Genomic DNA, 144179 nt, shown 5'->3' on the forward strand with positions numbered 1-144179 from the left:
TATGCCTAGAAACGTCACTGTGTGTGCGTCCGGTGTGTGTGGCTAAGGTATGTTTTTGTGTGTGTGTGTGTGTGTGCGCATGTTTGGCTGAGGTGTGTTTCTGCCTGCCTGCGCGCGTGCGCATATGCGTGAGTGCGTATGTGTCTGATGTATTCCCCCAGCTCAGATATCTAACATGGCAGGAATGTAGATTGTGAACTTTTGCCTCCCACATTAGGCCACGGGCAGCCCTTCCGCAGGACACAATACGGACAGGAACATACACACATAGGCAGAAACATACACACATGCAAAATATATATACAAAGAGCCCAGGTTTAGATGGATGGATACATGCACAGAGTTTCAGAAGAGTAGTCTTCACGGCAAGGTGTGTGTGTGTGTGTGTGTGTGTGTGTGTGTGTGTGTGTGTGTGTGTGTGTGTGTGTGTGTGTGTGTGTGTGTGTGTGTGTGTGAGTGTGTGAGTGTGTGAGTGAGTGAGTGAGTGAGTGAGAGAGATCTTCTGGGCAATTCCACAGTAACAGAGTGATACTGAGACTCAGATTTTACCCTTTAAAATGTATGTCAAACAAAAACGCATGATTGCAAAGTTCAACAAATCATAGAACTCTATGCACAAGGACTACCTTTAATAATTTCCACGGAAAATGTTACAAAAACACATTTACTTGAAGAACAGTGCATATGCAAAATTCGGTAACAATGAAGGTTTGTGCTGTTTGTGCCGTCATTTTGTTACCAAACTTTGCATCTGTACCTAGTGCATGGAGTTGTATGGTTTGTTTAACTTTGCAATCACCTATTTTTCCATCCAGGCAGTTTACAGGTGAAATACAGTTTGAACACACACACACTCCTTTTTGTCTGTATAGTAACACATGTGGATTACATACATTGATAATTTTGTGCGGTCCCAGTTGCACAGTAGATAGGCTATCACTACACTACCCACTGGGCACGCACTTGTTGAATCAACGTTGTTTCCACGTCATTTCAATGAAATGAACCAACGAGGAATAGACGTTGAATTGACGTCTGTGCTCAGTGGGTATACATTAAAAGCCTGACTCAAGAAAAGGTACATTTGTCGCTCAGAGACATATACTGTATATCATTTTATCGCTGTAGGTCATTGGTTCAAACACTTTTTTTTGGAGTCCCCCTATCATTTGAATCAAACGATTGCGGCCAGCTCTGTCATATGAATGTCTGATTGGTTTATTGTTGCTCATCAACGCAACCATGTTGAACATCTCTGTGAAGAGTTTTTTTCTCCTTTGACATCAGGAGCAGACCTGTGGTTTCACCTCTTTACCGGGATGGGAGCATAAAAGCGACAGGGCTTTCCTTCCCCTGCGTCCAGGAATTATGAGAAGGAGATGTCATACTCATTTGGAGAGGTAGAGAGGAATAGGCCTGCCATACTTGTTTGGAAAAGGGATCACCACACATCTGTGCACTACTATGAAGTGTAAGAATCAAAGTACCTGTGCCAAACTATTTGGGAGAGAAAACACCCAAAACAACTGACCTTAGATTAGTCTGTGTCTGTGTCTGGGGATGATTTATTCATAAACCTAGGCTACTCCCTTTCTCCCAGGGCTCCGTTCGGTCAGTCGGTCGTATAACAAAGTTTGAGGGTGTGAGGGGGAGAGGTCCTCAGTATCAGGGCTGTCTGTCTGGCGGGGTCCAAAAACCAGTCTCCCCCACAATCTGTCTCCCATCTCAATATAGAGCATACACTCATGGAGCGATGAGACAAGCAGTGGTCCCCTTGGCTCACACATGACGACACAGCTGTAGAGACGAGAGACAGAAAGTGGGAGAGACGGAAAGGAAATCAAGATTATTAATAAAGATAGTCAGACATATTTACAACGCTAAAAGCAGTCACTTATCTGTTTGCATCTATCTGCTTCTTTTACAGTCCTTTCAAATGCAACTTAATGCATCTTCATTGGGAGTTTGTGTTTGAGATGAAAGTTGTTTATTTTACCATAAATGATTCCCTTTTAATTTCACAAATGTAATCTATTCTTAATAATAAATATAAGTTAGATGAAAAACACTTTAGTTAGGTTTCAATTTTTCATGATAAAAAAATGAAAAAATCATTTCAAATACACATTTCCATAGCCATACTAACAATAAAATAGAATTGCCAAGGGAAAGTTCAAATATTTCATCAAGGCTCAGTTTTCTAGAGTTTTGGCTAAATATTTGTCCTATTCTGGTCAGTGCAGTGGCGGTGGACTCTCTCAGGAGGTAACTGAGAGGTTAACATCACGCACGCATCTCTGTCTTGAAGGAACTGGAGCGGAGGCAGGTCGCGCACACTCTCTGTCTGCAGGATTGGAACGTGGTTACCCCAGTCAACTTTCTCTCAAATCTTCGGGGCAGAGGGGAATAGGATAAACGACTGGAGTGGTTACCTTCCTTCTCCTCCTCCCACGCTAAATTGATTGAAGGGGCTCTTTCCGACTCGAAAAGCAGGAGACACGCTCATGTAGCCTGGGCATTGATTTAATAGACACGTCCCGTCCTTGACTTCGTTGTTGTTTTTGACGGATACTCATGTGTCGGGAATGCTACCATGGCCACGCCGAACAGCCTTCAGCAGCAGCAGGATTACTTCAGAAGCGTCAGCAGCGAATCCACAACGTATATGATGGTCCCGGCCACGGCGGCTGCGGTAAACGCGCGTCGCGATGCCGCGCCATCCAAGATGTGGATCGCAATGGTGGTGATTGTGGTGATCGTTCTACAGATTGCCTCGACCACCGGACTTTTCGTGTACCTGAATATGTCAGTATCACAGGTAAGGAATTGTTTTTTGTTCAGTGGATTGGAGAAGGAAGAGGGAGAGAGGAGAGTGTTGGGTTGGCCGCAGCAGCAGTGCAGTTTTGGAGTTTAAACGAACACTTTGTGAATAAAGTTTCATGACGAGACGTGCCTGATGATATTCCAACACTGTTGTGGACGAACTTTATGCACTATTTAACAAAGTTTTAGGTAATCGTGTGACCGAAAATGTTAACTGGCATGTCGCCTGTCTGACAATAGCGGCCAACCATGTTGTTTGTGTTAGATTGTGCATCAATAATCTAACAGTTGTGGAACCCTGGCGTAGCCTTATACATTATTTGTGGTTTTATTTAGCCCCCACGTTTTCTGAGCAAATAAATAAATAGTACCAGTCAATAGTTTGGCCACATGTACTCGTTCAAGGGTTTTTCTTTATTTTTACTATTTTCTACATGTAGAATAATCGTGAAAACTATGAAATAACACATGGAATAATGTAGCATCCAAAAAAGTGTTAAACAAATCAAAATATATTTTAGATTATTCAAAGTAGCCACCCTTCGCCTTGATGACAGCTTTGCACACTCTTGGCATTCTCTCAGCCAGCTTCATGAGGTAGTCAACTGGAATGCATTTCAATTAACAGATGTGCCTTGTTAAAAGTTAATTTGTGGAATTTCTTTCCATTTTAATACGTTTGAGCCAATCAGTTGTGCTGTGACGTGGTAGGGTTGGTATAATGAAGATATCCCTATTTGGTAAAGACAGTCCATATTATGGCAAGAACAGCTCAAATAAACAAAGAGAAATGACAGTCCATTATTACTTTAAGACATGAAGGTCAGTCAATCTGGAAAATTTCAAGAACTTTGAAAGTTTCTTAAAGTGCAGTCACAAAAACCATCAAGCGCTATGATGAAACTGAATCTCATGAGGACCGCCACAGGAAAAGAAGAGCCAGAGTTACCTCTGCTGCAGAGGATAAGTTCATTTGAGTTACCAGCCTCAGAAATCGGCAACTAACTGCAGCCCAAATAAATGCTTCACAGTTCTAGTTAGACACATCTCAACATCAACTGTTCAGAGGAGACTGTGTGAGTCAGGCCTTCATGGTCAAATTGCTGCAAAGAAACCACTACTAAAGGACACCATTAAGAAAAAAAGACTTGCTTGGGCCAAAAAACATGAGCAATGGACATTAGACCGGTGGAAATCTGTCCTCTCCAACCGCCATGTCTTTGTGAGAAGCAGAGTAGGTGAACGGATGATCTCTGCATATGGTTCTCACCGTGAAGCATGGAGGAGGAGGTGAGATGGTGTCAAGTTGCTTTGCTGGTGACACTGTCTGTGATTTATTTAGAATTCAAGGCACACTTAACCAGCATGGCTACCACAGCATTCTGCAGCGATACGCCATCCCATCTGGTTTGTGCTTAGTGTTTCTATCATTTGTTTTTCAACAGGACAATGACCCAACACACCTCCAGGCTCTGTAAAGGCTATTTAACCAAGAAGGAGAGTGATGGAGTGGTGCATCAGATGACCTGGCCTCCACAATCACCCGACCTCAACCCAATTGAGATGGTTTGGGATGAGTCGGACCGCAGAGTGGAGGAAAGGCAGCCAACAAGACTGTTGGAAAAGCATTCCAGGTGAAGCTGGTTGAGAGAATGCCAAGAGTGTGCAAAGCTGTCACTGAGGCAAAGGGTGTCTACTTTGAAGATTTGAACACTCTTTTGGTTATTATGTGATTCCATATGTGTTATTCTACAATGTAAAAACAAAGAAAAACCCTTGAATGAGTAGGTGTGTCCAAACTTTTGACTGGTACTCTGGTACCCTGTATGGTGTAATTTATGAATTAAGGCTACTACTTTTTTTTTGCTAAGAATATAATAGAATAAACAGTTAAATAATGGAGAAAAAGACCAGCATATTTTTGAGATTTTTTTTAGCTATATGCAAACACAGTTTGGAAGTATGCTCTGGTGGCCTGGGCGGCATCCCTTTGTTTGAATGATGGCCCATGTCAATCTTGGTAACAACTCTGACTGACTTCTTTATGGAACAGTACATTTTGGGTGGTTGCCTGGCTGGTTCCTGAAAATATGAAGAAAGGAGCAGAAACATTAATTAATATGCCAAAATGAAGAAAAAATGCTACGTAGACATATTATTATGATGTAGAAGAACAATTTGCATCCAGCTGTTGTCAGCAGCAGCCAAAAGAGATCCTCTGCCTCTGATAGTTGGGTTACTGCCAGACTGAGCAAAACATAGTGTGTTAAAAGCCAATTCATGATTAACTAGGCTATTGAATCACAAAGACTTATTATAGCATATACAATACTTTATTAATAAATCATTTAGATACATACCTCCTCTCAGTCAGCCCACTGGCCATCACGTAATTTCAACAAAGGTCAGCAACAGTCTTCTTTGACTACAAGAAAATAGTCCCCTCACTGAAATACTCAAATAAAATGAACAAATAGCTAATTTCCAATGTCAGGCTGGGTCTGTAGCTCTATTTTTCATATTCCATAATTTAAAAAGTATATTTATTTGTAAGCTAGCTAGCTTGTAAAGTGGTTTATTAAAGTAGCCTAGCTTTTTCAGCTAGCTAGCTAGCTAGCTTACAAACGGTGCACAAATTCTAATACAACTTTATCTATTTAGCCCATAGTTCATCACATGACTTTGGCTTCATATATTTGAATTAAATAATCAACTTTGTTTACCTTAATAAATAGACTATTTTTCTATTTGCAAGTTCAACCACCTTCCTCTTGCGTCTTCATGCTTTAATGGCAGTTGGTTTTTAAATCTGAAGGGCAGTTAAAATTTGAAATGATCAAAGGTTCTGTATAGAACCCCTTAATTTGTATTTATTTTAAAGCAAGAGGAAATCATGTGTTTATAGGACTGTTTTTATTAAACACATTATTTCCTCTTGCTTCTAGCTAGCACTTAGTTTGCAACAGTGCAGGTTTGTAAGAACCTTTCTCTATGAACCTTGCTGTTTGACACTCTGACCTCGGTAACAATTTTGTAAAATACAAATTCGATCTCCCCCTGCCATAGAGAGTTAAGGTGTCGGATGTCCGCTCCACATCACACTCTGGGGTAGGGGTAAAACGCTCAAGGTTCTTTGCCCTCATGGGGTAAATAAATATATAACCTTTTTTAGTAAAGTGATCTTTAATATCATCCAAAGAGCCAAAGGGTTCAGTGCGTACCTCGTACGTGCCGTTTCTTGCTCGGGAATCGTGAGACAGAACAATATGTCTTCGTGAATAGCATTCCCGACATGTAGCAAACAAAAGTCAGTGTATCTTGGCCCTCACAGCTAACATCCATTTGGAAAGCATAAGGTGGGGAGTTTGAGTCGTTCCTCAGTTTCTATTTGATTGCTAGTTATATCATCAATTCTTAGTTTGACAGTGTTATCGGAGCGTAGCGGGCTTAGCCATAAGGCTACAACTAGCAATACAAATGGCTGTTTGAGATACAAATAAGATTACTACACAGATTGCTTGTTAGCTAACAGTTCACTTGCTAGCTAACAGTACGCTTTAACTTACAATGAAAACGACTTTCTGACAAAATTAGAAACTTATAATATCTGAAAATATAGTTAGTCTTACCCGTATACATGGATGAACACTTCACGGGAGCGTGTCTTTTCCATTTGGTTTGTAGCTAGCTAAAACTTGTTTGGCCGTTGTGTCAAGTCATCCCGGTTCACACTGATTGTGTGCAGAAAGTAGACCATCACAATTTGTTCCCACTGATCTTCAGGGCAGCAATATTGTTGAGAGCAGTAGCAACACTTTTGCAGTTCTCCATGGCTAACACTATATATTTAACATGTCATAGACAGAAGCGTGCTACATGGCAGACCAACCTGAACTAATCTCTTGACATGTCCAGCCCATCCATTATCTCAGTCAGTCACGGTTAGCGGGAAGGTTTCTGACTTTTTCCTGGAAACTAGGCTCGTAATTTAACAATTTTATTCGTATTTACAGATGGCATACACATTTGTTATTAAGGCACATGAAAAATCACATGTTCCAGAAGGCAATTCTGGAAAAACGTTAAAATGCCTCTCCTGTGTAGTAGTGACGTGCGACATTGGCCTAGCTTCTTGAAACGGATCACATATTATGTTTTATATATATACAGTTGAAGTCAGAAGTTTACATACACTTAGGTTGGAGTCATTAAAACTCGTTTTTCAACCACTCCACAAATGTCTTGTTAACAAACTATAGTTTTGGAAAGTCGGTTAGGACATCTACTTTGTGCATGACCCAAGTAATTTTTGCAACAATTGTTTACAGACAGATTATTTCACTTATAATTCACTGAATCACTATTCCAGTGGGTCAGAAGTGTACATACACTAAGTTGACTGTGCCTTTAAACAGCTTGGAAAATTCCAGAAAATTATGTCATGGCTTTAGAAGCTTCTGATGGGCTACAGTAAAACGAGTCCTATATCAACATAACCTGAAAGGCCGCTCTGCAAGGAAGAAGCCTCTGCTCCAAAACCGCCATAAAAAAGCCAGACTACGGTTTGCAACTGCATATGGGGACAAAGATCATAGTTTTTGGAGAAATGTCCTCTGGTCTGATGAAACAAAAATAGAACTGTTTGGCCATAATGACCATTGTTATGTTTAGAGGAAAAAGGGGGAGGCTTGCAAGCCGAAGAACACCATCCCAACCGTGAAGCACGGGGGTGGCAGCATCATGTTGTGGGGGTGCTTTGCTGCAGGAGGGACTGGTGCACTTCACAAAATAGATGGCTTCATGAGTAAGGAAAATTATGTGGATATATTGAAGCAACATCTCAAGACATCAGTCAGGAAGTTAAAGCTTGGTCGCAAATGGGTCTTCCAAATGGACAATGACGCCAAGCATACTTCCAAAGTTGCGGCAAAATGTCTTAAAGACAACAAAGTCAAGGTATTGGAGTGGCTATCACAAAGCCCTAACCTCAATCCTATGGAAAATTCGAAAAAGTGTGTGCGAGCAAGGAGGCCTACAAACCCGACTCAGTTACACCAGCGCTGTCAGGGGGATAGGGCCAACATTCACCCAACTTATTGTGGGGAGCTTGTGGAAGGCTACCTGAAACGTTTGACCCAAGTTAAACAATTTAAAGGCAATGCTACCAAATATTAATTGAGTGTATGCAAATTTCTGACCCACTGGGAATGTGATGAAAGAAATACAAGCTGAAATAAATCATTCTCTCTACTATTATTCTGACATTACACATTCTTAAAATAAAGTGGTGATCATAACAGACTTAAGACAGGGAATTTTCACTCTGATTAAATGTCAGAAATTGTGAAAACTGAGTTTAAATGTACTTGGCTAAGGTGTATGTAAACTTCCGACTTCAACTTTATAAGCTTGTGAGCAAAGTACTAGCACAGTTTAGTGGAAACAATCAGCCCACGGAGAGAAGCACGAGATTGAATTTCACTTAACTTTCTAGAGTTTTCCCTGTTAGTTAACACTAACAACCCTTTTCTGTGGCAATTGTGATTGAATCAATGCAACATTTGCTAGTGATGCACTGATATTACATTTTTGGCCGATACCGATCTGTAATATTTTCCTTGGCAAAAAAAAAACTATACCGATTACCAATTTTTAACATTTTAGTGGCCTTTTAAGCATTCTAGTACAGTAAATAGTTAACACACACACATGGACACAGTGGTCTAAGGCACTGCATCTCAGTGCAAGAGGCGTCACTACAGTCCTTGGCTCGAATCCAGGCTGTGTCACATCTGGCCGTGATTGGGAGTGCCGTAGGGCGGCGCACAATTGGCCCAGTGTCGTCCGGGTTTGGCTGGGGTAGTTTGTCATTGTTAAATAAAGGTTACACACACACACACACACACACACACACACACACACACACTGACCAAAAAGTTATTTGGTGGCATTTATGTAGATCCCCATTACCAGTAAAACATAATCAAAACCTATTTCTTTCACTTACTTGCTGTGATGTGTCGTTGTTAATTTGTTCAGTCGTGTCATTCTCAACCAGGATTTCATCATGCATGTCAAACAGTAAAGTTTCATATCTGTCTGTCTGTGGCCTCTCTTCCTCGGTGCGCACTGTCACTGTGTCCATTTCCATCGTGTCCAGCTGTGTATGTAACATTTCACATAAACCCTGTTTCTTGTCTGCATCGAAGTAGCAGTCCTTGTATCTAGCCTCGACCATGGTGGCGACACAGTAAAGAGGTTCAGAGAGCATGTCACCGAATCGCTTGTTCACAGCCTCGAGTACTTTTGTAAGTTTTAACCTCACGGTCTGTGTTGGCAATTTTGTTGAGCAGGCGTTTTGATGCCATGACAGGGTATCCCGTCTGCTGAAGACACAGTTGAGTCAGTTGTTCGAATGGAGCTAGGAGTGTTCATGTTTCAAACATGTTCTCAAATGCCATTGAAATGGCAGCAGCGGTATGAGAACCAGCACATTCTTGAGCTTTCCTCAGCATGAAATCCTCATCCCCCCACTCTGCTGTCAGACTCATAATGCTCATGGGGCTGACATCGCTGGTCTAAATGTCAGTCGTGAAGCTAATAACAGTGACGCTCATGGATGTGAGTTTCAACAATACTGTATAACTCCGGTTGGGCAACATCTGAAAATACTGTGTACTGGGGCTCGACCAGTCGGCGAAAGCCAACGTCATCCACGACAGAGCACTGTTGATTGTCAAGGGCATTGAATTCCATTATTGTGGCATTAATGGATTTCGCCTTTGAGTTGTCTCATTGAAAATGTCTTACTCTTAAATGAGTGCTCGACTTGAACTTGTTTAGATGTTGAGAGTGTGCGCTTAGTGTTTTTCTGCTTTTGTTCTGTGTAGCACTGTGATTTTTGTTACGTCATCTACTTACATTATATAGGTATGCACGTCAGCTTTGACATCAGTTTTGCACATCGGCGAAACTAGACATCTGGCCGATGCCGATGTTGGCATTTTTAGCTAATATCGTCCGATTCTGATATGCTCACCAATATGTTGCGCATCCCTATTAATAACATACAGCTGGCGGGTTATACACTCTATCGGCAGGATAGAACAGCAGCCTCTGGTAAGACAAGGGTTGGCGGTCTATGTATATTTGTAAACAACAGCTGGTGCACGATATCTAAGGAGGTCTCGAGGTTTTGCTCGCCTGAGGTAGTGTGGTCTACAGCTTATCATGAGATACTCTATCTACCTAGAGTTTTCATCTGTATTTTTCATAGCTGTCTACATACCACCACAGACCAATGCTGGCACTAAGACCGCACTCAATGAGCTGTATACTGCCATAAGCAAACAGGAAAACGGTCTTCCAGAGGCGGCGCTGCTAGTGGCTGGGGACTTTACTGCAGGGAAACTTAAATCAGTTTTAACTAATTTCTATCAGCATGTTAAATGTGCAAACAGAGGGAAAATACTCTGGACCACCTTTACTCCACACACAGAGACGCGTACAAAGCTCTCCCTCACCCTCCATTTGCCCAATCTGACCCTAATTCTATCTTCCTGATTACTCCTTACAAGCAAAACTGATAGCAGGATGCACCAGTGACTCGTCAATAGAAAAGTGGTCAGATGAAGCAGATGCTAAACAACAGGACTGTTTTGCTAGCACAGACTGGAATATGTTCTGGGATTCTTCCGATGGCATTGAGGAGTACACCACATCAGTCACTGGCTTCATCAATAAGTGCATCGATGACGTCGTCCCAACATTGACTGTATGTACATACCTCAACCAGAAGCCATGGATTACAGGCAACATCTGCACTGAGCTAAAGGGTAGAGCTGCCGTTTCAAGGAGCGGGACTCTAACCTGGAAACTTATAAGAAATCCCGCTATGCCCTCCGATGATCCATCAAACAAGCAAAGCATCAATACAGGGCTAAGATCGACTTGTACCACACCGGCTCCGACACTCGTCGGATGTGGCAGGGCATTCAAACTATTACAGACTACAAAGGGAAGCACAGCCGAGAGCTGTCCAGTGACACGAGCCTACCAGACGAGCTAAATAACTTCTATGCTCGCTTCGAGGCAAGTAACACTGAAACAGGCATGAGAGCATCAGCTGTTCCAGGCGACTGTGTTTTCACACTCTCCGCTGCCAATGTGATTAAGACCTTTAAACAGGTCAACATTCACATGGCCGCAGGGCCAGACGAATTACCAGGACTCTGAATATGCGCTGACCAACTGGCAAGTGTCTTCACTGGCATTTTCAACTCCCCTGTCTGAGTCTGTAATACTAACATGTTTCAATCAGACCACCATAGTCCCTGTGCCTAAGAACAATAAGGTAACCTGCCTAAATGACTACCGACCCGTAGCACTCAAGTTTGTATCCATGAAGAGCTTTGAAAGGCTGGTCATGGCTCACATCAACACCATTATACCAGAAACCCTAGACCCATTCCAATTTGCATACTGCCCCAACAGATCCATAGCTGATGCAATCTCTAATGCGCTCCACACTGCCCTTTCCCACCTGGAGAAAAGGAACACCTATGTGAGAATGCTATTCATTGACTACAGCTCAGCGTTCAACACCATAGCTCATCACTAACCTAAGGACCCTGTCACTAAACACCTCCCTCTGCAACTGGATCCTGGACTTCCTGACGGGCCGCCCCCAGGTGGCAAGGGTAGGTAACAACATCCGCCACGCTGATCCTCAACACAGGGGCCCCTCAGGGGTGCGTGCTCAGTCCCCTCCTGTATTCCCTGTTCACTCATGACTGCACGGCCAGGCACGACTTCAACACCGTCATTAACCTGTCTGGGGTATGTGGGACGATTTCGTCCCACCTACGTAACAGCTACTGATATTCCAGTGGCGCGATTTTTGAATCGTTAGAAATACTATTACTTCAATTTCTCAAACATATGACTATTGTACAGCTATTTAAAGACAAGAATCTCGTTAATCTAACCCCACTGTCCGATTTCAAAAAGGCTTTACAACGAAAGCAAAACATTAGATTATGTCAGCAGAGTGCCCAGCCAGAAAAAATCAGACAGCCATTTTTCAAGCTAGCATATCATGTCACATAAACCCAAACCACAGCTAAATGCAGCACTAACCTTTGATGATCTTCATCAGATGACACACCTAGGACATTGTGTTATACAATACATGCATGTCTGTTCAATCAAGTTCATATTTATATCAAAAAACAGCTTTTTGCATTAGCATGTGACGTTCAGAAAACGCATAACCCCCGGCAAACTTCCGTTGAATTTACTAACAGTTTGCTAAATTACTCACGATAAACGTTCACAAAAAGCATAACAATTATTTTAAGAATTATAGATACATTACTCCTCTATGCACTCGATATGTCCGATTTTAAAATAGCTTTTCGGATGAAGCACATTTTGCAATAATCTAAGTACATAGCCCGGCATTACAGGGCTAGCTATTTAGATACCCACCCAGGTCAGCATCCACCAAAATCACATTTCCTATAAGAAAAATGTTCTTACCTTGCTTGTTCTTCATCAGAATACACTGCCAGGACTTCTACTTCAATAACAAATGTTGGTTTGGTCCCAAATAATCCATCGTTATATCCAAACAGCGACGTTTTGTTCGTGAGTTCTAGAATGCTTCTTCCCGGTTTCGCGCATGGCGCATTGGCGTGTCAAAAATGTCTAAATATTCCATTACCGTACTTCGAAGCATGTCAACCGCTGTTTAAAACCAATTTTTATGCCATTTATGTCGTAGAGAAGTGATAATATTCCGACCGGGAGTATGCATTGAGCCTAAACAGCCGAATAAAATTTCTCCTCAGAAGCGACTCATGCACGCGCATCATTCAAAGGTCCTCGGAGCATCCACTTACAAAAGGCGATAATATGTTTCAACCTGAGGCTCCCTCGTAAACCTTCAGTTATTTCGCGGGCTCTGAGAGCCTATTGGAGCCCTGGGAATTGTCACGTTACAGCTAAGATCCTTACTTTTCAATAAAAAGATGCAAGACGCACGACTCCTTGTCAGACAGGGTACTTCCTGCTTGAAACCTTGTCAGGTTTTTGCCTGCCATAGGAGTTCTGTTATACTCACAGACACCATTCAAACAGTTTTAGAAAATTCAGAGTGTTTTCTATCCAAACCTGAACAATAATATGCATATTCTAGCTTCTGAGTTGGTGTAGGAGGCAGTTAAAAATGGGAACATATTTTTCCAAAATTCTCAATACTGCCCCCTAGCCCAGACAGGTTAAGTTTGCCGATGACACAACAGTGGTAGGCCTGATGACCGACAATGACGAGACAGCCTATAGGGAGGAGGTCAGAGATCTGACAGTGTGGTGCAAGGACAACAACCTCTCCCTCAACGTGATCAAGACACGCCACATTCTCATTGACGGGGCTGTAGTGGAGCAGGTTGAGAGCTTCAAGATCCTTCACATCCCCAACAAACTAACATGGTCCAAGCACACCAAGTCAGTTTTGACGAGGGCACGACAAAACCTATTCCCCCTCAGGAGACTGAAAAGATTTGGCATGGGTCCTCAGATCCTCAATTTTCTACAGCTGCACCATCGAGAGCATCCTGACTGGTTGCATCACTGCCTGGTATGGCAACTGCTCGGCCTCTGACCGCAAGGCACTTCAGAGGGTAGTGTGTATGGCCCGGTACATCACCGGGGCCAAGCTTCCTGCAATCAAGGACCTCTATACCAGGCGGTGTCAGAGGAAGGCCCTAAAAATTATCAAAGACTCCAGCCACCCTAGTCATAGAATGTTCTCTCTTAGCTACCGCACGGCAACGTAGCTACCGCACGGCAACGGGAACCAGAGCGCCAAGTCTAGGTCCAAGAGGCTTCTAAACAGCTTCTACCCCCAAGCCATAAGACTCCTGAACATCTAATGAAATGGCTACCTAGACTATTTGCATAGTTCCTGTAGTTTATGATCAGCTCCTTGGTCTTACGGACATTGGGAGAGTGGCTGTTGTCCTGGCACCACACTGGCAATTCTGACTTCCTCCCTGTAGGCTGTCTCATCGCCATCAGTGATCCGGCCTACCACTGTCGTGTTGTCAGTAAACTTGATGATGGTATTAGAATTGTGCATGGCCACACAGTCGTGGGTATACAGGGAGTACAGGAGGAGACTAAGCTCACACCCCTGAGAGGCCCCTGTGTTGGCAGAGGTGTTGTTGTCTACCCACACCACCTGGGCCTGTCAGGAAGTTCAGGAGGAAGTTCAGGATGCAGTTGCAGAGGGGAGTGTTCAGTCCCAGGGTCCCGAGCTTGGGGATGAGCTTGGAGGGGACTATGGTGATGGATGCTGAGCTGTAGTCTATGAACAGCATTCTTACTAGGCCTGGGAGGTATCCATATTTTCATGTTACAATAATATTCTCCTCTCGTTCCGGGATTTACGGTATTACCGGCATAGCACACAAGGGGGCTATTAAAAAAGTAAGAAATGCCCATTGGGCCTCTCTTACGAGAATGCTATAAACATTTGCACAAACTAATAGCGAAATCACATAGATATTGTTGGCTAAATGCTAACAAGCAAAAATGGCCATAAACTAATTGCAAAGACAGGAAAATCAAGCACATAAAGTGAATCAAGCATAGCTAGTAGCTACTGAACAAAAGAAATTGTTCAAATTAACATAGTTGTGACGCATGCTTTTCTGAAGGAAGAGCTGCATGTGCACACGAAGCAGAAGGGAGAAGAAAAAAACGGGGAAAAATGGCAGCTGTACGGAACTCATCCAGAGCTCTTTGACTTCTGACAGAAAGCCATTGTAAGATATCGGATTGCAAACATTTTGTAGTGAATTGAATACAATTGTAACTTCATCACCTCATGTGCGCCACACAACAGAGACTCGCCGATAGATATAGAAGGTATGGATTCACCGGCTCTCGCTTTCTCCCGTTGTGCTATTTAGAAATAAATGCGTGACAGGCTCAACTGTTCTGGGGAACTACGGTAAGCTTCATAATGTAAAATAATGTGACTGGTGAAATGAAGAACTCAATCTGCTTCATCTCCTAGCATATTGCACAAGTTGACTGCAGGTATTAACTTAAAAAGGTAGCTACAAATATTCAAATGTATTGATAAAATTCTAAGTAGTAGTTTTGATATTGACGGTATTGAATAACCATCCTGTGGCTTTTTCCAAACACCCTCGGTTTATGATATATACGGTATACCGCCCAAGCCTAATTCTCACATAGTTATTTTCCCTCTTGTCCAGGTGGGAGAGGGCAGTGTGAAGTGCAATTAAGATTGCACCGTCTGTTGGGGCGGTATGCGAATTGGAGTAGGCCCAGGGTGTCTGAGATGATGGTGTTGATGTGTGTCATGACCAGCCTTTTAAAACACTTCATAATTACAGATGTGAGTGCTACAGGGCGATATAGGCATGTTACCTTGGAGTTCTTGGGAACAGGGACAATGGTGGTCACCTTGAAACATGTTGGGATTATCGACTGGGACAAGGAAAGATTGAAAATGTCTGTGAAGACACTTGCCAGTTGGTCCTTGCATGCTCTGCGAACAGGCCGGTCCTGGTATTCCATCTAGCCCGGAGGCCTTGCAAGTGTTAACATGATTTAAAAGTTTTGCTTACATCCCATGGAGAGTGAGATCACACAGTCATCCGGAACAACAGGGGCTTCCATGTTTTCTCCAAGTGAGCATGAAGGGGATATAACCTACACTACCGGTCAAAAGTTGTAGAACACCTACTCATTCAAGGGTTTTTCTTTATTTTTACTATTTTCTACATTGGAGAATAATAGTGAAGACATCAAAACGATGTAATAACACATATGGAATCATGTGTAGTAACCAAAAAAGTGTTAAACACATCCAAATATGTTTGAGATTCTTCAAATAGCCACCCTTTGCCTTGATGACAGCTTTGCACACTCTTGGAATTCTCTCAACCAGCTTAACCAACATATGCTCTCAACCAACATATGCTGAGCACTTGTTGGCTGCTTTTCCTCCACTCTGCGGTCCGTCTCATCCCAAACCATCTCAATTTGGTTGAGGTTGGGGGATTGTGGAGGCCAGGTCATCTGATGCAGCACTCCATCACTCTCCTTCTTGGTAAAATAGCCCTTACACAGCCTGGAGGTGTGTTGGGTCATTGTCCTGTTGAAAAACAAATGATAGTCCCACTAAGCCCAAACCAGGGGTGATGGCGTATCGCTGCAGAATGCTGTGGTAGCCATGCTGGTTAAGTGTGCCTTGAATTCTAAATAAATCACAGACCGTGTAACCAGCAAAGCACCCCCACACCATCACACCTCCTCCATGCTTTACGGTGGGAAATACACATGCAGAGATCATCCGTTCACCCACATAGTGTCTCACAAAGACACAGCGGTTGGAACCAAAAATCTCAAATTTGGACTCATCAGACCAAAGGACAAATTTCCACCGGTCTAATGTCCATTGTTCGTGTTTCTTGGCCCAAGCAAGTCTCTTTTTATTGGTGTCCTTTAGTAGTGGTTTCTTTGCAGCAATTCGACCATGAAGGCCTGATTCACACAGTCTCCTTTGAACAGTTGATGTTGAGATGTGTCTGTTACTTGAACTCTATGAAGCATTTATTTGGGCTGCCATTTCTGAGGCTGCTAACTCTAACTTATCCTTCGCAGCAGAGGTAACTCTGGGTCTTCAATTCCTGTGGCGGTCGTCATGAGAGCCAGTTGCATCGTAGCGCTTGATGGTTTTTGCGACTGCACTTGAAGAAACTTTAAAAGTTATTGGCACACCTGTTAATTGAAATGCATTCCAGGTGACTACCTCATGAAGCTGGTTGAGAGAATGCAAAGAGTATGCAAAGCTGTCATCAAGGCAAAGGTTGGCTATTTGAAGACTCTCAAAATATATTTTGATTTAACACTTTTTATTTTATAGTTTTGATGTCTTCACTATTATTCCACAATGTAGAAAATAGTAAAAATAAAGAAAAACTCTTGAATGAGTAGATGTTCTTAAGCTTTTGACCGGTAGTGTAATTGACTTTGCGTATTGATTTAAACAGAGTAAACGTTAACACTAGACAGGTCAATATCATGCTGATACAGACAAACCTCTATAATGTAGTGTCTAATTGATGATAGAGTTCAGTGTGTCAAATCGGAGGGCCTGTTGTCCGGGCCTCTGGCAGTCTCTATGGGGGTGCCACAGGGTTCAATTCTTGGGCCGACTCTTTTCTCTGTATACATCAATGATGTCGCTCTTGGTGCTGGTGAGTCTCTGATCCACCTCTACACAGACAACACCATTCTGTATACTTCTGGCCCTTCTTTGGACACTGTGTTAACCCTTTCACGCGTGAGTTCCAAATATCTCTAACGGTCGCCCCAGCGTGAGTTTTTTTTATGCACGTGATGTTCGAACGTTCTCTTCATTCCAGAATGTGATTGTTACAACAACACTGAATGGCTCAGAGTGGGAGGTTACCGTGATTGACTGCCTGCACGCGCCATTTGTATCAATAAATCACTATCAGAAAATGTTTTGTGTGGTATTATTGATATATTTAGTATTTTATTCACGTTTTTCAATTACCGGTGATAAATCATGCGTTTCGATTTTTGCATAAATTGTAATGGGCGCATATTATGTGTGTAAAATAATGTTTTGAAGGTTGTACTGATTATGATGAGCTAAGCTAATTCCAGCTATGTGTATGGAGCCATGTTTGTTGACATACAATGCATTCTGGGTTTCACGTAATCATCTGTTTGACCAAAGATGTTATAACAAAATGAGGAGAGTAAGAGTTCACTCATTTTTTGAGGACTTCTGGAAATGAATGGTGGGATGTGAACGACAGTAGATGACACACCCATTCAACAAGCATACTATAAACAGACCAAACTCATCTTGTCTTCTCTTATTATCTTCGGTTTCTGTGAGGAAAAAATGCATGGCTGCGGGCTGAAACTAATCGACGGATTACTTTCAATTTCTAGAAAGTGTTTTACCTAATTATTTCGATCAATGGTGAGCTCACCCTTGATGTGATTAATTATACATAGTAATTGCTATTAGCTAATTCATATTGTAGTTAATGTCAGCCGAGAGTTAGAAAATATGACTGCTTGTGTTGGGTCAATCTTTTCTCAGTTAGCGCTAGGACAAATGTAGCCTACATTTTTCCGGTTAGGATGATCGTGTTGTGCTATATACACTTCTGTGAATATCTGAACATTGCATTCAAAAATAAACTGCTAACATTCTGGACATAACTTTGTAAGGACTGTGTTTGTGTAAATAGTTTCTGAAAAAAGTGTGGCCAGCTCAAATGCTGATTGTTGCGCCATTCGAAACTGGCCGTTCTAAATGAGTGTTCTAATCACATGTGGTGTGATCATACGCTTCAGGGACCACTGTAGAACAATCACACCCCGTGTGATGGTACGTGTGAAAGGGTTAACTACCCTCCAGACGAGCTTCAATGCCTTACAACTCTCCTTCCGTGGCCTCCAACTGCTCTTAAATACAAGTAAAACTAAATGCATGCTCTTCAACCGATCGCTGCCTGCACCTGCACGCCCGTCCAGCATCACTACTCTGGACGGTTCTGATTTAGAATATGTGGACAACTACAAATACCTAGGTGTCTGGTTAGACTGTAAACTCTCCTCCCAGACTCACATCAAACATCTCCAATCAAAAGTTACATCTAGAATTGGCTTCCTATTTCGCAACAAAGCATCTTTCACTCATGCTGCCAAACATACCCTCGTAAAACTGACCATCCTACCGATCCTCGACTTCGGCGATGTCATTTACAAAATAGCCTCCAATACCCTACTCAATAAACTGGATGCAGTCTTATCACAATGCCATCCGTTTTGTCACCAAAGCCCCATATACTACCCACCACTGCGACCTGTACGCTCTCGTTGGCTGGCCCTCGCTTCATACTCGTCACCAAACCCACTGGCTCCAGGTCATCTACAAGACCCTGCTAGGTTAAGTCCCCCCTTATCTCAGCTCGCTGGTCACCATAGCAGCACCCACCTGTAACACGCGCTCCAGCATCTCTCTGGTCACCCCCAAAGCCAATTCCTCCTTCGGCCGCCTCTCCTTCCAGTTCTCTGCTGCCAATGACTGGAACGAACTACAACGATCTCTAAACTGGAAACACTTATCTCCCTCACTAGCTTTAAGCACCAGCTGTCAGAGCAGCTCACAGATTACTGCACCTGTACATAGCCCATCTATAATTTAGCCCAAACAACTACCTCTTCCCCTACTGTATTTATTTATTTTGCTCCTTTGCACCCCATTATTTATATTTCTACTTTGCACTTTCTTCCACTGCAAATCTACCATTCCAGTGTTTTACTTGCTATATTGTATTTACTTCGCCACCATGGCCTTTTTTGCCTTTACCTCCCTTATCTCACCTCATTTGCTCACATTGTATTTCGACTTATTTTTCTACTATATTATTGACTGTATTTTTGTTTTACTCCATGTGTAACTCTGTGTTGTTGTATGTGTCAAACTGCTTGCTTTATATTGGCCAGGTCACAATTGTAAATGAGAACTTGTTCTCAACTTGCCTACCTGGTTAAGTAAAGGTGAAACAAAAAAATACAAAAAAATGCAAGGCTATGCTCGTTCCAGCAGAAAGGGAGAAGGAGAGAGAGGGAGTTGGAGAAATAGAGACAGAGAGGGGAAAAAATATAAATGTAAGTTCCTTGGACGAGACGCAGACATCATATCTGCTATGCCAACTCGGTGTGCTTGGATTGGATACAAAACACTGTTGGGAAAGACTTTGGAAATATCAACATACTTCTCTTTAATTGTCTCCTATAGTATAAGATTAGTGTGTGAGTATATATGTGTGTATATATACAAATCTTTTAGCGGTTTATCTTAATAGCACAATGCAAGAAATTTCCCTCAAAGCTACTAATATAAACCTCACACACATTCCCTTCTGCCAAAGTACACACACTCTCTCTTTGTTTCTCTCTTTCCTTCTCACTTATCTCCCTCTCTGTCTCTCTCTTTATCCAGCTTTCCGCTCTCTCTCCCCCCTCTCTCTTTCTTCCCTCTCTCTCTCAATTCATTCTCTCCTGCCAATGAGTGTTGTGCAACTGACTTGCATAACGCCAAACTTTTTATATACAGTTTTTGTGCGTTTATAAATAGAGCGGATCTTCCAGGAATGGTTATAGGCATTTTTGTTGACCATAGAACTTATTTTCTCTATCAGAAGAGAGGGAGACAGGTGGGAGGGGGAAAGAGATGAAAAAAGGAGGGAGGAGGGGGAAGTAAAGAGCGAAATAGAAAAGGAAATAGTGAGAGCAATAGGTCAAGATCAGTCAACAAATGAGCGGGAAGAAGAGAGGATAGTGTCACTGCTATCGATTATGTCAGCGTGTACTACAAATATACAGAGACGGAAACACACGCAAACATGCGTGCGCACACCCTATGTCCCCTTGGTCAAAAGTAATGTGCTTTTATAGGGAGTAGAGTACCATTTGGGACGAGTTAAACTGCATGTGACAGGGAGGGGCAGCGAGATGGGCAGAGGGGGAGAGCGAGAGGGAGATGGACGGTAGGGGAGAGAGACGGGATGAGAGAGACGGGGAGGGAGGGAGGGAGAGCGAGACGGGGGAGGGAGAGCAAGATGGGGGAGGGAGAGAGGGAGACGGGGCGAGGGACAGAGTTGCAGGGAGGGAGACGGGGAGGGAGAGGGAGACGGGGGAGGGAGAGCAAGAGGGAGACGGGGGAGGGAGAGCAAGAGGGAGACGGGGGAGGGAGAGCAAGAGAGACGGGGCGAGTGACAGAGTTGCAGGGGGGAGGGAGCGAGAGGGAGACGGGGAGGGAGAGCAAGAGAGAGAGACTGGGCGAGGGACAGAGAGGAGCAGGGAGGGAGGGAGAGAGATGAGGGAGAGAGAGACTGGGTGAGGTAGAGACAGAGTGATGGGGAGAGACCGAGAGAGACTGGATGGAGAGCGAGAGACGGGGCGAAGGAGAGAGACGGGAGAGAGAGAGAGAGAGACGGGGGAGAGGGAGAGACTGGGGGATGGATAGACTGGGAATGGAGAGAGGGAGACAGAAAGACGGGGGCAGGGAGAGAGACGAGGGGGAGAGAGAGATGAGGGGGAGAGAGACGAGGGTGGAGAGCGAGATGGGGAGGGAGAGCAAGAGAGAGACGGGGCGAGGGACAGAGAGTTGCAGGGGGCAGGGAAGGAGGGAGATGTTGGAAGGGAGAGACATGGGGAGGGAGAGACACAGAGTGATGGGGAGAGACCGAGAGAGACGGGATGAGAGCGAGAGACAGAAAGAGATGGGGGGGAAGGAGAGAGACAGGAGAGGGAGAGACGGGCGAGAGGGAGATACGGGGAATGGAGAGAGGGAGACGGAGAGACAGGGACGGAGAGACAGGGATGGAGAGACTGAGAGACAGGGATGGAGAGACTGAGAGACAGGGATGGAGAGCCAGGGGAAGGAGATACTGAGAGCCGGGGGAGAGAGAGAGAGAGACGGGGAGGGAGCGATGGAGAGCAGGGGTAGGAAGAGAGAGACAGGGAGGAAGGGAGAGACAGAGAGAGAGACTGGGGGAGGGAGAGAGGTAGATGGGGAAGAACAAAGAGACACGGGTGGAGGGAGAGACATAGAGACGGGAGAGAGAGAGACGGAGAGATGAAGAGATGGGGGAGAGACAGAGAGTGATGGGGAGGGACAGAGACAGAGAGAGAGACGTGGGAGGGAGAAGGGGAGAGACGGGGAGAGGAGAAAGACTGGGGAGGGGGAGAGAGAAAGAGATGGGGAGATGGAGAGGGAGAGACAGGGGAGGTAGAAAGAGAGACTGGAGGGGGAAAGATGGGGGGAGAGAGACAGAGTATTTTGGATGGAAGTTCTTTAACCTTTCATTTACCTTTAACCTTTCATAAATTGGACCCTCCTGTCCCACAGTCAACTCTCATTTCTATAGCTATTAGCTTTTTCTCCTCTCTCGCATTCTCTCTTCTCTCTCTCTCTCCCCGACTCGAGGCCTCTATTTCTCTTTCTGTATTCTATCCCTTCTACTCCCTTCTCCGCTGTCCTCTCCCCTCTTTCCTAACCTCTTTATCGCCTCTCTTCCTTCTCCTCTCTCTGCTCTCACTCCTTTCTGTCTTCTCTCCCCTTTCCCTAACCCCTCCCTCACCTCTTCCCTATTTTTTTTTTAAATCTTCCCAATCTCTCTTTAACCCCTTTTTGCCTCATCTCCCTAAAACTTATTTTCCCTCTCACTCCTCCATGACAGAGAATTCAGTGGCTTCAGGCTGTTCTATGAAAATGATCCTAGCTCTTGTGTTCTTTAGCAGGAGGTTCAGATGAGAGGTCAGAGGTTAGTGACAACATTAGCGTCTTGGACGCGCTCGGCGTTTGAAGGCAGTAGCCACTTGGATGCATGAGTGATTTTGGACACAGTAGAATGCGATGAGTCATAGATGGAAGTGGAACCCTGGGACGGAACCCAGGAAGCAGCGGGTTCTGTCTGTTAGTTGGCTGAACTGAAGCCCCATGTTGTTCTGATGTAGGATCAGATTACCATAACTGCTGACCTTAACATTTGTGGCAATGCCAAACAGACCGTGAGATCAGCAAGGGAATCATTGAAATAACACATAGAACAGATCTGCCTCTTCCTAGACTTGGTTTAAATGAGAATGACAGATCCAGAATGGTCCACCACCCAAAGGACATCCAGACAACTTGACACAACTGTGGGAAGCATTGGAGTTAAAATGGGCCATCATCAGGTTTGAAATGATTGTTTTAGTCAAATATGTCTGTTTGGGCTTCTTGCGTTCAATTTGCAGTCTACAAATTATTTGTAGTTCTGTTCCAGCCACCTGACCATAAGCTCAAGAAAATAATCAGTCCGAGGCTGAATCTAGTTGATGATGCCTGCCCTACAGCATGGCTGAACTCCTACACTCCTCTTTTTCCTCCCTCCTTTTCCTCCTTTGCGCTCTTGTACTAACAGTGTAGGGAGGGGTGAAACACACACACTTACAAAATGTAATGTACAGAAGCACGTAAACATAGACACATGCATGACACACACAGACACACTCCCTCACACACACACAGTCCAGGTCTCTGGGCCCGGCTTTGAGTTGCATGGCTGCCTTCTCTTCCATAATCACCTGAAATAAGACTTGGTAAAAATCCTGCGTTGTGAACACACACACACTGGGCCATGGCCAGTGCTTGGTGTCTGGGAGTCCGGAGGTAACACTGCTACATTGTTCCCCACTTCCTTGTTGGCGTTCCTGAGATCTGTGGGGCTTTGTCGATTTGTGTGTGTTCCTGTCCTCTCTGACCCCTCCACCTGGATATGGGAAGAGTTAATGACATATTAATCCTGTAATAGGGTTTTTTCTAATGGGAGGGAAGGATTACACACACACACTTGCACACACTGCAGTCTCCACTCCCCTGCTGTAAACATCTGTTAAAATAACTGTACTTTAAGACTTTTTAATTATCCCATTATCTCTCCAGTGCCCTCAAGTAGATATTATCTCTATTATAATAATGAGGTTTGGACTCACACACACACACACACACACACACACACACCAATCCTACCACTCCCTAACTAGTCCTGTCAAAACTAATACCCCTTAATAACAAATCATTTGGCGAAGGCCTACAAAGACACCAATAACCCACTTTTACTTTTTCTCTTTCATGCCATGCACACTCATGCACGAAACATCAACTCTCACTGATATCACAAAGACAATGCAAAGTCAGCAGTCCAGCCAGACATAGGGTGCATCTCAATAGTCTAGCGTGGCTTCCTTTTCCTCGTCTCCTCTTCTACATTAGCACTCATCTGAAAACAGCAATACGGTGAAAATATTTTAAAAAGCAATCGCTCTTCTATTTTTACAAATTAGTCATGCACTTTAACAACGTTTTAGACTAAGGAAAGGAGATGAGAGGATGCTACTGTCAAGAGTATGGAGACGCACCCCATGTCTGGCAATATTGGATTGAGGCGCAGCCAGCCACTGTTTTGGAGGACCCAGACACTTCCCGTAAGTAGAATGTGCCAGAATTGTGTTTTATACTAGTGATTCCTCATGAAACACAGACAAATAAGACCATGATTTTGAGGATTTTCACAAAATGTAATCCATAGAATAGTCCATTGGAGAAAGCATTGTTGACATGTATTTGACATTTGTATCTAAAAGCATAATTGAGAAATAATTTATCAAAGTTGGCATATTTATGACATTTTGGCCTTACCCAGGCCTCTTTTAGGACTCCATAGTATTTAGTCTGTAAGTGCTACATAGCAAACATTTGTCATTTGAAACTTTAAGTAAGCATTACCAACAGAGTGAATGTGAAAATGGATTCAAATGGCCGCCCTCTGCTGGTGATTTACAGAATGTGCAATGATGCAAGTAAAAGGAGGGCTGTGATTGGATACATTGCCTAATATACAAATGTCTCTATATAAAATGGGCCATAACTTTAAAACTAGCAGAGATCCCACTCGGGAACGTTGATATGCCCATAGAGTATATTATGTTCAACAATATATTGATAATTTTGCCAAATCCAAATGGTATGTTTTCTATATTTATGTTTATATATTTCATATTCATAAATGAACCTTTTCACGTGTGAGTTCCAAATATCTCTAACGTGATGTCAGAATGCACTCACTGTTCCAAAATGTGATTGTTACGCAACATGAACGTTAACCCACCCTGCCCTCAAACCAAGACACACGCTGCCTGCAAATTATCTATAGGCTATATTTAAACTTGTCAATTTGAAATTATTTTACAACAAGTTTTATTTTCTAACAACAGTTTGAATTCAGGTATGTTCCACCTCCTCATTATTTCAAATAGATGTAGCCCATTTCACTGTTGTGGACAATTTGTTTGAGGCTTGACTCTTTTCGATGAGAGCCCAAGCACCTCCCTAGTCTTTCCCCATATCAAGTATGCAGACATTTACACAATCTAGCACAAACTTTTTCCCCCTGGCACATTTTCTGGCTGGCGCTCGCATTGCCTTCATTTTTGTCCTTACAAATAATAACTTTGTACATGTGTGCATTCCAATCAAAGTAAGTCCTTTTATTTTCTGTATATCGTCTTGTCGTTTCAATTGTAGCATACCGTATATATGTGTGGATCATAATATACAGTTGAAGTCGGACGTTTACATACACCTTAGCCAAATGCATTTAAACTCAGTTTTTCACAATTCCTGACATTTAATCCTAGTAAAAATTCCCTGTCTTAGGTCTGTTAGGATCACCACTTCATTTTAAGAATGTGAAATGTCAGAATAATAGTAGAGTGGTTTATTTCAGCTTTTATTTCTTTCATCACATTCCCAGTGGGTCAGAAGTTTACATACACTCAATTAGTATTTGGTAGCATTGCCTTTAAATTGTTTAACTTGGGTCAAACTTTTCGGGTAGCCTTCCACAAGCTTCACACAATAAGTTGGGTGAATTTTGGCCCATTCCTCCTGACAGAGCTGGTGTAAAGGAGTCAGGTTTGTAGAACTCCTTGCTCGCACACGCTTTTTCAGTTCTGCCCACAAATGTTCTATAGGATTGAGGTCAGGGCTTTCTGATGGCCACTCCAATACCTTGACTTTGTTGTCCTTAAGCCATTTTGCCACAACTTTAGAAATATGCTTAGGGTCATTGTCCATTTGGAAGACCCATTTGCGATCAAGCTTTAACTTCCTGACTGATGTCTTGAGATGTTGCTTGAATATATCCACATCATTTTCCTCCTCATGATGCCATCTATTTTGTGAAGTGCACCAGTCCCGCCTGCAGCAAAGCACCCCCACAACATGATGCTGCCATCTCCATGCTTCACGGTTGGGATGGAGTTCTTCGGCTTGCAAGCCTCCCCCTTTTTCTCCAAACATAACAATGGCCATTATGGCCAAACAGTTCTATTTTTGTTTCATCAGACCAGAGGACATTTCCCCAAAAAGTACGATCTTTGTCCCCATGTGCAGTTGCAAACCATAGTCTGGCTTTTTTATGGCGGTTTTGGAGCAGTGGCTTCTTCCTTGCTGAGCCGCCTTTCAGGTTGTGTCAATATAGGACTCGTTTTACTGCGGATATAGATACTTTTGACCTGTTTCCTCCAGGATCTTCACAAGGTCCTTTGCTGTTCTTCTGGGAGTGATTTGCACTTTTCACACCAAAGTACGTTCATTTCTAGGAGACAGAATGCGTGTCCTTCCTGAGCGGTATGATGGCTGCGTTGTCCCATGGTGTTTATACTTGCGTACTGTTGTTTGTACAGATGTACATGGTACCTTCAGGTGTTTGGAAATTGCTCCCAAGGATGAACCAGACTTGTGAAGGTATACAATTTATTTTCTCAGGTCTTGGCTGATTTCTTTTGATTTTCCCATGATGTCAAGCAAAGAGGCACTGAGTTTGAAGGTAGGCCTTGAAATACATCAACAGGTACACCTCCAATTGACTCAAATTATGTCAATTCGCCTATCAGAAGCTTCTAAAGCCATGACATCATTTTCTGGAATTTTCCAAGCTGTTTAAAGGCACAGTCAACTTAGTGTATGTATACTTCTGACCCACTGGAATTGTGATACAGTGAATTTTAAGTAAAATAATCGGTCTGTAAACAATTGTTGGAAAAATTACTTGTCATGCACAAAGTAGATGTCCTAACCAACTTGCCAAAACTAAAGTTTGTTAAGAAAAAAGTTGTGGAGTGGTTGCAAAATGAGTTTTAATGACTTCAACCTAAGTGTATGTAAACTTCCGGCTTCAACTGTATTTACTGTTTTCAAGTTCTGGTGCCAAATCATGCATTCCTATTCATGCATAGATTGTAATGGACACATTTGATGTGTGTAAAATACTTTTTTGAAGGTTGTACTCATCATGATGAGCTAATGCTAAGCTATATGCCAGGTATATGGGGCGCCATGTTTGTTGACATTATACAAGGCATTCTGGTTGTCACGTAAACGTTTGTCAAACCAAAGATGTTATAACAAAATGAGGTGAGGGATGGTTCACTCGTCTTTCGAGTAAACTTCCGGAAGTGAATGATGGGAAGTGAGTGATGGTAGATGCCCTTCAACATGCATACTGCAAACAGATCAAACTCATCTAGTCTTATCTTTGGTTGACCAGAAAAATGAAACATGGCAGTGTCCACAAACTACCCATCGGATTACTTTCGATTTTTGGAAGAGTTTTATGAAATTTTCGATCAATGGTAAGCTCACCCGTAATTTCTATTGTCTCATTAATATTGTGATTTCTGTCAGCCGAGAGTTAGTTGAATATGACTGCTTGTGATAGGTCAATCTTTCCTCAGTTAGCGCTAGGACTAATGTGGCCTACATTTTCCGGTTTTTATGATTGTGTTATGCTGTCCCCACTTCTGTGGATGTCTGAACATTGCATCCAAAAATAAACTGGTCACATTTGTAAGGACTGTTTGTGCAAAATGTTTGTAAAAAACAGTGTTGCCAGCTCAAACGTTGACTGTTGTGTCAATTGAAGCTGGACGTTCTTAATACATTCTAGTCACTCTGGTTTGAGTGTACGCTGCAGGGCCCACTGTAGAATGATCACACCCTGTTTTGGTACATGTCAAATTAATGTAAAAAAAGTTTTCTTGAAATCAAAACAGATGAAACATTATGGAGTCCTGGAAAGGCCTTTTATAAATGATTCCCCAATTATGGGTTTAGATACAGTATATATGTCAACAAGGACTAATCATGATTTGGCGAATTTTCATGAAATATAATCCATAGGTCTTTTTTGTTGTTGACTGGAGTTCGTGAGGAATCACTCCAATGTCCCCCCTCTCCTCCCTCACTCCCCCTTTATTAGGTGGGTGGAGAACCATTCAAACGTCAACAGTATGTCTGAGAGAATGTGAAGAAAGCAACTGTTGGGCCTTGTTAAAGGCCAACCGTGATGCCGAACGGTTCCGTACCCCTGGCCCCAAATTACACACACACTCAATTACACACAGACTCAAACGTAATACAGAAATTAACTGCAGGGATCTGACTGGGGGATAGAAAGAGTCTGAGTCTCAGATGGAGAGAAAGACAAAAAGAGAGCAATCTGAGTATTTCCTGTGTGCCCTGCAGTGGTTGGTTTATTGGCCTATTAGATATCTGGGGATCTGGGTGTATGTTCGAGTTCATTCCAGGAGAATCAAACCGCTGTAACGAGGCTCGTATAATGGGGACCAAGGCGCAGCGTGTAGAGTGCTCATACTTTACTTTAATGAAAACACTTAAACAAAAAACGACAGCCAACAGTTCCGTCAGGTATACTAACAAAACGGAAAACAACTACCCACACCAACACAGGAAAACAGGCTGCCTAAGTATGGCTTCCAATCAGAGACAACGATAGACAGCTGCCTCTGATTGGAAACCATACCTGGCCAAAACATAGAAAACAAAAACATAGGTGGGTGGGCATTCTATCACGTCCTGACCCTTGTAAGATGTCATTTTCTATAGTAGTGTAGGTCAGGGCGTGACAGGGTGTTTTTGGGTGGTTTTCTATTATCTATTTCTGTGGTTATTCTAGGTTTCTATTTCTATGTTGCGTTTTTTGGGATGATCTCCAATTAGAGGCAGCCGGTCCTCGTTGTCTCTAATTGGAGATCATATTTAAGTAGGTTTTTTTTCCACTGGTGTTTGTGGGTTGTTATCTTTTGAGTAGTGTTTATTTCTCTCTGCGTCACGGTTTGTTGTTTTTGTTATTCAAGTTACTTGTGTATTGCAACGTTTCACGGAATAATAAATATGTGGAACTACAACCATGCTGCACTTTGGTCCGATCCTTTGGACAACCGTGACAACCGCTAGTTAAGCAGTCTGTGAATGTCATTGAAACTGTTATTAAGGATGACACATTCCAGACATAATGAAAGCACTAGAGGTCGACAGATTAATCGGAATGGCCGATTAATTAGGGCCGATTTCAAGTTTTCATAACAATCGGAAATCGGTATTTTTGGACGCCGATTTGGCCGATTCTTAAAAAAAATTAAATAATTATTTATTATTTAACTAGGCAAGTCAGTTAAGAACACATTCTTATTTTCAATGACGGCCTAGGAATGGTGGGTTAACTGCCTTGTTCAGGGGCAGAAAGACAGATTTTTACCTTGTCAGCTCAGGGATTCAATCTTGCAACCTTACGGTTAACTAGTCCAACGCTCTAACCACCTGCTTTACATTGCACTCCACGAGGTTACGCGAATGCAGTAAGAAGCCAAGGTAAGTTGCTAGCTAGCATTAAACTTATCTTATAAAAACAATCAATCATAATCACTCGTTAACTACACATGGTTGATGATATTACTAGTTTATCTAGCCTGTCCTTCGTTGCATATAATCGCTTAGGTACACGTTGCTCCAACCATAAACATCAATGCCTTTCTTAAAATCAATACACAAGTATATATTTTTAAACCTGCATATTTAGTTAATATTGCCTGCTAACATGAATTTCATTTAACTAGGGCAAATGTGTCACTTCTCTTGCAAACAGAGTCAGGGTATATGCAGCAGTTTGGGCCGCCTGGCTCGTTACGAACTGTGAAAACTGTGAAGACTATTTCTTCCTAACAAAGACAGCCGACTTCGCCAAATGGGGATGATTTAACAAAAGCGCATTTGCGAAAAAAAAACAATCGTTGCACGACTGTACCTAACTATAAACATCAATGCCTTTCTTAAAATCAATACACAGATGTATATATTTTTAAACCTGCATATTTAGCTAAATTAAATCCAGGTTAGCAGGCAATATTAACCAGGTGAAATTGTGTCATTTTGCATTCATTGCACGCAGTCAGGGTATATGCAACACTTTGGGTAATTTGTCAGAATTTTACGTAATTATGACATAACACTGAAGGTTGTGCAACGTAACAGGAATAACGTTTTGTTTTCGAGATGATAGTTTCCGGATTCAACCATATTAATGACCTAAGGCTCGTGTTTCTGTGTGTTATTATGTTATAATTAAGTCTATGATTTGATAGAACAGTCTGACTGAGCGATGGTAGGCAGCAGCAGGCTCGTAAGCATTCATTCAAACAGCACTTTCGTGCGTTTTGCCAGCAGCCCTTCGCAATGCATTGCGCTGTTTATGACTTCAAGCCTATCAACTCCCAAGATGAGGCTGGTGTAACCGATGTGAAATGGCTAGCTAGTTAGCGGGGTGCGCACTAATAGCGTTTCAAACGTCACTTTCTCTACATGGGTAACGCTGCTTCGAGGGTGGCTGTTGTCGATGTGTTCCTGGTTCGAGCCCAGGTAGGAGCGAGGAGAGGGACGGAAGCTATACTGTTACACTGGCAATACTAAAGTGCCTATAAGAACATCCAATAGTCAAAGGTATATGAAATACAAATCGTATAGAGAGAAATAGTCCTATAATTCCTATAATAACTACAACCTAAAACATCTTACCTGGGAATATTGAAGACTTGTTAAAAGGAACCACCAGCTTTCATATGTTCTGAGCAAGGAACTTAAACGTTAGCTTTTTTACATGGCACATATTGCACTTTTACTTTCTTCTCCAACACTTTGTTTTTGCATTATTTAAATCAAATTGAACATGTTTCATTATTTATTTGAGGCTAAATTGATTTTATTGATGTATTATATTAAGTTAAAATACGTGTTCATTCAGTATTGTTGTAATTGTCATTATTACAAATAAATAAATAAATGCAAAAACAAATCGGCCGATTAATCGGCACCGGCTTTTTTTTGGGTCCTCCAATAATCAGTATCGGTATCGGCGTTGAAAAATCATAATCGGTCGACCTCTAGAAAGCACTAACATTCATAAAATGACCGATCTTGTTCTCATCTTGCTGTTGGTCTGCCATCATTGACGCAATCGCTCATTGATTGTGACATTCAAAGTGCCTATGAATGCCATATGTCACACTTACACTACCTCTCCTAAAATATGTTTTCCCTGTCCCCTTCCCTGTAGGTGTGTAGCCAGGGCGTAACAGAGGAGCTAAAGTTTCTGTCTGTTGAATGCTTTATATCACTCTATGCATTGCTTATATGGCTTTTTGTCACGCTAAGTCTTTTCTATTCTCTGCTCCCTGTAGATGCATCGCATCGCATTCCAGGTCAAATAGCCCTTACACAGCCTGGATGTGTGATGGGTCATTGTCCTGTTGAAAAGCAAATGATAGTCCCACTAAGCGCAAATCAGATGGGATGGTGTATCGCTGCAGAATACTGTGGTAGCCATGCTTCTAAAGTTTGCCTTGAATTCTAAATAAATCACAGACAGTGTCACCAGCAAAGCACCATCACACCACCTCCTCCATGCTTCACGGTGGGAACCAAATATGTGGAGATCATCCGTTCATCTACTCTGCGTCTCACAAAGACACGGCGGTTGAATCCAAAAATCTCAAATTTGGACTCATTAGACCAAAGGACATATTTCCACTGGTCTAATGTCCATTGCTCGTGTTTCTTGGCCCAAGCAAGTCTCTTCTTATTATTGGTGTCCTTTTAGTAGTGGTTTCTTTGCAGCAATTTGACCATGAAGGCCTGATTCACGGATTTGAGGTCGGGTGGTTTTGGGGCGGCAGGTAGCCTAGTGGTTAGTGCGTTGGGCCAGTAACCGAAAGGTTGCTAGATCGAATCCCCGAGCTGACAAGGTACAAATCTGTCTTTCTGCCCCTGAACAAGGCAGTTAACCCACTGTTCCTAGGCCATCATTGTCAATAAGAATTTGTTCTTAACTGACTTGCCTAGTTAAAAAAAAATTATCGCCAAGAGCAGTTGAAGTGTATCAGTCTGCTGAATGCTTTGTTACTGCTACGTACGCTTATAACACTTATACTATCTCTCGTAACCCAAGTTTTTCTATTCTCTCCTCCCTGTAGGTGCGTAGCCAGGGTGTAACAGAGGAGCTGAAGTGTCTCAGTCTGTTAAATGCTCTGGATAAAGACCAAGACATCCCAGAGAACCTGGCTCAGCTGTTTGGAGAGCCCTGCATCAAACTGGCCGAGGGCATCAAGGCCTACATCTCTAAGGTAAGAAGAACACAGATGTAGGGCTCAATGGCAACGTATTCCCTAGATAGTGCACTAGAATACGACCCTGCATAAAACTGGCTGATGGCATCAAGAGCTACAGTACTAGTCAAAAGTTTGGACACATCTACTCATTCAAGGATTTTTCTTTATTTTTACTATTTTCTACATTGTAGAATAATAGTGAAGACATTAAAACTATGAAATAACACATATGGAATCAAGTAGTAACCAAAAAAGTGTTTAACAAATCAAAATATATTTGAGATTCTTCAAATAGCTACATTTTGTCTTGATGACAGCTTTGCACACTCTCTGCATTCCCTCAACCACCTGGAATGCTTTTCCAACATTCTTGAAGGAATTCCCACATATGCTGAGCACATGTTGGCTGCTTTTCCTTAACTATGCGGTCCAACTCATCCCAAACCATCTCAATTGGGTTGAAGTCGGGGGATTGTGGAGGCCAGCACTCCATCACTCTCCTTCCAGGTCAAATAGCCCTCACATCCTGGATGTGTGATGGGTCATTGTCCTGTTGAAAAGCAAAGGATAGTCCCACTGAGCACAAACCAGATGGGATGGCATATCACTGCAGAAATCTGTGGTATCCATGCTGCTAAAGTTTGCCTTGAATTCTAAATAAATCACAGACAGTGTCACCAGCAAAGCACCATCACACCTCCTCCTCCATGCTTCACGGTGGGAACCACACAGAGATAATCCGTTCACCTACTCTGCTTCTCACAAAGACACGGCTGTTAGAACCAAAAATCTCAAATTTGGACTCATCAGACCAAAGGACATATTTCCACTGGTCAAATGTCCATTGCTCGTGTTTCTTGGCCCAAGCAAGTCTCTTCTTCGTAGTGGTTTCTTTGCAGCAAATCGACCATGAAGCCCTGATTCACGCTGCCTCCTCTGAACAGTTAATGTTGGTGTCTGTTATTTGAATTTTGTGAAGCATTTATTTGGACTGCAATTTCTGAGGCTGGTAAGTCTAATGAACTTATCTTCTGCTGCAGTGGTAACTCTGGGTCTTCCTTTCCTGTGGCGGTCCTCATGAGAGCCAATTTCACCATACTGCTTGATGGTTTTTGACTGCACTTGAAGAAACGTTCAAAGTTATTGGAATTTCCCGCATTGACTGACCTTCATGACTTTGCTTATTTGAGCTGTTCTTGCCCTAATATGGACTTGGTCTTTTACCAGATAGGGCTATCTTTTGTATACCACCCCTACCTTGTCACAACACAACTGATTGGCTCAAATGCATCAAGAAGGAAAGGAATTCGACAAGTTAACTTTTATCAAGGCACACCTGTTAACTCGTGTGTTTTCCATGTTTTTGTTAATTACCCAATGTTCACGTGTCTGATGGACCCACAACATTATTGGGTTTTTAAAACAATACAGCCATAACGATTTACGTAAAAATACTGAGATGTTGACTGATATCAATTACAAGCAATATAGACAGCATACATGGTTAATATTTGCCATTTACCTCTGCTAGATCACATTTATCAATAATAGGCGCTATTCATTTATTTAAAATTAAAAAACTTATGCTCAAGAAATCGGTAGAATAAATCATGTTTATCTTGAACAAATATAAATTAAACAAGTATTTTCATCACTATTGATGTTTATTGCTTGGAACTGAACAAACCGGAAGGACAAATTATACATACAGTATTTTATGTAAATGATAAATGAGCCCCATTGAACACAAATTAAGGCCTGTCTACACACCACATGAGGGACATGAGTTTTTTTTTTACTGTGTGTTACAAATGTATTTCTTGCACTTTATGCATGTGTACTGTCTTCCTGTACTTCTTGGGTCCACACACATCACAGCGCTTCTTGTTGTTGCTACAATCTAGAATGATGAAAACACTTCAGGAATTTTACTAACATCTCACGCACATGTATAGTTACTGCAGGCCAAGGTAAGAGAGTCAGACACACACACATGCAACAACATCACCCACACTTTCTTCCGGTATTGGAGGTGTTGTTTCTATGGGTCGGGCGGATGGGGCACCAGCATCCTCCTCCTGAATCCTCCTCACGATGGCTGCAGAAGCTGGGGTCCTTGGGATATGTTGCCTCTGGATTTGAGGTCTTACCAATGCCTTGCCCAGCTCATCGAGAATGAGCCATCTCCTCTGGAGCTTCCCTCTGCTCCAATCTGGGTTCAACGCCATCCAGATGACAAACGCGTTGTACGTTGAGATGTCTAAGATATTGAAGAATATCACAAGTGGCCAGCGTAGGGTTCTTCTTTTGCAGCTGTAGCCAGTCACCAGCTTGTCTAAATTGTCCACCCCTCCTTTTGTGACATTTTAATCATTATGATTTCTGTTTTTTGATGTTCCTGGGCACAGATTCTCCTATTCCTATGCAGCGTGCTCATGACTACCACATGTTTGCCTTTTTTTTGGTATGCTGCACACTAGGGACGTGTAGGCCGTGAACACAAACTTAGAGGAATTATTAGACCTGTTCTGTGTATTCAACAGCTGAGGTGGGAGCTCTGTCTTGTTTTTTTGTATGGTTCCTACCATCGTCAGCTCCTTCTTGAGGAGCTCCTGTCCCAGCTTGTGCGAAGTAAAACAGTTATTGCATGTGATGTTGTGGACACAGAGTCCCTGTGTCATGTCCAGGACTACTGGCATCACTTGGTTCTTCTCAGGGGCTCCTCCATCTGGCTTTCCCGTATACACTTGCAAGTTCCACATATATGATGAAGCAGCATCACAGGCAGCCCAGATCTTGATTCCATATTTTGCAGGTTTAGACGGTATGTTCTGCCTGAAGGGGCAGCGGCCACTAAATGGCATAAGCTGCTCTTCAACAGTAACGTTGGGCCCAAGGTTGTAAAACAGGGCAAGGCGGTCCACCCACTTTTCCCACACTGACCTGATTGCAGCTAGCTTGTCTCTCTGCCGCCAAGCTGATCTGGTGTCTCGGTTATCGAATCGGATAATCCTGGAAATAATGTGGATGTTTTCCAGAGACATTGTTGCACGGAAAAGTTCTCTGCCAGTTGCTGCATCCCACAAGGATTCTGTGGATTCCCCATTGGATCTGACACCAATGGGGATAAGAATACAAGATGGCGCCGGAGGGTAGGGCTGCTGTCTTATCGGCTCTTAACCAACCTTGCTATTTAGTTTTTTTCTGTTGTTCGTAATTTGTTTTGTACATAATGTTGCTGCTACCATCTCTTATCACCGAAAAGAGCTTCTGGACATCAGAAGTTGGATCACTCACCTCAAATTAGACGGAGTTCTTCAATGAGTAGGATGCGAGAGATATACAGTTGAAGTCGGAAGTTTACATACACTTAGGTTGAAGTAATTAAAACTCATTTTTCAACCACTCCACCAATTTCTTAACAAACTATAGTTTTGGAAATTCGGTTAGGACAAGTAATTTTTCCAACAATTGTTTACGACAGATTATTTTACTTATAATTCACTGTATCACAATTCCAGTGGGTCAGACGTTTACATACACTAAGTTGACTGTGCCTTTAAACAGCTTGGAAAATTCCAGAAAATGTCATGGCTTTAGAAGCTCCTGATAGGCTAATTGACATAATTTGAGTCAATTGGAGGTGTACCTGTGGATGTATTTCAAGGCCTACCTTCAAATGTCAGTGTTTCTTTGCTTGACATCATGGGAAAATCAAAAGAAATCAGCCAAGACCTCAGAAAAAAACCATTGTAGACCTCCAAGTCTGGTTCATCCTTGGGAGGAATTTCCAAATGCCTGAAGGTACCACGTTCATCTGTACAAACAATAGTATGCAAGTATAAACACCATGGGACCACACAGCCGTCACACCACTCAGGAAGGAGGTGCGTTCTGTCTCCTAGAGAAGAATGTACTTTGGCGTGAAAAGTGCAAATCAATCCAAGAACAACAGTAAAGGGCCTTGTGAAGATGCTGGAGGAAACAGGTACAAAAGTATCTATATCCACAGTAAAACGAGTCCTATATTGACATAACCTGAAAGGCTGCTCAGCAAGGAAGAAGCCACTGCTCCAAAACCGCCATAAAAAAGCGAGACTACGGTTTGCAACTGCACATGGGGACAAAGATCATACTTTTTGGAGAAATGTCCTCTGGTCTGATGAAACAAAAATAGAACTGTTTGGCCATAATGACCATTGTTATGTTTGGAGGAAAAAGGGGGATGCTTGCAAGCCGAAGAACACCATCCCAACTGTGAAGCACGGGGTGGAAGCATCATGTTGTGGGGGTGCTTTGCTGCAGGAGGGACTGGTGCACTTCACAACATAGATGGCATTATGAGGTAGGAAAATGATGTGGATATATTGAAGCAACATCTCAAGACATCAGTCAGGAAGTTAAAGCTTGGTTGCAAATGGGTCTTCCAAATGGACAATGACCCCAAGCATATTTGCAAGCCAAATTGTGGCAAAATGGCTTAAGGACAACAAAGTCAAGGTATTGGAGTGGCCACCACAAAGCCCTGACCTCAATCCTATAGAAAATGTGTGGGCAGAACTGAAAAAGCGTGTGCGAGCAAGGAGGCCTACAAACCTGACTCAGTTACCCCAGCTCTGTCAGGAGGAATGGGAAAAAAATCGTACAACTTATTGTGGGGAGCTTGTGGAAGGCTACCCAAAACTTTTGACCCAAGGTAAACAATTTAAAGGAAATGCTACCAAACACTAATTGAGTGTATGTAAACTTCTGACCCACTGGGAATGTGATGAAAGAAATAAAAGCTGAAATAAATCACTCTACTTTTATTCTGACATTACACATTCTTAAAATAAAGTGGTAATCCTAACTGACCTAAGACAGGGAATTTTTACTAGGATTAAATGTCAGGAATTGTGAAAAACTGAGTTTTTAAATGAATTTGGCTAAGGTGTATGTAAACGTCCGACTTCAACTGTACTACGGACTCCCGACCAGGCCCAGATCCCCCGTAATTCGCCGGTAAAGTAAATTGTAGGTTTTGCGGAAAGAGATCAGGATGCCTTTTGAGGATCAGGCGACGAGTTGCTAATCTGCCCATGCCTTCCGTTCTGCTAGCTAATGTTCAATCGCTTGAAAATAAATGTGACAAACTGAAAGCACGTATATCCTACCAACGGGACATTAAAACTGTAATATCTTATGTTTCACCAAGTCGTGTCTGAACGAAGACATTAAGAACATAACGATGGTGGGTTATACACTCTATCGGCAAGACAGAACAGCAGCCTCTGGTAAGACACGGGGCGGGGGCTATGCATATTTGTAAACAATTGCTGGTGCACGATATCTAAGGAAGTCTCAAGGTTTTGCTCACCTGAGGTAGAATATCTCATGATAAGCTGTAGACCACACTATCTATCTAGAGAGTTTTCATCTGTATTTTTCTTGCTGTCTACATACCACCACAGACCGAGCCAGGGACTAAAACCGTACTCAATGAGCTGTATTCCGCCACAAGCAAACAGGAAAATGCTTATCCAGAGGCGGCGCTCCTAGTGGCCGGGGACTTTAATGCAGGGAAACGTAAATCAGTTTTACCTAATTTCTACCAACATGTTAAATGTGCAACCAGGGGGAAAACAATTCTAGACCACCTTTATTCCACACACAGAGATGCGTACAAAGCTCTCCCCCCATTTGGCAAATCTGACCATAACTCTGTCCTCCTGATTCCTGCTTACAAGCAAAAATGAAAGCAGGAAGCACCAGTGACTCTGTATATAAAACAAGTGGTCAGATGAAGCAGATTCTAAACTACAGGACTGTTTTGCTAGCACAGACTGGAATATGTTTCGGGATTCTTCCAATGGTATTGAGGAGTACACCACATCAGTCACTGGCTTCATTAATAAGTACATCGAGGACATCGTGACTGTATGTACATACCCCAGAAGGCAACAGGCAACATTCACACTGAGCTAATGGGTAGAGCTGTCGCTTTCAAGGAGCAGGACTCTTACCTGGAAACTTATAAGAAATCCCGCTATGCCCTCCGACGAACCATCAAACAGGAAAAGCGTCAATACAGGACTAAGATGTAATGAGATTCTACCTGCTCTGACGCTCGTCGGATGTGGCAGGGCTTGCAAACTGTTACAGATTACAAATGGAAGCAGCGCCAAGAGCTGCTCAGTAACACGAGCCTACCAGACGAGCTAAATAACTTTTATGCTCGCTTTGAGGCAAGTAACACTAAAACATGCATGAGAGCATCAGCTGCTCTGGACGACTGTGTAATCACGCTTTCCGCAGCCGATGTAAGACCTTTAAAACCGGACAACATTCACAAGGCCGCTGGGCCAGACGGATTACCAGGACGTGTACTCCGAGCATGTGCTGACCAATTGACAAGTGTCTTCACTTACATCTTCAAACTCTCCTTATCTGAGTCTGTAATACCAACATGTTTCAAGCAGAGCACCATAGTTCCTGTGCCCAAGAACACCAAGCTAACCTCCCTAAATGACTACCGACCCGTAGCACTCACATCTGCAGCCCTGAAATTTTTTGAAAGGCTGGTCATGGCTCACAACAACATTATCCCAGAAACCCTAGACCCACTCCAATTTGCATACCGCCCCAACAGATCCACCGGTGATGCAATCTCTTTTGCACTCCACACTGCCCTTTCCCACCTGGAGAAAAGGAACACGTATGTGAGAGTGCTATTCATTGACTACAGCTCAGCGTTTAACACCATAGTGCCTTCAAAGCTCATCACTAAGCTAAGGACCCTGTGACTAAACACCTCCCTCTGCAACTGGATCCTGGACTTCCTGACGGGCCACCCCATGTGCTAAGGGTAGGTACAGTGAGGGAAAAAAGTATTTGATCCCCCGCTTATTTTGTACGACCCATTTTCAATGCCCTGGCTGAGGGAAGGAGGTTCTCACCTAAGATTTGACGGTACATGGCCCCGTCCATCGTCCCTTTGATGCGGTGAAGTTGTCCTGTCCCCTTAGCAGAAAAACACCCCCAAAGCATAATGTTTCCACCTCCATGTTTGACGGTGGGGATGGTGTCCTTGGGGTCATAGGCAGCATTCCTCCTCCTCCAAACACGGCGAGTTGAGTTGATGCCAAAGAGCTCCATTTTGGTCTCATCTGACCACAACACTTTCACCCAGTTGCCCTCTGAATCATTCAGATGTTCATTGGCAAACTTCAGACGGGCAGGTATATGTGCTTTCTTGAGCAGGTGGACCTTGCGGGCACTGCAGGATTTCAGTCCTTCACGGCGTAGTGTGTTACCAATTGTTTTCTTGGTGACTATGGTCCCAGCTGCCTTGAGATCATTGACAAGATCCTCCCGTGTAGTTCTGGGTTGATTCCTCACCGTTCTCATGATCATTGCAACACCATGAGGTGAGATCTTGCATGGAGCCCCAAGCCGAGGGAGATTGACAGGTATTTTGTGTTTCTTCCATTTGCGAATAATCGCACCAACTGTTGTCACCTTCTCACCAAGCTGCTTGGCGATGGTCTTGTAGCCCATTCCAGCCTTGTGTAGGTCTACAATCTTGTCCCTGACATCCTTGGAGAGCTCTTTGGTCTTGGCCATGGTGAGAGTTTGGAATCTGATTGATTGCTTCTGTGGAAAGGTGTCTTTTATACAGGTAACAAACTGAGATTAAGAGCACTCTAATCTCAGCTCGTTACCTGTATAAAAGACACCTGGGAGCCAGAAATCTTTCTGATTGAGAGGGGGTCAAATACTTATTTCCCTCATTAAAATGCAAATCAATTTATAACATTTTTGACATGCGTTTTTCTGGATTTTTGTTGTTGTTATTCTGTCTCTCACTGTTCAAATAAAGCTACCATTAAAATTATAGATGGATCATTTCTTTGTCAGTGGGCAAACGTACAACATCAGCAGGGGATCAAATACTTTTTTCCCTCACTGTAATACCACATCCGCCACGCTGATCCTCAACACGGGGGCCCCTCAGGGGTGCGTGCTCAGTCCTCTCCTGTATTCCCTGTTCACTCATGACTGCACGGCCAGGCACGACTCCAACACCATCATTCAGTTTGCCGATGACACAACAGTGGTAGGCCTGATCTCCGACAACGATGAGACGGCCTGTAGAGAGGAGGTCAGAGACCTGACCATGTGGTGCAAGGACCACAACCTCTCCCTCAACATGATCAAGACAACAGAGATGATTGTGGACTACAGAAAAAGGAGAACCAAGCACGCCCCCATTCTCATCGACAGGGCTGTAATGGAGAAGGTTGAGAGCTTCAAGTTCCTTGGCGTCCACATCACCAACAAACTTACATGGTCCAAGCACACAAAGTTAGTCGAGGGCACGGCAAAACCTATTCCTCTTCAGGAGTCTGAAAAGATTTGGCATGGGTCGTTAGATCCTCAAAAGGTTTTACAGCTGAACCATCGAGAGCATCCTGATGGGTTGCATCACTGCATGGTATGGCAACTGCTCGGCCTCCGACCGCGAGGCACTACAGAGGGTAGTGCGATCGGCCAAGTACATCACCGGGGCCAAGCTTTCTTCCATCCAGGACCTCTATACCAGGTGGTGACAGAGTAATGCCCTAAAAATTTTCAGACTCCAGCCACCCTAGTCATAAACTGTTCTCTCTGCTACTGCACTGCAAGCGGTACCGGAGCGCCAAAGTCTAGGTCCAAGAGGCTTCTGAATAGCTTCTACCCCCAAGCCATATGACTCCTGAACAGTTAATCAAATTAATTTATATAGCCCTTCTTACATCAGCTGATATATCAAAGTGCTCTACAGAAACCCAGCCTAAAACCCCAAACAGCAAGCAATGTAGCTGTAGAAGCACGGTGGCTAGGAAAAACTCCCTAGAAAGGCCAAAACCTAGGAAGAAATCTAGAGAGGAACCAGGCTATGAGGGGTGGCCAGTCCTCTTCTGGCTGTGCCGGATGAAGATTATAATCAAATGGTTGCCCAGACTATTTGCATTGCCCCCCCCCCTTTTACGCTGCTGCTGCTCTCTGTTATTATCTATGCATAGTCACTTTAATAACTCTACCTACATGTACTAATTACCTCAAGTACTTCGACACCGGTGGCCCCTGCACATTGACACATTGACTCTGTACCGGTACCCCCTGTATATAGCCCCACTATTGTTATTTACTGCTGCTCTTTAATTATTTGTTATTCTCATCTTTTAGGGATTTTCTTAAAACTGAATTGTTGGTTAAGTAAGCATTTTACTGTATGGTCTACACCTGTTGTATTTGGCGCATGTGACAAATAAAGTTTGATTTGATTTGAACCCCAAAGTATGCATGTAAATGAGGCTGGTCCTGGGGCTCACTGCTGACGGGGAGGTCCTGGGGTTGGCTGAGTGTCAATCTCATCCTCTTCTTCCAACTCACTGTCAGACTCCGAATTGACAGAGACGTGATCCTCATATTCTGAAAATTTTTCATCTTCCGAAGTGGGACACACTCCTTCCACACTAGCTTCTCTCTTTGCAAAAATATTTCTTAGGCCCTCTGAGCAGAGATTCTTTTTGCCATACCGATTGATTGTCGTAAGGAGCCACACATGCAAAGTATTTATTTCTTGTGTCCCTCCCCAATTTGCACCTGGCTGGGGTTTAGTGTGGGGAAATACAGAATTTTTTACAATGTATCGAAATAATGTATTGTAATAAGTGTGCAGGTTCCCGCAAGACATTTGTGTAATTTCACACACTAGAAAGGGTAAAGAGAGCGAGAAAAGCGGGAGACAGGCAGACAGGCAGGGAGTGAGACAGGTTATTGGTGCTATGTTGAAACAGCAGGCCCCAGAGAGGAGGAAGACAGAGTGAAGGCACACAGAAAACCTTTTTGTTTAATTTTTACTTGTTTTCACCTACACACACACACTTTTCCACACTTTTATTACTTTTATTTCCGTCCAGTGGACCCGAATACCACATATGTAATGTAAATATGTAGGGGGTTGCACAGTGTGCACTCAATGACGATGTGTTATTTTACATGTTATTCACAGAAAATGAGCCAAGGCCATTGTGTCTCAGGTTGAAAAAAACCTTTTTACTTTAGTAAACATAGAAAATTGGTCCCACAGACCCGAACAACACATACATGTTAATTGAAATGCATTCCAGGTAACTACCTCATGATCTGGTTGAGAGAATGCCAAGAGTGTGCAAAGCTGTCATAAAGGCAAAGGGTGTCTACTTTGAAGAATCTCAAATATATTTTCATTTGTTTAACACTTTTTTTAGTTACTACATGATTACATATGTGTTATTTCATAGTTTTGACTACAATGTAGAAAATAGTAAAAATAAAGAAAACCCTTGAATGAGTAGGTGTGTCCAAACTTTTGACTGGTACTGTGCATCTCTAAGGTAAGACGAACACAGACACACCTTATTCCCTAGATAGGGCCCTGCGTCAAACTGGCCAAGGGCATCAAGGCATACATCTCTAAGATAAGACCTCACAGATATAGGCTATGCCCCCTATACCCAATCAGCATTCAGGGCTCGAATCACCCAGTTTATAATAGATCATGTACTACTTTTGCCAAAAGGCTTACGTGTATGGACATCCCAATAGCTAGCACAGCCAATAGAATGGTTAGATAAGAGGACATTCCATATTCAAAAGCAATATACCTTGGTACAGTGCATTTGGAAAGTATGAATAGGTGTGACCCCTTCACTTTTTCCACATTTTGTTAGTTTACAGACTTGTTCTAAAATGAATCTAAAATGTTTTTTCTTATCAATCTACACACAATACCCCATAATGACAAAGTAAAAACAGGTTTTAGAAATGTTTGAAACCCCCCCCCCCCCCAGAAATAATACATTTACATAAGTATTCAGACTCTTTACTCAGTACTTTGTTGAAGAACCTTTGGCAGCGATTACAGCCTCGAGTTTTCTTAGGTATGATGCTACAAGCTTGGCACACCTGTATTTGGGGAGTTTCTCCCATTCTTCTCTGCAGATCCTCTTAAGCGCTGTCAGGCTGGATGGGGAGTGTCGCTGCACAGATATTTTCAGGTCTGTCCAGGGATGTTTGATTGGGTTCAAGTCTGTACTTTGTCTGGGTGACTCAAGGATATTCAGAGACTTGTCCCGAAGCAACTCCTGCGTTGTCTTGGCTGTGTGCTTAGGGTTGTTGACTAGGGCAAATGTTCACCTTCCGAGGTCCTGAGCGCTCTGGAGCAGGATTTCATCAAGGATCTCTCTGTACTTTTCTCCGTTCATCTTTCCCTTGATCCTGACTAGTCTCCCATTCCCCGTCGTTGAAAATATCCCCACAGCATGATGCTCCCACCACCATGCTTCACTGTAGGGATGGTGCCAGGTTTCCTCCAGACCTGACGCTTGGCATTCATTTTATGCCTTTGTCATCACCTGTAAAAAAATATATATTTTTGAATTCTATCACGCCAGAGTTCTATTGTGTGGCCAAGTCGAAGGACTGTAAATAATCATATAGATTCACACCTGTGTTCTACAAATAAATAGTGGATTGGTCTGAGGAAGCCAATGTGCCCCGTGTGTGTGTGTGTGTGTTTGTGTGTGTGACATTGAAGCGGTAAATAGTTCTAAATTATACATTGTACAACTGACGAGCCAAATACTAGGTGCAGATTGGCTGACTCAGACCAATCCACTATTTATTTGAATAGCACTGGTGTTCAGGGAACATTCCACTGGCTGTCAGCATGAAGGTCCTCTACATACATGAACATAAGTGTTCATAAGTGTTAGGGTAAAAAGTGTTTTTGAGTGTTGTATCTGAGTGTTGATTCTAGTGGGGTTTCCACCAGTGGGATTGAAATCTACACCACCTGCAGTGAATAAATGAAGTGTTATTTGAATCACAGTGGAATCACCACTAACTCGACTGTGTTGAGTTAATTTACGTTTGATTTTGAAAACGAACTGAGAGGGACCTCATTATCACATAAATCAACTGTTATTGGTCACATACACATGCTTTGTATTTTGCAGATGTTACTGCTGGTGTAGTGAAATGCTTGTTTTTCTAGCTCCAACAGTGCAGTAATATCTAACAGTACACACAAATCTATAAGTGTCACGGGCGTCGTATGGATTGGACTAAAACGCAACGGGAGTGTGTATACTCATCATCTTTTTATTAGGTAGAAAGAAGGAAAACCAAAACAAAACACACATATACAAAAAACAGCAACGATAAACAGTCCTGTAAGGCTTACAGCTATACAAAGAACAACTACCCACAAAATCCCATTGAAAAACACCCCTCTTAAATAGGACCTTCAATTAGAAGCAACTAGGAGCAGCTGCTTCCAATTGAAGGTCAACCCAACAAACACCACATAGAAATAGACATACTAGAACTAACATAGAAATAGACTAACAAGAACATAACCCAACAAACCCCGAAACACTCTAAACAAACACCCCTCTTAAATAAGAACATAGCCCAACAAACCCCCAAATACTCTAAACAAACACACCCCTGCCACGTCCTGACCAAACTACAATAACAAATAACCCCTTATACTGGTCAGGACGTGACAATAAGTAAAATAATGGAATTAAGAAATATAGAAATGTTAGGACCAGCAATGTCAGAGTCCGGAGTGTAAATATATACAGTGCATTCAGAAACTATTACGAAAGTATATACGGTATACCGGGGTATTTGGAAAAAGCCACGGGATGGTTTTTCAATACCATTGAAATGATTTCTTTGAAGTTTTTAAAATAAATTGGAATATTTGTAGGTACTTTAAGTAAATACCTGCAGTCAAGTTGTGCAATACGTTAGGAGATAAAGAACATTGCGTTCTTCATTTCACCGTTCACGTTATTATGAAGCTTAAAGTAGTCCCCAGTCGTGGTGTTTGTTTACAAGCACACAAAGGCGAGAGACCGGAGCCTTCTGAGTCACTCATTGTTGTACAGCATGCGCCAGGTGATCTAAATACAGTATGGAATTCACAACTAAATGTTTGCCATATAGATATTTTAGAGCTATTAAGTTAACTGTCTAAAATGTACTAAATGCTTTGCAGTTGTGCATTTGGTTTGCTAATTTAGTTGCTAGTTAGCTTTCTAGCTAAGGGTTAGCGTCTTCCAAAATTAAGCATTCGCTTGGTAACAGCAAAGAATCCGCTCCTGGATCAGGAGCCTTGCTGGCAAATTTTTATTTATGCATGCAGCAAACTGTGTTTTGAATTACTTGTATATTTCTATAGTTTAGGTCAGAAACTGTACAAAATGTTTGCAATGCGCTCGTTAGCATTTAGTTAGCATTCTTTATGAGATGTTACATGTACTTGTTACTCTGTAATCCGAAGGATAGCAATGCTATCAGTGGAGTTCGAAAACAGCGGCCCTTGTGTTCAGTGCCAGTATTACCGCATATCCTGGTATGGCACAAGGTTGGTATATAGGTATGACAATCTGGATACTGCCCAAGCCTATTAGGTAGTCTTATTTATAAATCTTTCCTACCTTGGCAGTCATTCTAACTGCAGTTGCGGGTGTTTAAAGTTCCAATTGTTGGCTATCCTAACTCTGGCTGGATTCCAATAGGAATTATATAACACTTTGTCAGCCAGTATACTGTGACTTGCTGATGTGGCCTGCAAACCAGAAGTTTCAAACAACTGTGTTAGGGTAAAGCTGGCTGTCAAAGTATAGTAATGTAAAAAAAAAAAAATGTATTGTCATAAATAAAATATTCACTTAGGCACTCACTTGGTTAAGGCTACAGGTTGAACGCCATCGAATGCAACAATCATGTCTCTGTCACTAGCAAACAGTCATGGGTGGTACTGGTACCTCTAAAATTCACTCTAAAGGCACCCTAGGAAATAAATACAAATTTACACCATAAAGTGTTAAAACAACACCCCCGAAAAAAGTTACTGTAACACCACATTTTTTGATTCCCTAACACTGAGAAAGTGTAACAGCATCATCAATGATTTGAAATTTGTAACACCCATGGTATTATGTACCCAAGACTCTTGGGGTGTTGGTTTATCAACACTTTGAAAAGTATTAGTTTCACACTGTATGAAATGGTCACATATCATTTCTAAGAAAGTGTTACATTTAACACTGTGTTAAAAATCAGATCGCAAATTTACTGTGAGGAGAGCATTGGGTTTGACAGCATTGGGTTAAAGTGTTTGGATTTAGTTCTGTCTCTGTCATGTTTAGGGATCCTTCATAAAGCTATATGGTGTCTTCCATTTAATGGGGTTTTCAACACCCATGTAACATGTACATGTGAACACGCGCGCGCACACACAGTCAAAAGCCACACATACACACGTAACCACACACTCAGTTGAGCTCGCTTGCCCCTAAAATATGGGGCACCATTCACAGAGTCTGACCATCATAGATCAACACAACCTAAATCAGCCATCTCTGGTAGTACAATGAGTCACATAGATCTCGGGCCATCTGTATCGGAGATCCGTTTTGCCTTTTAGATCACAATGAATAACATTACATGGGCAGGCAGGACCACCATATCCTAGATCAGCAGTCCTAATCAGGTGCTTGATACATATGGACCCTGGGTCACATAGGTCTGCTTTTGGTTCAGATTACCTTGATTTCTACTGAGTCAGTAAGTTTAATGATGAGTCATAGTCTGTACCACACACTACCTTAACACAGACACCACCACAGGCATTCCTCATCTGTGTTGGTGTCTGATTATTTCTGCATCCCCCTCATTTCCTTACTTCTCCACTTCAATACAGACACACACTCTGACAGTCACCGTTCCACCACAATTATACAATTGTCTTATCGCCAGTCCTGTCGCCAGTTGTAATAGAAATGGAATGTCTTATTTCTTGTGGTGTAAATTTACTTGGATAGTGTGCATGTATATATTTGTTTGTGCATGCACCAGTGTGCATGTGAATGTATGTGCCTGTTAATTGACTTGGATTGGGGATGTATGAGACTGAGCTTGTCCAAAGTGAACCCCCTGAGGCTACACAATGTCTCGTTCAGAATGAACATCTGCCTGACTGCACGCACTGTATTGTAGCCCAAGTTCTTGGAGAAGAAAAGTAGATACTTGTAAAATATTACTTCCCCTCTTGAAAACTGTATTGCACATTGCTCTCCATTACTATTTTTTTATAAGGATATTAGCTGAGAACACATGATCCCAATTTTAGCTTCAAGATCCAGGCAATGTGAAAAACCGAAACGGTATTTTGTGCTGATTTATTAGCACATTGAACCATGTCGCGCACCGTAGTTTACAAACTCACTGGATCGTGCCAAAACAATGTCATATCTGAGTTCTGCCATCTTTATGCACATTTGACATTATGCACTTTTGACATTATGCCCTTACCTAAGGAACGTTTAGGGGCTCTATGCAACGCCCTTAAAGTGGAACTGACAGCATGTTAACTACTTTGCAGATATGAAACAGAAATGTATAATATTTGTTAAAAATATCAAATTCCCAGTTTATGCTTCAAAACTAACTTCATAAGAGGTTTTAAAAATAGGTTCTATTTAACAAAAAATTCCATGACGTACAGTAAGGCATTGTTGGCAGAATAGATGGATGCAGTTCAATACATGATTAATATAAACTCAGCAAGAAAATAAACATCCCTTTTTCTGGACCCTGTCTTTAAAAGATAATTTGTAAAAATCCAAATAACTTCACAGATCTTCATTGTAAAGGGTTTAAACACTGTTTCCCGTGCTTGTTCAATGAACCATAAACAATTAATGAACATGTACCTGTGGAACGGTCGTTAAGACACTAACAGCTTACAGACGGTAGGTAATTAATGTCACAGTTATGAAGACTTAGGACACAAAAGAGGCCTTTCTACTGACTCTGAAAAACACCAAAAGAAAGATGCCCAGGGTCCCTGGTCATCTGCGTGAATGTTCCTCAGGCATGCTGCAAGGAGGCATGAGGACTGCAGATGTGGCCAGGGCAATACATTGCAATGTCGGTACTGTGAGACAGGATGACTCAGCGCTACAGGGAGACAGGATGGACAGCTGATCATCCTCGCAGTGGCAGACCACGTGTAACAATGCCTGCACAGGATCAGTACATCCAAACATCACACCTGCGGGACAGGATAGCAACAACAACTGCCCAAGTTACACCAGGAACGTACAATCCCTCCATCAGTGCTCAGACTGTCCACAATAGGCTGAGAGAGACTGGACTGAGGGCTTGTAGGTCTGTTGTAAGGCAGCTCCTCACCAGACATCCCTGGCAACAACGTTGCCTATGGGCACAAACCCACCGTTGCTGGACCAGACAGGGCTGGCAAAAAGTGCTCTTCACTGACGAGTCGCGGTTTTGTCTTACCAGGGGTGATGGTCGGATTTGCGTTTATCGTCAAAGGAATGAGCATTTTCCCGAGGCCTGTACTCTGGAGCGGGATCGATTTGGAGGTGGAGGGTCCGTCATGGTGTGGGGTGGTGTGTCCAGGAACTTACATGTGCCTTGGTGGAAGAGTGGGGTAACATTTCACAGCAAGAACTGGCAAATCTGGTGCAGTCCATGAGGAGATGCGCTGCAGTACATAATGCAGCTGGTGGCCACACCAGATACTGACTGTTACTTTTGATTTAACATGTCTGTGGAACTTGTTCAGTTTGTCTCAGTTGTTGAATCTTATGTTCATACAAATATTTACACATGTTAAGTTTTCTGAAAATAAACGCAGTTGACAGTGAGAGGACGTTTCTTCTTTTGCTGAGTTTAATTCACCAATACATTTCTTGGTTGTCACAAAAATATTGCTATCAGGTTGTAAATCACAGCTGGCCTTGTACATTATTTGCTGCCTCCACCCATTCGGGATGCACCGTTTCAGTTTCAATGACTCAATATTTTGAAGAAAAATGGACGACTGTAACTAAGGCTGGGGATGTCAATACAATCAAACTAGCAAGGGCAATGATCACAAGTCCGTCATAACATGGCTAATAGGCTAGCACGTGTCAAACACAAGGCCCCACAGGCCGAATAGAACACACAAGCGAGTATAAATGAGTCAACAGTTGAGTCATCTACTATATGAAATTACAGCCTGATGCGCATCTATGAATTGAACTTAAATGACGCTGCTTTCGTTTGTTCCATTTACAGCATGCAGCGGGAGAAAGTGTACATGCGATAGTCCTAGCTAGGCCATGAAAATGTTGCACTCTGACTTTGGTTTAAAAAGTTTGAGTGGATTTATCTAATGTTCCCTGGTTAGATTTTAGCTTATCTCTCTCTGTCTCGCATTAGTTGGTGATCTCGTAGTTGATGTTTATAGGTAGCTGAGGGGGAGAGAGCCTACCTTTTCCTGGTTGTTTGATCAATAGAACTGTGAAGTTCCCACACGTAAGAGGACACCGGTAGTATTCACATATTTGCTGATATCCATGAGCTGAATTCAAACTGTTGCTACTGTCTGTAAACACACATTCCAGTTCAAATAATTGATTTCAGGCCCTTGTGGCAAATGGCTTATTTGCATATAGGCCTACTGTAGCTCTGATTGGCTATGGCGCACCCTTCTGCTTAGACTCCGGTCCTGGACAAGACAGATGTTTGTTAGGTTTTATTTACTGCAGTGTCTATTAATTGTTCAAACGCATGGCCGCTTTCCCACTCTACATTGCATGTTGAATTTTCACAAATGCCTTACTATAAGTCATTCCCAAACATTCTATGAATTTTTTTGGAAAATGACCATCTAAGTGTTTGCTTGTCAATTTTTTTTAAATAAAAAGTGTCCTATTCTTCCTGTGTGTATATGAACAGATTTTATGTTGCTAAAACTCTGTCAGTTCCACTTTAAAAAATTCCTTAAGGTAAATCCTTAAGGGAAACACTTAATGTTCTATGCAACTAGGGCAAGGCTTAATTTTTTTCAATTAGGGTTAACAAGTGTTAGGCTATATGGCTAACATTAGGTTAGCGTAAGCCAAACCCAGAACTTGGCTTGCTTTTTCTGCTCTGTGTTCTTGCATGAAAGTACTCAGGCTAATGAGTGCCGATGGTTTTCTGTGGGGCTTTTGCTGGTCTGTGTTAGATTCTGTCTTTGTATTAAACACTTGAGCTGAAAAACTGGCCTAGCTTTAACCAAACCGTTTTGCTAGAGCCCTCACATAGCCACTGTTAATATGGAATATATTATATCTCCCTATCCAAGATACACATTCGAGCAAGTGGATGCACACAATCACACATACACACTTTAGCTTGAACTCTCGATAGCTGTCATTAAGACACAGTGTAATGCATTGCCTTTCCTATAGACACACTCTCTCTCTCTCTGTCTGTCTGTAAGAAAGTATTTTGGGGTTCTCCCACATACGCCCACACACACACTCCCAGTGGGTCATCAAATCTGTGTGCTAATTGAGAGCGGCTGTAGTCCATTATCTGTCAGCAGAGACAGAGGCATTCTAGATCCTAATGTGAAACACATGGACAACAACACACACACAAATACTATACACACATACATATACACGCATATATATACGCACACACACACACAAACACACACTGCGGGCACACACAATCACACTCGGAGACATGAAGTGTATTAACATAGACCCACGGAATGCTGTGATTGGTTAGGCCTATTGCCACAACGATGAATAACGCAATTAAAAATCTGTCCTCGTACTTGATGATGGAGAGGCAGGGTAGAGAAAAAGAAAAGTGATTGATAGATGAAGAAAGGTTGTAGAGAATGGAGGGAGGTTAATCAATGGAGATAAGTTAAATAAAAGAGACTGATGGATGAAAAGAGGAGAGGAGAGATAAATGGAAGAGTCTGGGAATGATGGAAGAGCGAGAGAGAGGGAGAAGAACAGAGGAGGGACATTGAAAAGGAAAAAAGAGAAAGAAAAGACTCATAACCTACTTTTCACGAAGGCATTCCATTCTTTAGAACATGTAGCGGACACACCTGGTAGTTATTATCACTGGGAGAGAGAGTAAGTTTCTATGACGTAGTCGAATTCCTGACCGTGGAACACAGACTTATTTACTGTATGGAGAGGAACAGAGCGGAATGGAGGGAAGGGGAGAGCGGAATAGAGGGGAAAGAGAGGAAGACTAAGGAATGGAGAGAAATAGAGGACTGGAGACAACAAAAGAAAGGGGACGGTGATTTTCGTGTCCGCTGGACCTCCTGTGTGTGTTAGATGTAACACCTTTTTTTGTGGTTCCAGATGTGGGGTATGGAAAGAGGGCTGAAGCAGAGGGGGAACATCTTAACTCTTACATCTAGATGTTCCGCTAGCGGAACGCCTCGCCAATATCCTTTATGCAATCGCGGTGTCCGATTTTAAAATAGCTTTTCGCTGAAAGCACATTTGGCAATATTCTGAGTAGATAGCCCGGCCATCATGGCTAGCTATTTTGACACCCACCAAGTTTGGCACTCACCAAACTCAGATTTACTATAAGAAAAATTGGATTACCTTTGCTGTTCTTAGTCAGAATGCACTCCCAGGACTTCTACTTCAACACCCAATGTTGTTTTCGTTCCAAATAATCCATAGTTATATCCAAATAGCTGCGTTCTGTTCTTGCGTTCAAGACACTATCCGAAGGGTGACGCGCCGGCGCGTATCGTGACAAAAAACTTCAAAATATTCCATTACCGTACTTCGAAGCATGTCAAACGCTGTTTAAAATCTATTTTTATGCGATTTTTCTCGTAAAATAGCGATAATATTCCGACCGGGAGACGTTGTATCCGTTCAAAGACTGAAAGAAGTAAATGCACGCGCGCACCTGTGTCATTGTTCTCAGATCGACCACTTTCCAAATCCCCTACTGTTTTTCGCCCAGGGACTGCAGAGTTATCATTCCCCGTTCTGGCGCCTTCTGAGTGCCTATGGGAGCCTTAGAAAATGTCACGTTACAGCAGAGATCCTCTATTTTCCATAAAGAGGCTATAGAAGGCCAAGAAATGGTCAGAGAGGGCACTTCCTGTATGGAATCTTCTCAGATTTTGGCCTGCCATATGAGTTCTGTTATACTCACAGACACCATTCAAACAGTTTTAGAAACTTTAGGGTGTTTTCTATCCAAATAAAATAATTATATGCATATTCTAGTTTCTGGGCAGGGGTAATAACCAGATTAAATCAGGTACGTTTTTTATCTGGCCGTGAAAATACTGCCCCCTATCCTAAACAGGTTATAAATTATTATATAAATAAAATATCGGTGGTGTCCTGGAGGACAGTCAGTGTGCACTCAATGGTGTGTTCGGCTGAGCATACCACCCACTGTAGTGCCTTGCGATCCGCGGCGATGGAGTTGCCGTACCAGGCTGTGATGCAGCCCGACCGTATGCTCTCAATGTTGCGCCTGTAGAACACTGAGGGCCCGTTGGGACAGGCAGAATTTCTTCAGCATCCTGAGGTTGAAGAGTCGCTGTTATGCCTTCTTCACCACAGTGTCCTTGTAATTTGACCATTTCAGCTGCATGGAGTTGTGTAGCCAAGGAACTTGAAGTTTTTGACTGTCTCCCTGTTGATGAGGATGGCGCGTGCCCAGCCTGGTTCCTCCTGAAGTCCACAATCCACTACTTTGTTTTGCTGATGTTGAGGGAGAGGTTGTTTACCTGGCACCATGCCGTCAGAGTGCCTACCTCCTCCCTGTAGGCCGCCTCGTCGTTGTTGGTAATCAGGCCTACTATTGTCATGTCATCAACGAATTTGATGGAGTTGGAACTCTGAATTTGATGATGGAGTTGGAACTGTATGAGGCCACACAGTCGTGGGTATACAGGAGTGGACTGAGGACGCACCCTTGTGGGGCCCTGGGTTGAGAATCAGTGTCGAGGAGATAATGTTGCCTATCTTCACCACCTGGTGGCAGTTCAGGACCCAGTTGCATAGGGAGGAGTTCAGACCCAGGGCCATGAGCTTCGTGGTGAGCTTAGAGGGTACTATGTTATTGAAGGCTGAGCTGTAGTCGATGAACGGCATCCTCAAATATGCATTCCTTTTTTCCAGATGAGTGAGGGCATTGTGCAAAGGCGATTGCGTCGTCAGTTGGTCTGTAAGGGTGACGGGCAAATTGGAGAGGGTCAATTGTGTCAGGGAGGGAGGAGGGGATGTGATCTTTGACTAGCCTCTCGAAGCACTTCATGATAACAGAGGTGAGTGCTATAGGTTAGTAGTGATTCAGTTGAGTTACTTTCCCTTTCTTGGGCACTGGGATGCTGGTGGAAATCTTGAAGCAGGTGGGGATAGTGGCTTGAACTGGAGAGATTACACATTTCTGAAAAGAGATGGCTGAAACAGAGGGAGAGGAGAGAGTGTATGGAGAAGGAGAGGGAGGGGAGGAAAACTTAGAGAAGGCAGGAGAGGGATTAGTGATGGCATGTATGCATTAGTGCATAGGAATGTAAACAGAAGTCCTATAGCCTTAGATAAGACCAAAAGGTTGAAACCTTTTTGTGCTCCTGACGATTAGTTGTTTAGCTGAATCAGATGTGCCAGTGTAAGCCTGCATACAGTAGCTCTCCTGTACCAGGGTTGGAGACCATTAAAGACCAATGCTCCATTGCTAGACACCCTCCATGGGAGCTACTAAAGGGCAGTGACACTGATGCTTCACTGTAAAGACTACAGTAATGTCAACTACAAGGGAACAAGTTAGGTCAACTTGAAGATAAACAAATTGTCAAATTCCCCCTCTTCAAAGGGGGAGACACTCTAGACCCAAACTGTTACAGACCTATATCTATCCTACCCTGCCTTTCTAAGGTCTTCGAAAGCCAAGTTAACAAACAGATCACCGACCATTTCGAATCCCACTATACCTTCTCTGCTATGCAATCTGGTTTCCGAGCTGGTCACAGGTGCACCTCAGCCACGCTCAAGGTCCTAAACGATATCATAACCGCCATCGATAAAAGACAGTACTGTGCAGCCGTCTTCATCGATCTGGCCAAGGCTTTCAACTCTGTCAATCACAACATTCTTCTCGGCAGACTCAACAGTCTTGGTTTCTCAAATGACTGCCTCGCCTGGTTCACCAACTACTTCTCAGATAGAGTTCAGTGTGTCAAATCGGAGGGCCTGTTGTCCAGACCTCTGGCAGCCTCTATGGGGTGCCACAGGGTTCAATTCTCGGGCCGACTCTTTTCTCTGTATACATCAATGATGTCGCTCTTGCTGCTGGTGATTCTTTGATCCACCTCTATGCAGATGATACCATTCTGTATACTTCTGTCCCTTCTTTGGACACTGTGTTAACTAACCCCCAGACGAGCTTCAACTCTCCAGCTGTGGCCTCCAACTGCTCTTAAATGCAAGTAAAACTAAATGCATGCTCTTCAACCGATCGCTGCCCGCACCTGCCCGCCCGTCCAACATCACTACTCTGGACTGTTCTGACTTAGAATATGTGGACAATTACAAATACCTAGGTGTCTGGTTAGACTGTAAACTCTCCTTCCAGACTCACATCATGCATCTCCAATCCAAAATCTGAATCGGCTTCCTATTTCGCAACAAAGCATCATTCACTCATGCTGCCAAACATACCCTCATAAAACTGACTATCCTACTGATCCTTGACTTCAGCGATGTCATTTATAAAATAGCCTCCAACACTTTACTCAGCAAATTGGATACAGTCTATCACAGTGCCATCTGTTTTCTCACTAATGCCCCATATACTACCCACCACTGCGACCTGTATGCTCTCGTTGGCTGGCCCTCGCTTCATATTCGTCGCCAAACCCACTGGCTCCAGGTCATCTATAAGTATTTGCTAGGTAAAGCCCCGCCTTATCTCAGCTCTCTGGTCACCATAGCAGCACCCACCCGTAGCATGCACTCCAGTAGATATAATTCACTGGTCACCCCCAAAGCCTATTCCTCCTTTGGCCGCCTTTCCTTCCAGTTCTCTGCTGCCAATGACTGGAACGAATGGCAAAAATCACAGAAGCTGGAGACTCATATCTCCCTCACTAACTTTAAGCATCAGCTGTCAGAGCAGCTCACAGATCACTGCACCTGTACATAGTCCATTTGTAAATAGCCCATCCAACTACCTCATCCCCATTTTTTTTGCTCCTTTGCACCCCAGTATCTCCACTTGCACATTCATCTTCTGCACACCTATCACTCCAGTGTTTAATTGCTAAATTGTAATTACTTTGCCACTACGGACTATTTATTGCCTTAACTCCCTAATCTTACCTCATTTGCACACACTGTATATAGATTTTCTTCTATTGTGTTATTGACTGTACGATTGTTTATTCCAAGTATAACTCTGTGTTGTTTGTGTCGCACTGCTTTGCTTTATCTTGGCCAGTTGGCAGTTGAAAATGAGAACTTGTTCTCAAGTGGCCTATCTGGTTAAATAAGTTGATTTTTATTTTATTTTTACTTGAAGGGAACAAGTATGTCAGGTCAACTTGAAGAGAACACTGGTGTTCCTTCATTCATTCTAATCTCTTAGGCACATGTGGCTTTAACCAGACATGGCTGGTATAATCTATTATTTACACCTTAGAGACAAGGAGACCATACAGCACTCATAGTCCTTCTCATTCATCCCCCTGTCCTTTCTCCCCCTCTTCTCCACTCATCTGACCCATAGTCATCCTCGTATCTCATCCATCCTCCTCTCCTTTCTCCTTCTCTCTACCGCTCATCTGACCGATAGTCATCTACATTCATCCACCTCTTCTTTCCTTTTATTTCTCCCTCTCCTCCACTCATCTGACCCATAGTCATCCAAATTGTTAATTTATCCATCTCTCCTCTGCTCCTTGCATGTGTGTTATACGTGACCCCCCTCCTCAGCTAGGCTTCTCCAAACGTTGTAGATAATACTCACTATCCCCTCTTCCGCTGCCCAGTCTTAATGGCTCGTTTTGTCCGCCCTCCCTCCCTCTTCCTCATTCCAATCCTTTCTTTTTAACCCCCCCCCCCCACACACACACACACACACACACACACACACACACACACACACACACACACACACACACACACACACACACAAATTGCTGGTTAATTTGGAAGTTTCTTGTCCTCGGGCATGGGTTGAAGGGAGGGAAGGAAGTAAATAGAGGGGAATATGTAGTAACTGTAGATAGATTTGGTCTAGATCTTGGTTACTGTAGATACATTGCTTAACCATCTAACACATCAAAGAGCACACATGCACACACTCATCAAATCAAATTTCTATTTGTCACATTCGCCGAATACAACAGCGTGCTCTTTGTGTTATTTTCTTCCTTCCCTCCCTTCAACACCTGCCTGAGGATGAGGAGGTATGGGACGTGATGTGTACCAACAAAGTGGGCTTTATTCAACAGGGTTAAAAATGAATAACGAATGACAGCCAGGTGTGGGGGGTCACAAAAGGCATCTGTGTGTCTAGTTGTCTACCCCTCTCTTTGCTCTCCATTCGTCCCTCCATCGTCCCTTGCTCCCGCCATCCCTGTCTCCGTCCTGGGTCAAGGTTTGCGTTCCACCCAGTTCGGAGCTGTCTGTCTGTCTGTCTGTCTGTCTGTCTGTCTGTCTGTCTGTCTGTCTGCCCTTTGTGTCTTTTAAAAAAAGTGAAAAAAGGAGAAAAAAAGAGAGGAAGAAATAAAGGGGGAAAATATTATCTTGGAGTGGAGCGTGCTACGGGGGTCTTGCTCCATAACCTGTGAACAGAGCAGACTGTTTGGAAGAGGAAAATAAAATAATGGAATGATTGAGAGGGAGAGAGAGAGCTTGAGAGAGAGAGTGAAAAAAGGTAGAGTTATAGGGACAGAGAGAAAGAACAAGGAAGCAGAGTGTGTAGAAACGGAGAGAGGGAAAGGGAGGCTGGTTAATAAAGTAGCTAAGGTCAAGTTGGTATGGGGGGGTTGTGGTGGTAGTATTGCTGTGTACTGTGAACTGGTCTCTCTCCGCCCTCTCTCTTTCTCTCTCTGCCAACAATGTGCAGCAGCTCAGTGAGAGCTGGTATGTCTGAGAGTCAGGTTACATACTTAGGTTACGGTGCAGTGGAGAGGACAGAGCTACGAGAATATTGGACGTAGGAACACACACGCGCACACACACACACTGAGTACACCACACATAGGAACACACTGAGTACCACGTACACACACTGAGTAAACTGCATCTACTCAGTGAGTGTGAAAAACACAGTAGCGTTGTAGTTCTTGACACAAACCGGTACACCTGGCACCTACTACCATACCCATACCAAGCACTTAAATACCAATACCAGGTACTTAAATATTTTGTTTTGCCCATTCACCCTCTGAATGTCACACATACACAATCCATGTCTCAATTGTCTCAAGGCTTAAAAATCTTTCTTTAACCTGTCTCCTCACCTTCATTTACGCTGATTTGAAGTGGATTTAAGAAGTGACATCAATAAAGGATCATAGACTGACCAGGTGAATCCAGGTAAAAGCTATGTCGTGGAAAGAGCAGGTGTTCATAATGTTTTGTGCACTCATTTTACATGGGTCTTTCTATAAACTAAGGTACCAGTGAAGATTCCCTACACTGGACAACTTGTTACAGCTGTTGGTAAGTCATTGATAGTAATCTGCCAATTGTTTTCATGTCATTACATTAAGATATAAGGATGGATCATTGCAATTTTCAATAAAATTCACAAGTTGATTTAAAACCTATGTTTAACCCTTTTTCATGGTTGGTGTCTTGACAGATTTGTCCAAAATCGTGTGACATAAAACATTACTTTTCTGTCCTTGCATTTATGGCAATTACTTTATATCATATATTAAGCATTAACCAGTTTAATTAGCCATTAAACTTGAACCATGTAAGAATCCTGGATTTAGCTGTCCTACAGTTTTTTTGTGTAGAAATCCCAGAAATGCAGTGTAACTACATATAATTTCCTGTCTCCTTATGTTATTGGGTGAAAACTGTTTTCATGGGCACACAAATCCAAAACTATGTATGCTTTGCAAAAATGAATGTTTCTAACTGAGTCACCATACCTTGATACGTAAAACCTAAATCGACACTGTCGTTAACGTGGTTCTTCAATAATTATACATACTACTTGTTGGATGCCATTTGGTGTCCAGCTGATTAGTTATGACATTATATTTTTACGCATCATCATCTGATCCTGGAAGGAATTTTCCAAATGACAGTCAAGTGAACAACAGCTGTTGTGATAGTGCCTGCGATGCAACAACAGGCCAAGTGCTGGGAAAAAAAGGTGTTCATGATTTAATTTTCAGAATATATTGGTGTCTCATTCGGTACCCCATTGAAGACAGTTGTGCCTGGATTCACGTTGGATCTAATATCCCTAGCGAATTGATGTTGATCATCTGTTGTTTGCAATAACAATAAATAGAGTCACACACACTACATAAAAGCTTCCAGTAATTATATTTTGGCATCACTGTGCCTTCTTCATCATTGTGCCTTCTTCAACCTGAAGAAGACACAGTGATGCCGAAACGTTGGTGGTTACCCAATAAATAACTGGGAGCTTGTATATAGTGTGACTATATTTATTTATTTTTATAGCATACCGTTTACTCGCCATTAGTCAGCACCTCTATCAACTTTTTTGTGGGTGTGCGCCAGCTCATGCTTTTTATTATAAGATCATCTGTTGTCTGCTTGATTTACAGCAGGGTCTCATTAGATTTAACAAAGAAAGCATCAAGGTATTGAGTTAATGTTTTAATACGTTTTTGTGCCTCGGATTGGACACCGAGTCTACTGTGAGCAATTGGGTATAGGATAGACTATTGCACAACATACAAAGCCATTCCTATAAATTATTCTGGATGTAATGACAACAAACAGCCATTTTAAACAATACAAGGGGCTTGAAGTAGCCTAGATGTACTTGAATTTGGAGCTCAGAAAATCAAGTACTGGAATAGGCCTACCTTGAAAATCAAATATTTATTAAATTTGGTGCTTGAAAAGTTATTGTAATTATTGTAGCCAATTTATGTTCTCCTGCTCCTTTATAATTATCCGTGATTTTTGTGAGAGATGTGGCCACTTTCGTTTGTTTCCTGCCGCTTTAATTGAAGTGTGTTGTGCTGCTCTTTTTGCGGTAAAACCATGTGCTGTTATTATGAGCACGACAACATCTAATATTGGCTTCAACTTGGCTTTTCATACAAATACTTCCATTAAAAAACAAAGCTGGTTTTTGGTCACCTTCTCATTATAAAAACAGTGATGGTGAGATTAATGCTACCGTTATCCATGGCTTATCTCTGCCTGCGTCGGCCACATAGGCTACTGAAAAATTACCACGCATGCATCCAATCTATTTAGTCAGGCAATGTCCACATTATTCTCACATATTTTATAATGTAATAATAATTACAATATCAATACAATGGCAAGGCCTAAAAAAGTGTTGGCGTCTTAAAGTCATTGGAAAATGAGAATTTGTTCTTAACTGACTTGCCTAGTTAAATTAAAGGTAAAAATATATATATATATATATATATATATATTATTATTAGGGAGGGGTTCTATATTAGGCGTTATATGTACTATTATATAAATTATACAATTGTATAACATTTCGGTCCTTGAAAATTACAATTAAGTGCTTGAAAAAGTCCTTGAATTTGACTTCCCAATGTCTGTATGAACCCTGCTTAAAGGATATAGACGCCTATGTTGTTATATAGGTGGCGTTATGGGCATATATTAACTTGTGTTCCTCTAAGTACACATGTGAAACAGCATGAATATACACTGCTCAAAAAATAAAGGGAACACTTAAACAACACAATGTAACTCCAAGTCAATCACACTTCTGTGAAATCAAACTGTCCACTTAGGAAGCAACACTGATTGACAATACATTTCACATGCTGTTGTGCAAATGGAATAGACAACAGGTGGAAATTATAGGCAATTAGCAAGACACCCCCAATAAAGGAGTGGTTCTGCAGGTGGTGACCACAGACCACTTTTCAGTTCCTATGCTTCCTGGCTGATGTTTTGGTCACTTTTGAATGCTGGCGGTGCTTTCACTCTAGTGGTAGCATGAGACGGAGTCTACAACCCACACAAGTGGCTCAGGTAGTGCAGCTCATCCAGGATGGCACATCAATGCGAGCTGTGGCAAGAAGGTTTGCTGTGTCTGTCAGTGTAGTGTCCAGAGCATGGAGGCGCTACCAGGAGACAGGCCAGTACATCAGGAGACATGGAGGAGGCCGTAGGAGGACAACAACTCAGCAGCAGGACCGCTACCTCCGCCTTTGTGCAAGCAGGAGCAGGAGGAGCACTGCCAGAGCCCTGCAAAATGACCTCCAGCAGGCCACAAATGTGCATGCTCAAACGGTCAGAAACAGACTCCATGAGGGTGGTATGAGGGCCCGACGTCCACAGGTGGGGGTTGTGCTTACAGCCCAACACCGTGCAGGACGTTTGGCATTTGCCAGAGAACACCAAGATTGGCAAATTCGCCACTGGCGCCCTGTGCTCTTCACAGATGAAAGCAAGTTCACACTGAGCACATGTGACAGACGTGACAGAGTCTGGAGATGCCGTGGAGAACGTTCTGCTGCCTGCAACATCCTCCAACATGACCGGTTTGGCGGTGGGTTAGTCATGGTGTGGGGTGGCATTTCTTTGGGGGGCCGCACAGCCCTCCATGTGCTCGCCAGAGGTAGCCTGACTGCCATTAGGTACCGAGATGAGATCCTCAGACCCCTTGTGAGACCATATGCTGGTGCGGTTGGCCCTGGGTTCCTCCTAATGCAAGACAATGCTAGACCTCATGTGGCTGGAGTGTGTCAGCAGTTCCTGCAAGAGGAAGGCATTGATCCACCAACGCCATCCATCCACCAACGCCACGTTGCACCACAGACTGTCCAGGAGTTGGCGGATGCTTTAGTCCAGGTCTGGGAGGAGATGCCTCAGGAGACCATCCGCCACCTCATCAGGAGCATGCCCAGGCGTTGTAGGGAGGTCATACAGGCACGTGGAGGCCACACACACTACTGAGCCTCGTTTTGACTTGTTTTAAGGACATTACATCAAAGTTGGATCAGCCTGTAGTGTGGTTTTCCACTTTAATTTTGAGTGTGACTCCAAATCCAGACCTCCATGGGTTGATAAATTGGATTTCCATTGATTATTTTTGTGTGATTTTTGTTGTCAGCACATTCAACTATGTAAAGAAAAAAGTATTTCATAAGATTATTTCATTCATTCAGATCTAGGATGTGTTATTTTAGTGTTCCCTTTATTTTTTTGAGCAGTGTATGACAGTCATAGTAAACAGGACTCTATGCCCTATTTAATGCACTAGGCTTATAGGGCTCTGGTCAAAAGTAGTGCACTATATTGGGAAATTGGGTGCCATTTGGTATGCTGCTCTAGTATACTTATTATTCAGTGTATGACATTCATAGTAAACATATAACATGTAGAACCAGAAGATTGTCAAACTGTGAACTCTGGACAAGTTTATCCTAAACTTTAAGAGGTGAGATATTTACAATCTTTTATCATAGGATGTGTTCCAAATGGCACCACTTTTGATTAAGGAATGTCTTTTAATGGATTGTGTTTTTATGGAGCGGCTCATCCAGGGATTGATAATTCAAGTCTGGTTGCTGGACAGGTAAACGTGTGTACGTGCACACACACACACTCACACTTTGGCTGCTGGACAGGCCAGTGAGTGCCTGCCAATGTGATATAACAGTGAATAATGTAGAGGAGTTGTTTGTTTCTTAGGCAATACCTCCAATAAATACAAACAATTTAGGGTAGGATGTGTTATAGATTGTTTTTTGCTGGTGCTAATGGAGGTGCCATGCCTATTCTAAAGAGGGCTTCATCACTGTCTTGCCCCTCCCTGGCCCATGAATGCAGGTGAAGCATATAGAGGACTGGAAACTCCAGTATAGGGGTTATCATGAGATTGGATGTCAGGCATGAAGTCTATGGCTGTGATTGCTCCACAGTGCCCTACAGAGAAAAAGTCACCATAGAGTCAATACCATGTTGTGTTTGTGACTGTCTGAAATCATAGAAACAATTCTAGAATGAATTTGAGATATTTTAGGCTGTGAATGATTCTATGTTTGTGAATAAGGTGGTTGTTTTGGAAGGGTCAAACTACATTTTTACTAACAACATGCCACTTTGAGCAAAGCCAGTGTGTCTCAACACATCAGCTACTACAGCGACTGAAATGACTGCAACACTTAACAAAGAGCTGCAGTTAGTTTCGTACAACTAGGTGACCTAAATTGGGATATGCTTTTTTAATTTTTTTATTTTCACCGCCCCATGGACATCCCGGTCGCGGCCGGCTGCGACAGAGCCTGGGCTCGAACCCAGAGTCTCTGGTGGCACAGCTAGCACTGCAATGCAGTGCCTTAGACCACTGCACCACCCGGGAGGCCAAGGGATATGCTTAACACCCCGGCCGTCCTACAATCTAAGCTAGATGCTCTCAATCTCACACAAATTATCAAGGAACCTACCAGGTACAACCCCAAATCCATAAACATGGGCACCCTCATAGATATCATCCTGACCAACTTGCCCTCTAAATACACCTCTGCTGTTTTCAACCAGGATCACAATGATCACTGCCTCAAACAACCATCCCTCATCACTGTCAAATGCTCCCTAAAACACTTCAGCAAGCAGGCCTTTCTAATCGACCTGGCCCGGGTATCCTGGAAGGATATTGACCTCATCCCGTCAGTAGAGGATGCCTGGTTGTTCTTTAAAAGTGCTTTCCTCACCATTAGAAATAAGCATGCCCCTTTCAAAAAATGTAGAACTAAGAACAGATATAGCACTTGGTTCACTCCAGACTTGACTGCCCTTGAACAGCACAAAAACACCCTGTGGTGTACTGCACTAGCTTCGAATAGTCCCCACAATATGCAACTTTTCATGGAAGTCAGGAACCAATACACACAGTCAGTTAGGAAAGCAAAGGCTAGCTTTTTCAAACAGAAATTTGCATCCTGCAGCACTAATTCCAAAAGGTTTTGGGACACTGTAAAGTCCATGAAGAATAAGAGTACCTCATCCCAGCTGCCCACTGCACTGAGACTAGGAAACACGGTCACCACTGATAAATCCACGATAATCGAGAATTTCAATAAGCATTTCTCTACGGCTGGCCATGCTTTCCACCTGGCTACGCCAACCCTGGCCAACAGCTCCGCACCCCCCTCAGCAACTGGCCCAAGCCGCACCCCCCTCAGCAACTGGCCCAAGCCGCCCCCCCCCCCCGCGCTTCTTCTTCACCAAAATCCAGACAGCTGATGTTCTGAAAGAGATGCAAAATCTGGATCCCTACAAATCAGCTGGGCTGGACAATCTGGACCCTCTCTTCCTAAAATGATGAGTCACCATTGTTGCAACCCTTATTACTAGTCTGTTCAACCTCTCTTTCGTATCATGTGAGATTCCTAAGGATTGGAAAGCGGCCGCGGTTATCCCCCTCTTCAAAGGAGGAGACACTCTAGACCCAAACTGTTACAGACCTATATCCTTCCTGCCCTGCCTTGATAAAGTCTTCGAAAGCCAAGTGAGCAAACAGAGCACCGACCATTTCGAATCCCATCGTACCTTCTCCGCTATGCAATCTGGTTTCCGAGCTGGTCACGGATGCACCTCAGCCACGCTCAAGGTCCTAAACGATATCATAACCGCCATCGATAAAAGACAGTACTGTGTCTTCATCGACCTGGCCAAGGCCTTCGACTCTGTCAATCACCACATTCTTATCGGCAGACTCAACAGCCTTGGTTTCTCAAATGACTGCCTCTCCTGGTTCACTAACTACTTCTCAGATACAGTTCAGTGTGTCAAATCGGAGGGCCTGTTGTCCGGACCTCTGGCAGTCTCTATGGGGGTGCCACAGGGTTCAATTCTCAGTCTGACTCTTTTCTCTGTATATATCAATGATGCCGCTCTTGCTGCTGGAGATTCTTTGATTCACCTCTATGCAGACGACACCATTCTGTATACTTCTGGGCCTTCTATGGACACTGAGTTAACAAACCTCCAGACGAGCTTCAACGCCATACACCAATTCTTCCGTGGTCTCCAACTACTCTTAAATGCAAGTAAGACTAAATGCATGCTCTTCAACCAGTCGCTGCCTGTACCCGCCTGCACGACTAGCATCACTACTCTGGACGGTTCTGACTTAGAATATGTGGACAACTATAAATACTTAGGTGTCTGGCTAGACACCACTACTCGAGACTCACATTAAGCATCTCCAATCCAAAGTTACATCTGAATCGGCTTCCTATTTCGCAACGAAGCCTCCTTCACTCATGCTGCCAAACATACCCTTGTAAAACTGACTATCCTACCGATCCTTGACTTCTGCGACGTCATTTACAAAATAGCCTCCAACACTCTACTCAGCAAATTGGATGCAGTCTATCACAGTGCCATCCGTTTTGTCACCAAAGCCCTATATACTACCCACCACTGCGACCTGTATGCTCTCGTTGTCTGGTCCTCGCTGCATATTCATTGCCAAACCCACTGGCTCCAGCTCATCTATAAGTCTTTGCTAGGTAAAGCTCCGCCTTATCTCAGCTCACTGGTCACCAAAGCAGCACACACCTGTAGCATGCGCTCCAGTAGGTATATTTCACTGGTCATCCCAAAGCCAACATTTCTTTGGCCACCTTTCCTTCCAGTTCTCTTCTGCCAATGACTGGAACGAATTGCAAAAATCACTGAAGTTGGAGGCTTATTTCTCCCTCACTAACTTTAAGCGTCAGCTGTCAGAGCAGCTTACCGATCGCGGCAGCTGTACACAGCCCATCTGTAACTAGCCCATCCAACCAACCAACTACCTACCTCATCCCCATATTTGTTTTTGTTTTTCTGCTCATTTGCACACCAGTATTTCTACGTGCACATCCTCATCTGCACATATATCACTCCAGTGTAAATTTCTAAATTGTAATTACTTTGCCACTTTTGGCCTATTTATTGCCTTACCTCCTTACTTAATTTGCACACACTGTATAAATATTTTTCTATAGCATTATTGACTGTACGTTTGTTTATCCCATGTGTAAATCTGTGTTGTTTTTGTCGCACTGCTTTGCTTTATCTTACCCAGGTCGCAGTTGTAAATGAGAACTTGTTCTCAATTGGCCTACCTGGTTAAATAAATGTGAAATAAATATAAATAAAAGGTGCCACAAGGAGGGACTTTAGAAAATTACAATTGGCTCAGATGGCCCTTGGATGTAAAGAGAGAGCAAACATTAATAATATGCACATCAATCTCTAGTGGCTCAAAGTGGAGGAGAGGTTGACTTCATCACTACTTGTATTTGTGAGAGGTATTGACATGTTGAAAGCACAGAGCTGTCATTTTAAACGACTGGCACACAGCTCAGACACCCATGCATACTCCACAAGACATGCCACCAGAGGTCTCTTCACAGACCAGAACAAACTATGGGAGGAGCACAGTACTCCATATAGCCATGACTACATGGAACTCTATTCCACATCAGGTAACTGATGCAAGCAGTAGAATCAGATTTTAAAAAACAGATAAAAATACACCTTATTGAACAGCGGGGACTGTGAAGCAGCACAAACATACACACAGACACATGCATACACACACATGATAACAGACGCACTATACACAAGTACACATGGATTTTGTGTTGTAGATATGTGATAGTGGAGTAGGGGCCTGAGGGAACACACTTAGTGTGTTGTGAAATCTGTTCTGAATGTATTGTAATGTTTGTAATATTGTAATATTTGTCAACTGCCTTGGCAGCAGCTAATGGGAATCCATAATAAATAGAAATACAAATTCAATCTACTATATTTCTATTCTATAGGAGGGTATAAATTACTTATTACAGCATTGGCCCTGCTGAAAGACAGAAATGGTAACTTCAAGTATATTAGTACTAGTTAAGATTCACCCACTTTAAGACCACTAGCTCAGATCTGTATATCACTCAGACTGTGACCATTCTACTGTATTTCTAGAACTGTGTCTTACAGGAGGTATAAGTTACTTATTAATGTTAACTCCTGCTGAAAGAACGGGAAAAACAGTAACTTCTTAGATTAGATCAGACCTAGATAAGGTTCCCTGTCCGTTCCATAGATCCAGATCTGTATATCACTCAGACCATGTTCATTCTATCTATCATATTTCTATATCTGTCTCTTAAATTAGATATAAGTTACATATTAATCATCAGCCCTGCTGAAGGAACTGAGAAACGGTAACTTATTTGAGTAGATTATGGCAAGATAAGTTTCCCTTTCTGCGCCACAGAGCTATGGAGAGCTTAGACTGGCCCAGACCTGCACCACACACACATATTAAAGGATTGGGTTTCCATCTTCTGCTAAGCTCCCAGAGTAGGCCTAATACTTGTTCATGTGCATACTTGTCTTTTCCTCTTTCCCTCTCCCCTTGTTTTCCCTCTTTCCTTCTTTTCTTTTCACTATCTTTTCCAGTGAATAACGAGGGCATGGATTCAGTAAAACATTCTAGAGAAAAAAATCCAAGAAGCTTCGTAACAAAAAAAACGCAAATAAGTTCTTAAGGAAGTTATGAAGTACGTACGCAAAATCGTAAGAACTTTCTCAAATTCCTTCTTAAGAATGTTTAGTGAATCAAGACCCTGTTTATCAGCTCTTTCTGATATCAGTGGCCATATTCACGAAGCATGACGGTGTAGTTCTGCTGATCTAGGATCAGTTTGGCCCTCATAGATCGTAATTAATAAGATTACATGGGGGTGGGGGGGGGGACTGATCCTAGATCAGCACTCCTAGTTTGATTACTGGCCCAGTAAGGCTCTGTGCAGAATCATCTTAAGAACTTTTTCAAATTCGTTCTTAAGAACTTTAAAGGGATAGGTCAAGATTTTGGCAATGAAGCCCTCTATCTACTTCCCTAGTCAGATGAACTCGTGGATACCATTTTTAGGTCTCTGCGTCCAGAGATTTCCAGTCATTGCGCTAGTTAGCAATGACTCACGAAACTACGTTTAACTTCCTTTATGCTGGATGCAGAGATATAAAAATGGTATCCGAGTTCGTCTGAAAATCTTGCACTGTCCCTTTAAGTGAATCAGGACCCTGTGTCTCAGTTCTTTCTCTACAGGGTCTGTACTGTACTAGGGCCTCTGTAAAAAGGGTGAAAGGTTGAAGACTTTGTTTGTTTGTTGTTGTTATTGCAGCTGGTGGTTTTACTGTTATGGTTGCAGTCGGTGCTCAATCTTTAACCCTGGTCACATTTAGAACACAGATCTTCGCGCTATAAACCAAAACTGCAATGTGAAAGCAATTGTCTTGTGTGTGTGTGTGTGTTTTGTGTATGTATGCGTGCACTGTAAAATAAAATGTTATCAATGTACAATTGTAAAGCAACCAGCAGCAATAGGATTGTGAGTTTTCTCAACAAAATAGCATTGAAGTTTACTCAACGTACAACTGTAAGGTAACCAGTTGCAATAGGATTGTGAGTTTGCTCAACATTTGGGCGTATAGCTGAACTAACATACACTGAACAAAAATATAAACGCAACATGTATAGTGTTAGTTCCATGAAACATGGGACCATCACATTGTTCTGAAGCCATTCCAACGATGCTTTGGTTATATACTTGGGGTCGTTGTCCTGTTTTTTCTTCCCGCAAAACACCAGTCTCAATGTCAACAGTGAAGAGGTGACTCTTGGATGCTGGCCTTCTAGGCAGAGTTGCAAAGAAAAAGCCATATCTCAGACTGGCCAATAAAGAGAAAAGAATAAGATGGGCAAAAGAACACAGACACTGGATAGAGGAACTCTGCCTAGAAGGCCAGCATCCCGGAGTCACCTCTTCACTGTTGACTTTGAGACTGGTATTTTACGGGTACTATTTAATGAAGCTGCCAGTTGAGGACTTGTGAGGCGTCTGTTTCTCAAGCTAGACACTCTAATGTACTTGTCCTCTTGTTCAGTTGTGCACCGGGGCCTCCCACTCCTCTTTGTATTCTGGTTAGAGCCAGTTTGCGCTGTTCTGTGAAGGGAGTAGTGCACAGCGTTGTATGAGATCTTCAGTTCCTTGGCAATGTCTCGCATGGAATAGCCTTCATTTCTCAGAGCAAGAAAAGACTGAGTTTCAGAAGAAAGTTTTTTGTTTCTGGACATTTTAAGCCTGTAATCGAACCCACAAATGCTGATGCTCCATACTCAGCCAGTCTAACGAAGGCCAGTTTTATTGCTTCTTGAATCAGAACAACAGTTTTCAGCTGTGCTAACATAATTGCAAAAGGGTTTTCTAATGATCTATTAGCCTTTTATAATGATACACTTGGATTAGGTAACACAACGTGCCATTGGAACACAGGGGTGGTGGTTTCTGATAATGGGCCTCTGTGCGCCTCTGTGCGCCTATTGTTTCCAGCTACAAAGGTAATTTACAACATAAAAAATGTCTACACTGTATTTCTGATCAATTTTATGTTATTTAAATGGTCAAAAAAATTGTTTTTCTTTCAAAGACATTTTTAAGTGATCCCAAACTTTTGAACGGTAGTGTACATAGACGGACAGACCGAGAACAGGGTCTTTCTAACAACAAATCAAATCAAACTTTATTTGTCAACGGCACTGAACTTACCTTGAAATGCTTACTTACAAGCCCTTAACCAACAGTGCAGTTCAAGAAGAGTTAAGAAAATATTTACCAAATAAACGAAAGTAAAAAATTCTAAAAGTAACACAATAACATAACAGTAACAAGGCTATATACACATACCGTACACAAAGTACAGAGTACAGTTTGAAATATCACTGGTTGTTGCTGCCAATTGTCAGCATGTATTGTGTAAATACCATCACACTGGCTTTCCTGCTATGTTCTCCCACAATGTCTATATCCGTCTTTCCACTGCCTACATGCATTGTGTAAATACCATCACACTGGCTTTCCTGATACGTTTTCCTACAATATCTTTATGCCCGTAGCAGAACTTCAGCAATGCATCTTGAATCTATCCTACAAACACACTCTGCCCAACAAATAAGTGATATCTCTTTTTGGATCGTTTTATTTTGTTTGTTTATCTTTCGCACGTACCCACCAAACCTCCGTCAAAGGAGTAAGGGATTTGAGAAGGAGTGAAAGAGAGCGAGATGGAGTGTGTTATGAAATGAAAGCTTGACTGTATCAGTGTCTTAAGTTTGAGTAAGTCAAGACTACAGTACATGCCAGAGAAACGGCATAAGGGAGAAACTTAACCTCAGCACGTGACTGATAGTGATGAAGATGGTGATAATGATGATGCTGGTTGTTTTTTTTTTACTTTCGATGTCTATACTTTGAGTCACCTGTTGTATTGGAAGTTTCTATCATAAAGATAATGATGCTGATCTAGTCTCTGCCAGCACCAATGCCACCTGTTCTCATATGACATCTTTATCTTAATTTTATAGGTGACAGAGAACATAATCTCAAAACAGACGTTTCAAGGTGAGTCAATCTCTCAAATACTGTACCTGTCTGTATGACCATTGTATGACACTCAGTAACAATGACAACAATTAAAACTCTATCAACCGGAATACCCATCTCCTATCATACTCTACCTGCATGACCTATTGTGTGACTAAAAAAAACAATGACAAAACTATCTATACATGCAGTACATGTATACCCCCTATCGTGGTGTTGAATCTGGAACTACATTTTGTCTATCTGTCATGACCTCGATAGTGGTGGTGATGATGGTAATGATGATGATATGTTTATGCGTCTCTCTCTGTCAGATGCGAGAACGTTACCTCACACCTTCAACACTTCGGGCTCAAAGTTCGCTACCTCTGTGCCCCAGCGGCCGTCGGCCCACCTGACCCTCAGAGACAGCAGCACTCAAGGTAAGAGTGTGTGTGTGTCGCTCTGTCTGTGCTAGTGTGTGTACCAGACCTGGGTTCAAATACTATTTAAGGTATTTCAATTACTTTTCTATATACTTTTCAGTTACTTTTACATTTGTAATTTAGATATTTGTTGTTTGAAAAGACAGCTAGTTTAATATTTGAATGTATTTGTAAATACAATTGGAAAGTATTTGAAAATACTCAAATACACTCCAAAGCGTTTAACCCAGGTATTTAGAAATAGTATTTGAAGTAATTATTTGAAAATACTTTCAAATAGTAGGCTATTTATGGGAAATTATTTGAAATGCTACAGCAAGTTGTAGTCAGGTTTGGCCTGCGTTTCTGGTGTTTATTACCATCAGCTCTAAAGCAGTGGAGGCTGCTGAGGGGAGGACAGCTCATAATAATGTCTGGAAGGGAGTAAATGGAATGGTATCTCAAACATGGTTTTCACCTGGTTGATACAGTACCATTCCATTTACTCCATTCCAGCCATTATTATGAGCCGTCCTCCCCTTAGCAGCATCCACTGCTCTTCAGGGCACTAAGGGCATGGTCCCCCTTTCTCTCTCTCTCGCTCTCTCTTTCTCTCTTTGCTAGCCATCCAGGCCAAGGCCTGTCTCTTTGTTAGTCAACAGGGGCGGCAGGTAGCCTAGTGGTTAGAGCATTGGGCCATTAACCGAAAGTATTCTAGATCAAATCCCTGAGCTGACGAGGTAAAAATCTGTCGTTCTGCCCCTGAACAAGGCAGTTAACCCACTGTTCCTAGGCCGTCATTGTAAATAAGAATTTGTTCTTAACTGACTTGCCTAGTTAAATAAAGGTTAAATAAAAAAATTAAAAAACAGTCAGGAGGAAGAGAGGGAAGAGGGAGTCAAGTTTTTTCATAAGGAAATAAGTCACTTTAATTCCTTATGAGTGCCAGAAGTTTATCCTGATCTGGAAGGTCTCCTGTCTTGGCAAAACTCCTGGCTCTTCTTGTAAGGCAATAAGGAAGTCCATTCCATACCAGCCAAAAAGCCCTAGGAGACATTACAGGAATGTACACATGCATACACGCACGCAGGCGTGCATGCACACTTACACACACTTCAAAGGGCTATGAGTATGTGTGTTTGTGTGTGCATCCATGCAAGCGCGTTTGTGTGGTTTAACTAATAGGAACATTAGGAATCAGTTTGTTCAAATTAAAGACATCTTGCATCAGAGCCCTTGACTTTTTCCAAATTTTGTTACGTTACAGGCTTATTCTAAAATGTATTGAATCATTTTTTTCCCTCATCAATTTACAAACAATACCACATAATGGCAAATCAAAAACACAATCCTGTCTCGAAGCTCTTCGGACAATTCCTCCGAACTCATGCCTTGGTTTTTGCTCAACTGTGGGACCTTATATAGACAAGTGTGTGCCTTTCCAAATCATGTCCAATCAATTTAATTACCACAGGTGGGCTCCAATCAAGTTGTAGAAACATCTCAAGGATGATCAATGGAAACAGGATGCACCTGAGCTCCATTTCGAGTCTCATAGCAAAGGGTCTGAATACTTGTGTTAATAAGGTACTTCTGTTTATTATTTTTAATACATTTGCACACAAAAAAACAACTGTTTTTGCTATTTCATTATTGGCTATTGTGTGCAGATTGATAAGGTTGGGGGGGAAACAATTGAATCCGTTTTAGAATAAGGCTGTACCATAACAAAATTTGGAAAAAGTCAAGGGGTCTGGAGAAAAAAAAAATCCAGTCAGTGGCAGTCGTGTTGGTGAAAACAGCTCATTGATGAGAGAGCTCGAAGGAGAATAGCATGAATCATGCAAGCTAACAGGCGGGCCACAAACAGGCAAGTAACGGTGCAGTACAACAGTGGTGGGCAGAACGGCATCTCGGAACGCACAACTCCGTCGGTCCTTGTCACGGATGGACTATTGCAGCGGACGACCACACCGGCTTCCACATTCATCAGCTAAAAACAAGAACAAGCGGTTTCAGTGGGTACACGATCACCAACTCTGGACAATTTAGGAGGCGATGAAACCTGGTTCCTGTTGTGTCATGCTGATGGCAGAGTCAGGATTTGGCGTAAGCAGCATGAGTTCATGGTCCCATCCTGCCTGGTGTTAATGGTACAGGCTGGTGGCGGTGGTGTAATGGTCCGGGGAATGTTTTCCTGGGACATGTTAGGTCCCTTGATACCAATTGAGTAATGTTTGAACTACACCTTGTAGAATCCATGCCATGAAGAATTCAGGCTGTTCTGGAGGCAAAGGGGGGTCCGACCCTTTAATAAATAGGTGTACCTTATAAAGGGCCAATAGGACTTAATAGGGAATAGTGTGCCATTTGGGACACATGCACACTTATCTGATATAGATTTTCCTGCAGGAATATTACTTGTCTGTTTGGTTACTCCTCCTATGCTCCCTTCTTTTCTGCCTCTCCCTCCCTTTCACCCTCGCTTTGTTTTTTTTCTCTGTGCCCGCTGCTGCCCATTTTTCTCCTTTCCTCGCTCTCTCTCTTGCGCACACTCTCTCTCTCCAACAGGGTCTCCCGTGTATCCCACCCCCCAGCCCGACCTCCACCAATCATGTCGCCACCCAGTCCGCTCGTGGACCAATCAGAGCTTCGGAGCCCACCTTCACAACATGACCTTAGCCAATGGGAGGCTGCGTGTGCCCCAGGATGGGCGTTACTACATGTACTCTCAGGTAAACACATTTGACATTGAAGTATACTGTATAAGGGCGGCAGGTAGACTAGCGTTTAGCGCATTGGGCCAGTAAAGGTAGCTAGTTTGAATCCCCAAACCGACAAGGTGACAAATCTGCCGACGTATCCTTGAGCAAGGCACTTCACTCTAATTGCTCCAAGGTTGCCATTGATAATGGCTGACCCTTTCGTTGACCCCACTCTCCGAGATTGTCCCAAGGAGAGTTGGGATATGCAAAAAACACATTTCCAATTCACACAGTGCATGTACAGTGGCTTGCGAAAATATTCACCCCCCTTTGGTATTTTTTCTATTTTGTTGCCTTTACAACCTGGAATTAAAATAGATTTTTGGGGGGGTTGTATCATTTGATTTATACAACATGCCTACCCACTTTGAAGATGCAAAATATTTTTTCTTGTGAAGCAAACAAGTAATAAGACAAAAAAAACAGAACTTGAGCATGCATAACTATTAGCCACCTTTTGCAGTAAGTCTCTATAAGCTTGGCAAATCTAGCCACTTGGATTTTTGCCCATGCTTCAAGGCAAAACTGCTCAGCTCCTTCAAGTTGGATGGGTTCCGCTGGTGTACAGCAATCTTTAAGTCATACCACAGATTCTCAATTGGATTGAGGTCTTGACTAGGCCATTCCAAGACATTTAAATGTTTCCCCTAAAACCACTCGAGTGTGCTTTAGCAATATGCTTAAGGTCATTGTCCTGCTGGAAGGTGAACCTACATCCCAGTCTCAAATCTCTGGAAGACTGAAACAGGTTTCCCTCAAGAATTTCCCCGTATTTAGCACCATTCATCATTCCTTCAATTCTGACCAGTTTCCCAGTCCCTGCTGATGAAAAACATCCCCCCAGCATGATGCTGCCACCACCATGCTTCACTGTGGGGATGGGGATCTCTGGGTGATGAGAGGTGTTGGGTTTGCACCAGACATAGTGTTTTCCTTGATGGTCAAATAGCTCAATTTTAGTCTCATCTGACCAGAGTACCTTCTTCCATATTTTTGGAGAGTCTCCCACATGCCTTTAGACAATGCCTTTTTTCTGGCCACTCTTCCGTAAAGCCCAGCTCTGTGGAGTGTACGGCTTAAAGTGGTCCTATGGACAGATTCTCCAATCTCCGCTGTGGAGCTTTGCAGCTCCTTCAGGGTTATCTTTGGTCTCTTTGTTGCCTCTCTGATTAATGCCCTCCTTGCCTGGTCTATGAGTTTTGGTGGGCAGCCCTCTCTTGGCAGGTTTGTTGGGGTGCCATATTCTTTCCATTTATTAATAATGGATTTAATGGTGCTCCATGGGATGTTCAAAGTTTCAGATATTTTTTTATAACCCAACCCTGATCTGTACTTCTGTACTTTTTCCCTGACCTGTTTGGAGAGCTCCTTGGTCTTCATGGTGCCGCTTGCTTCGTGGTGCCCTTTGCTTAGTAGTGTTAGTAGTGACTCTGGGGCCTTTCAGAACAAGTATATATACTGAGATCATGTGACACTTATATTGCACACAGGTGGACTTTATTTAACTAATTATGTGACTTTTGAAGGTAATTGGTTGCACCAGATCTTATTTATGGGTTTGATAGCAAAGGGGGGGATTTCACTTTCATTTCACGTCACCAATTTGGACTATTTTGTGTATGTCCATTACATGAAATCCAAATAAAAATCTATTTAAGTTACAGGTTGTAATGCAACAAAGTAGGAAAAACGCCAAGGGGGATGAATACTTTTGCAAGGCACTGTATAATTGTGGGACCAAGTATGAGACTCACATTTTTTTTTTATATAGTGAGCATCATATGCGATCATAATAAGACACTATTAAGTGGTGATACATGCTTAAGACAAGTCTTCTACTGCATTATAATCATATCATAATTAATTTTATCACGCTGAGTAATATGTATATCTCTCTCCCTCCATCCCTCCCTCGTCCCTCCATCCCTAGGTCTACTTCCGCTACCCATCGCCCACTGAAGGGGACCAGCCAACAGCCAGTCACCAGCTGGTCCAGTGTGTCTACAAGAAGACATCCTACCTGCGGCCCATCCAGCTGTTGAAGGGCGTAGGCACTAAGTGTTGGGCCCCAGAGGCAGAGTACGCCCTCCACTCTGTCTACCAGGGAGGGCTGTTTGAGCTGAGGGCCGGGGATGAGCTCTTCGTCTCAGTCTCTTCCCCCACCATGGTTCATGCAGAGGAGTCATCAAGTTATTTTGGGGCGTTCCGTTTGGATCTGTAAAGATGGATGGAGGGGGAGATGGAGGGAAGAGATAGGGGAGACCACTGCCAGAAGAGGGTATGGGGTGGGATGAAAAGGAGAGGAACGGAGGCAGGGTGAGGACACTGCCAGAGTGAGGAAAGGGGGTGAAAGGAGGGATTAGAGGAGAGAAGGAGGGAAGGGTGAGACCCCAAGGACTAACTCACCCATTCTTTCCAAAGTGAATTGTAAATAGATCTGTAGATTCTACATGTGAAGGAGGGAGTTATGAACCTGAAAACATTGGATGGACACAGAGAATCAAAAGACAGAAGAATGTATTGCTTTATAATTCACATCATATAATGTGGAACTGTGGAACTATGGAACAGAACGGTAGCAGAAAAAAAGGACAAAGAAATATATGTGATGATGTGATAGCCAAGACTGGTGCAGTATGCTCACTGTATCTGTGCCATTTATACATACATTACATACTGACTGTATAGAAAGGAGTTGAGCACAGAACTAGAATGAGTTATATTCTAATCATTCTATTTCTGTGAAGTTGACTGTCTGTTCCAAGGGTTCTAACTGGACATTTGGCAGTTTGGGAAATTAGAAAAATTACTAATATGTTGTATACAAGACCATTTAGAGAAAGAAGAAGAGTGGATGACTTTTGCTCGCTGCATTGTTGAGGCCTTTTAAACTTTGGATGTACGACAGATTGGAAGAGGACTCTGTTTCGTTGTTGTTTAAACGACATTGGACACTGTTGAACACAGTTATGGATTGGATAAAGGAGAAGAAGAGGAGGATAAGGAAAGGGCAGAGGAATGGAACAGTACAAAGAAAGGACATAGAGAGAGAGCGCTATAGAGGGGTATGCGGCCCTACCAGTCTCTTAAATAAACTTTGTCTCTCTTCTCTGTCTTTCTTTCTCTCTTGCTCTCTCTCTCTGAAATCTCTCTCTCTCTCTCTGGAGTCTCTCTGGTCTTCACCTGTCTGTCCAGTGTAACCTGTGGAACAGCATACTGATGCCGGGGGAACACATACACACACACCCACTGTCGGACCTACTTTAAGCCCATGCCAGTCAGCAACAATCGGCAGAAAGTAAACACACATTAATCTAAACACAAACCATACACAGCACAGCACTGCTCCCTGCCCTACAGATACACTTCACTTCTCTCTCTCTGAGACACACACAACGCCTCCCTTTGTCGTCTGGTAATTGTAAGTGCACAAGCGGAGGCTGTGTGTGTGTGTGTGTGTGTGTGTGTGTGTGTGTGTGTGTGTGTGTGTGTCTGTCTTCAGTGTTCATTGGCTCCGTGGTTGTCTCGGAGGAAAGGTTAAACAAATATACAGCAGGGCTTGTTTGGGGGTGCGCCTGCCAGCTTTGTATTCTTTGTTTTACAGAGAAACATGCAACACACAAACACTTTGTCTCTCAAAGAGGCACACGCAATACACACACACAAATACTTTCTCTCTCTCAAAGAGGAACACGAAATACACCCACACACACAGTCAGACACACCAGACACGAGACACATGCAGAAAAACACAGACACACGAGGGACACCGCAGAACACGCAACACATTCAAATGCATAGACATTCACATGATAGGGACTCCGCAGAACATGCAACCCACACATCCACACACTCTCTCTCTCTCATATACACACACAACACACACACACAAAGCTGGGTGACGTACAATTTAACCTCTGCTTCAGAGAATCTGTGGTGGGTTGTATCTGTGTTTATAGTGTATGTACAGATGTAGGATCTTAATTTGACCCAGTTTGCTACAGCAGGAACATAATCCTGCAGCAACAGGAAATGTGAATTATTATAATTATATTATAATTCATGGACATTTTTGTGGGGGTTGATACATTTTTCGTAAGGGAAAATCAAGTCTGAAATTTCAAAGTGGAAATTACAAACTTCAGAAGCCTTTTTAAACCTCAAATACACAACAATTTAGAAATGTCCTGCACTGCAAATTAAGAGCCTCCATCTGTATAGTTATTATACTGTGTAAAGTTGAGGGAGAGGGTGGAGACACCAAGTGAACCATAAATTGTATTTTTTTTTTCACAAGTGTGACAGCCATCTTTTATTAAAGGACCCCAAACACGTATTTTTTGGAAAACCTGAGAATTTGGGAAAGTAACTGTAATTTTACAACCGTAAACAAGACAGAGTATGTTATAGATACATTGTTCCCCAGCATGTTCTGTTCCTCTATAGATTTCCTCTTTGGGTTGATATATCATTGTTGTTCAGTTTCATACAGTGTAGTACAACACACACAAGGTTTCCCAACACACAATCTGACAACAGTTATGAACATGGACCTTTAGGCTTAGATACACACACACACACACACACACATTGGAGCTGTACGTTTATTACATACATATTCAGTCCAGCAAATTCAATTTCTCTACGTTGTAGCATGTTGGTTATGTGAATATGCAATTTTTTTGTGTTATAGAACAGTGGTTCCCAAACTTTTTATAGTCCCGTACCCCTTCAAACAACCTCCAGCTGCATACCCCCTCTAGCACCAGGGTCAGCGCATTCTCAAATGTTGTTTTTTGCCATCATTGTAAGCCTGCCACACACACACTATGCGATACATATTTAAACATAAGAATGAGTGTGAGTTTTTGTCACAACCCGGCTTGAAAACACTTATACAAACAAAACAAAACGATGGACAACGAATACAGACTTGAAGGCAAACAACAGCAATTCAAGTGACAACCTCCCACAAATACAAACACAAACACACCCTAATATATAGGACTCTCAATCAAAGGCAACTAGACAACACCTGCCTTCAATTGAGAGTCCACACCCCAATTAACTAAACATAGAAACAGACCAACTAGAAAGAACAGACTAACAGAGCAGTGACCAAAAACCCCGGATTACATAAATCAACTACCCTCTACATAATACACACCCCGAACCACATAAACCAAATACCCTCTGCCACGTCCTGACCAGCCTACACTAACAAAATAACCCTCATACTGGTCAGAACGTGACATTGTATTGGAGAGAGTCTGTCTTAAATAATTTTCTACACACAGTCTGTGCCTGTATTTAGTTTATGCTAGTGAGGGAATCCACTCTCACAGGTACGTGGTTGCAAAGGGCATCAGTGTCTTAACAGCACAATTTCAAAAGGCAGGATACTCTAAGCGCAGCCCAATCCAGAAATATGTCAGTGGCTTCTGATTAAATTCAATTTTCGCAGAACCGCTTGTTGCAATTTCAATGAGGCTCTTTTGTTCAGATGTCGGTAAGTGGACTGGAGGAAGGACATGAAAGGGATAACGAATCCAGTTGTTTCTGTCATCTGTTTCGGGAAAGTACCTGCATAATTGCACACCCAATTCACTCAGGTGCTTTGCTGTATCACATTTGACATTGTCCGTAAGCTTGAGTTCACACTAAAAAATCATACAATGATGGAAAGACCTGTGTGTTGTCCTTCTTAATAAAGACAGAGAAGAGCTCCAACTTCTTAATCATAGCCTCAGTTTGGTCCCGCACATTGAATATAGTTGCGGAGAGTCCCTGTAATCCTAGATTCAGATCATTCAGGCAAGAAAAAACATCACCCAGATAGGCCAGTCGTGTGAGAAACTCGTCATCATGAAAGCGGTCAGACAAGTGAAAATGATGGTCAGTTAGGAAAACTTTAAGCTCGTCTCTCAATTCAGTTTGGGAATACCCATTATAGAAGATTTGCACCTTGGGTCCTGTGTGTGTTTTTATATGTAAATATGCCTTTGAAAGCAATTACACTATAATCATAAATGTAATCACTGCCAGATACTATGTTGGTTACTTTCAAAGTCTCTCCCTGTCCTTGAAAAAGATACTGCATATATTGTAACAGTTCAGTTGTAAAATTACAGTTTTATTTTTTTTCATGGGAATATGGTTCAGTGAACTCTAGGTGTGCGTGTGTGTACGCATGGGTGTTGAGGTGTAGTAGCTGCATGTGTAAGGGATGGGTGTGAAATGTGATAAAGACTGAGATCTTATTCTATATAGCTATACTGCGCTCTCTGTGTGTCAATCTCTCTCTCTCTGTGGTGTGTATAAGAGAAACAGAGAGAGGAGAAAACCATTATAAAACCAAAGGGCACATTCTCAGAACAAAAGGTGTATTGTTTTCTTTTTTTTTACATGTTTCAACCATACGTTCTCTCCTAAACTGTGTCCCGAATCGCACTCTATTCCCTACAATGTGTGCAACTTCTGACCAGGCCACTATTGGCCTGATCAAAAGAAGTGCAGTAAATAAAAAATGGTGTGCCATTTGGGAAACAATCCTATCCTTTCCTACACTCCTTTACAATTGTTTTTCTGTTTTAGCTCGTTTGATAATGATAGGCCACTTGTGGAACATGTATACATTGTATTCTGATGTTCCTTTAACTATGATGTTAAATGTGTGTTAAATAAAGTGCTGAATAATGGTAATACTGTAATGGATTGGATTCCTTATTACAAGAGTGGTATACTACAAAACCGGATCAATTAGTTAAGACTAGATTCTAATCAGATCCACACTTGCTCACAGCCGCATAGTGGATGTTTTGGTGGTGTCGGAGGTGGAACTCTGTTAGAGCTGTCAAATCCACAAGCAGCTCCTTGTGTTACCTTATCGGTAGCCATTGGATGCAATGAAACACCTTTGACTGCCGTTTTGAGCTTCTAACGCAGTAGCAGTCATATGGAAGGGAGTGGTTTGTGACACACACGAGCAGCCGCTCACCTATTTGTCAGCTCATACCGCAGTTAAACCTTCAACACCTCCAAACATAGGTTAACAATCTCTGCACCAAGTCATGAACCAACAGGACCCTGAACAGCTTCTACCCCCAAGCCTGCTAAATACACTGAACAAAAATATAAACGGAACATGCAACAATTTCAAAGATTTTTCTGAGTTACAGTTCATATAAGGAGAAGTCAAGTACATGATCTTAGGGGTCTTAGAGGCATTGGCAAACACAATGGAAGTAATTAAATGTATGCACCCCTAATTGCACCGAATACATCTGTTTATCCTACAGCAGTAATCATGAGCCTATAAACCAGAGTTACACTGTTAGAGGTGTGCACTGGTAGGAAGACCACTTTATGCAGCTCACCATCAGCTCCAATGATGTAAATAACATGAGTAGGTCTACCACTGATAAGCTTCCCAGTAAAGCGCTAAAAATAGCCCATATTAACATATGTAGCCTAAGAAACAAGGTCCATGAAGTCAATAACTTGCTTTTAACAGATGACATTCATATTCTGACTATCTTTGAAACTCACTTTGATAATACCTTTGATGATACAGTGGTAGCAATACATGGTTAATAACTTCTACCGAAAGACAGAAATGCCAACGGTGGCGGTGTTGCGGTCTATATTCAGAACCACATTCCAGTAAAGCTTAGGGACGATCTAATGTTAAATAGTATGGCTACAGGTTCATCTGCCTCACCTAAAGCCCATTCTTGTGGGAAGCTACTATAGACCACCAAGTGCTAACAGTCAGTATCTGGATAATGTATGAAATGCATGATAATGTATGTGATATCAACAGAGAATATATTTTCTGGCTGATTTAAATATTGACTGGCTATCATTAAGCTACCCACTCAAGAAAAAACTTAAAACTGTAACCAGTGCCTACAACCTGGATCAGGTTGTCAGTCAACCTACCAGGGTAGTTACAAACAACACAGGAACTAAATCATCAACATGTATTGATCACATCTTTACTAATGCTGCAGTATCCAAATCCATAGGATGTAGTGATCCCAATATAATAGCCATATCTAGGAAACCAAAGTTCCAAAGGCTGGGCCTAATATAGAGTATAAGAGGTTATATAATAAGTTTTTAGTGATTCATATGTTGATGATGTAAAGAACATTTGCTGGTCTGTGGTGTGTAATGAGGAGCAACCAGACACTACACTTGACGCATTCATGAAACTACTTATTCCAGTTACTAACAAGCACACACCAATTAAGAAAATGACTGTAAAACGTGTTAAATCCCCTTGGTTTGATGAGGAATTGAAAAATGGTATGGTTGAGAGGGATGAGGCAAAAGGTATGGCAATTAAGTCTGGCAGACCAACTGATTGGCAAATGTACTGCAAATTAAGAAATCATGTGACTAAACTAAATAAAAATAAACTAAACTATGAAACAAAGATAAATTATATAAATAATGATAGTAAAAAGCTTTGGGGCACCTTAAATGACATTTTTGGGAAAGAATCCAACTCGGCTCCATTCATTGAATCAGATGGCTCATTAATCACAAAGCCCACTGATATTGGCAACTACTTTAATTACTTTTTCATTGGCAAGATAAGCAAACCTAGGGATGACATGCCAGCTACAAACGCTGACACTACATATCCAAGTATATCAGACCAACTTATGAAACACAAATATTGTACTTTTGAATTCCGTAAAGTCAGTGTGGAAGAGGTTAAACAATTATTATTGTCTATCAACAATGAAAAGCCACCGGGGTCTGACAATCTGGATGGAAAATTACTGAGGATAATAGCAGACGATAACGCCACTCCTATTTGCCACATATTCAATTTTAGCCTACTAGAGAGCGTGTGCCCTCAGGCCTGGAGGGAAGCTAAAGTCATTCCACTACCCAAGAATAGTAAAGCCCCCTTTACTGGCTCAAATAGCCGACCAATCAGCCTGTTACCAACCCTTAGTAAACTTCTGGAAATTGTGTTTGACCAGATACAATGCTATTTCACAGTAAACAAATTGGCAACAGAATTTCAGCACGCTTATAGGGAAAGACACTCAACAAGCACAGCACTTACACAAATTACTGATGATTGGCTGGGAGAAATTGATGATAAAATAATTGTGGGGGCTGTCTTGTTAGACTTCAGTGCAGCTTTTGACATTATCGATCATAGTCTGCTGCTGGAAAAACATATGTGTTATGGCTTTACACCCCCTGCTATAATGTGGATAAAGAGTTGTCTACACAACACAGAGGCTGTTCTTTAATAGAAGCCTCTCAAATGTAATCCAGTTAGAATCAGTAATTCCCTAGGGCAGCTGTTTAGGCCCCTTGCTTTTTTACATTTTTACTAACGACATGCCACTGACTTTGAGTAAAGCCAGAGTGTCTATGTGTGGGGATGACTCAACACTATACACGTCAGCTACTACAGCGACTGAAATGACTGACAAAGAGTTGCAGTTAGTTTCAAAGTGGGTGGCAAGGAATAAGTTAGCCCTAAATATTTATAAAACTAAAAGCATTGTATTTGGAACAAAACACTCACTAAACCCTAACCTCAACTATATCTTGTAATAAATAATGTTGAAATTATTTGACTAAACTGCTTGGAGTAACCCTAGATTGTAAAATGTCATGGTCAAAACATATTGATGCAGTAGTAGCTAAGATGGGGAGAAGTCTGTCTATAATAAAGCGATGCCGTGCCTTCTTAACAACACTATCAACAAGGCAGGTCCTACAGGTCCTAGTTTTGACGCACCTTGACTTCTGTTCAGTCGTGTGGTCAGGTGCCACAAAAAAGGACTTAGGAAAATTGCATTTGGCTCAGAACAGGGCAGCACGGCTGGCCCTTGGATGTACACAGAGAGCTAATATTAATAATATGCATGTCAATCTCTCCTGGGTCAAAGTGGAGGAGAGATTGACTTCATCACTACTTTTATCTATGAGAGGTATTGACATGTTGAATGCACCGAGCTGTCTGTCAAAACTTCTGGCATACAGCTCAGACACCCATGCATACCCCAGAAGACATGCCACAAGTCCAGAACAGACTATGGGAGGCACACAGTACTACATAGAGCCATGACTACATGAACTCTATTCCACATCAAGTAACTGATGCAAGCAGTAAAATTAGATTTAAAAAACAGATAAAAAAACACCTTATGGAACAAGCAAGTTGCTTTGGCAGCAGCTAATGGGGATCCATAATAAATACAAATACAAATTGAAATAAATACATTTGGCACTAATCTATGGACTTCACATGACTGGAAATACAGATATGCATTTGTTGGTAGGGGCGTGGATCAGAAAACCAGTCAGTATCTTTTGTGACCACCATTTGCCTCATGCAGCGCGACACATCTCCTTCACATAGAGTTGATCAGGCTGTTGATTGTAGTCTGTGGAATGTTGTCCCACTCATTTTCAATGGCTGTGCGATGTTGCTGGATATTGTCGGGAACTGGAAAACGTTGCTGTGCACGTCGATTGAGAGCATCTCAAACATGCTCAATGGGTGACATATCTGGTGATTTTGCAGGCCATGGAAGAACTGGGACATTTTCATCTTCCAGGAATTGTGCACAGATCCTTGCAACATGGGGCCATGCTGAAACATAAGGTGTTGACGGCAGATGAATGGCACGACAATGGGACTCAGGATCACACCACAGTATCTCTGTGCATTCAAATTCAAATTCAGTGCCACCATGGGGCACTCTGTTCACAATGTTGACATCAGCAAACCGCTCTCCCACACGATGCCATCTGCCCGGTACAGTTGAAACCGGAATGCCAGTAGCCATCGAAGTGAAGCATTTGCCCACTGAAGTCAGTTAGGACGCCATACTGCAGTCAGATCAAGACCCTGGCGAGGACAACAAGCAAGCAGATGAGTTTCCCTTAGACGGTTTCTGACAGTTTGTGCAGACATTTTTCAATTGTGAAAACCCATAGTTTCATCAGCTGTCCGGGTGGCTGGTCTCAGGTGAAGAAGGTCCTGGGCTGGCATGGTTACACATGGTCTGCGGTTGTGAGGCCGGTTGGACGTACTGACAAATTCTTTAAAACAACGTTGGAGGCGGCTTATGGTAGAGAAATTAACATTCAATTCTCTGGCAACAGCTCTGGTAGACCTTCCTAGCAGTCAGCCTGCCAATTCTACCCTTTTGCAGTAACTCTTTTGACTCAACACATAAGCTGCTGCTACTGTTTATCTATCCTGTTGCGTAGTTAATTTACCCTGACCAATACGTACATATCTACCTCAATTACCGCGTACTGCTGCATATCAACTCTGTACTGGTACCACATGTATATAGCCAAAATATTGTTACTCATTATGTATTTATTCCAAATGTTTTCTATTATTTTTAAATTTTTCTCTTTGCTTTGTTGGGGAGGGCCCATAAGTAAGCATTTCACTGTTGGTCTACACATGTTGTTTACGAAACATGTGCACATTTTATAGATTTTTATTTAATTTGATCTGATTGAATCGAGGCCTTAGCCAGCTTATATTGATAAACAACCAGAAATAACTATAGATTTTCTGATTTAATTAAGAAATCCAAAATTAGATATGTGTTTTTAGTTTTAAATTTTAACCCCTGTGCGGCCTCCGTCCCGTATAACAAAATGTTAAATTATATCGTTTTATAGATACACCTCTCCTGAATCGAACCACGTTGTCCGATTTCAAAAAGGCTTTACAGCAAAAGCAAAACATTAGAATATGTTAGAGGAGTATATCGTAAAAGTTGCCACATAGCCATTTTCCGACCAACCACATGCATCACAAATAACCAAAAAAGAGCTAAATGCAGCACTAACCTTTGACAATCTTCATCAGATGACACACCTAGGTGTCACTGTTGACTTGGACTGGTGTAAGGCGGAATCAGATGCAGGAGACAGGTGCTGGAGGTGAGTGTCCTTTTAATAATTTGACACACAAAACAAAAACCGCGAGGCACAGGGCGATACAGACAGACTGCCTGGGAAAAACACATTCCCAATATTGCGAACAAAATATATATATAAGCGGCACAAAAAGGCACGGGGCGCAGCCCGGTAAATCCTCTCTTCGTGAAACTGTCAGAAACAAACCCGTAATAAAACACGGACCACCGTCCTGAGTGGACAATCAACAATCCCGCACAAAACCCCAACTGAAAACACACACTAAATAAGGCCCCACTAATGACAGACACAAAACAGGTGCGGAACAGACAGACGAAACCAAAAGACACAGAACCAACGATCGGTGGCAGCTAATAGGCCGGCGACGACGACCGCCGAGCGCCGCCCAACCGAGGAGGGGCGCCACTTTCGTTGGATCCTGTGACACTAGGACATCATGTTGCACAATACATGCATTCTTTTGTTCGATAAAGTTCATATTTATAAATAAAAACAGCATTTTACATCGGTGCGTAACGTTGACTAATTATTTTCCCTCAAATGCATCCGATGAAATAGCGCTACAATTTACTAAATTACTATTCGAAAACATTTTTAAAATGTAATATTGTCATTCTAAGATTTATAGATGAATATCTCTTGAAATCACCTGTAATGCCAGATTTAAAAATAACTTCACTGGGTAATTACACTTTGCGATAAAAAAATAAAAAAATTAGCTGGCTCATGCGTTGATCCTGCTTTGTAGTATTGGACCCCTCTGGTTCTCAAAGTATTTTCAAAGATTATTTGACAAACTCACCTCATCTGCTGACAATGTACTTTCATGATATTACATTTCTGTATTTATCTATCTTTATGTAACCATGGTGATCTCACTAAGAATCATTATGCAAAAATGTTTTATGAGAGACCAGAGATAAGGAGTAGACAGTGGGCATGCCAACCGAAGATGTGTTGTGTTTCAACATTGAGTCATCTCCACCTAGTGATACCATTCAGCTGTTGCTCTGTGGTGCCCCGTGGTCTGATCAAAAAGTTAAAAAACTGCGTCTTTCCATCCTTCCCTAACACTGACCTTACACAATTGGCATCAGACCGAGGCTCTGCATCTGTCCTCGTGCTCCTAGACTTTAGTGCTGCTTTTGATACTATCGATCACCACATTCTTTTGGAGAGATTGGAAACCCAAATTGGTCTACACGGACAAGTTCTGGCCTGGTTTAGATCTTATCTGTCGGAAAGATATCAGTTTGTCTCAGTGGATGGTTTGTCCTCTGACAAGTCAACTGTACATTTCCATGTTCCTCAAGGCTCCGTTTTAGGACCACTATTGTTTTCACTATATATTTTACCTCTTGGTGATGTCATTCGGAAACATCATGTTAAATTTCACTGCTATGCGGATGACACACAGCTGTGCATTTCGATGAAACATGGTGAAGCCCCAAAATTTCCCTCCCTGGAAGCCTACGTTTCAGGCATAAGGAAATGGATGGCGGCAAATGTTCTACTTTTAAACTCTGACAAAACAGAGATGCTTGTTCTTAGGTCCCAAGAAACAAAGAGATCTTCTGTTGAATCTGACAATTAATCTTGATGGATGTACAGTCGTCTAAAATAAAACTGTGAAGGACCTCTGCATTAGTCTGGACCCTGATCTCTCTTTTGACGAACATATCAAGACAGTTTCAAGGACAGCTTTTTTCCATCTACATAACATTGCAAAAATCAGAAACTTTCTGTCCAAACATTATGCTGAATAATGTATCCATGCTTTTGTCACTTCTAGGTTAGACTACTGCAATGCTCTACTTCCCGGCTACCCGAAAAAAGCACAAAATAAACTTCAATTAGTGCTAAACATGGCTGCTAGAATCTTGACTTGAACCAAAAAATGGTATCATATTACTCCAGTGCTAGCCTCTCTACACTGGCTTCCTGTTAAGCAAGGGCTGATTTCAAGGTTTTACTGCTAACCTACAAAGCATTACATGGGCTTCCTCCTACCTATCTTTCCGATTTGGTCCTGCCGTATGCTATGGTCACAAGATGCAGGCCTCCTTACTGTCCCTAGAATTTCTAAGCAAACAGCTGGAGGCAGGGCTTTCTTCTATAGTGCTCCATTTTTATGGAATGGTCTGCCTATCCATGTGAGAGATGCAGACATGGTCTCAAACTTTAAGTCTTTATTGGAGACTCATCTCTTCAGTAGGTCCTATGATTGAGTGTAGTCTGGCCCAGGAGTGTGAAGGTGAACGGAAAGGCACTGGAGCAACGAACCACCCTTGCGGTCTCTGCCTGGCTGGTTCCCCGCTCTCCACTGGGATTCTCTGCCTCTAACCCTATTACAGGGGCTGAGTCACTGGCTTGCTAGTGCTCTGCTGTGCCGTCCCTGGGAGGGGTCCGTCACTTGAGTGGGTTGAGTCACTGACGTGATCTTCCTGTCTGGGTTGACACCCCCCTTGGGTTGTGCTGTGGCAGAGATCTTTGTGGGCTATACTCGGCCTTGTCTCAGGATGGTAAGTTGGTGATTGAAGTTATCCATGTAGTGGTGTGGGGGCTGTGCTTTGGCAAAGTGGGTGGGGTTACATCCTGCCTGTTTGACCCTGTCCGGAGGTATCGTCGGACGGGGCCACAGTGTCTCCTGACCCCTCCTGTCTCAGCCTCCAGTATTTATGCTGCAGTAGTTTATGTGTCGGGGGCTAGGGTCAGTCTGTTATATCTGGAGTATTGCTCCTGCCTTATCTGGTGTCCTGTGTGAATGTAAGTATGCTTTCTCTAATTCTCTCTTTCTTTCTTTCTCTCAGAGGACCTAGGACCATGCCTCAGGGCTACCTGGCCTGATGACTTCTTGCTGTCCCCAGTCCACCTGGCCGTGCTGCTGCTCCAGTTTCAACTGTTCTGCCTGCGGCTATGGAACCCTGACCTGTTCACTGGACGTGCTACCTGTCCCAGACCTGCTGTTTCAGACCTGCTCTCTAGAGACAGCAGGAGCGGTAGAGATACTCTGAATGATCGGCTATGAAAAGCCAACTGACATTTACTCCGGAGGTGCTGACCTGTTGCACCCTCAACAACCACTGTGATTATTATTATTTGATCATGCTGGTCATCTATGAACATCTTGGCCATGTTCTGTTATAATCTCCACCCGGCACAGCCAGAAGAGGACTGGCCACCCCTCATAGCCTGGTTCCTGTCTAGGTTTCATCCTAGGTTCTTGCCTTTCTAGGGAGTTTTTCCTAGCCACCGTGCTTCTACACCTGCATTGTTTGCTGTTTGGGGTTTTAGGCTGGGTTTCTGTAGAGGCACTTTGTGACATCAACTGATGTAAGAAGGGCTTTATAAATACATTTGATTGACTGATTGACTGATATCAGATCAGTGGTCATATCAATTCAGTGGTTACTTCAATAAAGGGAGGAAGGATGCGTTTTGGAACAAGACCAATTTAGTCTTCCTAAATGCCACAGATTGTCATCATTCGGTGCCAAACCGTTGGAGAATATTCTGACGAGGGCTCTAACCACTGACCTCTCGCTCCTATCGTAAACATCTCATCATATCAATCATATCAATACCACATGAAAAATGACGGCGGGAATAATAACGATTTATGATGTATTAATGTATCTGGCACACACACAACTCCAGGTTTCTAACCTCAAGGGTATTTTCCTGGGGTCCCTAACCTTGCCAACAAACAAAGAGTTGTGAATGGATCACTGGTTCACCAATCAGAACCTTAATAGGCTCAGCAACAGTAGCAAGGGGTAATGTGTAATGAAACATTTTTGGGAGGAGAGAGCTTCTTTGGGACCATCAGGCGACGTCTTAAAAATGTCTTTAGGGAGGTCCCCGAAGCAAGCTGGGAACTATACAAAAACCTCCAGGGGACCATGACAGAATGTCCTATGTTTAAAAACTTCTTTGATCACAGGAATGTTCTTGCAACGTTCCAATGAAACTTGTCTAGAACAGTATCTTATATTTGGAGAACATAGCAACCATTTTCTGTGTATGTTTGGTGTGACATTGATGAAATATTCGCCTAACCCTCAGAAACCTGGACACACAAATATTCTTGCAGCGTCTTATGAAACGTGTCCAGAAGTTAATATAGGATATTCTGAGAACATGGTAACCACATTCTGGGTAAGTTGTGTTTGACATTAAGGAAATGTTTCTAACTCTAACACCAAAACATGCTAAATAGGTTCTCAGAATATTTTTGATAACATGGAATGTTCCCATAACTAAACGGAAAACTGGACCCTCAAACATCAGGGTAACATTACAGGTAACATTACGAAAACATTTTCTTTTCCTAGAATTGTTAGCTGGGTTTACCAGTCTTTTTCTACCAAACTGAATTCTCCTCAGTCAAAGATGTGAAGTCAAAATGAGGGCCAGTGTGTTGTCAATTATGTTGTCTAAGCCCTTCCAGTCCTTCACAGGTTCAAATGTTGTTTTCTTTTAAGTAGGCCTTTGAGCAACCTCGCCCATTTGATTGAGATGGGAGAAGTTAGGTTGGGACTATTCAATTGGTTCCATTGCTGCCTGCCATGATACAAATGGTGTTCTGACTGTTCCCATGCCTGACCAAATGTACGAAAGTGTATCCCTCATGTATGTATGGCTAAGGCTACGTACTCTATGTATAAAATACATTTTCTATGTATAAAATAATCTTCTCCCCTTAGAACTGTGATGTGTAAAGCCCAATGTCCATATGATTCCATGATCTATGCAGCAGTTACAGGCGGGGTGCCATTTGGGACACATCCACAGTTGCTCTGCAACCAATGATATTATAAATAGTATTCTGTCTATTTTCATGGCTGCATTAGATGTACTGTATGTATCAAACCAGTATCAAACCTTTTGTCTGCTTTGAACTCAAGTGTGTGCGTGGCATGCAGTATGTATCAAACCAATATGTATTGTAACATTTGTCCGCTTTGAACTTGTGGAGACTCGACCATCATCTGGTTTGGCTGCTGGTCTGTATTTGTTTTAGTACAAAAGTAGAAACAGATACAAACGGCAGGATACCTCACATAACAAATCCAATATTAAGATAAACTTTATTTAAACCAGCATGTCCTATTGATGTGGACAATCTGTCTTTCAGGGTTGACCTAGTAGAGACTGGCACGCAAGGCTGCCCGGGGTAGACGTTTTTCCACTTTTGAAGCCAGCTACACCACATTGTTAATTGCCACCCTAACTTTGGTTTTGTCTCTCAGCTTCTTGTTTTTGCTTTATTTCACTGGGTTCAAACCACTTCTGTTACACAGGCGCAGTATGGAGAGCAGAGAGGGAAGCCAAATAAATGACTAAAGTCCTATACTGTAGTAGAGGAGAGAGGGATGAAGGGAGGTGGAGAGAGGGAAACCATGTATTAGAGTACTGACCCTGGCCTGTATAGACTGGTCCTAATAGTCATGGTTAGAGGGAGAGCGGATTCCACCCTGGCCTTGTGACTCGAATGACACACATTCCTATCGGTCCCTCAGTCAGTGTTTATAAGTCCAATGTGCTGAAGGAATTTGTGTAATTCGAGTCGTGTGTGTGCCCACACCTTTGCCTCATAACTGTGGGACATTTGACTGATGGAATCGTTACAATTTTTCTCGGTTGCTAAGACACTTTTAATGAAACTGGGGTCGACTTGATCTCCATCATAACCTAATGAGCACGACAGTATTATTTTTAGCAAAACTAAGTAATTTCTCATTGCTCTCACATACAATAAAAATCTACAATTCTTTTATTTTGCAAAACAGTAAACGCAACTCTCTACAAAATACAGGGTTGGGTAGGTCACTTTCTAAAAGTAATCCATTATTGTTATTAGCTCCCTGTCCAAAATTGTAATCAGTAACGTAATTTTTGGAACTCCCAAACTCAGTAACGTAATCTGATTACGTTCAGTTGGTGTTAGATTACATTCCCCCTAAAATGCATTAGAAGACAAAAATGTATGTTACCAATTGAACGACATCTATTGGAGGATAAATCAATGTTAAAGTTTACATAGCTGGCCATATTTAGATGTTACACTTTACTTTATGGGTTGGTTATGTAGGCTTCTTCTAACCCATCGCTTTCTACTACATATAATAATACGATTAAATTATATCTTTACATTAGAAACCAAAGTCTATCAGAATTCCAGGCATTCCAATAAATCTCATACCCCTTGATCTTCAAGAATAGGACTTTGAAATATGGAAGTTATAAGGGCACAAGGCGAGACCCAGATGCAGACACAGGAGATGGTTAGATCAACTTAGAGTCCCATATGTTTATTAAAACTCTTTAGGGATAGGGGGCAGCATTGGGAAGTTTGGATGAAAAGCGTGCCCAGAGTAAATTGCCTGTTACTCAGGCCCAGTGCATATAATTAGTAGATTAGGATAGAAAACCATCTGACGTTTCTAAAACTGTTTGAATGATGTCTGTGAGTATAACAGAACTTATATGGCAGGCGGAAACCTGAGAAAAATCCAACCAGGAAGTGGGAAATCTGAAGTTTGTAGTTTTTCAAGTGATTGCCTATCAATATAAAGTGTAAATGGGGTCATATTGCACTTCCTAAGGCTTCCACTAGATGTCAACAGTCTTTAGAAAGTTGTTTCAGGCTTCTACTGTGAAGGGGGAGAGAATAAGAGCTGTTTGAATCAGGGGTCTGGCAGAATGACATGAGCTAAGTCTTGCGCGCGAGCTGCGTTTCCTTTCATTTTTAAAGACAAAGGAATTGTCCAGTTGGAATATTATTGAAGATTTATGATAAAAAAAAAATCATCCTAAAGATTGATTCTATACATCGTTTGACATGTTTCTACAAACTGTAATGGAACTTTTTTGACTTTTTCGTCTTGACTTAGTGCCTGCGCCTTGTGCATTTGGATTAGTGAACTGAACGTGCAAACAAAAAGGAGGTATTTGGACGAAAAGATTAACTTTATCGAAGAAAACAAACATTTATTGTGGAACTGGGATTCCTGGGAGTCCATTCCGATGAAGATCATCAAAGGTAAGTGAATATTTATAATGCAATTTTTGACTTTTACTGACTCCACAGCATGGCGGGTATCTGTATGGCTTGTTTTGGTGGCTGAGCGCTGTACTCAGATTATTGCATGTTGTGCTTTTGCCGTAAAGCTTTTTTGAAATCTGACACAGCGGTTGCATTAAGGAGTAGTTTATCTTTAATACTATGCATAACACTTGTATCTTTCATCAAAGTTTGAGTATTTCTGTATATTGATGTGGCTCTCTGCAAATTCGCCGGATGTTTTCGAGGCACAACATTACTGAACATAACGCGCCAATGTAAACTGAGATTTTTGGATATAAATATGAACTTTATCGAACAAAACATACATGTATTGTGTAACATGAAGTCCTATGAGTGCCATCTGATGAAGATCAAAGGTTAGTGATTAATTTTCTCTATTTCTGCTTTTTGTGACTCCTCTCTTTGGCTGGAAAATGGCTGTATGTTTTTTTGTGACTAGGCGCTGACCTAACATAATCGTATGGTGTGCTTTTGCTGTAAAGCCTTTTTGAAATCTGACATGATGGCTAGATTAACAAGAAGTTCAGCTTTAATTTGTTGTATTGCACTTGTTAAATATTTCAAATATTTATTTTTTATTTCACGCTCTGCCATTTCACCGGATATTGTCGAGGGGTCCCGCTAGCGGGGTTCCCCTAGCCATAACAGGTTTAACAATCCAAAAGGTGTAAGCAAGAGAATGGTCATGGACAGGCAAAAATGTCAAAACCAGTTCAGAGATCCAGAATGGCAGGCAGAATGGTCAGGCAGGCGGGAATGGAGTGCAGAAAACAGGCAAAGGTGAAAACCGGAAGGACTAGTAGAAGCTAATAAAAAAGTAGGCGCACGGGGAAAAAACCACGCTGGTTGACTTGAACATACAAGACAAACTGGCACAGAGAGACAGGAAACACAGGGATAAATACACCAGGGAAAATAAGCGACACCTGGAGGAGGTGGAGACAATCACAAGGAAAGGTGAAACAGATCAGGGTGTGACAGAAGTATAGATGAGCCAAATTGTTTTACCTGACCATAGCCCCAAAACTAAGGACTTATTAGCCAGCCCTACTCTGTTGTTTAGGATTTTGTTGTCATGGAGGACTGATTGGGCTCATTGATTCAAGTTGAAAAACAAACACTGCACTCATGGAATGGCATGCTTTGATCACTACTGAAAAGTGCTATTTACATGTGAAAAATGAATGCCATATGCTGCATTTGCTGTAGGCATTTTGTTTACCTTTTTGTTGGTGACACTTTGATATCTTGATAATATGCAGCTGTTTAAAGGGCAAATCCACAGATGAAACAATAACAAAATGTCCTCCCTGCCTCTGTTTTGGTAAAAAGCTGAGGGATGGACCTGGAGAAAGGTAACCACTCTCAGTTTAATAGACAATAATCAATGGATATATATAAATACATACACACTAGTTCAAAGTTTGGGGTCACTTAGAAATGTCCATGTTTTCCATAAAAATACATGAAGTGAGTTAAAAAATGAATAGGAAATATAGTCAAGACGTTGACAAGGATATAAATAATGATTTTTAATTGGCATTCTAGTTGTCAATTTGGTAATCTAAAGGGACTTCACCCCATGCTTCCTGAAGCACCTCCCACAAATCGGATTGTCTTGATGAGCACTAAATTGCGTACCATACAGTCAAGCTGCTCCCACAACAGTTCAGGGTTGAGATCCGGTGACTGTGCTGGCCATTCCATTATAGACAGAATACCAGCTGACTGCTTCTGCCCTAAATAGTTCTTGCATAGTTTGGAGCTGTGCTTTGGGTCATTGTCCTGTTGGAGGAGGAAATTGGCTTCAATTAAGCTCCGTCCACAGGGTATGGCATGGCATTGCAAAATAGAGTGATAGCCTTGCTTCTTCAAGATCCCTTTTTACCCTGTACAAATCTCCCACTTTACCACCACCAAAGCACCCCCAGACCATCACATTGCCTCCACCATGCTTGACAGATGGCGTCAAGCACTCCTCCAGCATCTTTTCATTTTTTGTGTCTCACAAATGTTCTTCTTTGAGATCCGAACACCTCAAACTTAGATTTGTCTGTCCATAACACTTTTTTTCCAATCTTCCTCTGTCCAGTGTCTGTGTTCTTTTGCCCATCTTAATCTTTTATTTTATTGGCCAGTCTGAGATATGACTTTTTCTTTGCAACTCTGCCTTACTGGCCAGCATCCCGGAGTCGCCACTTCCCTGTTGACATTGAGACTGGTGTTTTACACGTACTATTAAATGAAGCTGCCAGTTGAGGACTTGTGAGGCATCTGTTTTTCAAACTAGACACTAATGTACTTGTCCTCTTGCTCAGTTGTGCATCGGGGCCTCCCACTTCTCTTTCTAATCTGGTGAGAGACAGTTTGCGCAGTTCTGTGAAGGGAGTAGTACACAGCGTTGTACGAGATCTTCAGTTTCTAGGCAATTTCTCACATGGAATATCCTTCATTTCTCAGAACAAGAATAGACTGACGAGTTTCAGAAGAAAGTTATTTGTTTCTGGCCATTTTGAGCCTGTAATCGAACCCACAAATGCTGATGCTCCAGATACTCAACGAGTCTGCTTCTTTAATCAGCACAGCAGTTTTCATCTGTGCTAAAATAATTGCAAAAGGGTTTTCTAATGATCAATTAGCCTTTTAAAATGATAAACTTGGATTAGCCATCACAACGTGCCATTGGAACACAGGAGTGATGGTTGCTGATAATGGGCCTCTGTACATCTATGTACAGTAGATATTCCATTACAAATCTGCCGTTTCCAGATACAATAGTCATTTACAACATTAACAATGTCTACACTGTATTTATGATCAATTTGATGTTATTTTAATGGACAAAAAGGTGCTTTTCTTTCAAAAACAAGGATATTTCTAAGTGACCCAAAACTTTTGAAAGGAAGTGTATATGTTCAGATTTTCAAACTAGTTTTACTTTTAAAAGTACATGTGACTCATTTCAGGAAACAAGGCATATGTCACGCATCACTACTTGACAGGAGAGGCAGGAACCTTTCCGCTAGCCATGATTTACCTGAGCTAATGGATGGACTGGTCATTCCGAGATGAGTTCGGATTGGTCTGCCATGTAGCCCGCTTCTGTCTACAACATGAGCTGCTCAGTATGTGTTGGTAATCCTTTCTAACGTGGCTTTTTTGAAAGACATCACAAAGAACTGCAGAAGTGTTGCTCTCCACTTTCTGGAGGACCGAGTGACAAAATCACTGGAAAGCCCGGTGGAAGCAGAGTATGATAGCTAAGGAGATGGAGAAAATTCTGGCGTTTGATTGCAAATATGTGGAGGGAGTCAAAAAGAGAACATACAGAGAAGGCTGTTGTATGAAACACCTGTCTCCTCAGTACATCTTTAAACTAAGTGCAACCATAGCATACGTGACAGAGGGAGAAGCGTTCATCCATGTATATGGGTAAGAGAGTCTAGTGAGTTACATTTTCAAAAATTAAATGTTTCAAATTTTGTCAAAGTTGTTTTCATTGCAAGTTAAAGCGTACTGTTAGCTAACTAGCTAATGTTAGCTGGCTGGCTCGCTATGATCTGTATAGTAATAGTATTCATATCTCAGAACTATTTGCATTGCTAGTCATAGCCTAATGTTAGCTAGCTAGCTAACATTGAACCTAGTTGGTTAGCTACCTGCAGATTCATGCAGGGTAGTAATGTTATGAGTTTGGATTGTGGTTCATTGTTTAGCTAGTTAGCTTTACAAAAAGACTCACGGCTAAACAAGACTCCATTATGCTAGTAACAATTTCACTGTACCGTTTACACCTTCTGTATCCTGTGCATGTGACAAATAAATGTTGATTTTATTTGATACAGTGCGTGTTTACCAGAGACGGTAATGTGATGTCCAAGGTCTGTTTACCACATGGCCTCGCATGTGAATCCTTAAAGAGATGGGTGGGGCTAAGGCTTAAGAGGGTTTGAACGATGCTGAATGGGTGTAAACAAAGAGCTCTCCAGTAGGTGTACCAAAACATTCAAGGGCCATTTTCTCAAAAGTGGGGTTACAAGTTCATCAACTTTCAAAGCACAATTTCTTTCCCATTGTGTGTGTGTAGTGTATGATTATACAATTTTCTAGCTCTGATTCTCTACTTTTATCCAATGTAAAAAAAAAACACAATTACAAATTTTGCTACATAAGACCGAATCGAGTCAGTTGATCACACATGCGTTATTATCAAGAGCAAACAACTTTTGGATGTGAACACTTGCATTCTAAATCATTACTCCACGTGCTTGACATACCTCACCTTGTTTTGAATCGACTTTGACGTGGGCTTTGAACGTGGCACCTGGCTCACACCCGGGAGTTAGCCCGATTTAAAAACAAATGCAATCACTTTTCACCTGGTGCAATCTCCGCCCACCAGGGCCAGCTAAATCGAATCTTGAAGTGATGCTCCAGAACTTTTGTATAATTTCAGCCAGTAGTTTTGAAAGTGGGTCTCACATGCCAAAACTGGTCCCTTTTTTGTGTATACTACGTCATCCAATTGTGTACTACGTCATCCATTTCGTATGATGTGTTACGTCCTGCAAAAAAAATCATAACGTGTGTGTGTGCGTGCGTGCGTGCGTGCGTGTTTGCATGTGTAAGCGCGCGTGCGCATGTGGTCCTCTTGGATGGGGCCAAATAGAGTTCCCCAGCAGTGTTTAGGTCAGTTCTAAAATATGGCCAAGTTCTAGAACTTACAGCCAAGTGGTTTAGGTAAATTATTCGTATTGTTCTGTATAATGCTTAACTCCAACTGGCCATTAGGAGTTCTTACTTCTGATCGACGTTGAGATAATTACAATTAGTGAAACAATTACATGATCCACAGAGTTCAATCAAGGCATGTCAATTACATGTAAGACATTGAACCGCATCATTCAATTTCTATGCCCACACTTGTGGTATGATTGAGGTGACCAGTGAAGGCTATGTGAGTCTTAGGGTCTTGTTTGACTAACCGTTCTCTTTTCCCTCCTCCCTCGTTCATTAGGAGTGTGAACAAGGACTAATCCCTCTTTTAATCCCCCTTTTTTCCACCACCTCCCATCCTGCCACACACACCTCTCTCTCATATACACACGCACACACATATTCGTATCTGCAACGTTGACATTATCTCCATTCTCTCCAGTGTTATTAGTCTATAGAGTTCTCTGTTGTTCTAAGGGCCAGTCAGGAAATTGGCTTTCTAAGACTGGAGCCCACACCCCTCCTCACCCCCTACACCCTCTGTCTGTGGCCAGGTCTAGGAAACAAACCAACAACATCCTGGATAGACCAACTGGGGCCAGACAACTGTGTGTGTGTGGCTCAAACAGAGACAGAGACAGAGACACACACACACACACACACACACACACACACACACACACACACACACACACACACACACACACACACACACACACACACACACACAGAACAATACGAGTGCAAGAGCACATTGCCCAGACTTCAGAGGAATTTGGACTCTTTTATAATTCTGGGAGGGACACGGAATTTTGGAATACCTCATAGGGCATGAAAACAATGCAACATTCCACATTCAGAATGAAAAATCATTAAACTTCTGATAAGGTTTTTAGGAAGTATGGAGGTGCTCATTGTAAGCACAGTCTCAGTGATCCGTCTCAGTGATAAGGCTTTAAACCCCAGCCAAGCACACAAAGGTTGGCAGTAGCAGAGGAAGTGGCCCCTACAGTGAGAGAAGGAAAAAACTGTCCAGTGCTCCGCTCAAAACCTTACCCAACCCTTTATCTTATTGCACTTCCAGTTCCAAGACGAGAGAGAGAGAGAGAGAGAGAGAGAGAGAGAGAGAGAGAGAGAGAGAGAGAGAGAGAGAGAGAGAGAGAGAGAGAGAGAGAGAGAGACAGGACAGGCAGCATTGTGAAATCATCTTTGGAATGTTTTGTCGCTTCGGAAGGAAGAGGGGGAGGAAGAGAGAGAGGGACGGTGGGGACAGTACGGAAGAGAGAGAGTTGTCTGAGGACAGAGACTGAGAGAACAAAAGAATAGAGGATAGGATGGGTGGATGGAGGAATGGGTGAGTGTGAGATTTAGTGTATAAAATGAGTGTCCAAGAACAGTGAACATGAGAATCACATTAAGATGGAGAGAGAAATGAGTGGACAAGTACAGCATGAGAATCACAGCAGGTGCCAAAACAAACTCCTTGTGTCTTTATATCATGATGTGATGATGAGGAAGATGGGGGAATAAACAGATTGAATGGGTGGATAGAGGGATGACGATAAAAATATAGCAGCCTATTCGCTACATGCTGCACTACTTCCCTATGGGTCCTGGTCAAAAGTAGTGCACTATATAGGGAATATGGTGCCATTTCGGACACATACCAAGATGGAAGTGAGCATGTGGGAGGGATGGGTGGATAAACTGATGAATGACGGCAATAATGCCATAATAAAAAGGAAACAGTGAATATATGAAAGATGTGATTAAAATGGTTTTTCCTACAAGAACATAAGGATACGATTATGAGATAATCCAATAACATTGTTGATTATAAACACAAGACATCCCAAGAACTCATCGACACACACACACACACACACACACACACACACACACACACACACACACACACACACACACACACACACACACACACACACACACACACACACACACACACACAGACACCCCAGCTCTCACACACACAGTTTTGTGAGACCCCTACCTTACTAACAGTACCTTCAGTACAGCAATACTGCGTCTATGTGTATGTGCACGAGTAACCCTTAGTCGTTGGATCAAAGAACTGCACTACAGTTTGTTGGGTTCCATTTCATTACAATTCGATTTACAATTGATTCCCATTTGATTCACAATTCAAAAAAGATTTAAGGATCAGAAAAAGAGAAGAGAAAAGACCACGAGATTCCTGACAAGGTTAAACCGACAACTTGACTAATTTAAACTGACCATATTAAATCGGCAACTTGACAAACAATTTAAACTGACAACTTGACTAACTTGGAACATGGGTGTGAACTTTCTTAATGTCAAATCTTTCAACTCAGAAACTGTTCCATATTGGCAAACTTTCACTTTTTGTAAAATATTCCCACACCTGAGGACACATATGCGCAGACACAAACACACGCACACGTGTGTGTCCCTGTGTGTGTCTTCCAACAAGTAAGTGTTTGAGGAATGTGTGAATCTGAGCAGGTCAGTAACCTGATCACCATGTGAAGTCTCTTTGTGTCCGTTTAGCTCTCTAGCATTCTGTTGTAGCTGTGGGAGTCACCTGTAATTAACTGCATTGTATTCAAATAACCGGACAGTTTGTCAGTTTGTCAGTATGTGTGTGTGTGTGTGTGTGTGTGTGTGTGTGTGTGTGTGTGTGTGTGTGTGTGTGTGTGTGTGTGTGTGTGTGTGTGTGTGTGTGTGTGTGTGTGTGTGTGTGTGTGTTGTCATCCTTTTCCCACGCCTGTTGCGTATCAAATTGACGAAGGCAACAAGGTTGTCATGGAAAAATACCTATGCAGTAATGGGGACTATTTTAGGAGGAATACTAAACTGATGTTTCCCTTTTGTGTTCTAGCTTTACTTCAGCACACACTTGCACACACACACTTAGACACATGCATACACACACACACACACACATACACTTTGACACACAGTCCGTACACACACACACACACCTCCGCCCCCAACCCACACACACTTCTTGCTTGTTAAAGATACCTTAAATATACCTTCTCACAGAGATTATGACCATAGACATCTGTCTAAAAAATTCCTGAAGAAGGCACAGATTGGTGTTTACAGCGTTGGCCTGTCTCTCTCTCTGTGTGTGTGCGATATTGCAGCTCTCGCAGTCTGTTGAATATGTCTCGGAGTAGTTCCCAGGCAGCCAGAGAGTCTTTGGTGTGTGTTTGTTTGTGTGCGCAAGTATCTGAATCCTCTTTTCCCAACCTATCCCTTCCCTCAGGGTAGAGGAAGCCAGAACAGAAGAACCAGGGCAGGGGGGCACCCAAGCATCCATCAGCCCAGGATGGAGTGCTCTGTCTGGGAATGTCTTCTGACGGGGAAAGGTGGAGGCTGGAGCTAGCTTGGGGCTATGTTTCTAACTGTGTCTAGTATCAGTAACACTTAAGTCAGCCCTTTCCCACCACCTCTCCTCACCCTTCTTATCCCTACTTCTCTCTTTCCCCTCATTTTCCCATCCTGTCATTGTCAGTGGTATCAATGCATCATAAATATTCCTTCATAATTTGCCATTATGATATCTTCTGTCTGTAGCCACTTCTTTTTCCACACTCTCTCCTTCCCTCCCTTGAGAGTGCCCACTTTTATTAGGGAAGCAAGACAGTCTTCATGTATCTTCGCTCCTATGGGGATGGTGTCCTCTTCTCATTCCCATGGGGCAGTGGATTAAAGGAGAGACGGCGGGATGCAAGGAGACAGAGGAAAGGAGGTGTCCAAAATGGTGGGTGTCCTCTTCCCAGTCCCATAGAGAAGTGCATGAGGGATGGAAGGAGGAGAGGAGGTCAGTTGAAGAGGATGGAGTGTGGGTCTCTGTTGGCCATCTGTGCCATGTGCTTCAGAATGTCCTTCTTAGTGATGATTCCCAACAACATCCTGAGAGAGGGGGATGAGAGAGTGGGACGGGTGGAAGAGAGAGGTGGCGATGGAGGGAAAGAGAGAGTTTTAAATTGCACATAAGAGAGATCTTTATGAAAGAGAGGAAACTTGTATCCAATTCAAAGGTCTGGTTTTGTGTTCAAATCAACAAGAGCCATCCTACTAGACAACCAAACAATACACACTGACATCACCATACAAGGTTTCCGGGTCTAAATCTGTGTGTGTGTGTGTGTGTGTGTGTGTGTGTGTGTGTGTGTGTGTGTGTGTGTGTAGTGAAGATTCTGTTCTGTTGACAGACTCCACCCTCTCTCTAATCAGGCTATGATGTTGTTTAGAATGGAGGGATGGAGGGAGGAGAGGAGAGAGGGATGTTCACTGTCACTCATTCTCTGGGAATGGAGATGAGGATGTATTCACACACACGCAGACACGCATACACACAGACGCACAGACACACAGACGCGCACACAAACACACACTTTTCCTTTTCTATTGTATACCCTAAATGTATCTATTGATGTTCTGAGAGAGACAAATAGACAAAATACAAGTGTACAAAACATTAGGAACACGAATGTTGAGTTGCACTCACTTTTGCCCTCAATTCGTCGGGGCATGGACTACAAGGTGTCAAAAGCATTCCACGGGGATGCTAGCCCATGTTGACGCCAATGCTTCCCACACTTGTGTCAAGTTGTCTGGATGTCCTTTGGGTGGTGGACCATTCTTGATACACATGGGAAACTGTTGAGCTTGAAAAACACAGTAGCTTTGCACCTGCTACCATACCCCGGCACTTAAATAATTATATATTTGTCTTGTCTTGCCCATTCGAGCTTTGAATGGCACACATACACAATCCATGTCTCAATGCTTAAAAAGCCTTCTTTAACCTGTCTCCTCCCCTTCATCTACTCTGATTGAAGTGGATTTAACAGGTGACATCAACAAGGGATCATAGCTTTTACCTGGATTCAGCTGCTCAGTCTATGGGTGTGTTCGTAAACTCAATCTGGAGTGCCAGAGTGCGCTCAGAGTGCTCTCTTGGCGTTCGTAAATTCAGAGCGTTGTCAGATTGTCTGTTCGTAAATTCATAGCGTTTCGCTATCAGAGCGGTCAGAGCGCACTGGACGCTCTGGCCGAGGAGAAGGGTTGATCTGAGACTTCTGAACTGCTGTCAAGCACCCAAGCTAACTGGGCTTGCTAGCTACTTCCAGACACAAATGAGAGAACACCTCTGACCATTTCACTCACTCTAGCAGAGCTGGTTAGGCTGTTTTCATGTCATCCAGATTGTTGGTGACTGTAACTGTGCTGCTGGTAACAATTTAATGATGCTTTTTTGCCAACAACGGCCATATCAAATTGTATTGGTCACACATATATAGAGAGAGCAGATGTTATTGCGGGTGTAGCAAAATTATTGTGTTCCTATCTCCAACAGTGCAATAGTATCTAATAATTCACAACAATACACACAAATTCAAAGTAAAAGAACGGAATTTAGAAATATATCAACATTAGGACGAGCAATGTCGGAGTGGCATTGACTAAAATACAGTAGGATAGAGTACAGTATATACATATGAAATGAGTAAAGCGGTATGTAAACATTATTAAAGTGACTAGAGTTTCATTATTAAAGTGACCAGTGATTCCATGTCTATTTACATAGGGCAGCAGCCTCTAAGGTGCAGGGTTGAGTAACCGGGCGGAAGCCAGCTAGTGATGGCTATTTAACAGTCTGATGGCCTTGAGATTGAAGCTGTTTCTCAGTCTCTCGGTCCCATCTTTGATGCACCTGTACTGGCTCACCCTCTGGATGATAGCGGGGTGAACAGGCCATGGCTCGGGTGGTTGATGTCCTCTTGAGTTTGAAGAGGCTCTGTTGTTTTCACCTTCTCTACTGCGGTCCTGTCGATGTGGATAGGGGCGCGCTCCCTCTGCTGTTTCCTGAAGTCCACGATCAGCTCCTTCATTTTGTTGACGTTGAGGGAGAGGTTATTTTCCTGGCACCACTCCACCAGGGCCCTCCTCCCTGTAAGCTGTCTCGTCATTGTTGGTAATCAGGGCTACTACTGTTGTGTCATCTGCAAACTTGATGATTGAGTTGGAGGCGTGCACACTTGGGTTGTGGAGGTGTTGTTTCCTACCTTAACGACCTGGGGGGCGGCCCGTCAGGAAGTCCAGGACCCAGTTGCACAGGGGTTCAGACCCAGGGCCCTGAGTTTAATGATGAGCTTGGAGGGTGCTGTGGTGTTGAAGGCTGAGCTATAGTCAAAGAACAGCATTCTTACATACAGTAGTTTCAGAAAGTACTTTTTATTATGTTACAGCCTTATTCTAAAATATATTACATTCCAAAAAATCCTCATCAATCTACACACAATACCCCACAACGACAAAGCAAAAACAGGTATTAGAAATGTAAACAAATGTATTAAAAATAAAAAAACAAATGCCGTTCGCTATGAGACTCGAAATTGAGCTCAGGTGCCTTCCTGTTTCCATTGATCATCATTGTTTCTACAACTTGATTGGAGTACACTGTGGTAAATTCAATTGATTGGACATGATTTGGAAGGTACACACTTGTCTATACAAGGTCCCAACAGTGCACGTCAGAGCCAAAACCAAGCCATGAGGTCGAAGGAATTGTCCGTAGAGCTCTGAGACAGGATTGTGTTGAGGCACAGATCTAGGGAAGGATACCAAAACATTTCTGCAGCATTGAAGGGCCCCAAGAACACAGTGGCCTCCATCATTCTTAAATGGAAGAAGTTTGAAACCACCAAGACCAATAATTTTTCATGGAATCTCGTATGTTGTAAAGACAATAGAATGGAATGTTTTGGTGATTACAGAGCATCAATTATATTCAGTTATCTGAGGTTCTGAGAAACAACCCTCCTTGCCATCAAGCTGTTCTCCGTTTTGCTCTCTCCCCATTAGGCTCTTTCAAACCAAACTTGCTGCAGTAAACACACCAGAGTTGGGGTCAATTCCATTTCAGTTCAGTCCCAACTGAAGTTCAAATGCAAAATTTTGCTCATGGAGAAGCATTGAGAAAAATGCACATTAGAATTTCCGCTTACTTCCTGAATTGAGTGAATTTAAATTGATTTGACCCCAACCCTGACCCACACACACCCTCTCCCCTACTCACCCGTTATGTGTGACCATTCACTGGCTGAGCCCCAGCTTCCTGAAGATGTCCACAGCTATCTCCATGGGGGTATGGTCTGTCACTGTGAAGGGACTAAGGTCCAGGATACCTATTGAAATATAACATCTTTTAAACATAATATTATATAACATACTACCCATGTGAGTGAGACCTTACCCCTCAGTTTGACAACAGGGGGTCCGGAGGGGGTCCGGGGGGGCACGTGTTCCTTGAAGAACATTAAACGAGGCACTGACCACCACCTCCTGTCGCATGCGAGCCTTGTCTAAAAGGGGAAGGAGAGGGAGGGGGGACGGAGGTGGGAACGTGGGGAAGGAGGATGTAGAGAAAGTGGGGAGGATTTCATCATAGATGCATACAACTAAAGTACATACACACAGCGATATGCAAACAGATACTGATTTGTAATGGGCCTCACGGACACTGAAGATTACATATTAACAGACACACGTTAACAAGTACAGATCAGCCACACAGTCCAACATTGCTCACAACATTGCCTCACACCTCATTGTCAAACATGTCCATTGGCAAACACACACATCACCTGTGCCAGTGATTGGCAAACACAAAGCAAACATAGACACAAAGAGCGAAGGAGAGAGAGACAGACAGAGATACAGAGACCAACAAAAAGAGACAGACAGACAATGGGTGAGTAGCAGAGAGAATGGTTACTGTGAGAAAGAAAAATAATGAGATAGTTGGTTCTGCATCTCACACACCCCCCACCCCAGAGATATGACCAGGACCCTCCTCAGTACAAAGACTACTAGTCTCTGAGATTCCTGTGAGACCACCAGGATGAATCCTGTGTCTGCTACCATCCCCTCCACCGTCCTTACACTCATACCCTCCTGAGCACTACCAAGGGAGGGTCTGACCATGTAGGGCACATCATGTGTTAGTGCATCAACAAATGCTAATCCATTGAATTGCTTTGCATCAAACAGAATTCGTTCCTCTAATCAAACCGAATCGACCCGAATCGTTTCAAACAAAAAAGTATTCTTTCTGTGTTGTTTCAGAGTCCAGGTATCGAGATACATATTGAATCATCTTGAAAGGGAATGATGCACATCCCTACTAACTCCAACCATACACCTATCCCTAACCTCAACACTGTTGACCCTCCCATCATGGCCATCTAGTGATCTCCTTACCCAAACATGCAGCAGCCCCCACCATGTCATTCAACCCTGGGGTGATAGAGTCTGCCCCTGGAGAGCAACAGCCCTTGAAGATGACCCTGTCATGGTGGTTTAACACCATCTGTTCCATGGCAAAACAGAAATACCATTACATAAGTATTCAGACCCTTTGCTATGAGACGCGGACTTGAGCTCTGGTGCATCCTGTTTCCATTGATCATCCTTGAGATGTTTCTACAACTTGATTGGAGTCCACCTGTGGTAAATTCAATTGATTGGACATGATTTGGAAAGGCACACACCTGTCTATATAAGGTCCTACAGTTGACAGTGCATGTCAGAGCAAAAACCAAGCCATGAAGTCAAATTAATTGTCTGTAGAGCTCCGAGACAGGATTGTGTCGAGGCACAGATCTGGAGAAGGGTTCCAAAACATTTCTGCAGCATTGAAAGACCCCAGGAATACAGTGACCTCCATCATTCTTAAATGGAAGAAGTTTGGAACCACCAAGACTTCCTAGAGCTGGCCGCACAGCAAAATTGAGCAATCGGGGGAGAAGTGTCTTGTTCAGGGAGGTGACCAAGAATCCGATAATCACTCTGACAGAGCTCTAGAGTTCGTCTATGGAGATGGGAGAACCGTCCAGAAGGACCACCATCTCTGCAGCACTCCACCAAAAAGGCCTGCCTTTATGGTAGAGTGGCCAGACGGAAGCCACTCCTCAGTAAAAGGCACATGACAGCCCGGTTGGAGTTTGCCAGAAGGCACTTGAAGACTCTGAGACCATGAGAAACAAGAATCTCTGGTCTGATGAAACCAAGATTGAACTCTTTGGCCTGAATGCTGTGCGTCACGTCTGTAGGAAACCTGGCACTATCCCTACGGTGAAGGATATTGGTGGCAGCATAAGGGACTGGGAGACTTGTCAGGATTGAGGTAAAGATGAACAGAGCAAAGTATAGAGCTATCCTTGATGAAAACCTGCTCCAGAGCGCTCAGGACCTCAGACTGGGACGAAGGTTCACCCTCCAACAGGACAACGACCCTCAGCACACAGCCAAGATAACGTTTGAGTGGCTTCGGGAAAACTCTCTGAATGTATTTTAGTGGCCCAGCCAGAGCCCGGTCTTGAACCTGATCGAACATCTCTGGAGAGACCTGAAAATACCTGTGCAGCAACGCTCTTCATCCAATCTGACAGAGCTTGAGAGGATTTTCAGAGAAGAATGGGAGAAACTGCCCAAATACAGGTGTGCCATGCTTGTAGCGTACCAAAGAAGACTCGATGCTGTAATCGCTAAAAGGTTCTTCAACGAAGTACTGAGTAAAGGGTCTGAATACTTACGTAAATGTGATATTTCCATTTGTGTGTGTGTATATATATATATATATATATATATATATATATATATATATACACAAACGGAAATGCATATACACACAAACGGAAATGTATATGTATATATATATCTATATATATCTATATATATATGTATGTGTATATATATATATATATATATATATATATATATATATATATATATATATTAGTAACAATAAAATAAAAGTTTTTGCTTTATCATTATGGGGTATTGTGGGTGGATTGATGAGGGAAATGTTTGAATAAAGCTGTAACGTAACAAAATGTCTGAATACTTTCTGAAGGCACTGTATGTACAGATATGTGCACCACGTTATTGATCTCACTTTGCTGTGTGTGCATCTTGCTAACTGTCACTCAAATGGCGAGGGGGTTGAAGCTCATTGGCTGAAACTCAAATTGCTGGGTGGCTGGCCCACGTGAGGGAACATGTAGCTTCCAGAAATAGGTCAAAGTACGGATTTTGTCGATAATTGCAGTAAGAGAGTAATTCTGCTCATAGATTATGCATGTATGAACTATATATTGACAAATCCAGGCCAAAGCAGGTGTAACTGAAGTTTGTTTTTAGTTTTATTCATTAATAAAAGCTACTTGGTAACCCAACATCAGCAAATTGTTTATAATGTGTATACAGTATGTGTGTGCTATTTCACACTGGTAGTGCATTAGTACATGTTATACTGGCACACATTATAACTACCTGTTAGGGAAGGATAGTGGGGCTGTAGCTCCATTTACAACCAGGACCTCTAGCACCGGGTAGTGGCCAGGACGAGTGTTATTTCCTGGGAAGATGAGGGGGGATTGGAGGAAGTCAATCAGTCAGTAAGTTCCTCAATTACTTAATAATTGTGTTAATCAATTAATCAACCAATCAATCAGTTACTTAGACAATCAAAACAGGAGAAAAACAGAGAGGGTAATTCATTACAAGTAAAATAAGTATAGACACACTCTCTCTCTCTGTGTCGTTCTCTCTTTCTCTCTCCCTCTCTATCTGAAAAAGAACGACAGTCCACTACTCACGTCTTCGGCACCATGTGATATTAGCCTTGATGAAGAGCGCCTCCCAGAGGCCATCAAATATATCCAGCAGGACAAAGGGGACGAGTTCCAGGGAGTATGGAACTCTAAATAGAATAACACCAACTGCCTGTTATCGGTAAAACAAAACAGAAACAAGACAAAACCATGACAAAACAACAACAATAATAATAATAATAATAGTCATTATTATAATAATAATTAGGCCTGAAAGGATTGATTGAGCAGAGCGAAGGCTGCCACCAACGCAGCGAAGAACAACCTCCACAGGTTCTTCTGAGAGATCAGTAAAGCATGCTAGCTGCTCCTGTAGACTTCCAGTCATTGCGCTAATGCTAGTTAGCAATGGCTCCAGAAACTTCCTTCAACTTCCTTCAAAGTGCACACAGACAATCTGACTCGGGTAAGTAGAAAAAAGGTCTTAATTGCCAAAATGTCTAATTATCCTTTTAATTGTTGACTTCTTTACAGACCTGGGTTCAAATACTATTTAATTTCAAATACTTTATCTGGGTTTGGTTGAGTTTGCCTGGAGAAATGGAAGCAGTGAAATAGTTACAAAACTGCAAATCTTCAGGCAGGCTAAAGCAAACACTTAAAGTATTTGGTCTGTTTCTTACTGGTCTCGCTAAATAGTCCCATATCACGTACCTCCCCCAGACTGAAGAGAACGGCTCCAATGAGCGCTCCAAAGGTTACAGACACACCCACTGATGCAGCTGCAGACAACACAAACAGCAAGAGACATAGCCGTTCATTACACAAACATATAGAGCAGGAGTATGATCAGTATATATGACACCATATTTTTTGTTGTGGTTGACATGATAACCTATTTAACCTTTATTTAACTAGGCAAGATCAAATTCTTATTTACAATAACGGCCTTCCCCGGCCAAACCCTCAAACCCGGGTCTGCAGTGACGCCTCTAGCACTGTGATACGATGCAGTGCGTTAGACCACTGCGCCACTCAGGATATGAAGGATATGCAAAAAAATAACAGGAGATCATTGCTGTTGAGATGCATATAAATCTCCATCTCTCCTAGTTCCATCTATCCTCTCCTCCTCCCCAACATCCCCCTCCCAGTCTCCCTTTACCTTTTCCTCCCTCTCCATTATTTCCACCTCTCATCTCGTCATTTAGCTTCATTCTGTCTGTACTTGGTGAACAAGTGACAGGGGATGTTAGCACTGCAGCATGCTACATGGACCAGGGGTCCTTCCTTGCCCCAGACTCAGCCCTGAAAAGACAGAGTAATTCAAGTCAGATTTATCTAAGTACGTTACTTGACCAAAAGTATGTGGACACCTGCTCGTCAAACATTTCATTCCAAAATCATGGGCATTAGTATGGAGTTGGTCCCCCTTTTGGGTTAGGGTTAGGGTGAATCTCGCTTTGTGCACGGGGGAATTGACATGGTGAAACAGGAAAGGGCCTTCCCCAAACTGTTGCCACAAAGTTGGAAGCACAGAATCGTCTAGAATGCCATTGTATGGTGTAGCATTAAGGTTTCCCTTCATTGGAACTAAGGGACCTAGCCCAAACCCTGATAAACAGCCCCAAACCATTATTCCTCCTCCACCAAACTTTTTCAAGTTGGCACTATGCATTCGGGCAGGTAGTGTTCTCCTGGCATCCGCCAAAACCAGATTAGTCCGTCAGACTGACAGATGGTGAAGCATGATGCATCACTCCAGAGTACGCGTTTCCACTACTCCAGAGTCCAATGGCGGAGAGCTTTACACCACTCCAGTCGACGCTTGGCATTGCGCATGGTGATCTTAGACTTCTGTGCAGCCATTTCATGGAGCTCCTGACGAACAGTTCTTGTGCTGACGTAGTTTCCAGAGGCAGTTTGGAACTCGGTAGTGAGTGTTACAACCGAAGACAGACGATTCTTACACGCTACGAGCTTCAGCACTCACCGGTCCCGTTCTGTGAGCTTGTGTGGCCTACCATTTTGTGGCTGAGCCGTCGTTGCTCCTAGATGTTTCCACTTCACAATAATAGCACAGTTGACCGGGGCAGCTCTAGCAGGGCATACATTTTATGAACTGACTTGTTGGAAAGGTGGCATCCTATGATGATGCCACGTTGAAAGTCACAGATCTCTTTAGTAAGGCTATTCTACTGCCAATGTTTCTCTATGGAGATTGCATGGTTGTGTGTTCGATTTTATACATCTGTCAGCAACGGGTGTGGCTGAAATAGCCAAATCTACTAATTTGAAGTAGTGTCCACTTTTGTATATACAGTCCCTTTGGAAAGTATTCAGACCGCTTGACTTTTTCAACAACAAAATAAAATACGCTACAGCCTTATGCTAAAATGTATTAAATTGCTTTTTTTCCTCATCAACCTACACACAATACCCCATGTCAAAGCAAAAACAGGTTTTTTGAAATTTTTGCAAACGTAAAAAACACATTTTTTTACATAAAAAAACCCAAGATAAAAATAAATATTTACGTAAGTATTCAGACCCTTTCCTCAGTACTTTGTTGAAGTACCTTTGGCAGCGATTACAGCATCAAGTCTTCTTGGGAATGATGCTACAAGCTTGGCACACCTGTATTTGGGGAGTTCCTCCCATTCTTCTCTGCAGATCCTCTCAAGCTCTGTCAGGATGGATGGGGAGTGTTGCTGCTCAGCTATTTTTCAGGTCTCTCCAGAGATGTTCGATCGGGTTCAAGTCCAGGCTCTGGCTAGGCCACTCGAGGACATCCAGAGACTTGTCCCGATGCCACTCCTGCGTTGTCTTGGCTGTGTGCTTAGGGTCATTGTCCTTTTGGAAGGTGAACCTTTGCCCAAGTCTGAGGTCCTGAGCGCTCTGGAGCAGGTTTTCATCAAGGATCTCACTGTACTTTACATCGTTCAGCTTTACCTCGATCCTGACTAGTCTCCCAGTCCTTGCCACTGAAAAACATCCCCACAGCATGATGCTGCCACCACCATGCTTTACCGTAGGGATGGTGCCAGGTTTCCTCCAGATGTGACGCTTGGCATTCAGGCCAAAGAGTTCAATCTTGGTTTCATCAGACCTTCTTTAGGTGCCTTTTGGCAAACTCCAAGCGGGCTGTCATGTGCCTTTTACTGAGAAGTGGCTTCTCTCTGGCCACTCTACCTTAAAGGTCTGATTGGTGTAGTGCAGCTGAGAAGGATGTCCTTCTGGAAGATTCTCCCATCTCCACAGAGGAACTCTAGAGATCTGTCAGAGTGACCATTGTGTTCTTGGTCACCTCTCTGACCAAAGCCTTTCTCCTCCAATTGCTCAGTTTGGCCCAGCGGCCAGCTCTAGGAAGAGTCTTGGTGGTTCCAAACTTCTTCCCTTTAAGAATGATGGAGGCCACTACGTTCTTGGGGACATTCAATACTGGTACCCTTCCCCAGATCTGTGCCTCAACACAATCCTGTCCTGGAGCTCTACAGACAATTCATTTGACCATATCTCTTGGTTTTTGCTCTGACATGCACTGTCAACTGTGGGACCTTATATACACAGGTGTGTGCCTTTCCAAACCATGTCCAATCAATTAAACTTACCACAGGTGGACTCCAATCAAGTTGTAGAAACATCTCAAGGATGATCAATGGAAACAGGGTGCACCAGAGCTCAATTTCAAGCCTCATAGCAAAGTATCTGAATAATTATGTAATAAGGTATTTCTGTTTTGCCATGGAACAGATGGTGTTAAACCACCATGACAGGGTCATCTTCAAGGGCTGTTGCTCTCCAGGGGCGGACTCTATCACCCCAGGTATATATATATATTTTTTTATAAATATGCAAACATTTCTTAAAACCTGTTTTCGCTTTGTCATTATGGGGTGTTGTATGTAGATTGCTGAGTATTTTTAAAAAGTGTATCCATTTTAGAATAAGGCTATAGCCAGTGACGATTTTAGCATGCAAATCTTGGTGGGGCAAAAAAATAAAAATGTGGGACGCATGCCATCAAAGCCACTACACAACACAACACTAAACAATACAATAATTGCACTATGTGACAAACGGTGCCCACAAACTGTTAGGGCCTACATAAACCTGTCCCAACAGCAGAGTCCCAACAGCAGTCCCAACACCTTATCACTGCTACACCTGGCTTTCAGCAGAGCCTTGTCTGGCAGCGAAACAGTTAACCTGTTACATCTAGGGGGCAGTAATTTCACGGCTGGATAAAAAACGTACCCGATTTAATCTGATTATTAGTCCTGCCCAGAAACTGGAATATGCATATAATTATTAGCTTTGGAGAGAAAACACTCCAAAGTTTCTGAAACTGTTTGAATGGTGTCTGTGAGTATAACAGAACTCCTATGGCAGGCAAAAACCTGAGATGCTTCTGTTCAGGAAGTACCCTGTCTGAACATTTCTTGCCCTTCTTTATTATCTCTGTCGTTTACAAAGGATCTCTGCTCTTACGTGACAATTCTCACGTCAACAATGGAGTCTCACAGCCCGGGAAAAACAGGAATGATGTCATTCAAAGCCCTGGCTGAAGCACACGAGAGCAAATGCTGAGTGGTCAGTCAATGGACTAAGCCTTAGGCGCGTGACACGCCCCGCCCCCGGCTTTTGTTTTTTTCCTCAGTTTACAGACAGGCAGATTCCCGGTCGGAATATTATCGCTTCTCTACGAGATAAATTGCATAAATATTGGTTTTAAACAGCGGTTGACATGCTTCGAAGTACGGTAATGGAATATTTCGAAATTTTTTGTCATATTTTGCGTCATGCTCGTGGCCGAGATTTAGCGTTGGGATAGTGTCTAGAACGCACGAACAAAACGTCGCTGTTTGGATATAACGATGGATTATTTGGGACCAAACCTACATTTGTTATTGAAGTAGAAGTCCTGGCAGTGTATTCTGATGAAGAACAAGCAAGGTAAGAACATTTTTCTTATAGGAAATGTGATTTTGGTGAAGGCTACACTGGGTGGGTGTCTAAATAGCTAGCCCTGTAACGCCGGGCTATGTACTTACATTATTGCAAAATGTGCTTCATCCGAAAAGCTATTTTAAAATCGGACATATCGAGTGCATAGAGGAGTTCTGTATCTATAATTCTTAAAATAATTGTTATGCTTTTTGTGAACGTTTATCGTGAGTAATTTAGTAAAATCACCGGAAGTGTTCGGTGGGAATGCTAGTTCTGAACGTCACATGCTAATGTAAAAAGCTGGTTTTTGATATAAATATGAACTTGATTGAACAGACATGCATGTATTGTATAACACAATGTCCTAGGTGTGTCATCTGATGAAGATCATCAAAGGTTAGTGCTGCATTTAGATATGGTTTGGGTTTATGTGACATGATATGCTAGCTTGAAAAATGGCTGTGTGATTATTCCTGGCTGGGTACTCTGCTGACATAATCTAATGTTTTGCTTTCGCTGTAAAGCCTTTTTGAAATCGGACAGTTTGGTTAGATAAAGGAGAGTCTTGTCTTTAAATAGCTGTAACATAGTCATATGTTTGAAAAGTGTAAGTTTTCGGATTTAGAGGAGTTTGAATTTCGCGCCCCGCCCATCATTGGATATTGGAGCAGACGTTCCGCTAGCGGAACGTGTAGATGTAAGAAGTTAATTCAGCCTCAGTTACTGCCTTTTAAAAAAGCATAGCTGATATAGCAGATTTGCTTATACAAATGTGGTTTCTACTGACAATTGAGATTTACAAACTATGGCATAAGGGGACGATAAGAGGCAATCCGTAATTTTGATTACAACATTAATGAGAGAGCGAGCGACAACAGATGTAGTCTATATAACTATTTGTTACGAAAATCTTAAATGTTCAGCAACAGAATTCAGAACATGGGCCGTTCTTACAGTGTACTCCCTGTACAACAAGTCAGAACCGTAGCATAAGTAAAGGGGGCATATAAACAGACAATGACAGCTTTTACAATATTCAATTATTACGTTTCTCTAAAACAGGTAATAGGCTACATGTTCACCACCAAATTAGAAAAGTAGGCAAAATTAAGAAGTGAAAATAGACCAAATTATTAGAGTGAGACACATTGAACGCCGTTTGGGTCTTTGCATGTCAAAAAAAGATACAAATCATATAACATGATTTGACACAGTAAATAAGCTTTTAATTTGACACGTCAAATAACACAATTATATTGTAGAATGTTGTGTGTGCTGAATTTGCACGTGCAAGACAAGCGTCACAACTACTATCGGTAGCACTGTCAAAGCTGTACACAAAAAGTTGTCAAACAAGCACACACTGGCCATGAACGATGTGTTTACAATACCGCGTTGGTGAAAATAGACCAAATTATTAAGGTGAGGCACATGGGCTACTAACAGCTTACTACACAACATACAGTTAGTATTACTTTCTTAGCTACAGTATACATATCTCCCTTGCATATTATTGTCACACCCTGATCTGTTTCACCTGTCCTTGTGATTGTCTCCACCCCCCTCCAGGTGTCGCCCATCTTCCCCAATATCCCCTGTGTATTTATACCTGTGTTTTGTTTGTCCGTTGCCAGCTTGTCTTGTTTGTCGAGTCAACCAGCGTTTCTGTTCTCAGCTCCTGCTTTTCCCAGTCTCTCTTTTTCTCGCCCTCCTGGTTTTGACACTTGCCTGTCCTGACTCTGAGCCCGCCTGCCGACCTGTACCTTTGCCCCACCTCTGGAATATTGACCTCTGCCTACCCTGACCCTGAGCCTGCCTGCGGTCCGATACCGTTGCCCCACCTCTGGTTTACTGGTTTACTGACCCCTGCTTGCCTTGGGGTCAGTCTATTGCCTACCCCTGTTGGATTATTAACCTCTCTTGGATAGGGGGCAGTATTTTGACATCCGGATGAAAAGCGTGCCCAAAGTAAACGACCTGTTACTCAGGCCCAGTAGATTTGGATAGAAAACAGTCACGTTTCTAAAACTGTGAGTATAAAAGAACTGATTTGGCAGGCGAAACCCCGAGGACAAACCATCCAGGGAAAAAAAGGATAATCATAGGATTTTCCAGATTTTACAGTTCCTATGGCTTCCACTAGATGTCAACAGTCTTTAGAAATTGTTCAATGTTTTTCTTTTGAGAAATTAAGAAGTAGTCCTATTCATTGTAAGTGTTACTCCAGGTGGACTCTACTGTTCTGGTGTGGGTGAACAGGAACGCGCTCCACTGTGTTTTTATCCGGTATTAGAAACAGTTTATTCCGTCTTAAATTTGATCGATTATTTACGTTTTAGGGTACCTGAGGTTGGATTAGGAAAGTTGTTTGAAATGTTTGGACCAAGTTTACAGGTAACTTATTTGATACTTTTTAGGCATGTTGGGCGAGTTGAAACCGGTGTATTTCTGAATCAAACGCGCCAAATAAATTGACATTTTTGGGACATAAAGAAGGATATTATCGAACAAAAGGACCATTTGTGATGTTTCTGGGAGATTTTGGAGTGCCAACACAAGAAGATCTTCAAAGGTAAGGCATTAATTATATCGCTATTACCGACTTTTGTGTCGCACCTGCCTGGTTGAAAAAGGATTTTCATGTGTTTGTATGCGGGGCGCTGTCCTCAGATAATCGCATGGTGTACTTTCGCTGTAAAGCCTTTTTGAAATTTGACACAGCGGCTGGATTAACAAGAAGTTAAGCTTTATTTTGATGTATAACACATATATTTTCAAGAATGTAAAATATTTGAATTTAGTATTTTGGAATTTCGCGCTCTGTAATTTCACCGGATGTTGGCCAGGTGGGACGCTACCGTCCACCTGCACATAAGAAGTTAAACCAGTGTTAATTTGACGTCTCTGCATCTGGGTCTTACCTTGATTCCTGATACTACGAACTGGCCAGGACTGACCCAGCAGACCCGGGCCAGCTGCGCAACGCCATCTCCACCCAAGGAGCCACCATCGGTAGGCACAAGGAATTTCTTTGTGGCCTTGTGGAGGGGGTCCAAACGTTACTGGGCATTGGCCAGTTTGCTGGAGCAATTCCACGGGTTGTCTGGGTGGCCGCCTACCACGTTGGCAACCACACAGCTCCTCAGCTGCTAGCAGCGACATCTCATCGGTCACCTCACCTTCTCGGGAGCCCCGCTTACCTCCTCCGGAATGCTTCAATGGAGAGTCGAGCACCTGTCGCGCGTTCCTAGCTCAGTGTGCCCTCGTCTTCGAGCTTCCACCTGGTGCGGATATGGGAAGGGGACGAGTGGAAGACTGCCATCACCATGGCCAGCAGTCACTACGAGTATCTGGTCATGCCATTTGGCCTTACCAACACCCCTGCTGTGTTCCAGGCTCTGGTCAATGATGTTCTCCGCGACATGTTGAACCAGTTCATCTTTGTCTACCAAGATGACATCATCATCATCTTTTCCTGTTCCACCCAAGAACATGTGCTCCACGTCCAACAGGTTCTCCAATGCCTCCTGGAGAACCAGCTGTTTGTAAAAGCAGAGAAGTGCAAGTTTCATCGTTCCACCATCCCTTTTCTGGGTTTCATCATCGCCGCAGGGAGTGTGCAAATGGATCCTGGGAAGGTGAGAGCAGTGGTGGATTGGCCCCAGCCTACTTCCAGGGTGCAGCTGCAATGCTTCCTGGGGTTCACCAACTTCTATCACCACTTTATCCAGGGTTACAGCACCCTAGCTTCCCCCCTGTCCGCACTCACCTCGCCCAAGGTTTTGTTCACGTGGTCTCCAGCTGTTGATCAGGCGTTCCAGGACCTCAAACATCGCTTCACCACAGCTCCCATCTTGATTCATCCGGACCCTTCCCATCAGTTCATGGTGGAGGCCTATGCTTTCGATGTCGGAGTGGTCCTGTCCCAGCGTTCTGCCCTGGACCTCAAGCTACATCCCTATGCCTTCTTCTCCCACCACCTCAATGCCATGGAAAATAACTACAATGTGGGGAATCGTGAGCTTCTTGCAGTGAAGATGGCATTGGAGGAAAGGAGGCACTGGTTAAGGGGGCGGAACATCCATTCATTGTGTAGACCAACCACAAGAACCTGGAGTATCTCCACTCCGCCAAGCGCCTCAACTCCAGGCAAGCCAGATGGAACCTGCTGTTCACACGGTTCAACTTCTCCCTCTCATACCGGCCAGGATCCAAGAATGTCAAGCCAGATGCACTGTCCCGCCACTATAGCCCCACTGGTACCTCACTGGAGCCCGAGACCATCCTTCCCACCTCGTGCCTGGTGACGGCACTCAACTGGGGTATAGGGAAACAGGTCCAGGAGGCGTAGCAATCCCAGCCGAACCCTGGGTGGGGCCCTAATAATCGGATGTTTGTGCCTGACACTGTCCGCTCTGCGGTCCTGGAGTGGGCCTATTCCTCCAGGCTTGCCTGCCACCCGGACTCCCGTTGGACCCTGGCCTTAGTGCAACAATGCTTTTGGTGGCCTACGATGGTTCCGAATGTCGCTGCGTTTGTCTTTGCCTGCAAAGTCTGTGCTCAGAATAAGACCCCTCGGCAAGCTCCGGCTGGTCTTCTGCAACCACTGCCTGTCCCACACCCTCATTGGGTCATCGGCCAGCCTGTCCTCTGGATTCCACCCCCAGTCCAATGGCCAGTCGGAGCAAGCCAACCAGGATCTTGAGACTACTCTGCGCTGCCTGGTCTCCGCCAACCCCACCTTATAGAGCCAGCAGGTGGTGTGGGTTGAATACGCCTGCAACACCCTTCCCTGCTCTGCCACGGACCTATCTCCATTTGAGTGTTCCCTAGGTATCAGTCCCCGCTCTTCCCCAAGCAGGAGGAAGAGGTCGGCGTACCTTCTGCACAGATGTTTGTCCTCCACTGTCGTCGTACCTGGAGGAGAGCCCGGTCGGCCCTCCTCAAGACCATCTCCAGGTATTGACGACATCGGACCCTGGCTCCTCGGTACCATCTCGGGCAGAAGGTATGGCTATCCACCCGGGATCTGCCCTTCCAGGTGGAATCCCACAAACTTTCCCTCCAGTTTACCGGCCCATTTCCCATCTCCAAGATTATTAGCCCCTCTGCTGTTTGTCTTCTGTTGCCCCGTACCCTTCATATACATCCCACCTTTCATGTGTCCAGAGTCAAACCTATGTCTCACAGCCCTTTGTCTCCTGCTTCCAGGCCAACCGCTCTCCCCATCTCATCGATGGCCAACCGGCTAATATGATGAAGCGTCTCCTGAAGGTTCGACTTCGGAGCAGGGGGTTCCAGCACCTGGTTGACTGGGAGGGTTATGGCCCTTAGGAGAGGTGCTGGGTCCCACCTCTGCCTACCCTTTGGACGCACTTTGTGAAGGTGGTGATGCAGTCCTTTATGGGCAAATTTTGTCAGCAAACTTTGTCATTAAAGTCTGGCATTCTCTGGATTTATGGTGGCCACTCCATTGAATAGCAGGCTAATATTAGTGGTTGCTTTGCAATTCTTGCATTTAGCCACTGATTCAATTTGAGATTTCTAAATTGTTAGGGAATCTTTATGTCCAATGGCCGATGAGCACCGATATGTTTTATCTACAATTTCTATTCATTATTTCTCTTCATATGACAAGGATTAAAAAGGAGTAGACAGTCGACTTGATTCCAGTAGATAGTCGACTTGATTCATGATGATGACGGCTAGCTAAGACTTTGAAAGTAAGATGTTTACATGATCAGTCCAATCAATGCTACTGTACATATAATGTGATTTGACATAATTTTATCTGTGACCAATGAACTTGAGCCTTCTTGGAAGGGCACTTATAATATAACTCTATGGCAGGACCCAAAGGGCTGACATTTTGGATGTCTACCCTTACTAAGGACTTAAACTTGACGATGACGTACTGTCCACAGGAGCGACAGATCACTGAGCCAATCATGGCGCAATGCTCCTATTTTCTGCTGGCTCGCCCCTCCCACCACAGAAAGTACTGAGCTAGGCTGAAACACCTGCATTTTGGAGCTGCCTTACTCAAGAAAACAAAAAAGAGATCATGTGTGTATGCAGCTTTAATAATTGAATGATTTATTATTTATTTTACATTATTTGCAAACTGATATGTGACACGTATTAATGCCAAAATAACGTGAAAAACAGGCAGGCCCCCAATTGTTATACAGTGCTCAAAAAAATAAAGGGAACACTAAAATAACACATCCTAGATCTGAATGAATGAAATAATCTTATTAAATACTTTTTTCTTTACATAGTTGAATGTGCTGACAACAAAATCACACAAAAATAATCAATGGAAATCCAATTTATCAACCCATGGTCTGGATTTGGAGTCACACTAAAAATTAAAGTGGAAAACCACACTACAGGCTGATCCAACTTTGATGTAATGTCCTTAAAACAAGTCAAAAGGTAGCCTGACTGCCATTAGGTACCGAGATGAGATCCTCAGACACCTTGTGAGACCATATGCTGGTGCGGTTGGCCCTGGTTTCCTCCTAATGCAAGACAATGCTAGACCTCATGTGGCTGGGGTGTGTCAGCAGTTCCTGCAAGAGGAAGGCATTGATGCTATGGACTGGCCCGCCCGTTCCCCAGACCTGAATCCAATTGAGCACATCTGGGACATCATGTCTCGCTCCATCCACCAACGCCACGTTGCACCACAGACTGTCCAGGAGTTGGCGGATGCTTTAGTCCAGGTCTGGGAGGAGATCCCTCAGGAGACCATCCGCGACCTCATCAGGAGCATGCCCAGGCGTTGTAGGGAGGTCATACAGGCACGTGGAGGCCACACACACTACTGAGCCTCGTTTTGACTTGTTTTAAGGACATTACATCAAAGTTGGATCAGCCTGTAGTGTGGTTTTCCACTTTAATTTTGAGTGTGACTCCAGATCCAGACCTCCATGGGTTGATAAATTGGATTTCCATTGATTATTTTTGTGTGATTTTGTTGTCAGCACATTCAACTATGTAAAGAAAAAAGTATTTAAAAAGATTATTTCATTCATTCAGATCTAGGATGTGTTATTTTAGTGTTCCCTTTATTTTTTTGAGCAGTGTATATATCTGCAGTCATTGTTTTGTTGAAGAAGGATAGAGAAAAAAATAACTACGGTCACTTTCTGTTTACTCCATGCATCCAAAACATATTTTGCTAAAAATATGGAGCTCAAAACAGGTGGGGCTCTGCCTGTTTTGGATGGATGGAGTAAACAGAAAGTGACCGTAGTTATTTTTTTCTCTATCCTTCTTCAACAAAACAATGACTGCAGATATAATATTGTAGCACGTTCTAGGCTAACACACTAAGCCAAAAGCACAGCCAAGCCATAGAGTTTTACAGTAACTCTAAGAGATGTAAATGTGCTCATCTACTTCAGCTGGTGTGATTGCAATACAATACCAACGTATCAATGATGGTTGTAAATCTATCCTCTCAATATGGGACCTTTGACTAAGCTTTCACAATGTTGTTCCCTCAGTTAGATGTTTTTAGTGAACTTCAATAGAACTCCTAAAGCTGCAGTCTGTGATTGGTACATACATTTTTTTTTAAATGAATGATATACAGCCGTAGCTCCATCTGCCAGTGGTTCTGTTTGCTATTCTTGTGGGTCTAGAACTGTGTGTGTATTGTGCTCTGCCCAAACAATGAACAGATCTGACTATGCCAAACAGATATTATAGGACAGTGTTTTGCCAGCGTCAGTATGGTAGTGTGTGTGTCTGCTAGTGATTGTGGCTACTTTAGAAAGTGTTTTAGCCAAATTCCAAAGGACAATACAAGCCAGTGACAGCTCCAAAAACACAGACAGAGTCTTGACTCCAAAACAAACTGTGTGAATCCCAAATGACACCCTATTCCCTATATAGTTTACTACATTTATCCTATGGGCCCCCATAAAGTAGAAAGAATAGAGTTCAGGGTCTGGCTTTAAATAGAGTTGGATGAACATCAATGAGACTGCAGGAAGCAGAAGTGAAAGAGTAATACAATAAATAAATAAAAAAATGTTGCCAAACGCTAGGGGGCACTATTTTCAAGTCCGGATGAAAGTGTGCACAAAGTAATCTCCCTGCTACTCAGGCCCAGAAGCTAGGATATGCATATAATGGTGGATTTGGATAGACACCACTCTACAGTTTCTAAAACTGTTAAAATTATGTCTGTGAGTATAACAGAACTTATTTGGCAGGCGAAACCCCGAGGACAAACCATCCAGGAAAAAAAAAATTGAGGTCACTCTCTTTTCAATGAGTTTTCTTTGTGGATCTAGATTTCTAAGGCACTTGCTTGCAGTTCCTATCGCTTCCACTCGATGTCAACAGTCTTTAGAAATTGGTTGATGTTTTTCCTTTGAGAAATTAAGAAGTTGCCATTTCCTATCTGGGTGGATAGCCAAGTGTACTGTTGTGGTTGGGGCGTGCGACCTGAAAGCTCGCTCCACTTTGTTTTCGTCCGGTATTGAACACAGTTTATTCCATCTTAAATTGTATCGATTATTTACGTTTAAAAGTCCTAAAGTTGGATTAGGAAAGTTGTTTGAAATGTTTGGACAGCGTTTACAGGTAACTTATTAGATACTTTGTAGTCATATTGCGCTAGGTAACCGGTGTATTTTCTGAATCAAACGCACCAAATAAATGGACATTTTGGGGATATAACGACAGAATTTATCGAACAAAAGAACCATTTGTGATGTTTAATGGATATATATTGGAGTGCCAACAGAAGATCTTCAAAGGTAAGGCATGAATTATATCGTTATTTATGAGTTGTGTGTCGCGCCTGGCGGGTTGAATTATGATTTTCATGTGTTTGTGTGCTGGGCGCTGTACTCAGATAATAGCATGGTTTGCTTTCGCTGTAAAGCCTTTTTGAAATCTGACACTGTGGCTGGATTAACAAGAAGTTCAGCTTTAAACCGATGTATAACACTTGTATGATTTATGAATTATTGTTATGAGTATTTCTGTTTTTGAAGTTTGTGCGCTGCTATTTCACTGGGTGCGCTCAAAGGGATCACTAAGAAGTTAAATGCAACAGTGTTAACCCCTGAACTAAAACGTAGGTTTTCACTTTGGAAGTTGATAGTCCTCGGAGTGAGCTTACTCCTTAGCCAGAACATAGTTCAGTGACTGTGTGTGTGTTTGTGCGTGTGTGCGTGCATTTGTGTGTACCATTCATTTGTGCGCACACCTCTGGTATTCCTGATCCGCAGGCGTAAGATGCAAAGGCCCGGACCAATATAACAGCCAGGAAAGGGAACAGTAGAGCCCAGAACATGAACATCAGATAGTTGACTATGTTTACTGCCACACCCTACAGGCAAAACAGGGGAAAAGACATGGTCAGTACAGTAACTGAATGCTTAGTTTCGAAAACCCGACCCTAGCCAACAGTGACTAGGACAACTTTCCCAACTCTTACCGAAAAAACTGGCTTCTTCACAGTTTGGCCAATTTGCCGCAAATTTAGCAGCAAGCTCATGTTTTCAAAATTAGTTGTGGAAAACTGTGAAACTTGTGAACTTCTGGCAAACAATTTTAGGACATTTGTGGCGAACATTCTACTGTTTGCTGCAAATTTGCTGCAAACTCGGAATGAATATGCAAATTAGATCATGTTTCTGGTTACTGTGTGTTAACATTGAAATGTATTTACAGAAACCAAATCACATAACTTTAAATCAACTTACTTCACAGAGAAAAAGCTAAACATACTAACTTTAGTAAATATACTAAACAACATGTATTCAATGTCTTAACAGATCAAAATAAATTCAATACAACTTGAAATCATTAGCAAAGACTGGATATATCCCAAATAAAATGTTTAATCTTTTTATGTAGCAACAACATTTACATGAGAGAAATGTGAACACTATGGGGATGTTGACCTTAGGATGTTTAAAAGTACAACTACATAGTTATTTACATGAGCCAAGTGATAACTGAGCAATAGATTTAAACCAATGGAAGTTTAAAAGATAATTAGCAACATATAAGTAATTAAAACAACAACAACAACTAAATCGAACCCAGTTCAGAACTATTGCCATTTTGAGTGAACTTTGGAGATGGTGGCCTATTGGAAATCCTTCATCCAAAGCCAGTTGAATGCCTGCCCTGAAACAGTCAGAAAACAAAACAAACACAGTTAGGATACTGAAAACATCTTAATAGGTAGATATTTTGTTATGCCTAATATGGCAATTCATATTATTTTTCCAAAATTAATTATTGCTTCTTAAAAATTGCTAACCCAATTTGGGTAATTTGGACAACCCAGCGCTGGGTCAATATTGGACAAATATAGCATTGGGTTAATTCAACTCAGTGGGTATGGGTTGTTCTTCTAACCCACCACTTGCGTTGAGCACATGACCCAACTGCTGGGTAAATTAGACTATATGGCTGGGTTAAAACAAACCAGTGTGTTGGGTTGTGACATAAACCCAGCACATTGGATTGGGGGACTGACCCATCAACTGAGTAATGTTTTATGTAAACCTTGGGTTATTTTCAGTGTCATATATTTGCTTTCTCTACCACCCCACCCCTCCCTTTCCTACACAATCAAGAATTTCAAATAATGTATTTGCATTGCCTGCATTTCAGAACATACAGTACATATCAGCACGTCAAAGACTTAATATATACTTTTTTTTAAATAGCACATTGAAACAAAGCCCTATTGTCTATGTATGTGTTATTTCACAAGATAAGACTTCATAAGATAGGAATGATTATTAAAATGTATATACTGTATATTATTTAATGAACCAAACATCAGACTAAAGCCTCAGGCTGAACTTGATTAGCACACTTAGATTGCAATCTGAGAAAAACAAACGTGTGTGACACTGTCTGTATTCATACTGTGTATTAATACTGTCTGTATTAACACAGATCTGTCTATCAGACAGTGCCAGAGCTAATCAATAGATATTGACATTCACTGACACACTTCAGATATCTTAGGTGACAGCACACACACATCATGCTGTTTTGCCATACAATAATAGTCTACATTTGGGTCGAGTTAAAACATTGTTAGACAGAGAACAAGTGTAAAATATGACATTTGAAGGTCACTCTACTAAGGACATGGACTAATGACTGTCAGTACTTAAGAAATAACTGTGTTTCATTCGTAAAGCACTTTACACAATCCCCAAAATATAACATTTTCTATTTAAAATAAATTGTTGTGCTAGAACGAAAGTGTACTAAAACGCACTTCAGTAGTTTAACTAAAGGCAAATGAGCCACATTCTGTAGTGTAAGCAAAAAGCAGGCACAAATTCATAACAAAATATACTGAAAGTTTGATGCCCAAATCTTCAGTTACACAACACCAACCACATTTCCATCCAACCATTTCATGCGGATGAATTACCTGACACATGAAAAATGTCACAACCGGACTGATGGAAACATGAAACGGCAGTACAATTCTATAAATGCCAACAGACAGTGTTCGTTTCCACACAGTGGGATCTTTTGTGACGTTAAAATGATTTATGCAAGAAATGGTGCTGATACACCCAAAGGGCATGAATTTTCGAGCTCTACCCCTAGATTTGGCGGTGACGTAGTGTCCCCATAAGTGACAGAACAATGAGCAAATCACGGTGCAACCAGAGAACTTTACCAACCCCAACACTCAGTATTTTCTGCTGGCTGCCCCACCACCACAGAAAGAACTAAGCTAGGCTGAAACACCTGCATTTTGGAGCTGCCTTACTCAAGAAATCAAAAAAGAGACCAAGTTTGTATGTGGCTTTATTAACTCAATGATTATTAAACATTATTTACATTGTTTGCAAACTGATATGTGACATGTATTAATGCCAAAATAACATGCAATAAGGCAAACCCAATTTTATAATATTTTTTTTTACAATTATCTTTAGCTAAAAAGGTGGGGCTCAAAACAGCCCCACCAGTTATCAGTGAGTTTCCTCGAGCAGACCGAGTTTAAAATGTAGAAGTCCTGAGCAATCTGTAGTAAAGCAGACAAACAATAACTTTTTAAAATATTATTATCATTTTATTTTGGGGGGACAATAAACAAAAACATACATTGACAAAACAATAGACAACTTAACATTTACATACATATCCACAAACACTAATGACATCATACTTGCTCAGATCCACATGTTGCCACTGTATTCACACCCAATGCGGTTTCTAATGCTTGTAAGACTGCCCCATATGACTTAAAATTGTGTTATGTTGTAGCCAGACAAACAATTACATTGCAGTTAATCATTAGTCTGGCAAACACCTAACTATCGAAGTCCTCCTGACTTCAGAGTATGGAATGGCTCTTTGAGATTGTTGGCACAATGCGTCGATAATGAAGAGGGCTGTGCTGTTACTGGTTGGCTCTCCTCTATGGGATCGATATCATGCCAAATGTATTCGCAAATGTAAATCACCAATCCACAAATGTAAATCACCAATCCACAAATGTAAATCACTTTCCACAAAAGTAAATCCCTTTCCACAAATGTAAATCCCTTTCCACAAATATAAATCACTTTCCACAAATGTAAATCGCTATCCACAAATGCAATTCACTGTCCACAAACAGTGGACATTATTTGTATTTGTAAATCGATTGCCTTAAGTAAAATGACTGCCATAAAGATTTGCACATAGATATGCACAAACATGCCAGATATGGCAGACCTGCAAATACATATTTGGAAGCACTTAGGTCACCTGACTTTTGGCAGGGATTTGACAACAAAAAAAAGACAAGGCTTCCCCGTACACACAAGTTCCACGCATATGATGAAGCAGCATCACAGGCAGCCCAGATCTTGATTCCATATTTTGCAGGTTTAGACAGTATGTAGATGGTATCTCTTTTTTTCTCTCTCTTTCTTTTTCTCTTTCTTTCTCTTTCTTTCTTTCTCTTTCTTTCTTTCTTTCTTTCTTTCTCTCTCTCGGAGGACTTGAGCCCTAAGACCATGCCTCAAGACTACCTGGCCTGATGACTCCTTGCTGTACCCAGTTTTTCCTAGCCACCGTGCTTCTACACCTGCATTGCTTGCTGTTTGGGGTTTTAGGCTGGGTTTCTGTACAGCACTTTGTGACATCAGCTGATGTAAGAAGGGCTTTATGAATACATTTCATTGATTGATACTACCTGAAGGGGCAGCTGCCCCAAAATGGCATAAGCTATTTATCAACAGTAACGTTGGGCCCAGGGTTATTTCTAAGGCCCTCTGAGCAGAGATAATTTTTGCCTTAATGATTGATTGTGGTAAGGAGTCACACATGCAAAGCTATTTCTTTTTTTGTCCCCTCCCCCAATTTGCACCTGGCTGGGGTAGATTGTGGGAAAATACCACACTTTTTACATTGTATCAAAATAATGTATTGCAATTGTCACGCCCTGATCTGTTTCACTTGTCTTTGTGCTTGTCTCTACCTCCCCTCCAGGTGTCGCCCATCTTCCCCATTATGCCCTGTGTATTTACAGTTGAAGTCGGAAGTATACATACACTTAGGTTGGAGTCATTAAAACTCATTTTTCAACCACTCCACAAATTTCTTGTTAACAAACTAGTTTTGGCAAGTCGGTTAGGACATCTTTGTGCATGACACAAGTAATTTTTCCAACAATTGTTTGTTACAGACAGATTGTTACAGACAGATTATTTCACTAATAATTAATTCACTGTGGATTCCAGTGGATCTGAAGCTTATATACACTAAAATGACTGTACCTTTAAACAGCTTGGAAAATTCCAGAAAATGATGTCATGGCTTTAGAAGCTTCGGATGGGCGAATTGACATCATTTGAGTCAAATGGAGGTGTACCTGTGGATGTATTTCAAGGCCTACCTTCAAACTCAGTGCCTCTTTTTGCTTGACATCATGGGAAAATCAAAAGAAATCAGCCAAGACCTCAGAAAAAAAATTGTGACCTCCACAAGTCTGGTTCATCCTTGGGAGCAATTTCCAAACGCCTGAATGTACCACGTTCATCTGAACACACAATAGTGTGCAAGTATAAACACCATGGGACCACGCAGCCATCATACCGATCAGGAAGGAGATGCGTTCTGTCTCCTAGAGATGAACGTACTTTGCTGCGAAAAGTGCAAATCAATCCCAGAACAACAGCAAAGAACCTTGTGAAGATGCTGGAGGAAACAGGTACAAAAGTATCTATATCCACAGTAAAATGAGTCCTATATCACCATAACCTGAAAGGCCGCTCAGCAAGGAAGAAGCCACTACTGCAAAACCACCATAAAAAAGCCAGACTACGGTTTGCAGCTGCACATGGGGACAAAGATCGTACTTTTTGGAGAAATGTCCTCTGGTCTGATGAAACAAAAATAGACCTGTTTGGCCATAATGACCATCATTATGTTTGGAGGAAAAAGGGGGAGGCTTGCAAGCTGAAGAACACCATCCCAACCGTGAAGCACGGGGGTGGCAGCATCATGTTGTGGGGGTGCTTTGCTGCAGGAGGGACTGGTGCACCTCACAAAATAGGTGGCATCATGAGGAGGAACATTTTGTGGATATATTGAAGCATCAGACCAGTTTCATCAGACCAGAGAATCTTGTTTCTCATGTTCTGAGAGTCTTTATGTGCCTTTTGGCAAACTTCAAGTGGGCTGTCATGTGCCTTTTACTGAGGAATGGCTTCCGTTTGGCCATTCTACCATAAAGGCCTGATATGTGGAGAGCTGCAGAGATGGTTGTCCTTCTGGAAGGTTCTTCCATCTCCATAGAGGAACTCTGGAGCTCTGTCAGAGTGACCATTGGGTTCTTGGTCACCTCCCTGACCAAGGCTCTTCTATCCGGATTACTCAGTTTGGCAGGGGTTGGCCAGCTCTAGGAAGAGTCTTGGTGGTTACAAACTCCTTCCATTTTAGAATGATGGAGGCCACTGTGTTGTTGGGTACCTTCAATGCTGCAGAAATTTTTTCGTAACCTTCCCCGGATCTGTGCCTTGACACAATCCTGTCTCGGAGCTCTACGGACAATTCTTTCGATCTCATGGCTTGGTTTTTGCTCTGACATGCACTGTCAAATGTGGGACCTTATATAGACAGGTGTGTGCCTTTTCAAATCATGTCAAATCAATTGAATTTACCACAGGTGGACTCTAATCAAGGTGTAGAAACATCTCAAGAATGATCAATGGAAACAGGAAGCACCTGAGCTCAATTTCAAGTCTCATAACAAAGGGTCTGAAAGTTATGTAAATAAGGCATGTTTTTATTTTTATTACATTTGCAAAAATTTCTAAAAACGTGTTTTTGCTCTCATTATGGGGTATTGTGTGTAGATTGCTGAGGATGTTTTTTATTTAATCCATTTTAGAATAAGGCTGTAATGTAACAAAATCCCTACTGCCTCTGATCTGGCGGAAGTACAAACACAAATATTGTGTTTGTAAATTATGTCTGAGTGTTGTTGTATGTGCCCCTGGATGTCTGTAAATAAAATAAAAAAAGAAAAAAGAAAATTAAGTAATCTGGTTTGCTTAATACAAGGAATTTGATATAACATTTAATTGAACTTTTTTAACTTTTGCTCAAGTATGACAATTGATTCGTTTTTCCACCACTGTACTTAAGTACATTTAAAACTTTTACTCAAATCGTATTTTGCTGGGTGACTTTTACTTGAGTCATTTTCTATTAGGTATCTTTACTTTTACTCAAGTATGACAATAATGAGTACTTTTTTTACCACTGGTTTATTCTGTACAGGTGTCCTTCTTTTCACTCTGTCAGTTAGGTTAGTATCCATCCTCAGTTTTCTCCTATCACAGCTATTAAACTAACTGTTTTAAAGTCACCGTTTGCCAAATGGTCAAATCCCTGAGCAGTTTCCTTCCTCTCAGGCAACGGAGTTAGGAAGGATGCCTGTATTTTTGTAGTGACTGGGTTTATTGATAAACCATCCAAAGTGTAATTAATAACTTCAAAATGCTCAAAGGGATATTCAATGTCTGCTTTATTTGTTTGCATTTCTTGTTGCACAGGTTAAGGTAAATCCCTCCCTGTTTCAGCCTGTTCTCTTCTGTTTGGTTTCTAATGAACATGACACCGATGTCTTTGTGACAGTTTCCAAGCAGCCAGAAAAGACAGCCAATGACAGAGCTAAACTGCAGGAATTGGGTTAGTGGAACAGATTGGGTTATCTGTGATCCTCTAGTCTAGTCAGGTCCACTAAAGGGATCTTGTCAGTACATTAGGTTAGTTCTTCACGGTATCTGGTTTACAACAAACATGCAAACAATTGTTGGCAAATGCTTGTTATAAATAACATTTGATTATGCTATTGTCAATGGCACATCTAGCCTGTAACTTAGTAGACATTATTATTTATTGATGTGCATTTAATAATCTATTCCACTGTATTGAATATGACCTCAGAGAATATGATAACATGACAACTTTTCTTCAAGAAACTGTAATACCGAACATATATGTACTCCTAGTATCAATATAGCTGTTGATTCACATTCTTAATGTAAGAGAAGCTACATAGTGACACCTTGTGGGAATGGTAGGCTTCTTCTTCTGTGGTCATGAGGATAATCTCAATTGCATTTTCTTGACTCCGCACATCCTCTCTCCTTGCCTACTTCTCAAAACCCATTGGGGAATTAAGACTTTCTCATTCAATGGGTTTTGAGAAGGAGGCGGGAGAGAGGACTCGAGGAGTCAAGGAAATGCAACTGAGCTTCTCCCATGGTCTGGTGGTCCCTGCATAGGAGTCTTTGGTCTGTTTAGTGTTTCTTTCTTTGTTTTTCTTTCTTTCTTAAGATAGGTGAGGAGTAGAAGAAAAAGGGAGGTAGCGAGAGACAGTGTGTGTGCAAGCATGCACGAGGCCTGGTTCATGTCTGTGTCCATGGATGTGTAATCAGCTTTTTCTCCCTCCTTCATTCATCTCATTTTATCTCTTTCCTCTTCTACCTCCCTTTCTCTTGCTCCACTCCATCACCTGCCCACATTTTAGAAAATATAAATATTTATCCACCTTGCCTCCCATAAAGGGTCAAACTTCTCCAGGGGGGAATGCTTTCTTTTATCACTCTTTTTATTTATTTGTTTCTCTCTCTCTCTCTCTTTAGCCAAGAAGAGCAGAATTGGGTTGAACTCTGGAATGCACACCCTGCTACTCTAATGGTGCTTCTTCAAGTTCATGCCCCCCCCCCCCCCCCCCCCCCCCCCCACACACACACAAAACTGTCTGGCTCTTTCTTTCTCTCCTGCTATCCTTCACTTTTACAACAGTGATTCTCTTTACCCAGAGATTACAGATCAAATCCTTTAAGATAAAAAAAACAAACTATTTGTCTAAATGGTCCACCTGGCAGCTCATATGTTACCCTCCATTTGCTGTATGCACTGTTTACCTAACTATTACACACACACACACACACTCACACAGTTTCTCATTCCCTCTTTCTCCTGCAATTCTTAATTTCCGCTCTGTTTACCTAACTATTACTCCAAAGTGAATGATATGTTACTAAATGACACATAAACAAAGCTTTACCTAACAGGACATAAAATAAATCACCACCCATGAACACACACAGACACTACACATATCCCGACTCATAAACACACGGTAGTTTAAAATAGTATTATTAATTATGGTACTCGTCTCACTTGTCTTTTACTGAAAGATTTTTGCAATAAATCTAATAAAAAATACATATCAGAAAATACACAGCAGAATAAGTCTAGAATTAGCAGTGAATCCTAACCTCCACCGAAGAGTAACATTTTCACTTAAGTTTCCCATTGACATCAATGCATGACTAAGTGGATATCTTTTTACTTGTGGAAGTTTGGATTACTTGTGTGGAAGCTTGGAACCCCTTAATTGGTCCCAACCCATTGTTTCCAGTAGTGCACTATGTAGGGAATACAGTAAACAAAAATGTAAAAAAATAAGTAAATACATACACACGTACAGTGCATTCCGAAAGTATTCAGACCTCTTGACTTTTTCCACATTTTGTTACGTTGCAGCCTTATTCTAAAATAGATTAAATTGTTTTTTCCCCTCAATCTACCCAAAATAACTCAAAATGACAAAGCAAAAAACTGTTTTTTAGACATTTTTGCAAATAATAAATAAATGAAATATCACATTTACATAAGTATTCAGGCGCTTTACTCAATACATTGTTGAAGCACCTTTGGCAGCGATTACAGCCTTGCGTCTTCTTGGGTATGACACTACAAGCTTGGCACACCTGTATTTGGGGAGTTCCTCCCATTTGGATGGGGATCTCTCCAGAGAAGTTCGATCGTATTCAAGTCCGGGCTTTGGTTGGACAACTCAAGGACATCTTGAGTGGTCCAGCCAGAGATCTGTCCTGAAGCCACTCCTCCGTTGTCTTGGCTGTGTGCTTAGGGTCGTTTTCCTTTTGGAAGGTGAACCTTCGCCCCCAGTCTGAGGTCCTGAGCGCTCTGGAGCAGGTTTTCATCAAGGATCTCTCTGTAATTTGTGCCGTTCATATTTCCGTCGATCCTGACTAGTCTCCCAGTCCCTGCCGCTGAAAAACATCCCCACAGCATGATGCTGCCACCACCAGGGATGGCGCCAGGTTTCCTCCAGATATCACGCTTGGCATTCAGCACAAAGAGTTCAATCTTGGTTTCATCAGACCAGAGAATCTTGATTCTCATGGTCTGAGAGTCTTCAGGTGCCTTTTGATAAACTCCAAGTGGGCTGTCATGTGCCTTCACTGAGGAGTGGCTTCTGTCTGATTGGTGGAGTGCTACAGGGATGGAGTTCCTCTCCACAGAGGAACTCTAGAGGTCTGTCTTAGTGACCAATGGGATCTTGGTCACCTCCCTGGCCAAGGCCCTTCTCCCCCAGTTCCTCAGTTTGGCCCTAGGAAGAGTCTTGTTGGTTTCGAACTCCTACCATTTAAGAATGATGGAGGCCTCTGTGTTCTTGAGGACCTTGAGACATTTTTTCGTACCCTTCCCCAGATCTGTGCCTCGACACAATCCTGTCTCGGAGCTCTACGGACAATTCCTTCGACCTCATGGCTTGGTTTTTGCTCAGACATGCACTGTCAACTGTGGGACCTTATATAGACAGGAGTGTGCCTTTCCAAATCATGTCCAATCAATTGAATTTACCACAGGTGGACTCCAATCAAGTTGTAGAAACATCTCAAGGATGATCAACGGAAACAAGATGCACCTGCGCTCAACTTCAAGTCTCATAGCAAAGGGTCTGAATACTTACATAAATAAGGTATTTCTGTTTTTAATTTTGATAAATGTCAGTATGGGGAATGGTGTGTAGATTGCTAAGGATTTTTCTTATTTAATACATTTTAGAATAAGGCTGTAATGTAACAAAAAGTGGGAAAAGTCAAGGGGTCTGAATACTTTCCGAAGGCACTGTGTGTGTATCTGTGTGAGTGTGTGTGTGCACACCTTTTACTATACTTGTGAGTACCAGAAGTCCTCACAACAACAGTAAACCAACCAGAATTCAAGGAAGTGAGGATCTTTTGCCAGTCCTCATTTGTAAAAAGGCTATTTTAGGATTAGGGGTTAGGATTAGGGGTTAAGGTTTAAGGAAAATAGGATTTTGAATGGGAATTGTTGGTCCCCAAAAAGTCCTCACAAGTATAGTAAGACATAGCTGTCTTGCAAAAATAAAAATAAAAAGATATGGTCTGACATTAAGGAGTTAGCATGATAGCACAAACAGACTGGCACTCAGGCTAGTATAGTGTTATATGAGAGTGGAGAGAAGCAGCTGTCTCGCTCCATTTCTGGACATATTACTGTAATAGGATTATATGCAATCATAGAATTGGATAGAGGGCTTTTCTTTGCAATAATGTTTTATGTGACAGCATGGGCAGCTTTTTGGCACATGCACCTCCATTTCTATGTTTTTGGTCAAACAGCCAATAATATATATAAATGAGAAGTTATGTCATTTTTATATATATATATATATATATATATATATATATATATATATATATATATATATATATATATATATATATATATATATATATATATATATATATACGTCATATGGCATATATACGTCATATGGCAAAGTTCATCCTAATACAATACCTGCCCAAAACAATTCCTCAAAAATGTATTAAAAACTACGTTTTTTTTTATTTTGGTATTAGGTATGGTATTAGGATGAACTTTGCCATATGACGTATATATGCCATATGACGTATATATATAAATGACATAACTTCTCATGACATATTTACACTACAATGATGGATTCCAGTTATAACACATGAATATCACTTCTATACACAACATTTAATATACACAATAATAATGAATGCATATACACACTGTAAGACAGTAATTTTAGGGCTCCGGGGTGACATTTCCTAGGATCAGCTTCCCCTCCCCTTATTTTAACCTTAACAATTAGTGTGGAAAATGCAAAACTGACCCAGGATCAGTGTCTAGGGGAAACTTCATCCTGCACCAATATACACAATCTAAGGCATGGTGTGGTAGTGTTAAGGTAGTGTGGTAGTGTTAAGGAGGTGTCAATGCAGTGATGTGATGCAGTTATGGAGTATAGGGTTTTCCAGGCCCCAAATCTGTTTGCGCTCTTGGCAAACTCCATCGCTGTCATTGTCTGGCATGACAATAAGCGTTAAGGAGTTAGCATGATAGCACAAACAGACTGGCACTCAGGCTAGTATAGTGTTAAATGAGAGTGGAGAGAAGCAGCTGTCTTGCTCCATTTCTGGACATATTACTGTAATAGGATTATATGCAATCATAGAATTGGATAGAGGGCTTTTCTTTGCAATAATGTTTTATGTGATAGCATGGGCAGCTTTTTGGCACATGCACCTTCTATCCATTTCTATGTATTCAATGCACTCCCTAACAGTTTCATGAAAATACTCTCGTCTAGCACCCCAAATGCTCCCTGTCAGTATTGCTCAACAGAGTAATAAATAAATAAATACATTCTCCAGTCTTGTTCAGTAACACACACACTAAACAACAACTTATTCTTTGGCCTCGTTTTGTATTGCATGGAGTATGCGATTGTGAGGTTACAGTTGATAAGTGAAAGATAGTTGTTACTCTTGGGTGCACCAGTGTGTCTAACACCAAAGAGTAGGTGTGTATTTCTTAATGGACAAATACTGCCAAGTGCAGCCTTAATGCATTCTCTTGTGGGGTTTTAATGGCCACCTCTGTTTAACACAGTGTAGATGTTGGTGTCAGGAAAAGGACTGGAGTGTTTTAGGAAGTAGTGCCCATATCCCATCCCCAACTCCAACCCCATCCCTATTTACCCAACTCTAGGGCCTCCATGTGTGGGTTGGCTGTCTCCCTACAGTTCCCATACTTCACGGACACCCCTCAGCCCTACCCCTAAACTCTACCATATCTCTCCAGGCTCTCCGTAGGTTGGGTTGGTTCTCTCTCAATAGTGTCCATACCCCATCCCCCATCCTAATGTACCCCACTCTAGGGTCTCCTTGTGTAGGTTGCCTGTCTCCCCATAGTTTCCATACCCCATAGACATTCCATGGCTCTCCCCATCCCTAGCCCCATTCCTAAGACCATCTGCACAACAACAAAGAGGAAGTGAATCACTGGTTGGGGTAAGTTTCTCAAAAACAAGTGAAATCGCAAAAAAAGAGTCTGGAATAGAGAGTTGGTTTTTAAAAAGCAAAATTCACCTTTAAGTTAGGGTTAGTTCTCTCAATAGTGTCCATACACCATCAACATGGACATCCCCAACACAGACTCTCCCTTAAGGTTCTTAACTTCTCCAACTGTCCCTGTTCACTTTCTCTCAATAGTGTCGATACCCCATCCATCTGCCCAGCTTTCAGGTTTCTTGGTTGGGGTTTAGTAGTGCCCATATCCCATGGACATCCCTAATCCCATCCCTAGACTCTCCCGTAGCCCTCTTAGCTGCTCTTCTCCCAGCCTGATCTTGTCCTCCAGCTGCCTCTGTTCTACCAGCAATGCTGCCTTCATCTTGACGTAATGACTGTAGTCACGGTGCTGTGGATCAAGAAGATAAAGATGACTTTACTGCCCAATTGTACACATGGTGCAAGATACATTTTACTTCTGCTTCATCCCAACCCTTCAGAAAGACAAACACACCACACACAGAGGTTGGAAGTTGGAATGGTTGGAGCAGTGCAAAGACAGTGTAGTGTGTGTGTGCGTGTGTACCTGTTCTGGGGAAAGGCATCGTCTTAGCACCCTTCCCACAACCTGCTCCCGTCGGTCTACATGTTCTTTGAGGTCCTGGGCCTCTGACAGCTGCACCAGGAGCTGGCGCTTCTTCTCCAGGAGGGGGAGCTATGGAGGGAGGGAGGGAGTGGTGAGACAGAGAACAGAGTTTGTTTTAAGGTTGTACTTTTTCTTATTATTTCTTTCTTTCTTTCCTCACCCTCTCATAGTGTCCAGTCTCGGCCTCCAGGTTGTCTAGTGAGCTCTCAACCCTAAGTAGCCGTCCGGAGAGAGACAGAAGCAGACTGACCACCTTATCCATATCCCCGATAAACATCCTGAACTTATCCACCTCATTGGGTTTACAGAACGCTAGCACCAGGCTCTCAACCTAGAGGGGAGAAGAGGAGAGGAGAAGGAGAATTAGATCTTATGGCCTTGGTCTGGGAGGTGACCAAGAACCTGATTGTCACTCTGACAGAGCTCCAGAGTTCCTCTGTTGAGATGGGAGAACCTTCCGGAAGGACAACCATCTCTGCAGCACTCCATGGTAGTGTCCAGACAGAAGCCACTCCTCAGTAAAAGGCACATCACAGCCCACTTGTAGTTACCTAAAGGTTACCTAAAGGACTGTCAGACCATGAGAAACAAGAAACAAGATTCTCTGGTCTGATGAAACCAAGACTGAACTCCTTGGCCTGAATGCCAAGTGTCATGTTTGGAGGAACCTGAAACCATCCCTACGGTGAAGCATTATGGTGGCAGCATCATGCTGTGGGGATCTTTAGGCATCAGGGACTGGGGGAGGAGTGGAGAGGCAGGAGAGGCTTCCTGACAAGTCTCTGAATGTATTGAGTGGCCCAGCCAGAGCCCGGACTTGAACCCGTTCGAACATCTCTGGAGAAACCTGAAAATAGCTGTGCAGCAACGCTCCCCATCCAACCTGACAAAGCTTGAGAGGATCTGCATTGAAGAATGGGAGAAACTCCCCAAATATAGGTGTGCCAAGCTTGTAGCGTCATCCTTAAGAGTCTAGGCTATAATTGCTGCCAAATGTGCTTCAACAAGGCACTGAGTAAAGGGTCTGAATACTTAAGTAAATGTGATATTTTAGTTTTTTATTTTGAATAAATTAGCAAAAATATATATAAAAAAACTGTCATTTGTCAAGCTTTGTCATTATGGGGTAATGTGCGTATATTAATGAGCGAAAAAAACCAATTTAATTCATTTTAGAATAAGGCTGTAACGTAACAAAATGTGGAAAAAGTCAAGGGGTCTGATTACCTTCTGAATGCACTGTATATATGTGTGTGTGTACTATACACACCTCCTCTCCCAGCTGTGCATTAGCCCGTATATCCTCCTGTAGACCTCTCTGTGCCTCTCTCAGAATTCCTAGCTTCTTACGTAGACTCTCCATCAACTGTCTCTGTAAAGGGGGGAGACAGGGGGAGGGGGAAACAGGGGGGGAAGAAAGGAGAGAGGGAGTAAAGAAAGGGTAGGTAGAGAGTGTTACAGAGAGAAAAGTAAGTTACCGTAATTTCCGGACTATTAAGCGCACCTGAATATAAGCCGCACCCACTGAATAAATTTTTTTAAATTATTTTGAACATAAATAAGCCGCACATGTCTATAAGCTGCAGGTGCCTACCGGTACATTGAAACAAATGAACTTTACACAGGCTTTAACGAAACACGGCTTGTAACAAAAATAAATAGGCTTTAACGAAACACGGCTTGTAACAAAAAATAAAAAATTTGCAGTAAGCTTTAGTTGTCTTTTTGCACTGAGTCAATTCCTCACGCTGCTGTTTCCAACGTCTTATCATCAACTCATTAAGACCAAGCTCCCGTGCAGCAGCTCTATTTCCTTTTCCAACAGCCAGATCAATCGCCTTCAACTTGAAAGCTGCATCATATGCATTTCTCTGTGTCTTTGCCATGATGAGGGTGACAAAATGACTACCGTAATCAGAACGATGGGAAGTTTGAGAGCGCTCGATTTAATCTAAACAGTAAACAAAAAAGTTGTTTGACCTTAACCCGTTCGGCAATTTCATTGGTCTAATGAAAGCTTCATGCCGCCAAAAAACTGAGCACGTCACAGAATGTGTTTTTTTGGAAGAAAAAAAATTGAAAGCGGGAAAAATTCATATATTGGCATTGTTTAAGCCGCGAGGTTCAAAGCTGGGAAAAAAGTTGCGGCTTATAGTCCGGAATTTACGGTACTGTCATCTTTGATCCTGTGTGTGTGTGTGTGTTTAGTATACAAGCTAGGATTTATCATAAAAGAGTGTGCACGTGTGTTGTGTGTGTGTGTACCTTGTAAGACAGATCCTCATCATCATCGTCAGTGTCTCTAGTGTCTGAGCAGTAGTCTTTCATCTGAGTGAGGAGCTGAGCTTTGGCTGCTGAGGTAGAGTAGTAGGACGAACAACTGGAGCTGGCACCAGAACGCCTGGATAAAGTAGGAGGAGAGGAGAGAGGGGGGGTAGAGGAGAGGAAAGGAGAGAGGTAAGGATAGAGTTGATTAAATTCAGGATCTATGTAAAACAAAACAAAATATGTGCTAGATGAGATACCCCCCCGACAATGTTAAGTTATTTGTGGAATTTGAGAATCTAATGGAAAGTGCTACGTCAATCCACTTAATTGTGAATATTATGATATGTGTATACCATATAAATATGAAATACACATCACATATGCACTCACCTATCCAGGCTGTCTGTATTGTGCTCCAGGTTGGGGCTACGGTAGGCCCCTCTCCAGCTCTCTGTGCCTGCCTCGCCCTCAATGCTCTGGGGAAACAGCTCCTCCATGAGTTCCTCTCTGGTCCTCATCCCCTGGTCCTCAATTTCTCCATCCAGAGACCAATTCTCCACTGTCATCCTACCCGCTGGCAAGGCCTCCTGATCAGGGAGCGTGTCGATGTCAGTCTCCAGCACCTGCAACGGAGGTAAGATTGTACCGGTAAGCTCACTCCACAGCTTAAATGCCTTGAGATGTCTCAACTCGTGTCGACCAATTGCTAGCTTTCTGGTGGTGCAACTGGCCAGTAAGTTGTCAAGCGTGTGGTCACGTTTGTTTGCAAAGCAGAGGTTCACTAGTTTGAGCCCAGTATAGTTTTATAGGTTAGCATCAAGCTGTGGGGTAAAGGTTCCCCTAGGTACAGATCTAGCATTAGTTTCCCCTCCCCATATGCTGACCTTATGGGCAACTTCACCCTACGCCCTAGCAGCACAGTGAGGCATGTTACACACCGTGACGGGCAGGGCGAAACATTGTAGCTCTGTCCTGATTGGCTCTTCATCCTCTGGAAGCCCCTCCTCCTGGGAGTCGTCGATGTCTGTTTCCATGGGGATGTCAGCTTCCTGTTCCAAGCTCTGGGCGGGGCTCGGGCCAAAATCGGATTCCGGTTCCAGTTCCAATAATTCTTGTTCCAATTCTGGCTCTGGAATGGGAATCAATCAATCAATCAATCATATTTTACTAAACCAATTTTTACAGCAGTTGTCACAAAGTGCTTTACAGAGATGTATGGCGTTACTTACTGTTGTTATTGTTGTTGGGGTGATTCCGCAATCTTCTATTCTGCTGTAACTGTTGTTGTTCATAGCCCATAGCGAAGTAGGACTCTGGTGAGATAACGCCATTCTCTATGGTGAGTTGACCTGAGACACTATGCACTCTGGAAGACGGAGTTCTCTCCCACTCAGCCCTGGCCCTCTGCTGTCTATGAGAGATAGGCTTCAATACAGCAGGACAATCTTGGTCAGCCATGTTGCACAACCTGCAGAGGGACATATAATATACAGTTAAACAGGTATGTGTTACGTCATGCTAAGTGGAGGTGCTATAATATTAATATTAATAATTCAGAAAGGAAACACCACATGTACATTTAACCATTTATTAGAAAAGATAATGCATAGTCTTGGTTCTGCTCCTTCAGGGTAGCTGCCAGAGCGAAGCGTCATATGACGATGATAATATACTGCTCATAAAATAAAGGGAACACTAAAATAACACATCCTAGATCTGAATTAATGAAATAATCTTATTAAATACTTTTTTCTTTACATAGTTGAATGTGCTGACAACAAAATCACAAAAATAATCAATGGAAATCCAATTTATCAACCCATGGAGGTCTGGATTTGGAGTCACACTCAAAATTAAAGTGGAAAACCACACTACAGGCTGATCCAACTTTGATGTAATGTCCTTAAAACAAGTCAAAATGAGGCTCAGTAGTGTGTGTGGCCTCCACGTGCCTGTATGACCTCCCTACAACGCTTGGGCATGCTCCTGATAAGGTGGCGGATGGTCTCCTGAGGGATCTCCTCCCAGACCTGGACTAAAGCATCCACCAACTCCTGGACAGTCTGTGGTGCAACGTGGCGTTGGTGGATGGAGCGAGACATGATGTCCCAGATGTGCTCAATTGGATTCAGGTCTGGGGAACGTGCGGGCCAGTCCATAGCATCAATGCCTTCCTCTTGCAGGAACTGCTGACACACTCCAGCCACATGAGGTCTAGCATTATCTTGCATTAGGAGGAACCCAGGGCCAACCGCACCAGCATATGGTCTCACAAGGGGTCTGAGGATCTCATCTCGGTACCTAATGGCAGTCAGGCTACCTCTGGCGAGCACATGGATGGCTGTGCGGCCCCCCAAAGAAATGCCACCCCACACCATGACTGACCCACCCCCAAACCGGTCATGCTGGAGGATGTTGCAGGCAGCAGAACGTTCTCCACGGCGTCTCCAGACTCTGTCACGTCTGTCACATGTGCTCAGTGTGAACCTGCTTTCATCTGTGAAGAGCACAGGGTGCCAGTGGCGAATTTGCCAATCTTGGTGTTCTCTGGCAAATGTCAAACGTCCTGCACAGTGTTGGGCTGTAAGCACAAGCCCCACCTGTGGACGTCGGGCCCTCATACCACCCTCATGGAGTCTGTTTCTGACCGTTTGAGCAGACACATGCACATTTGTGGCCTGCTGGAGGTCATTTTGCAGGGCTCTGGCAGTGCTCCTCCTGCTCCTCCTTGCACAAAGGCGGAGGTAGCGGTCCTGCTGCTGGGTTGTTGCCCTCCTACGGCCTCCTCCACGTCTCCTGATGTACTGGCCTGTCTCCTGGTAGCGCCTCCATGCTCTGGACACTACACTGACAGACACAGCAAACCTTCTTGCCACAGCTCGCATTGATGTGCCATCCTGGATGAGCTGCACTACCTGAGCCACTTGTGTGGGTTGTAGACTCCGTCTCATGCTACCACTAGCGTGAAAGCACCGCCAGCATTCGAAAGTGACCAAAACATCAGCCAGGAAGCATAGGAACTGAGAAGTGATCTGTGGTCACCACCTGCAGAACCACTCCTTTATTGGGGGTGTCTTGCTAATTGCCTATAATTTCCACCTGTTGTCTATTCTATTTGCACAACAGCATGTGAAATATATTGTCAATCAGTGTTGCTTCCTAAGTGGACAGTTTGATTTCACAGAAGTGTGATTGACTTGGAGTTACATTGTGTTGTTTAAGTGTTCCCTTTATTTTTTTGAGCAGTGTATATCTATAGGCAGTGAGCACAATATGCAATGTCAAATCCCCTGAAGGAAGAAACACAGAACCCAGACAGGTGGATGCTGGGGGTGGTGGTGGGATAGAAACAGCAAGCATAGCGAGCAACAGCTAGTTACAGCACCAATGACATCCGGCATTGAGGAAGCATGTGTTCAACTGGTCAACTTAAATAGACCGCATGTAAGTAGTGTGAATCAAATTGGTGCAATGTCCGCTGATGCAATCAGCTGACGCCACCAGACTCAGGTTTCCCTTCTGAACTGGCTCAGCTTTATTAATAATAATAATAATAATAATAAGATGTAAAAATGGCTCTGACTACATAGTGTTTCACATGCAGAAACCCACATATAGACACTCTGTAGAGTAGTGAGTAGTATAAGTGCTGACACATTTGTGTGTCATGCCTCTAAGTCTCCATCTCACCTGACACAGCTTTCTGATGGCGGCAGTGTGTCGCGAGGGGGAGTGTCTTTATCTCTTTGGGGCGGGGCCACCGGCCGGAAGGCCGTGTGTGTGAACCCTGGACTAAGCGGAGCCTGGGAAAAGCGGCATTCCTGGACTTGGCTTCTGATGCAGCGTTGGCACCCCTCTAGCTCCTCCCTCTGGGGCGGGAGGCTGTAGGAGCGCTGACGCGTCATTTCACTCTTTTCATGGTGACAGGGGTGAGATGAAGGGCAAGAGGTGGGACCCTCTGGTGGTATGAGAGGGAGAGGAGGGGGGGTGGGGTTTACCAATGGATGGACGGATGAAGAAACAGAGGTGGAGAAGAGAGGAGAGGTGAAGAGGGTGTGGTGGGAGGCTCTCCTGCGGTGGAACTGCTCCCATTTGGGGGGAGGTGGCCTCGGAGGGGGTAGAGTCTTATTTTTGTTAGCCGCTCCCCTAATTCCTCCCACTCCCATTCTTCCCCCTTCGATCCCGCCTCCCTCCACCAGCTCGGACAGTGGTGTCGCCATAGCAACCGAGGGTGAAGTACGGCGGTAGGTGGAGCCAAAGTGTAGATCGTTCTCGGACATGGCCCTGCTTCGTAGTAGTGATGAAGATGAATATGATGTGGGGTTAACCACCATAGACATCTGGTGATGGTCCTCCTCGTCCATACTACAGGCAGACAGCAAGCCATTCCAACAACCCCCACTTTGGGAGACTTGCTGGTGGTGGTAGTCAGGTGTTACTGTTATAGCACAATTTGGTGGCCCGGTGGATGAATCACGTCTGTACCGGGGGTAGTCCCTGAGAGAGGGAGAGAGAAGGGGGGGGGGGGGGTAGAGCAAGAAAGAGAACAATCAGGCCAAAGAGGAAGTCTACTGGGACCCATTATTTATTTCATTGTCTATTTATTTTTGTTTCTTTCTCTTAAAGCGGAGTGTAGAGACAGATGCTGCATCCCAAATGGTACCATATATTTTACATAGTGCACTACTTTTGACCAGAACCCACAGAGCAGAGAGAGAGAGAGAGAGGGAGAGAGAGAGAGAGAGAGAGAGAGCAATCAGGCCAAAAAGGAAGTCTACTGAGACCCATTCTTTATTTGTTTGTCTATTTATTTTTTCGTTTCTTTCTCTAAAAGCGGAGTGTAGAGACAGAATCTGCGTCCCAAATGGTACCCTATATTTTACATAGTGCACTACTTTTGACCAGAGCCCACAGGGAATAGGTTGCCATTTGGGGGGGACACAGAGACAGGAGGTGGACAGGAAATGACATACCTCTCGGTCAGGCTGAACTTCCTGTTGATCTGTGTCTGTTCCCACGGTAACGGTCGAGATGCAGCAGGATACGCCTGTGGAACACATCGGCCAAGTTATTCACAGGAGGACAGGGAGAGAAGCAGGAATGTCGCTTGCTCGCCCAAGGAAACGCTTTAAAGAATAATGCTCGTTGACACCAACGCTCATTTCCTACTTTAAAAAGTTATATAAGTGATGATAATGTGGGAAATGTAAGCTTCTGGAACAAAAAGGAGGAACTATTAGAACAATGGAACCCTTTTAGAACCTTTTGAATGTGTAAAATATGAAACCTTTTTCCAAAACTCAACTTGGGAGGACAGACATCTATCTGAGTGACAAGAGGTGAATAATAAAATGCACTATTCAGTTCCCATCTCAATGACTGGAATCAGTTGATAAAACCCCCTCTAGTGTGTGTGTGTGTGTGTCTTTATATCCTCTTGTATTGGCCAAGCAAGGCCAAGCAGGCAAGGCCAAGCAAGCTTCAAGATATTACATCCTCATTCAGATCTGGACCCATTAAACACTGTTCAATATCTCCAGATACTGTATGAAACCTTGACGTTGAACCAAAGGCCTTAATCTGAAATCAACCTGTGCGTGTGTGTGTGCACGTGTGTGTGAGTGTGTCTAGGTATTGTGTAACAGTAACCTATACTTGCCTCTGTTGGTGTGTAGCTCTGTGGTGGATACCTCTGGTGAAGAGCCTGGTTATCCTGGAGGAGAGCGGTGTTGACCGGGTGGAAGGCTGAACGAGGGGCCTCGTTCTGGGTTTGGGGATGGGAGTAGGAGTGGGGCTGGGGGTGGGCATGGGGTTGGGATTGACTGGCAAAGAGATCCTGAGCTGAACTGAGTGACTTTCTCTCCCTCTCTCTTTTCCTCTCTCTCTCACTTTGTCTCTCTTTCTCCATCTCACTATCTTGTTCCCTCTCTATCTCCCTTTCTCTCTCCATCTCCAGCTCTCTCAGTCTAGCCCTTTCCTCTCTTTGTCTCTCTTCCTCCCTTTCCCGCTCAAGTGCCATCTCCCTCTCTCTGGCCCTGTCTTCTCTTTCCCTCTCCCTTTCCATTTCCTCCCTCTCGAACAACCTCTCCCTCTCTGTCGCCCTCTCCTCCCTTTCCCTCTCTCTTTCTCTTTCCTCCCTTTCCATCTCCCTCTCTTTTTCCCTCTCCTTCTCTCTCTCCCTCTCCCTGTTCCCACTAACCGATTGTCTCCGGGCCTCAATGGTACTAATCAAAAGGGGACTTTCTCGCTCGAATCCACCCTGGTAGGAGTACCTCCTCTGGGCTTGTCCCTGTCCATAGCCCCCTCCTTGGTTCTCCAGCATCAACAGATGAGGCTGCCTCTCATGTCTATCTGGCCTCTGCCGTCGACTCGTCAAACCTGGCAAATTTGACACCAATATACTCCTGCTTGTCTCCTCAAAGAACTTACAGCGGTCCGCGAAAGGTAGAATATCAGACTCCTCAGTGTGGGAAGAACAAGTGGTGGAAGAAGAAGAGGAGGCAGAGGATGCCCTCCCTCGTCCTGACACCCCCAAGGCCACTCCGACCCTCTCCCCCCGTCGGTTAGTGCCAATTTCTGGTTGGAGTTTATGTTCGGGTGTCCATCTCCATCGGCGGGACTTGCCGGCCGGAGCTAGCTCCTCCACGACCTGGATACCCATACCGCAGCTGGGCAAGGTTGGGTCAGACCTCTGGGGTGTCCTGGATGAGTCTGTAGCTTGGTCTTGGTTCCCTGGTGGTTCAGGTTCTTTATCCCTGGGGGGTTGTAGAGCTGAAACTGTGGCTAGGGACAGCTGGTGGAGCTGGAGGGTGGAAGAAGAGGATAGTCTGTTCAGACCTCCAGGAGCTGGAGCTGAGAGGCTGATGTCAGAACAGGTGTATACGCCTTGGGAGCTGCTCTCCTTGGCAGGCGGATCAAGGTCCTCAGCCTCTTTCCTCTGGAGGTCCTTGATTTCCAGGTATGGACCTTCTTCTTCCTCAACTGTCTCCCCGCTGTAGAGCAACCCTCCTGGGCCTTTACTCTTGGACAGCTGGGCCTTCTTGTGCTGGATCTCGTTACGAAGGTTCGTGGCGAAACGTTCGCTGCGACGGCGTGCCCGGGACGAACGGTGACTCCTGGGTTTCTTCATCAGCACCTCTCCTTCATTATCATCCCTTCTTCCTCCTCCTCCTCTAAGACTTCCCTCCAGTAGGCTGTCTACACTGGCTGCAGCACTGAGAGGCCCAAAGTCGGTCTCCCATACCCGCTCAGAGCTCACCTCTCCCTGCGTACAATTTCCAGAGGGCTCCCCTGGCCCTGGAACACTCACCGGCCTACCCCAGGGGTATTGGACCTGGATGGGGGAGAGGAGATTACCAGCAGCCGCCACCACCTCCCTACTCTCCCAAACCACCACACTCACCTCTCCTGCCTCCCCAATCCCATCAATGTCCACCAATCCTGGGGTAGAGCATGGACTCCTTCCTTCCCACTCCCACTGGTTCTGCTGGAGGAGAAGGAGGGAGGCGTCATGACTCCCTATATCCCCTCCTAGGTCCTCACTGGGCGGGTTAA

General features: G+C 42.8%; 2 protein-coding genes and 1 long non-coding RNA gene across 4 annotated transcripts; 1 reads left to right on the forward strand and 2 right to left on the reverse strand.

Moving 5' to 3' along the window:
• Positions 1–2202: 2202 nt before the first annotated feature.
• Positions 2203–75716, forward strand: tnfsf10l (TNF superfamily member 10, like). The gene is made up of 6 exons (XM_029760677.1): positions 2203–2818; positions 31849–31998; positions 69502–69538; positions 69835–69942; positions 72496–72659; positions 74620–75716. The coding sequence occupies exons 1-6, from the start codon at positions 2594–2596 to the stop codon at positions 74908–74910; spliced, it is 975 nt and encodes a 324-aa protein (XP_029616537.1). The 5' UTR covers positions 2203–2593; the 3' UTR covers positions 74911–75716.
• A 22843-nt stretch (positions 75717–98559) lies between these two features.
• LOC115198608 (uncharacterized) lies at positions 98560–103897 on the reverse strand. Of its 2 annotated transcripts, none has more exons than XR_003879262.1 (3): positions 103715–103897; positions 103538–103646; positions 98560–100365 (listed from the first exon to the last, which is right to left on the reverse strand). It is a non-coding gene; the product is annotated as an uncharacterized LOC115198608 (long non-coding RNA). The 2 variants fall into 2 exon arrangements; XR_003879261.1 differs by lacking the exon at positions 98560–100365 and adding an exon at positions 102595–102642.
• A 28476-nt stretch (positions 103898–132373) lies between these two features.
• shroom4 (shroom family member 4) lies at positions 132374–142590 on the reverse strand. Its single transcript, XM_029760678.1, has 11 exons — positions 142285–142590; positions 141599–141672; positions 140316–141122; positions 137855–138093; positions 137564–137754; positions 137016–137248; positions 136623–136758; positions 135628–135729; positions 134518–134688; positions 134298–134426; positions 132374–134120 (listed from the first exon to the last, which is right to left on the reverse strand). Exons 1-11 carry the CDS (start codon positions 142573–142575, stop codon positions 133962–133964), a joined length of 2532 nt encoding a protein of 843 aa, XP_029616538.1. The 5' UTR covers positions 142576–142590; the 3' UTR covers positions 132374–133961.
• Positions 142591–144179: the final 1589 nt, after the last annotated feature.

This window comes from Salmo trutta, chromosome 8 (genome assembly GCF_901001165.1).
Source record: "Salmo trutta chromosome 8, fSalTru1.1, whole genome shotgun sequence".
NCBI classification, from domain to species: Eukaryota; Metazoa; Chordata; class Actinopteri; order Salmoniformes; family Salmonidae; genus Salmo; species Salmo trutta.

Excerpts from the sequence above, each read along its gene's own strand:
- tnfsf10l (XM_029760677.1), top strand. The coding sequence starts at position 2,594 with ATGGCCACGCCGAACAGCCTTCAGCAGCAGCAGGATTACTTCAGAAGC. Across the intron at positions 69,943-72,495 it reads CAGAGACAGCAGCACTCAAG|GGTCTCCCGTGTATCCCACC; the intron begins GTAAGAGTGTGT and ends TCTCTCCAACAG. Across the intron at positions 72,660-74,619 it reads GTTACTACATGTACTCTCAG|GTCTACTTCCGCTACCCATC; the intron begins GTAAACACATTT and ends CTCCATCCCTAG.
- shroom4 (XM_029760678.1), bottom strand. The coding sequence starts at position 142,575 with ATGGAGAGAGAAAGGGAGATAGAGAGGGAACAAGATAGTGAGATGGAG. Across the intron at positions 138,094-140,315 it reads CCATCAGAAAGCTGTGTCAG|GTTGTGCAACATGGCTGACC; the intron begins GTGAGATGGAGA and ends GTCCCTCTGCAG. Across the intron at positions 137,249-137,563 it reads GTTTCGCCCTGCCCGTCACG|GTGCTGGAGACTGACATCGA; the intron begins GTGTGTAACATG and ends CCTCCGTTGCAG.